The sequence below is a fragment of the Vanellus vanellus genome, assembly GCF_965231255.1.
Source record: "Vanellus vanellus genome assembly, chromosome: 16".
Taxonomy (NCBI): domain Eukaryota; kingdom Metazoa; phylum Chordata; class Aves; order Charadriiformes; family Charadriidae; genus Vanellus; species Vanellus vanellus.
Genome location: NC_138921.1, coordinates 15,318,385 through 15,429,791, shown reverse-complemented (window position 1 = coordinate 15,429,791; position 111,407 = coordinate 15,318,385). Strand labels below are relative to the sequence as shown.

The 111,407-nt window shown below is 51.8% G+C and overlaps 6 protein-coding genes across 8 annotated transcripts; 4 read left to right on the top strand and 2 right to left on the bottom strand.

Annotated features, from left to right (window-relative positions):
* Positions 1 to 10,647: 10,647 nt before the first annotated feature.
* CORO1C (coronin 1C) lies at positions 10,648 to 67,526 on the top strand (the record flags this gene model as incomplete). Of its 2 annotated transcripts, none has more annotated exons than XM_082491501.1 (11): positions 10,648 to 11,122; positions 36,826 to 37,025; positions 49,092 to 49,214; positions 57,080 to 57,209; positions 59,141 to 59,322; positions 59,935 to 60,054; positions 60,702 to 60,806; positions 62,014 to 62,159; positions 63,373 to 63,430; positions 63,522 to 63,767; positions 64,477 to 67,526. In XM_082491501.1, 11 exons carry the CDS (start codon positions 10,648 to 10,650, stop codon positions 64,594 to 64,596), a joined length of 1,905 nt encoding a protein of 634 aa, XP_082347627.1. In that variant the 3' UTR covers positions 64,597 to 67,526. The 2 variants fall into 2 exon arrangements, with proteins under 2 accessions (XP_082347627.1, XP_082347628.1); XM_082491502.1 differs by lacking the exon at positions 10,648 to 11,122 and adding an exon at positions 18,173 to 18,241 and having other exon boundaries at positions 64,477 to 67,523.
* Positions 67,527 to 69,035: 1,509 nt separating this feature from the next.
* SELPLG (selectin P ligand) lies at positions 69,036 to 71,372 on the top strand. Its single transcript, XM_082491783.1, has 2 exons — positions 69,036 to 69,181; positions 69,977 to 71,372. The coding sequence occupies exons 1-2, from the start codon at positions 69,133 to 69,135 to the stop codon at positions 71,158 to 71,160; spliced, it is 1,233 nt and encodes a 410-aa protein (XP_082347909.1). The 5' UTR covers positions 69,036 to 69,132; the 3' UTR covers positions 71,161 to 71,372.
* Positions 71,373 to 77,833: 6,461 nt separating this feature from the next.
* Positions 77,834 to 81,439, top strand: TMEM119 (transmembrane protein 119). Of its 2 annotated transcripts, none has more exons than XM_082491728.1 (2): positions 77,834 to 77,954; positions 79,896 to 81,439. In XM_082491728.1, exon 2 carries the CDS (start codon positions 79,922 to 79,924, stop codon positions 80,681 to 80,683), a length of 762 nt encoding a protein of 253 aa, XP_082347854.1. In that variant the 5' UTR covers positions 77,834 to 77,954; positions 79,896 to 79,921; the 3' UTR covers positions 80,684 to 81,439. The 2 variants fall into 2 exon arrangements, with proteins under 2 accessions (XP_082347854.1, XP_082347855.1); XM_082491729.1 differs by lacking the exon at positions 77,834 to 77,954 and adding an exon at positions 79,713 to 79,797.
* Positions 81,440 to 82,954: 1,515 nt separating this feature from the next.
* ISCU (iron-sulfur cluster assembly enzyme) lies at positions 82,955 to 85,276 on the bottom strand. The gene is made up of 5 exons (XM_082491484.1): positions 85,144 to 85,276; positions 84,939 to 85,052; positions 84,582 to 84,692; positions 83,892 to 83,970; positions 82,955 to 83,519 (listed from the first exon to the last, which is right to left on the bottom strand). The coding sequence occupies exons 1-5, from the start codon at positions 85,237 to 85,239 to the stop codon at positions 83,422 to 83,424; spliced, it is 498 nt and encodes a 165-aa protein (XP_082347610.1). The 5' UTR covers positions 85,240 to 85,276; the 3' UTR covers positions 82,955 to 83,421.
* Positions 85,277 to 85,817: 541 nt separating this feature from the next.
* On the top strand, positions 85,818 to 103,249 carry SART3 (spliceosome associated factor 3, U4/U6 recycling protein; the record flags this gene model as incomplete). Its single annotated transcript, XM_082491844.1, has 19 exons — positions 85,818 to 85,994; positions 86,847 to 86,973; positions 88,054 to 88,158; positions 89,408 to 89,592; positions 90,441 to 90,546; positions 91,303 to 91,427; positions 91,911 to 92,066; positions 93,251 to 93,389; positions 93,814 to 93,921; positions 94,317 to 94,394; positions 94,603 to 94,661; positions 95,791 to 95,900; positions 96,181 to 96,293; positions 96,725 to 96,801; positions 97,207 to 97,375; positions 98,106 to 98,554; positions 99,269 to 99,421; positions 101,096 to 101,283; positions 101,915 to 103,249. The coding sequence occupies 19 exons, from the start codon at positions 85,818 to 85,820 to the stop codon at positions 102,093 to 102,095; spliced, it is 2,805 nt and encodes a 934-aa protein (XP_082347970.1). The 3' UTR covers positions 102,096 to 103,249.
* A 1,312-nt stretch (positions 103,250 to 104,561) lies between these two features.
* FICD (FIC domain protein adenylyltransferase) lies at positions 104,562 to 107,848 on the bottom strand. Its single transcript, XM_082491782.1, has 2 exons — positions 107,512 to 107,848; positions 104,562 to 106,540 (listed from the first exon to the last, which is right to left on the bottom strand). Exons 1-2 carry the CDS (start codon positions 107,801 to 107,803, stop codon positions 105,465 to 105,467), a joined length of 1,368 nt encoding a protein of 455 aa, XP_082347908.1. The 5' UTR covers positions 107,804 to 107,848; the 3' UTR covers positions 104,562 to 105,464.
* Between the last annotated feature and the right edge of the window lie 3,559 nt (positions 107,849 to 111,407).

Below are 111,407 nucleotides of genomic sequence, written 5' to 3'. Positions count from 1 at the left end.
TGGTTACTGCTGTTGGTTTTGGTCAAATGGTTCCTGCGTCCTGGGTTTGCTGGCAGCCTGGAAGCTGTTGATGAAGTCCAAGGGGTGATTTATGGTGGGCGTCAGGAGGCTGGGTGGCCCCAGAGCAGGGAGCCCGGGTGTACGTGTCCCAGCTCTCGCAGAGGTGACAGAGGCATAAATCCTGCTCTCGGGAGGGAGCTGCATCCTTCGGGGCCAGCAGTCAAACAGAAATACGGGCTCTCTCTGAAGAGAGAGGGATAATGAAGGTGTGGGTGAGATCTTTCGGAGGAAAGCTGGCGTGACCTGCGGGAAGAACACCGGGGGCTGCCTGTGCTCTCCCTCGGCAAGGTGCCCGTGGTGCTGTGTGCTCTGCAGCCATCGTAGCCGAGGAAGCGCGTCCCTTTCCACGCCAGAGGCTGACTCTTGGGGACTGGTCGCAGACCAGTGTTACCGTGCGCTCCTCCTCTTGCTGCCCTGCTGTGGGTGATGCTTGAAACGCAGCAGTTCACTGATGCTATATGAAATGCACATTTCCTTAGAATTTTTGGGGCAGTCAGCCAGGTCAAGGACTGCGCTGTGCGAGATGCGCTGCCCGAGTCAGGAGGGAGGAGCTTGAGAAGGGTGTAGGGAATGTGCTCCAAACCTTGGTGCTCTCCGAGCCCCATCTGAAACCGCGCTGGCTGTTTGTGCCTTCGGGGTGGGGGGGTGGTGTGTGTTTTGGAGCAGGTTTGGGGGGTCAGAACAGATCTCGGGAGTCGCTGATGGCAAATGGGCGGATTTTCTCATTTAGCAGCCGGGCTGTGCGCGCGAGTTCTTCCCCGTTTTAAGATCTCCATTGAAAGTCATTCTTAAAAATGCCCTCCCTGCGGTGGGGGGGAGAGCAGGGCTGCAAGCAGCCGTTCTCAGGGTCTGTGTTAATCAAAAATCCACAGTCTTGAGAAAGAGGCCGGGTGTTTTACTGGCCTAAATGCCCAGAGTTTAGCTTTTTTTCCTTAAGCATAAGACCCCACGTTTCTCTGTTGAGAGTGTAGAGGAATCGTAGGGACTGGCAATCAGTAAATAAACGTCCCTCCTTTCAGATGTCTTAAATTTGATGTACGTTTTTAGCTTAAGGCACACTTCCTGGTTTACCCATGAAAGCTGGTTTGGAGCAAAAGCTGTTGCGTGAGGGGACGCTGGAAAATGAGCACCAGCTTTTGCTTTTTAGGGCTGAGAAAGCGCTGGGTCATGTTCAGAGTAGGACTGAAAAACCCTCTACCCGATGTCGGTGTACCACGGGTGCACGTGCAAGTCCGGATCCGCAATAAATTTCCTGTATTTGTACCATCTTTACTATCCCTGTTTGCACCCAGGTCCTGATTTATGAAAGGGGGCAGACGATGGGGACGCGCAGGAGGCGTCGGGGCTGTTTGATGCCCGCAGCGCTGGCGGCGGCCGCCTGGAAGGGCCGTAGTGCCTCCTGCCCGGCAGGAGCCTCTGCCCCTCTCCGCGCTGCGCTCGGGTTCGCTCCCAGCACAGTTTGATCATCAGCCTGCATTTCCAAGGGCCGTTTGCACCGTTATTTTTCTCCACTCTGTGTTACACCGGCACCTTTCTCAGAGCTGCAGACGCTTCCCATCGCTGCCGGGTCAAGGGAAGAAGTGGGGTGGGCGGATTTGAATTAAATTCAGAAAAATTCCGTTAAGTGATGCAAGTGAACATAGATATTTTCTTCCTGTTTTCTTGAGTGCCTGCCAAGTTCTGCTGCGTACAAACCGCTGCTTTCCCGGGGCGCAGCTCGGCGCCGACCGAGGCACGGTGTAGTGGGAGTCGGTCTCGAAGCCGACGTGCGCTTAGAAGCACTAAGTGTGCCATTTTGGAAGGGTTTTGTAGCCAAACCTGTGATGCTTGTGGACTTCATTAGATTTGTTGCATGAGAAGGTAGATGTGTTTGTCCTCTCCCACGTATTGTAATTGTTCTTTTACAATTGAGTGCCTTAATAATAGTTTACAAATACCGTGTATTTATGCTGAGCTGGTAAACTCTGCTGTTTGCTGTTCTTTTGTTGTTGTTGTTGTTGTTTTTGGTGCTTTTGGTGTTTCCGGCGGCGGTGAGACCGTTAACGACTTCTGCATATCCACCTCCCGGCCCCGCTGAGCTCAGCGCTGCCAACCACTTCCCTTCTGCTCTGTCTATGGCGAAACCAAAGGGCTGCGATGAGATGCCGCCGTGCCGGCTGCAGCTCCCGGTGCCCCCGTTTATCTATGCATTGCTGCAGAAACGCAGCCGGGGCCGGGGGGGGGGTGTCCAGGGAGATGTCCCACCGCCGGCGCTCTGCTCAGCAGATCGCCCGGTGCAAATCCAAACCCAGTCCCATTCTGCCAGAAAACCCCAAATGCACAAAACTGGCACCTTATTTTCCAGTCCGGGCTTTGTCGGTCTGTGTGATAGCAATAGCCGGTCCTCCTGGTTGTCCGTTCGGCGGAAGGTGGTGTTTGGCTCGGCCGTGTCCCGCTGTCCCCCCTGCAGGCATTGCCCGCTCTCCCCTGGGGAGCCGGCTCCCGACCCAGGAGGTGGAGACCGTCCTGGTTACACCGTGACCACGGACCCGGAGAGGAGGGGTGGGTGAGTAACGTGTAGCTGTTCCAGTGCATCGCTGTACTCTATGATAACAATGTTCCTATTACTTCATGGTATTTCTTAATTCTGGTTTTATATTTAAATATGCAGTATCTTTTGTACTGTACGTTCGCGGTAGGGGACGCATAATGCACTTTTTTTTACTTTTGTTTGTAAAAATGTACTGTATATTTTATGTGCTTCTTGTGAGAAAAATAAACTTCTTTTGTTTTCCTTTTACAAATTGAGCTTTGCAGCATTTTTGGAGGTGGGGAAGGATCAGCCCAGCTGTGGGGGAACAGGCCCTGCGAGGGGGCGGAAAGAAAAGGAGGCGATGGACGCGTATCATCGGAGCAGCAGCCGCCGCCTGGCTCCCACCGTCCCTGCCCCGTGTTATCTCTTCCCGTCTGTCCTGGCTGAGCTCCCCTTTATTTGGGTCCTGGCTGTTTTCTGCTGCCCTCCAAGGCCAGGTCAGGAGATGCTTTCATCCCTCTCGGTTGTGTCCTTGCAGTGCTGGAGGTGGTGCAGCTGCCCTGCCAGGACAGAGAGCGCAGCAGGAACATGCCCGAGCTGCGGCACGGGGGCACTTGCAGGTTTTTTAAGGGGAAAAGGCAATAAAATAGAATCGGAGACTGGCAGGAGTTGGAAGGGACCTTCGGAGATGACATCCAGTCCAACCCCTCTGCCAGAGCAGTGTCACCCAGAGCAGGTTGCCCAGGCTCATGTCCAGGCAGGTTTTGAATCTCTGCGGAGTGGGAGACTCCCCCACCTCTCTGGGCAGCCTGTGCCAGCGCTCTGCCGCCCGCACAGCAAAGGCTGTCCTCAGCACAGAGATGCTCCAGTGCCCTGAGCATCTCCGTAGCCTTTGCTGGACCCTCTCCAGCAGTTCCCTGTCCTTCTTGACCCGGGGAGCCCAGAACTGGACACAGTGCTCCAGATGTGGCCTCAGCAGGGCAGAGCTGAGGGGGAGGATGACCTCCTTCGCCCTGCTGGCCACGCTCTGCTTGATGCCCCCCAGGAGACCACTGGCCGCCTTGGCCACGAGGTATAATTAAGAAATATACTTCATTCCTGGAGGCTGGAATTAAGTTCCTAGAACTGAAATCTGTAATTCTCCGCTTTAGCTTCTTCTCAGCGCCCCCGGGCTGGGTTTCAGGAGAAGCTCCTCGCATTTCCCTGCGTGTTCCCTGGCGCTGAGCAGATGTTGGCAGCGGAGCGGTTGTGCCTGTGAGAGCGCTGCGTGCGCCGCGCTGAGCCCTCCCTGCACGGCAGCGTGGAAAAACGCTTATTTGGAGAGGGGCTTGGTGCTACCGCAGCGACGTGGGCTTTCTAATTCCCACGGACCTGTGCTACCTCCTCCTCTGAAGAGCAAAACCCTGTGCGAAAGCTGAGGAGCTAAATCCTGGGATGCGGTTCTTCTGCCCTGTGGCCGCCCCACGATCCACCCGAGGTGGGACCAGCCCTTCCCGGGCATTCACCAAATTTTGCCTTTAAAGGCAAAGAGCGAGCATCCGTCTCGTGTGCCTGCGAGGAGTCTTCTCGCTGCCTGGGATTGTTCTTGCTCTCAGAGCTGCTTCGGGGAGGAACATGTCAGTGTTTACCTTGGCAGGGTCGCAAAGCGCAGGCTGGGGATGCTCTCCAGCTTTGGCACACTTGCTAATTGCCTCAAAGAGTCGTTAACCCTCACCAGAAATGTTTGCTTTTTAGTTTGGGTTTGGTTTTTTTTTTGGGGGGGGGGGGTTGATTTGGCTTGGAGTTGGCAGCTGTCAGTCACCCATGGGTCAAGCATGGCAAAGCGTGATTTACTGCCACCCCCTCCCCCCCCGCCTCCGTATCCCGGCCCTCGGCCCGGCTGCCCCGTGGCGCTGCCGTCCTCTGGCCGGGTCCAACCAGCCGGACCAGGGCAGGCACCACGGTGTGCTCACCGCTCACCGCACGATGCTGATTTGCCAACTCCTCCTCACGCCGCAGACCCGTCGGGGGTGAATTCAGTGACTTCAAGGCTACGGCAGCCTTAGCAGAGGCTGCGTGCGGTGCCGCGCGTCACCCTGGAGCCATACGTGGCACGCGCTGGCTGATGCCGCTTCATGTCACCGGCACCACTCGCAGCTTGGCGGGGCCTCCCCCGTGGGCAGCGGTTCACCAGACGGGAAAATAATCCGCAAATGATGGAGGAGAGCGCCCTGGGCTGCCCGGGGTGGGTTTGTGAGGGTTTTGGTCTTCTCCTTACACTTGTGAGCATCTCCGGGGGAAACGGGGCTCTTCCCGCAGCGGGGGGAGGAGGGCGCTGAGCGGGTCGGTACCCCCCGCAGGAGCTGCGGCCTCAGGAGCCGGAACTGCCATCTGCCGCTCCCCGGGCTGAGGAGGAGACCCCAGGCGGAGTCGCCCCAGCACGGAGCGCTTGGCTTTGTGTCAGGGCCTTCCAAGAGTTGCCCAGACCCGCTTACGCGATGACATGCGAAGGAGAACGGTGGGAGCGAGCGCGTGTGTGTGTTGTGCGTGTGCAGCTTTTACCACCCGGGGGTTAACTCTCTCCCGCGCTGAGCCACAGCAGAGCTGGGAAGTTTGTGCTGAGCCCCAGAGGCTCCCACTCGCCCGCGCTCCTCTTTGGGGACACAGCAGCTTTCTCGCCATAGTGTGCTTTTGAGGTCCTCGGGGCAGAGTCTGTCCCTTACCCGGTGCCATTTTGGGGTCAGACGTTTGCTGTTGGCTCATTTAATTCACACTTCCCTCGGCTGATTGGCAAGACGACGCTCCCCGCTCGTCTCGGCTCCCCAGAGGTGGAGATGTCCCCACCGCAGCCCTTTGCATCTCCAGAGTTGCATCCAGGAGGTGATGCGCTCGAGTGTCACCAGCAGACGGGACTGTGAGATGGCCGGAGGGTGCCCTGGGGCTGCCGGTGAGTTCGTGTGTCATTATTTTATGTTCGTGTTATGATTGAAAGTTGGTTCTTTACAGAGCGGTTCTTGTTATGGCCGTACGTTACATCCTGTTGTGATGTTGCTATGGCAAAGCCAGGCAACATCTGGAGCAACACAAGTTCTCTCCGGCGACCGTCGGAGGGTTTATTTATAGCCTCGCTGGCGAAGGGAGATGCCGGAGCCTGAAGCCTCCGCAGGCGGACCGTGGCGTGGGCAGCCGGGCACTGGGTGCCCTCCTGGTTGGGACCCGGGGCGGTGGGAAGACGCAGGGTCCGGCCGTGCCCCCCGCCTCGCCTGCCGGCGGAGGAGCCCGCAGGCGGTACCGGGCAGTGGCCGGGCAGGAGCCCATCTCCTCCAGGACCCTCCGACTCCCTTCTTTGCCCCCGACGGGAGGGGGATGGTTCCCTACCAGTGCTTCCCAGTTTCATGCTGGGGTTGGGTGACCGCAGGGGTGGTGAGCAGATATTGTGATGACATTATTGGTGGGGGGAAGAGAAGGTTTGGCAGGTGAGTGAGGCTGTAAAGCGGTGCGCGCAGAGAAGCGACAGGAGGGATGCAAAGGGCGGCTGCTGCGCTCCCACGCCGGCAGCGGCAGAGAGGAGAAGCCGCTGCTCCGGCTGCAGCTCTCCGGCTGCCCGCAGCCCCAGGACGGTGCCTCCGTGGGCATTTACACGGGGCGGCGGCTGGAGAGCCCCCACTGGCCTCTAGAGAGGTAGAAACATAAGTATTTGTTTCTAAGCAGAAGTTCAGTTGGCAGTGCTGACGTGGGACGCGCCGGTTCCCGCGGTGGATGGAGGGACAAGGGGCTGCCGGAGCAGCCGCGCTGCCGGTGGGGGCTCCGTCTCCATCCAGCCATGGCAAAGGCGCTGCTGTACGGAGCACAAGCGGCGGCAGGTCCTCTCCGTGCGCGTGCGTGCACACGTGCACACACTCGTGTGCATTTCATATCGATAGCAGCAGCTCTGCCGCTTCAGCCCGGGGAGCCGCCGCTGAGCCCGCGGGGTGTTTGCTGCAGCCTCGGCCCTCGCCCGGAGCGCTGCGTATTCCCTAAAAGTCTCATCCCTCTCTGCTTTGAAGGATGGGGCAGCGGCGACGTTGCTGCAGCTGCCATTTCCTTTTATGCAGAGGGTTCGGGAGCAGAAACTGCGCTGCTGCCGCCGTGTCAGACTTTCCCCGGTGTTTAACAAGCAGCTCACGGGAAAACGGCGCAAAGCGCAGCAGGGCAGGACCAACCCAGGTCCGGTGACCCCACTGGGCGGCTTCCACACCAGCCCTGGGCTCGACGACCCCCGCACAGGGCAAGCCAAAAAAATCAAGATGATTTCTCACAAACCGTCATGATTTGGAGATACATAGAAGGTCTTTGGCTTTGGGACGGGGGGACCGAGGGCGATGGCTCAAGGGGAAGAACCCACATCATTGACCGGGTCGTTGTGCCAACGTCGAGCGCGCCCGAGTCTGGCGAGTTTATCCCCCGGAGAGGTGACTTGGCTTTAAAATTTGTCCCTCGCGCAACTGTCAGCGAATCTGGCTGCAGCTTTTCACTACCTGCTGGGTTCAGGTGCCGCGAGGTCCGTGTCGTCGTCTTCCCCCACCGCAACGCTGACGTCAACGCGGAGCATCGTCCGCTCCTGGCGCAGCTCGGGAGCCCGGCCGCCGGCCCCGGTCCTGCTGGGAAGCGGTTGTGTTTGTTTTGGGCAGCCTCAGCAGGGATTTAAAACTTCCAGTGGTAACAAATGGGGTTTTGTCTCGCTGCAGAGCAGCTCTGCAACGTGCGTTGATAAACCTATCGCTGGGAGGGGGCCTGGCTGGCTCCCGGCTGGTACGGGCTGGGATGACCGGCATCCCGCGCTCTTTCCCCTTGGCTTGTGGAGCAGAGGGACGAGGTGGCGTCATCATGAGAGGCGGTGGTCCACGTGTCGCCCACGAAGCCCGTGAGAGCGCTGCCGGGGTCCCTGGGGGCTCGGGGTGAGGCCCCGGCGGGATTTTCCAGCCCCACGAAGTGTCAGGGGGATGGATGACTTTGGCCTTTTGGTGGGCCGGTCGCTGTTTGCAAACTCTTCGGGCTGATACTGGGGTAACTCAGCCCTTGCTGGGAATCCCAGACTGGTGGGGGCCGGCAGGGCCCTCTGGAGCTCCCCCAGTGCCACCCCCCGCCAGAGCAGGGGCACCTCCAGCAGTGGCACAGGACACCTCCAGGCGGGTTTGGAATGGCTCCAGAGGGGGAGACTTCCCCCCCTCTCTGGGCAGCTGTGCCAGTGCTCTGCCGCCCGCACAGGAGAGAAGTCCCTCCTAAGGTTGGGATGGAACTTCCTATGGTCACGTTTGTGCCCGTTCCCTCTTGTCCTGTCACTGGGCACCACCAAAAAAAGCCGTTCCCATCCCCCAGCACCCTTCCTTTAAGGATTTATAAACGTTGAGATGCCCCCTCAGTCTTCTCCTCTCCAGACTAAAAAGCCCCACGTCCCTCAGCCTTTCCTCATCAGAAAGATGCTCCAGTCCCCTCATCGTCTCCGTAGCCCTTTGCTGGACCCTCTCCTGCAGTTCCCTGTCCCTCTTGACCCGGGGAGCCCCGAACTGGACACAGTGCTCCAGATGCGGCCTCAGCAGGGCAGAGCCGAGGGGGAGGATGACCTCCCTCCACCTGCTGGCCACACTCTTCCTGATGCCCCGCAGGATGCCATTGGCCTTCTTGGCCACCAGGGCACATTGCTGGCTCACAGCCATCCTGTTGGCCACCGGGACTCCCCGGTCCCTTTCTCTCAGAGCTGCTCTCCAGCAGGTCAGCCCCCGACCTGCACTGGTGCATGGGATTCTTCCTCCCCAGACGCAGTACCCTACACTTGCCATTGTTCAACTGCATTAGGTTCCTCTCTGCCCAACTCTCCAGCCTGTCCAGGTCTTTCCCTGTCCAGGGGAAGAGCACCCGACTCAGCCCCGGCACCGTGGAGGTCCCTGCATGGGCTGTCCTCTCTTTAGAGACCGGCTAGGTGTTTGCCTGCATCCGGCCTCGGGATGCTGCCCCGCGTCGGGCTCGGGCAGCCGGCACCTCCTGCACCATAAAAGGCAAAGCCTTGGGGAAGAGCTGCCGGGGTGGGAGCCGTGGCGGCCGCCGCGGCTGGCTGCAATGCCAGGCATGCCGGCCGCGTATAAACCGAGCAGAGCCCTCCTGCTCCCCCTCCTCCCGCAGAGTTTACAGGAGCCCGTTTGGCAGAAGGATTAGCCGAAGGGAGGAACTTTTCTGCTCAGAGGGTTGTTTAGAAAAATGCCCAAAGCGTTAATAGGGATTTTTTGATAAGTTACGTTTTCGGGGTCTCCCAAAGGAAACTTGTCTCCGAGGCTGCTGCCGGGCTTCTCTGTTTATCCCGGGTAGAGTTTTCCTATGTCACAACAATTTTCTTAGCAATAACATATTCCCGCAGATCGTTCCCGCCGGCCCGTCTCTGCCCCGTGTGCTCTGTGCAGGCGGTATCTCTCCCCGAAACGCTGGGACGCGGACCAAGGCTCGCGCGCCGCTTCCAAGGAAGGAGCGCTGGGGGAGACGCTCAGCGTCCGTCGGGCGCAGGGCAGGGAGGCGGGGAAGAGCGCCAGGGGCACGGATGCGGGTTTCCAAGCTCTCTGTGGAACCCACGGAGGAGCTGACGGAGGTGATCCTGCCCAGACGAGCCGCAGCAGATGACCTGGCAGTAAATCACTCTGGAAGCGGCGAGATCGGAGGGAAGGCAGGGAGGGTTGCGGCACGGGACCGTAGGGAGGTATTGCTGCAGCAGGTTGGGGAGCAGAGGAGAGTCCCCGAAGAAAGATGCAGGCAGGTGGCGAGTCCTGCCTGTAAAGTGCTATGGACCAGCAAGTTAGAAGGCGGGGGGTGCTTTTACGGTTATTCAGGTGAGATATATTTGGGTAGGGACCGGCGTAGCGTCAACTTTGACAGCTGTTGTGTTAGGAGAGAGCCTCCTGCCCCGCCGCAGAGGATGGGCTCCATCACGCCAACGTGCGTTTTCATCTCCGCTGGCCATGAGGCTAAAAAATGCCGATTCACATGACCCAGGCACGGAGGCTTCCAAGCTGCCTCCGTCTCTCCCAGTAGCGGCGGAAGGAGAAGGCGGTGCTGAAAGTCTGCCGAGACCCAAGGTGGGAAGAAATCTTGGCCGGCCAGTTTCGAAGCCTTTGGACCAGGAATTACAGTGACTGCGCTCCCCGGCCATGGAAGCCTCCACCTGGCAGTGCTATGGATATTTACAGGATGACACAAGTAAGGCGAGGGGGAGAGACTGCGCTGCTTCCCGGGGAGGCTCTGCGGGGACGTGCGAGGATTATACTCTGCCGCAAGTCGGCCAGGAGGGCCTGGGGCACGGGCTGGAGAAGGGGGACCTCCCCGACCCCGGGAGCGACGCGCAAGCCCCCGCCAAGAAGTCAGAGAGGAGGAGCAGCGGGCAGAGAGGGCAGCGGGGGCTGGCGGGGGACCTGTGCTTGGAAGACCACCCCGTGTGGCAGGGGTGGGGGAGAGGGGAGGAAGGAGAAGCCCCTCCGAAGGTGTACGAGATGGAGGTCGGGCACAGGCGAGCGGGCAGGGGCAGGACGGTGAAGCCGGTGGTGTACAGGCTGGAGGAGAGCGAGTACAGGCGCCTGATCGAAGAGGCAGAAGCAGAACCTGAGGAGGAGTGGGAAGCGACGGAGCACGAGGTACCTGTGATTCAGCAGGGTTCCCCAGGGGATGGGAAGGTGGCAAGTCCGAGCCTCAACAGGCTCAACGCTTTCCAAGGAGTCCTGCGGAGGCAGCTGAGCCGTTCGGACTCCGAAAGCAGTGCAGAGAGCAGGCAAGTGAATAAACTGACCCTGAACTCTCCCTCAGGGAGAAACAAGCCGAGTGTCCCCCTCAGGTCGGATAGCTTCGAGCGAAACGCCATGCTCATGGATTACATTTTGCAAAGCAAACAGGAGGCAGCAACATCTGTTTCCTACATCCCCAGAGAGAGCGGCAAGGCAGCCGAAAGCTTCAGGCAGGCGGTGAGCTTCACCCCCCAGCCTGACGGCGCTCCGGACCTTTGCCAGAACGGCCAGCCCGGCGAGGAGGACCTGGCCAGGAAAACCGAGCCAGAGAAGCAGGTAGCGAAGAGCCTGGAGAGAATGGTCTCCGCCGTTGCAAATTACGCTTCGGCGGCTCGAGACACCGCAAAGCTTTCGAGCCCGAGCAGCAGCCAGCTCCTCGGGAGCAGGGAACAGCTGGGAGGTGAAGCAGAGGCAGGGATACTGGATTCGTACAGCCCGAAAAAGACCCCACCGGCCCCTCCTGTCAGGTCCCACAGCAAAGAGAGCCTGGCGCTGAGCATGAGCAAGACTGTGGCGATGACCGAGGCGCTGCTGGAGCCCCGCAGCGACGCGGCGAAGCCTGCCAAGGAGCAGTGGGCAGCTGCAGGCACGGAGCAGCTAACTGGAGGCAGGACTGCAGGAGGAGGGGGCTCGGAGGAGCCGGAGCGGAAGGGGAGGAAGAATCAGGAGGATGAGAAAGTGCTTAAAGTTGCCGACGCAAAGAAAACCTTCGAAAAGCCCAAGGCGGCAGAGGGGAAGGCAGCGACGCCACCGCCCAGCGCCGCCAGAAAAGGTGAGGTGCGAGGGCTGGCAGCCCCCCTGCTGCCTCGCGGGGGGCCGGGGTGGACGCGGAGCACGCCGCAGCCGAGGGCGGGGGGGTTAAGGGGAGGTGGGCACATGGTGGGCGTGAGGCTTTTGAGAAAACAACCTGCCTTGTCGTAGCCCAGCGGTAGGTGGGACGCGCTCAGGGCACCTGTAGCAATCTGCGGGTGTAACGAGGCAGGGTGAAAATCAGGCGTTGAGTCACGTCTGCTGTCCGCATGGCAAAAGCACTTCTTGCAGCGAAGCTGTTTTGTGAGAAAGGGATTGGCTTTTTAAGACTCTCCCATATATCAATAAGTATGATATTGCTTTTGACGAGGAGGTGCAGTGCAGGAGTGCCCGTCTGATACTCTCTCCCACTGTCGTGGGGGATTATTTGCCTCTGTCTCTCCAGGCATTGGGCGAGCCACTATAATTTTATTTTAGCAAAGGCATAAAAAGGAGGCGTTTGTTGTTTTTTTTTTTCCCCTTAGGTTCTTTTTCTCCCGCACTGTGACTTAGCTGAATAAGCCTTTCAGGAGAATGACATCAACTTGGAAAGCCTTTCACTGAAAAAGTAGGGATAAACGAACTTTGTTGAAATTTTACTGGTAAAATGTCAGTTACGCAGAGATAGGGAGAGACGAGAAGTGAGGGTTTGCAAGGACACATCCGACCCGTGCTGGTTAACTCACGTCTTTCTGTTTATTGACGATCTGCAATTGTGGATTTCCTTATAAGGGAAAATAAATCTTTTAAGGCACAGGAAATCTATGCTAGCTTTGAGTTGAACAGCAGGTTTACTTAAAAAAATAGGTGTGCTTATCCCACGGTGCTGGGCACACCGCGCTGTCGATTGCTCTCATTCGCAGAAGTCACGAAACCAAGTCAGAATATGAACATTGCCACAGAGATTGTGTGCGTGTCAGTGATCACAAAAAAAAAAAAAAACAAACCCCAAACCAAAGCCTACAGCAATGAAAAATAGATCCTTTCCTCTCGGCAAGCGTCTGAAGGCACATTGTCGTACTCACGATGTAAAGAAATCAGGTTGGGAAATATTTGTCGCAGCAGACTCCCCGCCGGCTGCCGGGCCCGGGCGCTGAGCGTGAAGCAGCACTGGCGCCGGCACGATCAGGGTGTCTGGATCTCCGCAGCCTCTCCGCTCCTCCGCGAGTGGGAGATTTGGCTGATGAAACGGTACAGCTGATAGGGCGCGTTGCCATCGGCCAGATCAGACGGCGGGCTGTTCTCAGCAGCAGCGAGGCACGCGTCCTTTGCGGGGAACAGAAGGAGCGGGTGGATGCAATAGGTGATCTTACAGAAGAGGGGGGTGAGAAGGGACTACAAGAAATCCTGCTCCATGCCTAAGGCAATACCGGCTACAGCTAAATCACTCCTGACAGATGTTTACCTACTAGTTCTTCAGAAGAAATAGGGAGGGAGGGTCAAGACCATCTATTTCAGAGCTGAACTGTGAAAATGTTGCAATAAAGAAGAGCAGGAATAGCTTGTTGTTTTGCTATATCTGTGACATAGTCTGGTTTTTTAAAATCTATTTCAAAACGTGTATCTTCCCAAATCCCATAGTGCCTAACTGAACACAAACATCTCGCGTATATTTACCACTATATGATTCCTTTCTTATACCTCTGATTTTTCCAGCACCTTTGGTCCAACTTGATCCTAGACAGCAGGGAGAGAAACAGGACAAGATGGCAAAAGGATTCAAAACTGGTTGAATAATGAGGCCAAGACTAGGATGTGGGATAAGTGTAACATGGAGCGCCACGGGAATCACAGCGCCAAGCCTCACGGTGCCGCTCACTGCTCAAAGCCCCTGCGCGTTACGTGGTGCCTGGCTGATTTTTCTTCCTGCTGTTCAGAACGATAGGAAGTGTCAATCCCAAGATATTCATGTTGTAAATAAAATACAGCTTGCTTTTTTCTTTTTTTTTCTTTTCTTTTTTTTTTTTTTTTTGTGTGTGTGTGTTCTGCTTTCTTGTCTCTCTCTTCCTAGTTAATCATCTGGTGTAGCGGAGATAGCAACAAAGAAAATCCCATCTGTTGCAACTAATTGCTTCGTTTTTATTTGGTGTCCCAACATTTTAATTAGGTATTGGGGGCACCTCCCCTTTATCGCAAAAAGGGGGAAAAAAGAAAGATAGATATATTTCACGATCCTGTACAATGGCAAAGGAGAAAAATACATGACGAGCTCAAAATTGATTTAGAGATTTCTTTTCCCTGTAAAAACTGTGGGCAGTGGGTATTTCTGTGCTTTTGCTATAGACGAGTCGGTAGGGACGCGTATGACATCTGTATTACTGCTTATAGCATGCAGGAGAGCGGGTACATGTAGTAATAGATGTGCTTTATGAAATGTATTTTAAATCATTAATAACAATAGCATAAATTATTAACACCCATCCTGACCTAATGTTCACTTATTATTACTCGTCAGTCTCCAACATCTTCCACCCACGCCAGGCGGCACGCAAGCGCCGTCAGCCCAACTCCTCGCTCGCCACAGCGGATTGTCATTGCCCTTTGGGGAGGGGGTTTACGATCCCAAACCCAATTTATTGGGTCTGGAAAGAGCGCAGGGACTCGTTTGATGCCACGCAGAAAGGCGGGGCAGAGCCGGGAATAAAACTAAGGGGCGCTGACTCCTAACCCTCTGCTTTAATTCATATATTCCTCTTTCCTCCTTGTCCACGTGCTCTGACAAACGCTCACACACTTCTCCCTTCCTTGGCTGTTATTTTAAAAAACCTGATTGAACATAATGCTCTCCTTATCTTCGTTCCATAATTCTACAGCTCCCCTTTCTGGCCGAGGATTGAATAAGGCCAAACCAAATGGATTTTGCTCTCTCTCGTTCGCTCTGCAGCCAAACGCTTTGCTGGATCTGGGGAACAGATCAGCCCAGGGCAACGCATCCCTGGGCGGAACACAGAATCCCCTCCAGGAGACAGAATCAATTAGCTGTAATCAAGAGCTCTTACGCGGTGGCTGTTAGTACAATTTTGTCTGGGCAGCTGCTCAGCATTCGATGATCATTGAAACGTCCCTTAAAAACTAGGTTTCTAAGCAGTTGAATAAAGCTACCCTCGCCGTTCCGTATGTGCCCAACAGACATGGAGAAAACGAGGCAGAAAGAGTAAATCTAATGCTATTCTGCACACAGAAAAGGGCTTGGTTATTTTTTTTTTTTCCCATTGCAATCAGTTCAGATTTCCCTGCGTAAAAAAACAACACTGCGTTCCAGTAATGTTAAGTGAAATGTAAGATCACATCACCGGTTTCAATGAGAGCAGCTCTTCTCGGTGCTGCTGAATCCGGCCTCGCGTAGCTAAATCACCAGCGCCATAGGCGAAGAAATATTAAAATACGCAGCTTTCAGGTGGGAGAACCTAGCGCTTCCGGTTACAGTTATTTAAATATAATAACAAACCAAAAGGCTTTGAGAAACAAATAGATAAATAGTGGACACAAATGTCCTTCACAAGTTGTATAACTTGGATACCTGCAAACCCAAGGTCCGAAACACAAACTGTTGTGTCCGGTATATTTTCCATGACTTAGAAATTAAGCTGCGAAATAACAGGACTTTAAATTGCTGATCTCTCTAAACCCTCTATAAGCTGTTTCCCTTCATTTAGAATATATTTAGCAATGAGGATTTAAGGAAATTGAAATGTTCGAGACAAATTCATCTCCCGAGTGACTTTACTGGTTCGGAATGACTGGGTTTGCCATCCATCTGAGATTGCCCAGAGGCTCCGAGCCAAATTGCATAATATCAGTTGAAGGCCAAAGCCATCAAAATTTCTCCTAGAAGGAGGTGCCTCAGGTGTTTGGATCTTCCTTTACCTTTTCTAACGAATAACACCGCACTGGCAAAGGCGGCTGCGGGGCATACCTAACGCGTTACTTATACGGCACGTCGAGATCATCATAGGACCAAAGCTGCGTGATTTATTGCAGTGGTGGAACTGGTGCATATTTGCAAGCAAGCTAAATTTAGCCGCTGACATAAGTTTCAGAGGTGGAGTCTGTAGACAGGGCGCCGTTTCCGTATAAAGGCTGGGAGATAGGCTGTTTGCAGCAACCGTGCAGCGCTGTGGCGGAGGGTAAAATACGTGGGATGGCGAAAACGAGCGAGATGTATTTTTGAATAAATTCTGAGCCTTTTCTGTGAAATTTAATCATCAGGCGTGTTGGTACTGATAAAATAGAAGGCCAAACTTTGTCGTGTGGTTCCTTGTTGCTGCAAGAATTTGGTAATAGGATATTTTCCTTTACAAAAATTAGAATTTGTGACATATTTTGACAAGTTGTTAAGCTTGCATTGCTCTGGCTATAATTTAAGTACTGTTTGTTAGAATGATTTTATTCAGCTGAAGTGATGAAGATTACTGTTTACAGTGGAACCAAAGAGCATGTGTAAAACCTTAGCCATTCCTTCTGCTGTTGAAGATTTCAGCCTGAAATTCGTGTCATTTCTTCATCGCCTTGTGCGGCGAGCTGTTGGCATCTAAATGGCTCATTAATCCAGGTCAGGATCTGAGTGATCTTTGGAGCATTTCCACCCAAACGTTTAAGGAAGCACTAGTGAAAATTCAACAGGTATTGTTTCCCTCTGAGTCCATCCTCAGTGACTCTTCCAACGATGTGTCAAGCCAGCTGTGCTGCAGGAGTCTCCATCCCCGCAGTGACAACGTGAACCAACCGTTCAGGCGGCAGTTACTGAGAGGGTTAGGTTTCAATCAGATTTCTCAGGATAGATTTCGCTTTGCGTCCTCTGTGCATCACTTTTTTTTTTTTTTAGATGGATGCCCAAAACCTTCCTTGGTTTCTCTTCCAAGCTGTCGGCTAGCACTGGGTACTGCCACCCGTGCTGTTGTTTTTCAGCCCAGGGTAAAGAATAGCCTGGTACACGATTAAAGTATCATTTCAAGCTTGCCCACCGTTTTGAGCTAGAAGGAGTTATACATACGTGTAATATTTTTAAGTACCATTTTATATGTTTGTATTAATAGCTTTTTTTTTTATAAAGTTTTAACCCACGTGCACAGGTTTGAGACTCCTAATAAATGGCCGTGGGACTGGCAGTCAAGACACTCAGCTCTGTCACTGACTCATTGTGTGACCTTCAGCAAGTCACGTAACTACGTGGAAAACATGAATCACGATCTAAACCCACTAAACTGCAGATTACCTGCAGGTCGGCTCCGAGGCTGCCAAACTGCTTTTGTTTTCTTCTTTTTTAGCTTTAAAGAGATTGTTTTGAGGGAGGAGGGTGGAGAGTAAGTGCATTGGGCTGGCTTTCAGAAGGAAGGCATTAATTTCACGGTAATTGGTGCCGCGGGCAGTGCGTGGCAGGGATGCACGCTTGCAACTTTCATCTTTGGGTGTATCGTTTTTTTATCAAGGTGTTGCTCAGTACGTAAGAGAGACCTTCCTGCTTATGGAATCAGTGGTTAAACTAGTGTCAAAGTTTACAAATGTTAGATAACATGTTTGTTTAATTTGTAGCTACTGTGGCATCTGATGTTTCCATCAGCTGTAATCAGTCAGAGCAACAAGACCATGACAAATGTATCTGTGAGGCTTTCTGCATGCTTTAACACCCAGCTAGCGCTTACCAGGGGGCAGTTCACTGTCCTGTTGCAGTTTCATGTGGGAAGAGGAGGGTTCTCAGCTGAGCTCATCAAGACACACACATTTCCCCAAATTCTGAAGGATTATAACGGGACTCACAGGTTTTTCATCCCCTGAAAAATCAGGCCCCTTAAGCACCTAACCGCACGCAAACGAATTTGCAAATATTGGCCAAAACATATAAGGAAGTTAGACTAGCTTTTGGTTTTGGCCATGTATGGTAAACACTGTGCAATGTGGGCACTGATCTAGCATCGTTCATCCGCTCCTCAAGTTCCCCGGAGGAACAGAGACACGCAGCCTTTGAGCGTGGTATTACCCTGCGTGCCTTGAGGTATTTGCTGCACAGGTACTCACCTTCTTACTGTTTACCGTATTAACAACTGTTAGCCGCGTTCATCAAGCGGCAGAGATAAAAACCCCTCTTTACAACCACATAAGCCAGCACCCCCAAAAGTGGCTTTACTTTTAGTGCAACGGGGAGAATCTTTGGTTTCAAGCTACTGTTGTGCACTTCTCATTAGAGTGTGATTTTTAGCAGGGGCTTAAGCCCTCCTTTTGTCCCCCGCCTTGCAGGTAGCGCCATTTTCCACGGCGGTGACAGGCCCCAGCGAGCCAACGTGACAATACGTGGCAACGCGGTTCTTTTTTCTTGCAGAACTGTTTGGTTCTCTCTCCAGCATTGCTTTTCTCGCCAGCAGGCTCCAGCTGCGCCCCGCTCTGCCCAGGCCTCACCAGCAGCCGCGGGGTTGTGCCTCCTCACTCATCGCTATGAGTGCTCCCAATGTTCGGGTTTTATTGCCGCAGCGCCCCAAACCCGCCCTGTCCCTTGGCCAGCGCGTCCCCCACCTTTGCTGGCACGCTGGGTACCTCAGGCAGAGGAGGGGAGCGCCATGACAGCGGGCAGCCGCAGCCGGGCCTGTGAGGGAGGAGGCCTGAGGCAGGCTGGGGAGCAGCGGGGGGGGCGCCGGGCCGGCAAGGGGCTAAACGCCCGAGGGGAACCGGGCTGCGGCGGCCCCGCTGGGGCCGCGGAGGGGCGAGGAGACGGTCCCCTCAGGGCGGGTCCGGCCCCAGCGCGGCTGAGGGACGACCGCCACAGAGAAGCGCACCGGCCGGCGGAGAGGAGGGGGAAGTGAGGAGCGCGCGACCACGCGTGGCGGCGAGCGCCGCGCCGCCATTGGCTAGACGGGCCGCCACTCACCTCGCCGGCCCCGCCCCCCGCCGGGCGAGGCGGGAGGGGAACGCGCGGCGGCGGGAGGTGCTTGTAGGGGAGGGGGCGGGGCCCGCCGCGAGGGAGGCGGGGCCGCCAGGGGGCGGGGCCTCGCGCCGGCGCTGCCCGCCCCCGCCCCGCGGCGGTCAGTCAGTCAGTCAGTCAGGCAGTGGCGGCGGCGGAGCGGCTCCGCCGGGCTGAGGAGCGGACGCGGGGAGGCGGCTCGGGATCGCGGTGCGCGGCGCGGCGGGACTGGGGAGGGGAGGGGGGTGGGGAGGGAAGGCGGAGGAGAACCGGGTGGCAGCGGGACGGGTGGCAAGCTGGCGGGGCGGGCGGGAGGGCGGCCGGCCCGCCGCGGGGAGGCGGCGGCGGTGCTTGCGGGAGGGCGGCGGCGGCGCGGCCGGGCAGGGCAGGGCGGGCTGGGGTCCGGCCGGCCGGTCGGGCGGGCTCTTCCTGCGCGCGGCCGATCGTTGCCGCCGAACCCTTCCTGAGGCGGCGGCCGCTGTCAGCGCCCGGGCCTGCGGGGGGGGGAAGCGCCCTCCCCTCCCCGCCCCGGCGCTTGGGCGCCGCTCTCAGCCCGGGGCTTTTCCCCCGTTTTCTCCGCCTTATTAGGTAGCGGAGCGGCCCGGGGTCGCGGCGGGTTGCGGCATCCGGCCGGGGCTCGCAGGTTGCCGGTAGGACGTGCCCCAGGCGGGGCCACCCCTCCGGCGGGGCCGGGCTCTCCCGCCGCCGCTCGGGCGGCCCCCGCACACCTGATGCCCGCTGCCAGCCCCGGCCGCCTTCCGCAAGGAGAAAACCGTGTGTGTGTGTGTGTGTGTGTTTCCTTTTGTTCGGCTGTTGTGTTTTGTTTTTTCTTTTTTTTTTTCCTTTTTTTTTTTTTTAATTATTTATTTCTTAAATTTTTATTTTCCTGGCGATGCGGCAGCAGCTGGATGGCAGCGGCGTGTGCGTGTCGCCCCCGGAGCGCCGCGTCCCCGCTGCCACCCCGATAACGTTGCAGAGGACAAAAGATGACTGGAGGGTTTAGTTTGGGGTTTGTTTTGTTTTTTATTTTATTTACGCTCGTGTGGAGCCGGTACATGTCACGCCGTTATTAATGGCTCTTCCGAGCCTGCTGGGGAGATGTGTAAAACCCGGGGTTGTGTGAGATGCTTCTAGGCTTTGATTTTCTATGCAGAAAGCCACATTGTTTTAATAGCGATACGTCAAAGGCCAGAATTTAAAGGTTAGCGCTTACCCGTGCTTTGTGAAATTAGCCGCTTCTCCGCTCACCGTACAGGGAAAGGTGTCCGACGTGCAACCGCAGCAACGTTCAGCTGTAGTACCCCGGTCTAGACAATGTGATGCTGTGACTGCACAGGAGACAGGGTGGGTTTTTTTTAAAAAAAAAAAAAAAAAAAAAAAAAAGAGAGAGGCTGAAAGCTGACTGGAAACAAAAGTAAAACTGATTGATGCAGTTTTATTGTTGAAGTTAAGTGATATGCATTAGGGTTTGGGGTTTTTTTTAATAGCTGTAGTTTCAGCCCTGCACACGTTTGTTTGAGCACGTCTGTTCAGCCTGTTCATGCAGATGTGCATGTGGATTAGTATAAGCAAGACCAAGGATGTTATCAAAATGAAAGAGTGACATTTTGAATATAACTAGGCTGTGGCTGGTTTTTCAGTTTGCTGATACCGATTCTGGTTTAATTTTAGGCCAGGCTGTATCCAAATTACCTGACGCTATCCTCTCTCTTCGTGTGCCTCTGTAAGCACATGCAGGAGAGATGCTCTGTGCCTGCTGGAAGCGTGGGAAAATGGTGTGAACTGGCACAGTCTGTCCCGCAAGAAGCGTGTCTGTATGTGCTGAATGTGCGAAGGCTAGAGAAAACAGCGGGTATCTTGTGCGTGAGGCAGGAGAGGATATATTCGATTTTCATTTGAATAACAAGCATTGAATCATCTTTTCTGCTCAAGGGGAAAAACAGATGGCTGCGCGCTCACCGCGATGTTTTATTGCAGCTAATATTGGTATTTGCTAAAGACTGTGTACACAAAGGTAGAAGATCAAATACTGTTGTGATAAAGTCAATGCATGTTTGTTTTGTGTAGGTATTTTTTTAAGTATTTTCAGTAGCCGTAGTAAGACCTGACACTCAGGTACATGTCAGAGAGCATTTGCTTTGTGTTTGTTGTAATATAGCGCTTCATAATGGTAATTTTTTCAATGGTCACTTGTAGCCTTTTGTACAGATTGCTTTAATCAGCATTTGTGTGTCTCCCTTAATGTTCTCTGTTGGCATTACTCTATCTTCGAGTGAGCTGCCTTTTCAAACATCATTGGATTTTTTCAAGTTAAATCTTCATGCTTATTGCATCTGTCACTTCTGGGATTCACTCCAAGCAAAAGGCAGAGATTCAGTTTAATGGCAATGAGAAGGAATGCACAGAAGGGTAAAATATCAGCTTTCCTGAGTGATGCAGCAAAGGACACTGAGAGATCTGCCCTCAGTAACTGTTCCATGCATCATCTTCGAGATTAATATTACACTGTAACGACGGCTGCATAAAACAGCTCATTAAAGCACGACGTTGCATTTTGACCGTAAGAGAATTATTGTGTTGGTTTTAATTTGATTATCGATTCCGAGGAGTGTAACTCGGGTGCCAGCTTCCTATTTTGAAGACATGAGCAAAACACTTCCTGGCCTGAGTTTGCAGCTCGGTGAGGTCATCAGCGCACCACTCCCAGGGCTAGGAATGTCCTTTTAGGCAAACTCACAGGCACATTTGCACTTGACTTTCAAAGTATGGCTTTGTTTGTTTTGATTTTTTGTTTTACTTTTTTTTTGTGATCATGTCAGTCCTTCTCTAAGGATGTGTTGGAGCAGAAACTCACTGAGGATTTGAAGTGCCCCAGTTTAAGCGTTTACAGGGCATATGAACAAGAATTAAAATGTCTGTGTTCTCTTCTAGCTCTTTCCCTGTACTCTCCCCCACCTAATATTTTTAGTTTGCTTATATTCTGGTTGTTAACGCTGAAATTAATCTGATTAGAAACTGCTTGCAGCTTTAGTTTACAGTCACACTGGTTATGTAGCCACTTGAAAAGTCAGATTGTCAGTGGCTGACAGGATGTGAACTGCATTTTTTTTGGCACGATACGCCCAAATGCAGATGGTGGTGGCATTGCTGGGATGAAGGCCGCGGCAAAGCTAAAGCAAGAAGGTTTAGGTTAGCTGAAGTGACTCTGGAAAGCTGGTGGTGAAAGCTGATTATTCCGAATGTATGGAATATACCAGTGTAGTTGGGAATTGGTTACTGGGCCCTTTCTTTTGATTTGCTAATAGGATTGCTTTGTTCTATTTTTCCTCGTGTGAGTAACTATACTAAAAATGGATTACTTGTTTCTTTTTGAGGTTATTATTATTCAGTACTTGACTTTATATGTGTTTTTTTAGATGATAGCATTAGGCACGTAAAATGCCAGGTGACACTGGAATTGTGTGGCTTCTCGGCGCGGCAGTGACAAGCCCGAGAGGTCCCACCGGCAGGTCTGGCGTTGCGCTGGAGCATTTTCTGATGCCGAGGCTGGCGCTGATGGTCCTCAGAGGAGCAGACTGTCTGGAGAGGTTCCTAATGCAATATACCAGCCATTAGTTGTAATACCAACCATTAGTTGTGTACGTGCCTGCATAGGTTTGTGTAGTGACTACAAATCTGATCAGAATTAATGGCTGGATGTGAATGGAGGTAACGATGTAGCTATAAACCAGAAGGTGACCGTTGGGCAAATAGCTAATTTTACTTTACACCTCTCCCTTGCGGTTCTTCGTGCCAGTAAGACTGATGTAATCTCTTTACAGCAGACCTCTTCGTAAAAAGTCACAAAGTGCTCCTGAAATGGAAGAGGCTTCTGTGATGGCTACCATAAAAGCTTTAAATTCCTGCTCTGTAGGTCGAGAACTAGCAAGGAGCCTGACAGAGAAATAATGAAAATGGTATCTGCTACTGCCTCCTAAGGGGAAAAAAAACATGTTGTTCTATCGAAGGCTGCCGGCCTGCCGGTGCTCTCATGGTGCCCATCGACAGAGAGGTCTCCTTGGTTTAGAGATGACAAAGTAGAACATGGGCTCTTTGTCCATTCTTCCTCTCTGCTTTTCTTCTTCGTTAATGAGTTAGATACCAAGGTAGCATCACCTGCCTTGAAGAACGGGCAACAGCATTTCTTCAACATTAGCACTTTGCTTCTTCAACGTTGTTTGCTTTGTCTTGTCCCAATTTTGTTGATGATAACAACAAATGATATATAATATGCTTTTTGCTATGAGCATGTAATGACTCCTTTGAGGTCTGGCTCTCAGTGGGAGAAGCTGGATGTGGTTGGGTCGGTTATAGTGACTCTGTTTGATGTTGAGCTGGGCCTCTCAATCCATCATAACTAGGTTTATCTTGTTTTCCCTTTTAATAATTAAATCTGAAAAAGCAATGGAAATAAACCAGTGGTGGGATCTGACTTAAAGTGATTAAGGTTCAGCCTGATGCGGTCAGGCGTGCTGAGATGAGCGCACAGCTTTCATCTGGAGCATTGCTGAGCTGCGCTTAAGGCTAAGCGTTGCCTTTAGGAAGAATCATGGGGTTTTTTGTGGCTCTCCAAATCTTGGCTGGCCATAGCATCTCTGTCTGTAATCTATGTGTGTACAAGCATATATGTCACCTACGTACAATTCTTCTTAGCCGAACACGTCTGCAGTCTTATCAAATATGCCTGAGCAGGTGTCATGAAACTAGAGGAGGGCGCTGTGCTAAAACTGAGACCGCGTTTCCATCCATGTATGAACCTAGGCAATACATTTCATCTGCAATTCCTGGTCTAAGCAGTCCCCAGAAAATGGACTTCAAATCACTGTGACTGAAGTATTTAGAAATGTGGGAACTTCCCCTCCCTCCCCCTCCGTCCCTGTAGTTCTGCATATAGTTGCCATAGAGACTGCGTTCTGGGGTCCTTGAAAAATCCATTGTTTGTCTCACATAAATGTATAAACCTGCTGTATTGAAACATCACACTTTGAAGCATCCCCTTCCCCTGCAAATCTGATAGGGGCTTGACAGCCTACGGTACTGCAGGTTTGGATATTGGACATGTGTCAGGCACAATCAGACAAACTGATAGTGGGTATAATTAACACCACCAGGGATTAGCAGGCAATAACAAATTCAAGCCATGGTAAGCACTCTGTCCCTTGGGAGCCGGGCAAACTGGCAGTGCTGGGCAGATGATCACTTGATATGGAAGATAGTCATCAGCAAAAGCTCGACGGTGAGGGAGTCAGCTCAGTGCTAGTATTACCTCTTGAAATTGCCTTCCCCCCCCCTCTTTTCACTTTAAATACTTGAAAACCTCACGGTTGGATAGTTCATGCTGGAACCTTGAACACCCAACAGATTTGGGGTATACGCTTGGCATTTATTTGGCATTTTTTCATCATGCGGTGGCCAGGCAGTGTTGCAGTTGTTTCTTGCAGTTACCCGTGTAAAACAGATCGATATCCCTGTTTCCAAACTGGAAATGTGAGGTTAAGCATTTTGCTTGGGGTCGCACAGGTACTAGGCTGGGAGTAATTCTACCATATAATACTAAGTGCACTTATTGTTTTACGGGTGGTTCATAAATTTGCACCAGCACGCACAGTCGGATGTGTGTGTGTGGATAAATGGCCATTCTTACACTTAGCTTTTCAACTGTTAATTCCTTGCTGCAGTACTTAAATTAATTATCCTGTATGTTGGAGGTTGGCATAAATAGGCACAAAGCCGTCTTGTTCAGAACAGGAGGTGGGTTAAATTTTTTTGAGGTTTCGGTAATTTTTTTTTTTTTTTAAGGTTTATTTTCATTTTTGGATCTGCTGAGATTGGTTTGCAAGGCAGGAAAAAAAATCTTGAGCCAGCTTAGACAAAAATGAGTTGCCAGACGTACTTCAGCAATATATACTTCTGCTTTAGCACAGCATGAAGTGTAGGCACAAAACACTTTTAGCTGAGTGTCATCGTGCCTTGCAGCATCTTTTTCCTGGCTGCTGCTGCTTTCTGCAGCAATTTGTTAACGTTCTGCGTGGTGTCTTAAGGTGCCGTGGTTTAAAGGTGGGCTACCCTGGTTTGCCCTCCTGTTTCACCATGCCTTGGATGGAAGTAAGTTATCTCTATGCACTTCATTTTGCTCCCTGCTGTTTCTTTGGGGGTTAAGGTTACCTTTTTGTTCTTTGTATGTAGTGCTTGCATCATTGATCTGGTCTACGTGGGGAATTCTTAAGCACTATGAAAGATCACATAAAAACCAGCTGGGGCTTATCTCGGTGGAATACTGCCTCTTGTTTTGGCTGGTCTCCTCCAGAACTGCTGTAAATGCCACAGGGACTGTCCAAGGGCTGGAAGCGTGGGTTGCACGTGCAGTAACATGACTGTCAAGCTGACAGGTAAGTAAAGCTTAAAGGTCATCAGACACAGGCTGTAATTCTTCATGCCTCTTACTGAAAACAAGTTCCCCAGCTGAGAGCAGCCAGCCACAGGTCCCTTCCCCAAGAAACCAGCCTTCGCCCAGCGCCTATCAGGGTGCGATTCTCCCTATCAGGTAGGCAGAGAGCGGCTGTGGGAGTGCTGAGGGTGTCGGGGACAGCAGGTACACCCCTCGTCCTTGGCACAGCGAGTGTGTGGGCGTAGGAAGATGTTTTTCCTTCTTGCATCTGAATTTCTTTTCTTTGTAGCATAGCAGGAATGTTTATTAAAGCTTGCTTACTGAACTAAATATGCTTTCCGAAGTCACTTCTTTTTTTTTTCCTTGCTTGCCTAGAGAGGTGAGAAAGGTGCTCCGTGGTTTGACACCAGCTCGCCCGGGTTGCCGCCCTCTCAGCTATGGCGTGCGGCAGCCGGGGCTCTGCCGCAGCAGAGGACAGCAGCCTTGGCCTGAAACGGATCGGCGACAAAGAACATCTGTAGGACAGAGGAAATGTGTTTGAACTTGGAACCATTTGCTAAAACAGATGTTTGAGGGGCTGTAATCGGTACCACAAGATAAGGATTTAAAATCAAGTTAGCAGATTGAGCTATCTGGATTTGAGTTTTAGCCTCCTCCAGTCCCTTCCTCCCTCCCCCAGCCCTGATTTCAAATTGCATGTTACGGAAACAGGACAGAATGACAATGGTACTCTTTGAATTATAGGCTGCTTGGCCAGAAGAGCTGGCAGGACAGCAAATGGAAATCTGGAGAAATACAGACCCGTTCCAACTGTGAGAATTGAGATTCATTTTGCAGCTTATTTGCACAGCATTAAAATCTGAAACGCGTTTGCGTTGTCCAGTCTGAACCTTCTGCGTTCTTCTATGCTGAGGATATTGTCTTCTCTTTGACAATTAACCATTGTTGGGTTTATTTCGAGAACATCAAAAGTTCAACGTCAGTGCCTCACCTCTTGGATGGGTGTTATGGAGCAGCTTGAGAAGTGAAAGTCGCTAAATTGGGCTCCGATTTAGGTAGAGTTCGGACGAAGGTGTTTCTTAGGGTATGCTAACCAAGCCCGTTACTACTTTTTAGAGTAGAGTGTCTCCATTCAGAATTGCAGTGTGATGGACCACACTGGTCCGTGCTGTAACCCCAGTCTAACCACAACATTCCCCAGGTCTCTGGCCCATCACGTTTGCCATTCCCGGGCTGGAAACACGCTTCAGACACCACGGCAGCAGTGCATGGCTGCAGCACTGGTCCAAGAGGTGCTGCCATTATGCTTGGCCATCCCGCTCCTCTCTGATCGTGTCCCCCAAGGCAGTGCTGTCTTCTCAGCGGGCTCCCGGCAGGTCTGGGTGTTGTGCTCCATCCAGCAGACCAGCAGAGCGTTTGTGGTCAGGCAGGGCCATCTGGAGAATGCTGCATCCTCGCTTGGTCAGTCTGACTCACACTTGGCTGGTCTATTTGTGAGCCTCAGTTGTGCTGATCTGTTGTTTCTGCTTTATTTCTAACTTGTGAGGAATCTGTGTCCCGGCTAAATTTATGTTTATAGTGGAGGGCTTTCTGCAGGTCTTGGTTTCCTGATGGTGGCTCTCAGTGCTACAGTGCTTTTGAAGAACTGGGACCTATGACCTTTTATCTAGGAGACCGTTTATCTCCTTAAAACATCTGTAACATTTATAGTTTCTTCCTATGATATACCATGGCACATTGTAATTGAGGATGAATAGAAAACAGTTTATCACGTCCTTTGGAGATTTCTCGTTTTGATAAATCTTCTTGTCATTTTTTTAAGGAATGATACAATTAACTGTAAGCAAGGAGAAGCAGGAGAAGTTTCCAATAATGTCTTGAAGCCGCTGCAGTTTAACAGTAAAAGTGCTTACCTTAGAAAATACTGTGTTAATCAAATTACCTTCATGTCTGCACCTCTTCTTGACTTTTGCAGAATGGGAAATCCTGCATGTGGTTTTTTTTTTTTCTGTGTTTTGGGCTCCCAGCACCTGGGTACTGTTGTCTGCTTGGCTTCTAGCTTAAGTCTGTCACTGAAGAGGACAGACTACGTCCTGTATCCAGGACTTGAGTTTCGGGTCTAGTGGCTACCGGTGAGCTCCTCTGTCGCACGCATAGAAAGACGTTATGTTTGCCGTTTATTTCATTTGGGCATGTTCGATTGCCTCAAGTTGTAGGAGAAGATACATTTGTTTTCTGCTGTTGGCACTCTGTCATGTTAGAAAAAATTACTTGTGCCTTAGCTGGTTAGTTGGCAAAGGTAAGACCTGGTGGTGATTTGGTGAGAAATTAATGAAGCTGTGGTGGGGAAGAGCTCTTTCTCCATTCATAACCACCATCCTTTGCAGGTACTAAGCTTTAGCCCAAAACCAGGTTGAAAAATAATAATAAAAAAAAAGCTTGCTATGTGTCTTGTGAATATGGTCTGGAAGATGCTTGCCTGTAACCTTCCAGAGAGCAGAAGAATTCAGCGAATCGGGGTAGCAGCTCTGAACAGATTGGTACCTCCTTCTTAGCTCTGTTGCACTGATAAGAGAACTAGGTCAGCTCTGTGGAGAAAGCATTTTATCTGCATACTTCTCTTAACTGGAATCCCGGCGCTTGGCTGTTGTAACAGGCATGCTGACTTGCAGCTCTGCACGGGGGGTTGTGCTCTCCGTCTCGTGTTTTCCTCGGGGTCAAAGTGTGGTCTGAAGCCCCGTTGCTTTCTTCTCTGTGGCATGTGCTGCTTTTGCTGTGGGGGTGATGCAGTCAGTCCCCAGGGGTGTAAGTAGCATCTTCCATTATGCTGGTGTAATGTCTCTGGCCGAAGTTCATAGGGCTGTTCTTCAGCTCTGGAAGTATATTGCTCTGTCTTTTGGCAGTGGATGAGGACACAGTGCGCGAAGAAGCATCTCTGGTGTTTATTTCAGTGGAGAAAGTGGAGGAGAACGAAGGCTCTTGGAAGGGAGGATATGAAAGGCTATGGCCTTCTGTGGTCAGCTGCTGCAGCAGCGGTGTCTTATGGTGGGAGTCGGTCTACTCCAGTGCAAGGGTTCCCTTCCCTTACCCAGTAAAGCTTGTTTGGTGCCCACCAACTGTGTAACTGTCTCCAGTGGCAGCAAAAGTGGAAGCTGAAATGCGGAGGTGCACTGAGGCATCTGGGATGCGTAATCCACAGGTACCCTAGTCCTCCTTTCCCCGTGTCTTCTGTACGTTACTTGCCTTTACGAGATTTTGTCCTGGGTTTCAGTGCTTTTTTTTTTTTTTTTTCCCCCCTCTACTTTGCTCTCCTCTGTCTTCTGTTTTCATCTTTACTAACCTTTTTTGCCCAGCGTGTGCTAAATTTCTATCATCCGGATATCCCCCAGTACGTCACACATGGCCGCCTATGAGGTTGGCAGCTTTAGTGCCAAGCTGACAGAAGATACTATAGATGTAAACCCCAAAGAGGAGGTGGGTGTGGAGGCTGTTGCTCTGGCCCCCGTTCCTGCTCCTCAGCTGCCTCGCCATTTCAGGTCCAGGGTTTGTGTAACTGCTGCTGTGCTTCTCTTTTGCTGGTTACCCATCTCGTTATGGCCTCCTGATAAATTATTTTGTGTAATGATTTTTGTGGGCACTCATTGCTCTAGCTTTATGGTAGATGACACAGATTAAATGAAGACAGTCAGAGCTCTCTGTTTGGGGTAATGACTTTCAACTGCGGTGTCCTTTTGTCGCTGTAAATTATGGTAAATGATGTAATGTTAGACCGTAAAGATCCAAGCTACAAGATGGCATGAGTAGTAAGATCCCCCAAGAAGGTGAATTGCACGCCTTGAAATCTTTAAGCGAAAAATATCCATTGCATCCCTGTGTGCACGTGGAAGGAGTGTCAGCCACAGCGTGGGGTATGTGTGCTTGAGGTGAGCACGTACAGGGTATACCCTTAGGAAACAATATGTGCTTCTGGATGATGCCCAGAAGATTTATGCGTTTGAGGCACTTCTGACTTAAGAGTCCTTCATATTGTAATGGTCTTAGTGTGATTGTTTCAGGGTACTGTGCTGAAAACCAGAATCGTATCAAGTATTTCACAGGTTAGAACCAACACCTTGCACTTTGTCCAGAACGGCAATTTCAGCTTATTTTAAGTTTGGGTTGTGTTACATGTTTGAATGTGCTGGGCTCCCCAGTTGAGATATAATCGAATTCCCTGGTAGTTTGTGGTTTAGGTTCCCATCCCAAAATAGAATCTCGCCAGTGGTATAACAGCTGGAAATTTCAGTATTAAGTTCATATTCCATCTTTTTGTCTTTAAAATGAAGTGAAATCAGATGGCAGTCTTGCTCAACCTAGACTAAAGTAACCAAAGACTGAAAATAATCTGTGCACAAATATGATGTATTTTGGAATTGTGACCATCTGTAGTAGTGTTCACCCTTGGTTTAAATAACTCTGAACATCTGAAAACAAAAGTTCTGTCAGCAATGGACTTCATATGAATTGATTTGAAATGGTATACCGTAGAGGGAATAGCATTATGTTTAAAAGTAAGGGACTGCATCAAGGTATTCGTGGCTGTTCCTTTTTTTCCGCCAGAGGTTTCATGTGAAGGCGTAGGGTGAGCTGAAATACTTGTGGCCTTGTGACTTTTTTTTCTTCACTTCCTCCCTCGCCCAAATATTGCAAGACTTAGTATCACGTGACTGAGTTGACTGATTCCCTCGATACTTGGAGAAGGAGATGAAGTCCTCCTTCAGCCTTGCTGGTGGCATACTGGTTCTCCACCACGCCAATGGTGACAATTTACTGCTCTTGTGGTCTGATGCCAGTCATGGCGCTGAACTCACTGTAGGACACGTGCTCGCCTTGGTCTCCCGTGGTGGTTAGGTTGCTCCTTTGGGGCTTGTCAATCTGGGCTCATTTGGTTTCAAAGAATGGATGGCCTTCACTGTCCTTGCTATCTGCGTGGCTCAACTGGTGAAGCCAGCAGCAATCGCTTGCCCGCTTGCTTCCGCCACGGATGTGTCTCACTTTCCTTCCTCTGCCAAAGGTGTGCTCAAAAATGATCTGGCGGACTTTTCTAGATGAGCGAGTCTTCCGAGACATTTGTAAGACACTGTCCAGTGCAGTACGGTGAGGGTCTAACGTATTTGTGTGGAATATGTGTGCCAACTAGCCTAAGCACAAGGCAGCGTATGTCCGCAGGCACCCATATGTGTGTTGGTGCTTATGTACAAAGTGCCGTGCATGCGAATGGGTTACAAAGAATCCATGGAGGTTGCACAACCAAGGGCTCTGAACTTAAGAAATGTCAGAAGTGAGCGATTAGGAAATAACCTGGGTAATATTTGTTCCCTTTTTCACACACAGTGGGGTACGGCTGTTAGCTCGGTGCCCGCTCCGCTGGCTCCTTGGTCTGTTCGCCACGCAGTGATGACCGTGGTGGTGGGATGGAGTCCTCCTTGCCTGTGTGCAGCAGGGAGTGAGATGGGATGGTGGTCTCTTCATGGCCTTAAAACCTCTGAACGTTTATATCCTCTGTTCCATATGCAGCTCTGTACCTTATCTACCATACCATGTTCAAAGTGCTCTGAAGAGTGAATTACTAGATTCCTTGTGGGCTTTTCTCTGGTGCTTATCTCCATGATGGCCAACTGCTCCGCAGATGTGGCTCAGCCCTGCTATGAGGGAGGGTGTTTTCTCCGTGCTGGGGGCACTTAGGCCTCAGGTTGAAACATCCATGGCCTCATTATTGGCTTAAGATTATAACACACTTTCTATTTTTTTTTTTTTTTTTAAAAAAGGGTTCAGCTCTGAGTGCTCATCGCTTCTGCAGATGAGACCCAAGCATCTCAGCCCAGGTGTTCAGAAAGGCCTTGGGCTGCATGGTCAATGTGTCGGTACTTGAGAAACCTCTGGGCTTCCCCGCGTCAGGGACCCGTGGCGTGGGCTGTCCCATCATTTTGCAGGGAAGCTGTGGGCTGTTTCACAGGTGAGACTGTCCCCTCTCCCCGCTGGCTCCAGCACCCTGTCCAACCCATAACAAACGAGGCAGGTGCCCCCAGTATTAATCATCATTCACAACTGGTGCTGGTGGCATTGCCTATAGTGCGTCTTCGTAATTTTTCCTCCTTATCTGCTTCTCGTTTGTTAACAGTCATCTGAGGCTGTCCATTTATTCCAAAGCTGCCATTGAACTGTATGCAACCTCTTCAATAAGGCTCCAGTTCTGAGTTTGGGGCTCACCATCAACTTATCTTGACGTTTTCCACTTGAGGAAGAGCCTTTCCAGTCCCAAGTACCGACCTTTTCTAAGAGCTGTTCTCCCTACCCAGTGCATTTGTATCTCCTCACCCCCCTTTAACAGTAGCCCACGGCTGCCTGTGACTTAAACTAGCCTTTTATTTCAAATGTCTCCCTTTCCAGAAGGGATCACAATCACATGGGCTGAGCAGGATTTTGCCATTAGTGGGGGGTTTTCCTGTAAGTGTTCCCTAGCAGGATGCGTTTCCTCTTGCATAAGCAGGCTGAAAACCCTCCGAAGCCACAGAAATACATCTGTTGGATTCTTGAGACAGATAAATCCTTTATAAACAGGAAAATGGGCAAACTCATGGTAACTCTTGTGACACATCATGATGGGAGATCAGAAAGAAATGGAATGAAAAGTATCACTGTGCAAGCCCGGCTGACGGCATCCTGCATTTCTAAGGTCCTTTTAAATGCTGACACAAAGGCCAGCGGCTGAGCCGTATGGCGGGCACAGACGGTGGGACACAAAGTTAAATGCTTGGTAAAATTCAGCTGGAAGTCACTTGACATTTGGGGGGAAAACAGAAGAGTTTTGAAGGCTCTTTGCTACGTCCCCCACCAGGACGTGTAAGATGCCGTGTGTCGCGGAGCGGGATCCAGGAGATCAGCGCAGTCGTAGATCTGTCAGCACTTCTATTGTAGTGGTCTTTGCAGGGTGTCTAACGCTTCTGTTTTAATTTTGCTGAGGGCTGTAACTCTGGCAAAATTTAAACTCCTTTCAACTCCTAGTCGTGAGGTTTTAAATCCTCCAAATTTGTACTTTACCAGAAGAAAAAAAAAAAAAAAAAAAAAGAAAATATTTCCTGTCTAGCAAGTGTATGGAGATTGTTCCAGCTCCTTAGCTAAGCTTTCACAGCAGAGACAATGATCTGATTAGACTTCCTTTTTAAAAACTCTTGCTCCGAGTCCACTTCCTAAGAGTAAAGCCCTAGCACAGCCCTCTCCACCATGGCTGAGCTTTCTTGCCCGCTTGGGTATTTCCAAAGCCACTTCCCAAGGGTCCCAGGTCACAGTTTGGCTTGGGTGACAGAGGCTGAATCAGTCTTTCCTTACAGTGAATCATCTCAGATATCGGAGTCTCACCTGATAATCCTACAAGTGGCCAACCTGGAAGCTCCTGCCTGCACCCACGGCTGCGCGTGGCCCTGCCAAAAGAACCTGTGGCAACCAAATTCAGCTGTGGTTTTCTTGCAGATGGTGGAGGAGGGGATCCTTTGGCACTGCAGTATTGCGAAACAAATGAGGATGCTGAATTCTCTTCACGTTTTAACTAGAGGCTGGGGTAGGGAGAAGATGACTTTTTTTAATATTATTTTTTTTTTATTATTTTGATTTTGGTGCTCAGGACCAAGCTAACCCTGTTTTGTTTTTCACCTGCCGGCTTTCAGCGGTGTGCTGAAAGATCCACGCTGGCTGCTCTTTATGACTACAGCCTGCACAATTCCCCCCCCCCCCCCCCCATACCCCCCCTTCTCTTTGGAGAGCAGCCAGATCAAAATGGCTGTGATCCAAAGCCAAGAATCACTCCCTTTGCTATGGAAATGAGGGCTCGGAGGCTGCTCGCCATGTGTTCATCACAGAGTTCCTGCTAAGGATGATGAGCTGTAGGTGGGGAAGAGGGCAGCGAAGGTGTGCTGGAACAAATCCGCTTGGAACAAATAAGGATATTTTGGGGATACATCTGTCTCTTTGCATTTTTTAAAAGGCATTTCTAGAAAACTGAAAAATTACCCTTTCCATCAAGTGGTAAAGATGAGGGAAATAAAGTAGTAGCATTTCACCATCGGATAAAGGGTGTTCCTCTCCCGGTAGGGTGGAAGACCTCCCATTATCTGATGTTTGAGATAAGCATTTTTATTTTTTTTTTTTTTGGTGGTGTTCTGGCATTGATCAAGCGAATGAAGGATATAATTAACCAAGCTATACGAAAAATCCTTTTTCTTAGCTATCATATCCACATTCCCAGCATTAAAGCGGACAAATTGCAAAACCCCTGGGTACGTGAGACATTGGCACAGGGCAATTTGCTGTGCGTTAACTCAGCAAGGCAGGTTTAAGCCCAGCTTTACCTTCTTCTAAACCATCAGATTTTAATCTTGGTGCACAGTGGGATGGGAACATTGCCAGTGGGTGAACAGTCACGAACACTGACTGTGCACAAAGAAGGGGACTTTTCCCTTCTCCTAGAGGAGTTACACGCCCCAGGCAGATGAGTGAGTAGGGTTTTGCTGCAAAGAGATCTGTGAGGTGTGTTTTCAGAAGGGAAAGGGGCCGAGCTGTTTGCAAGCTTCCTGCGGAGTTGCAGCACCGTTGGGCTTTGCAAGAGCGATCCCTGCTTCTTCAGGCTGGCCTGGTGTCACCTCCCGTGCCATGGCTGGGAGGGAGAGGTGGAGGGAGGAAGGGGGTGATGCCACTCTTGCACGGTGCTCACAGCAGCAGGACTTGGCGTCCAGCTCTGGAGCCTCCAACGTAGGAAAGACGTGGACCTGTTGGGGTCCAGAGGAGGGCCACAAAGATGCTGGGAGGGCTGGAGCCCCTCTGCTGGGAGGACAGGCTGGGAGAGTTGGGGGTTTTCAGCCTGGAGAAGAGAAGGCTCCGGGGAGAGCTCAGAGCCCCTTCCAGTGCCTAAAGGGGCTCCAGCAGAGCTGGGGAGGGACTTGTTACAAGTGCATGTAGTGATAGGACGAGGGGGAATGGCTTCAAACTGGAAGAAGGTAGATTTAGATGAGATATTAGGAAGAAATTCTTCCCTGTGGGGGTGGTGAGCCCCTGGCGCAGGGTGCCCCGAGGAGCTGTGGCTGCCCCATCCCTGGAGGTGCTCAAGGCCGGGTTGGACGGGGCTGGGAGCAACCTGGGCTGGGGGGGGGTGTCCCTGCCCAGGGCAGCGGGGTTGGAACTGGATGATCTTCAAGGTCCTTTCCGACCTAAACCATTCTATGATTCTATGACTTGGTGGAATCGAAGCCGTGGATGCCAAAGTCCGGGCGGCAGAGCCCTGCCCGCCGTGCAGTGCCCGGACAGCTCACTGCTGGGAGGAGCCCTCTTGGGATGAAAACGTCTGACAGGTCTCTGAATGAGTCTACACAATAAATTAGTAACTGGGTGTGGAACTGCATTTTTTTATGATGTATCTCAATTGGGCCTGGGGCAGGTTGATAGTACAAGCGCGTTTCTTGTCTTTCGGGGATCTTTGAGTTGAAATTCACCTTTTCTTTGTGCGTGATTCAGTGGGGCTGGGGCTCGGCCGGGATCATGCTCTGAATCCACCCAGGGAACGGGGCTGGTGGCCGTGGACGGGACCGTGCCCTGCCTGGTCCACCCACCCGCCCTCCCCGCTGGGGACATGCATCCCGGGGAGCCCGCCTGCCCGCCCGCCTGCGCTGGCAGCGCTCCACCTCCAGGCACGACGTACCATCTGCTTCGGCAGAGTTTCTCCCATCCGTTTTGGATAACTCGACCTCCTCCTTTGCCTGAAAACAAAACAAAAACCTGCACGGCACTCTGAGTGGAGCAGTTGTATTTCTCCCCCCCCCCCAAAAACGGGTGTGCTTCGCTGCCAGGTGATTAATTATCTGTCCTGCGTGCATAATGGTTTGCTCCTGATATTTCGTAGTGCCATTGCATGAAAGGTGCTGTCTGCTCTACGGCTTCAGCTGCTCCATCCAGCTGTAGAGTTGAACATCTCTCGTTATGAGTATAAAAAGAAACGGGTGTCTGGGTTTCGCACCCCTTACCCGCTGCCTGGAGCTGGAGAGCAGCTCCTGGTTTATGGTTTCCCATTGCACTTGGGTGTCACTGGGTGTGCCCAGCATGGAACGGGCTTTTTATTTGTGCTGTATGTGAAATAGTTGGCAGAAATTGTATTATGCAATTCTATTAACTGATGTTAAGTACGGAGGAAGCCTAAGTTCATTTATAATACGATAGTAATCATTAATAATTTCTATATAGGTTTTTTCGCGTGGTCACCTTAACCAACCCAATCAGTCACAAAATTTTGCATTTAAAAACTACGCTTGTTTTTTTCTTAAACTGCATGAGTTCGTAACAAAATGGTGTTTGTGGTGCTTCTGTAGCTCTGAAATGACCGAGTTCACTGGGGAGACTTAACAGGGCATCACTACAGAAATGGTACCGTGAGAAACGCTGTGGGGAAAACCCACCTACTCGCAACGGCTGGAAATAAATGCAGAACCCTTCATGTCTCTGTCACCGGCTTGTAGAGGTCAGGTCATCGGTGGCTGAAAGCCATTGCCAGCTGCATGGCTGGTGGGAAGGCAGTCCATGGCCTCCACCCCACACCTGGGGACAGATGTCCCCATCACAGAAAGGACCCCATGATTGGGGCATTTATTATCCGTGTCGCAGAGAAGCTGGCTTTTCCCCAAATAGGTAACTCACTGCCTGGGCTGCAACTGTCGGTCTGGGCTTTGCTCTTACTGTCACACCGGTGACACCGATGGCACTTGTGCCTCGGCAGCAGCTGCCCAGACTGGGGATGGAGCCACCGTGGAGATGGCCAGTGCCAATTTCCAGATGCTTCAGCTGGACGTGGTGGTCAGGGGGGAGCTGGCGGAAAACAAATACTCTGATTCTTTTTTCTTATCTATGCGGAAAATGGAGTATTTCACTTGATAGCTGTCTGTTATGTTAATTGTAACATTTTTCTCCGCTTCAAACATATTACACGACTGCTTATTTCCCAGCTCTGATGAGTGCTTTCCTTTAGTTATTCAGCTTTTTGCTGTTGTTAATTTTTTTTTTTTTTTAACCTCCAAGACTACAAAACAGCGATCATTCTGAAGTCTCTTTTTCGCTATGCTTTCATGCGAAGCCTTTACAGTTAGCGACAGCCGTACAACCTTTTATCACTTTTGCTGCAGACAGGCTGTGCCGCGGGAGTCGTGCTGGAGCCACGTTCAGAGTCTCTCACTTGAGAGCGTCAGGCTGGTGGGTCTGGAGCAAGAAGCTCTGTCAAGCTGAGCAGTTTTTCCCATCCTCTGCATGTGCTCGGGGACCGACTGGGAGGCAAGATAGGAGGACTCTACTTCTTTTTATTTTTTTTTTTAATTTTTTTTTTTTTTTGCTTTCCCTAGAGAGTGGGGCAGAAATATTTTTTTCTCATATGTAAAAGCGAGATGCTATATGGAGGCTCCTCGTTCTCCTGCAAGCCCTGATCGAGGGAGAAGAATCTTGTACGATGGGAAAAGTCCTTCCCAGATGTGAGGGCTCCGTAAGGTTGCATACGCGGAGGGCAGGACAGTCGCTCGCGTCCAGGGTTGGTGGTTGCATGTGGTGTTGTGCCCGTGTCTTCTTCTAGGGCTTGGGTGCTGGAATTTTCCACACCAGTCCTTTTCCCTCTATTCTAACTCAAGCCTTCTTGAAAATTATTCTTCTCAAAAGAAGCGCTACAGACACACTAAGTTAATTAGCTTGTTTCCATTACTCCTTTCTGCCTAGGAAACTAATTTTATTATTTTTTAGTGAGATTTTGGAGTTAGAAGAAAGCAATGGAAGCTCGCGAACATGTGGAACCACTTCACAGGAACACCGGATTTTGAGAGCTTGCATTTTTATTTACATCTTCTGGACCCTGTCTGACTCGAAAGTAAACAAGTTCAATCTGAGACCAGATTTATCCCCCGAAAATATGTGGAGACTTGTCTAAAAACTGCTTTTAGGATTAGGAACTTCCTTTGCTGCAGTAAGAGAGTACATTTACAATGGGAAAACCGATACTTAACTGGCAAATTCTTTCTGTAAAACACCCTTGGAAGTGGAGTTCTGTTGTGTTTGGTACAAAACAATCTGAAACTTTTAAAAAAAGAAAAAAAAAAAAAAGAAAAAGGCAAAAGTAGCTGTGAGAATTTAGAAGGTCTAAAGCAAGGTGCTGGAATAGGGAGTGAAACTGTATTTCTGTGTTGCCGGCAGTGGGGTGATGGTGCGGATGAGACGGTCCTGTGGAGGTCCTTGGCAGGTGTCTTCTGGGCGAGCGGGAGGTCCCCTGCACCTGTAACTGATCTCCTTCTTTTGACGTTCCTCTTCCCTGCAGACACAATGAGGCGAGTGGTACGACAGAGCAAATTTCGGCACGTGTTTGGCCAAGCGGTGAAAAATGATCAGTGTTACGACGACATCCGCGTTTCCCGTGTTACTTGGGATAGCTCCTTTTGTGCAGTAAACCCCCGATTTGTTGCAATAATTGTAGATGCTAGCGGTGGCGGAGCGTTCCTGGTGCTGCCCTTGCACAAGGTAAGTGCTTTTTGAAAGTTTCTCGCTATTACACGCTCAGCTTTGTTGTCATTTCGGCACTCGTTTATGAATAACGTTAAGGCTGCGAAGTCTCTGCTGTGTTGTGACAAATGCTGCTCAGTGGTGCCATGTAAGAATCCATTTAATGTCTCTGTAATCAGCCTGATGCTTCCTGCACATTACACACAGTAAATAAGCAGTTTGCTTCGCTAATCTGAGCCAATTCCTTATGACAGAAGTTTCTACGTAGAGTCACACTCCTCATGAAGCCTCTTGCTTTCTGATGGCCGCGGTCAGGTTTTTCCACTGTTGGGGGTTCAGCTTTTTGAGTGTCACTTAATTCAGGAAAGCACCTGAGCCTCATTGCTCCCTGCAGCCCCGTAGCGGATGGATGCGAGGGAGGGAGCTGGTTGCAAGAAGGACGTTTCCACAGGCCTCCCGGCGTCCGAGCTGGTCTCGGCTGCTGACAGCCCCTTCGGTTACTCTTTCTCCATACGGTGTAAGACAAGGATGATCTCGGTAAGAAACCAGCTCCTCTGAGTACCGTCGCAGCTGTCCTGCAGTTCTCCCCCATCACCGGGTTCCGTCTAGGCTTCGTTATAGTTTGCCCAAATCTTGTTATCCCGTAGTACCTGGCGTACTGAGGAGAGGGGCTTCCCCTCGTCTTGGGCAGGGAAACACCCCGTACCTTCTCAACGTCCAACGTGCTGCTGAGTCTCCAATAAGTAATTGTTCAGAGAGACCCTGTATGCACTCTCCATCTTTCCCTTCTACTCTGAACGGATTTGTAGAGCCCCGGGGGTGTGCTTTGTGAAACACACAGCAAAGTTAGGTTCCTCTCCACGTGCCATGAGAGCGGCCGCATGAAAGGTGTGGAGGGAAGCTGAAAAGATGGGTACAGAAGCCTTCCCGGCGGTCTCTTACAATGCTGTGGGTATAAAAGCCCACAAAAGAGCGGGAGCAGTGTCTCCGGCTGAAACACGTTCCACTTGCCCCCTGATACTGCGTGGAAAAAAATCGCGGAGCATCTTTCTCCCGCCCTTGGTGGAGAGCGGTGCTCTCGCCGCCCTTTCTGATGCTTAACCAGCAAATTCTGCTGATGGAAAGTCTTTTTCCGTAACGTTATTTTCTCTGTTACCCTCAAGCTTCTCTCTCGACTATACACTTAAGATGTCCTCGGTCTGTCATCAGTCCTGTCCTTTTTTTCTAGCTCCATTTGCAGATCTGCCCTGTTTATATATAGAAATAGTGACCAGAATTGAATATAGCATCCCACTTGGCGAGTGCGTTAGAGGAACAGCGGCAGCAAGTTCTCACTCATGCCTCAGTTGCGCCAAGCGAAGCGAGCCGAGCCCCCGGCCTCCTGAAATAGTTCTCCATTTTGCTCCTCTCGCTAACAGCCCGCCTTTGCACGTATTCTGGTTTGTGCTCTTCTTCGGCCCGTTTGTCCCGCTCTTGCCCAAGCCGCGCGCGCGCGGCGGCGCAGACCTCCATTAGAAGTTCCTTGCTCAACACAGCCCGCGGTTGCGCTCGCGTTGCGTCACGGCGCCATCAGAGGCCGATGGCGGGAGGATGCACACCCCTCTTTTTCTTCTTACTTCCCAATGATTTCTCAGTCCCTGGCAGAAATTCCTGCTAATTCTGAGTGATCTGCCCTTTTGCGTTTTTAAGTGCCATCTTAGGTTGGTGTTTTTTTGTTTGTTTTTTAACGTTTATTCAGTTATTCCTCCTGCACTCCTCTGTGTTTGACATTACCTCTGTGCCCTCAACGATGTTCCTGTCTTACACGGCTGTTTATTATTCACATATGAGAAGGTTTCATGCAAAGCCGGAGGAACTCTGTTCCTAAACCCCTCAGCCTGACATGTTCTTTTGCAATGCAACACGTTGCTGGCGTTGCTCTAACCAGATCCTATGTTCCTCATTTATTTTTATAGCCGCGGCTGACGAAATTGTTCCTTTGGTCCCTTCAGCGCTGTAACGTTTTGATGTCTGTGACCGAAGGTATCCATTGAGATCCTCACTCTTATATTCGGGGAGCGGAAATCAAACAAAGGGGGCGATTTTATACCCTGGGTTTGGTCTGATTTTAAAAACCGAGCTATAAAAACCACCCTGGCTGCATCTCGGAGCCGTGGGGAGGCTGCCAGGGAGAACAGCCCTCCTATAACTTAATTGCGTCGTGTCCGCTCGCGTCCAGCGCTGCGCGGGGTCACTCTCAGTTACTTCTCATGTGGCTTGACCTTCCGCCAGGCCTGGGCCCACCCTGCGCTTCAAAGGGCCCGTGCCATGGCAGAAAGGGAGTTTTTACTCATTTTAAATGTTTTTTTGTTGTTGGTGGTGGTTTTTTTTCCTTCCCGAGTTTCACTAAATTGTGATGTTTTTTTTTTTTTGTCGCAGCGGTGCCTTTTTCCTGCAGGCGGGCGGCTGCCGGCGCCCTCCCCGGCCATGGGCAGGGGATCGGGGTGCGTGTGTGGGGGGGTTATTTTGGGGGGGGGGATGAGCGCCCCGGGGGTACCCCGCACCCACGTGCGGGGGAGGGAGGGCGGGCGGGAGGAGGAAGGCGCGCTGCGCTGCCCCGCCCCGCCGCGCGCGCGCACCCGCGCCCGCCGCAGCGGCACTGCGGCGGCCGCGGCTTTTTACCTTATATGGTCATGGCAGCGCTCGGGGGCCGCCGGCCGCCGCCGCGCTGATTGGCGGGGGCGGGGGCGCGGCAAGTGCGCCGCCGTTAACCCTTGCGCGGCCGCCGCACCGCCGCGCCCCGCCCGTCTCCGTCCGCCGAGCCGCGCCGCGCCGCTCCTCCGTACCCGTCCTCGTTCCCCCCCACCCCCCGCGGTGGCGAGGGTCTTGCCGGCAGCCCTCGGGGTGGAGGGACCCGGCGGGGTCTATCCCCGCATCCTCTCTCCATCCATCCCCCCCCCTTCCATCCCCGCATCCTCCATCCCCCCGGGGCTCCCCGCAGAGCCCGATAAGGCGGCGGCGGCGGCCGCCGGGGTTGGTGCGGCCCGGCTGTGGAAATGGCTTTGTCTGAACTTCCTGTTTTCTTGCACGCACACGTGCAGGGGTTTTTGCCAGGAACTCTCGCCATTCCCATGCTCCGGCCAGAGCCGCCGCCGCTGCCCTCCGTGTTGCTGAAAATTGTAATTCCCACAGGTCGGTTGGCGTGTAGAGAGGTGGCCTCTGTTGGAACGAACCGTGTATTTTTAAAAAGATGTAATTCATGGCAATCAGTGGCACGCAAATAATAAAGAGTATAGCAGCCTTTCAGTGCTTGAAGGGGGCCTAAGCAATGGTGGCAAGGGACTCCGTCGGGGAGTGGAGCCATAGGACGAGGGGGAACGGTTTTAAACTGGAAAAAGGGAGATTTAGATGAGATATTAGGAAGAAATTGTTCCCTGTGGGGACGGTGAGCCCCTGGCGCAGGGTGCCCCGAGGAGCTGTGGCTGCCCCATCCCTGGAGGTGCTCAAGGCCGGGTTGGACGGGGCTGGGAGCAACCTGGGCTGGGGGGAGGTGTCCCTGCCCAGGGCAGGGGGTGGCACTGGGTGGTCTTCAAGGTCCCTTCCAACCCAAACCATTCCGTGATTCTAATCAGTATTAAGTTTACACACTGGTGAAAAACATCAAAAACATGCCTGCTTATTCTGGGGGGTGGGTGACTGGTACTGAGCAAAGCGTTAGTGCAGAATGTTGCCATTAAACTGGGAGCTTGCAGGTGTTTAGAGCTCTTTTTTTTTTTTTTTTTTTTTTTTTTGAGCCTTTTCCCACGCAAAACAGTGGTTGCACAGGGAGGGAACCCCAGGATGAAACTCTTCAATCAAGCGGTGTGTGCCTCAGGCGTTGCTCGCTGGTGGGCACGTGCTGCTCGGTGAGATGGAGATGACCTCCGGCGTGGTGGGTAGTCACTGCTTTTAGGGAATTAAAGAAAAGTCAGGCAGGTAAGGGTAAGGGAAGAAGCGATTCTCCTCGCATCCCCCCCATGGATCTGCGGTACGCGCGGGCTGGGTGTGCGCAGCTGCCGTGGTGGCTCTGGGCGCACCGCTCAACTGGCAGGTTGGGCGCTTTCCCAACGGCGTGGTGCAAACACCGAGAGTCCATCGTTCTGCATTGCCCCGCGCTCAGCCCCGACGGGGCGGCTTGTGCGGTCTTCACGTGGTGGGCTCATCATCTCGGTTCCTGCACATCGTTTCCAGCGGGATGAGCTCAGGACCACAGGGTAACTCCCCGGGATGCTGTTAGGAAGGGCTGTGGCCTTCGCTGGGCGGTGTTTGGTGTCCTCCTCTCCTGTCCGATGGCGATTGAAGCAGCGGGGCAGAGATCTCTCCCTGCCTCTGCCGTCCGAGCAGAGGGGTTGTGGGGGATATACTCGCCCAACTCGATGGGCGATCCCTGTTTTACAGCTCAGATTAAAATTTTGTGGGTTCCTTGATGCGCTGGGGAGAGTGACTTGCAAATACCTGGGTTTGCTGCCTGGTTCTGGGGCTGCGTCTACCTTACAGCAGAACTGGGAATAATTATTATTTTTGTTGTCCCTCCTCGAAAAATCTTTGCCGTTTGTATCTGCAAAGAAAAAAGCTGCCGCCGAGCGTTCCTTTTTGTTTCAGTTCCTCTAGAAAGATGCCTTCAGCCGAAAGTCATGTTACGTAAGGCCTTTAGAAGAGGCTTATTCAGTCCCCTTTGGATATACCTTTTATTAGATTTTCCATTTGTGCGCCTGACTTCTCACTGCGCTCCCTTTCCATAGGCAGTATTCCTACGGAAGCCGTGATCAGATGGGTGCCCTGCGAGGCAATTAGCGTGTGGGAGGGTGAGTGCACACCTCAGGAATGATCTTCTTGAAGGAATATGTTGTTCTGCAAGTGACGTGCCTTAATGTTCAACCATGGCATATGTAAGTTGTTAATCAGCTGTTCCAGATTCTCATTCCTCCAGGAAGGACTGGGGAAAAAAAATAATAAAAAAAACCCCAAAACCATCTTTTTCTGAATTGTGTGTAAAATAAAATGAGGAGGTACTGCTGTGGTGGATTCACTGAGCCCTTTCAGCAATTTTAGGTGGAATGTGGATGGAAGGATGTGAATTAGAGCGAGTTACTGTCGCCTTGACTTCGGCTGCCGTGGAGCACTTGTCAGTGCAGTGCTGGAGGTCTTTTTCATAGCAATATCCTTGTGAGAGAAGTTTGAAGACTATGAAGGGATATTTCCCCCTAAATTTTGGTCAGACTTCTATACAGCTCCAAGTAGTTCTGAATGTTGGGTGGAGGAAATAAAAATTCAAGACAGCTCTGCCACAACAGAATAAAAAAGCAAGATACTGGTGGTTTTGAGAGATCTAAGTTACGCTGTGACCACTGGAGCTGCTAAAATCTAGTTTCTTGCAGGTTTTTTCCTACATCCACCCTGCTTAAAGCAAATATTCGCAGCTCCCTTGTGCATCCTTTCTCTCTCGGCCCGTCGGCACGTGCCCACCTCACCTGACTAGCCCAGCTGCAGTGCCCGCGCTGCTCAGGAGAGACACGGGCTTGAGTTATGGCTGCACCTTCCCTAGCAGGGCACTGACTTGGATTTCTTTCTTTTGTTTCACCTTGGATTTTTCTCTTAAGCTGATATGAAAAAAAAAAACAAAACCCAAAACAAACCCAACGTATTGATCACTGTCAGTTTGATTGCAGTGGCTCATCAGGTTCTGGTGTACTGGGGAAGAGAGGGCAGGAAGCGTGGCTAATAAATCTCATTTCTCTAGGAAAGCAAGCGGCGAATACTGTCCCCCGTCTTACGGTCAATTATACAAATGTTACTGCAGTTTTAAGGCCTTGTCCCATAATGAAAATGGAAATTGCGCTTGATAGTTTGGTCTGCAGACAGGTGTGTCTGCCGTCCTGTCTGTATGCAGTGGTTAAAGCGGAGTGTAAGGAGTGGAGTGAGTCCTAAGGTGTGTATTTGTCCAATATTCGGATGAAAAATAATGTTGCTCTACCAGCGGCATGAGTTTCTGAGTTGTTGTTGTCTCCGTGGCGTAATGTCACTGGTTTATGTAAGGTATGAACATACATATATGCAAACCGTACCTGCAAGCATGCTTACAGCAGGGCTGCAGCTGGGTGTGAAACGGAGGGTAAAATTCTGGTTTAGCTGTTGAAAACTTCCAACTAAACTGAAATCTTGGAAATCCAGGGACAAAATGAGTTCAGCAGAAATGGTTGGAATGGAACAGCTTCTTCCCTGGGATCTGTCCAGACGTCCTTCTGTCTCCTCCTTCCCCGCTTGCGTTTTTACTGGTCCCAATTTGTTTCGCCGTGGCTGATGCTGGAGTTCCGCATCGTCAGCTCTCGGGGGTGAGCGTGTTTGGGTGGCGCGAGGCTGTTTTTCCCCGTGGATCCTTTCTGGGCTGTGCCTCCTCGCTCTGCCCTGTCTGTGTGGGTTCTCGTCTTCCACCACCCCCTAAACTGCAGTGGGGTTTTACCACTTTATCCCGGAACCCTCAACATTTAAGATGCCAATTAGTTGTCCTTCAGTTGCCCATTTTACTAACAGGGAATTAACTGCTTCAGAAATCCTACTTTAGGGACAGGACAAGAGAGTGACTGTGTATCTTCTTAATTGTAATGTAATTTCTGGGCAACAGGTTTCTTTGTTTTGAATCTCTGCCCGAAGGGCTTCTGCAGCTAAAAGTTATCTGAGGCTGAAATTTAATTTTGAAGTGTGTTTAGAGCTTCCTTCTAGAAACTGGGATGGACGTTAGCTGAGGCGCTGGAGCTGAGCGATAGGAGTTAGCAGTTCGGGTTGGGTTTTGGGGGGTGGTGGTTTGTGTTTTGTTTTGTTTGGTTTTTTTTTTTTTTTCCTTTTTTAAAGGCAGCATGTAAGTAACTGATTGTTGCAATTAATGTTGTGAAGGATTCTGCAGCTAAACGTACGTTTTCCCAGCGTAGAGCATCCTGTGGTTGCAACCAGCTCTTCTCTCTCCGTCCTCCGGTCAGCTGCGAGTCCCAGTACAAACCATGAAGTCCCGCAGCTGCTGCAGCTCCTCTCCCAGCAGTGAGAGACGGACCTCGCCGTTGCTGCCTCTTCCACCCAGCTGCCCGTACGCCCGAAACCCCCCAAACCGCTTTGAGCTGCCATGCCAAATGTGCTGAGGCTGTGCAGTGCTGTGGTTTTTCAAGCGCTGCTCTCCCCGCTCGGGCAGGGTTGGCTTTGTGCGGGATTCCCGGCTGTCACCGCGGTTGTCTTTCCTCCTCTTTGTGCATCCATTTAGGTCTGGGCGCTCCAGAACAAGGACCTTTGTCTCCGTTCTATAGCAGCCTGTAACATCTCCTGTAAGGTCACAGCCCCACAGCTGTCAAGGTGATAAAACGAGAACAGGAGCACTGCTGAGGAGTATTTGGAGGGCACGAGCAACGTTTCTAGTGGTTGGGTTTGAAAGCAGTACGTAGTTATGAATGCCTTCAAGCCTCTTATGGCACGACATTACAGTAGACCTTTTGGGAGTAACACTTTTCATAATCTTCCGAATTAGTTACGGATGCCTTGATTGGTTTGCTGGGTGACTAATGTCTATTTGTTATGGTCACGAGAGAGCAATGCGCTTCCATTACATCTTACTGCAGTATTTTCTCCCAACTGCCTCCTGCATGACCAGCTGCTGCAACCAGAGGTGGACAGAGCACGTTAAACTTCACTCGACTGGGCTTGGTGAAACTTGAGCGTCTTGTAAGGAAAATAGACAATTTAGCTAAAAAAAAAAAAAAGGAATATTTTCTCTAACAGAGAAAAGGTACTAGTGGGTTTGTATTTCAAATTTTGCAGTTGTGACCTGATTTCCTTCCTCAAACTTCTGCAAACTAAGGGTGGGGGAATTGCTTTTGCTTGTGCAACTTGATGCCACTTCCCTGTTTTAAATGGCGATCTTAATGAGCGCAACCATGGGTTGGGGGAAGCAGCTGTTCTCTGTGATATTTTTACCATAGTCCATGACTTGTTTCCTGCAAGCAATTGCCCTTTTCTGGCAGAGAAGCCATCGTAAGACAGTCAAATTAATTCATAAAACTACCACTTTTTGGAACAGTTTTCCCGTGCTGCTTATCTGTCCCTTCTGGATTTAATAATTTTTTTTTTCTTCTCGTATCTCAGCTTTTTTTTTCTGGTCTGGGATATGTGAAAGCATTAAATGAATTCGTTTGGCGAGGTCAGCTTACCAGCTGTTGAAGGACCTGAATATTGAGTGTGCTTCCAGTCAACGCCATCCAGCATATGAATGCTAATCCTCAAATTCACCTTTTTGGCTAACTTTTTATAAAATACGCTCTGAGTTTCAAAAGTTGTTACTGTGATGTGTTGCCCAACCAGAGTCGTAACGGATTATGAGAAGGATTTAATTTCTTGAAGTCGTACTGAGTTAATTTTAAGCTGTGTATCAGCACTTGAGATTTATTTTAAATCCTTAACTAATTAAAAGATTACATTTTAAAAATAAATAAATAAATTCCCAAACCTGGGGGTATTACGGTAGCCTGAAAACACACCCATTTGGCAGCGAAGTTGCAAACCTCGTGGTGTTCTTGTGGCAGCGGCGTCTCTTCTTTTAAAAGGAGTTGTGCTTAGAAACAGTAAATTTTAATTTTACAGGCTGCCTCTTTTTTTATTTTTTATTTTTTTTAATACCCTACTGGAGGCTTCCTGGTCTTTCCCATTGGGCAGAGTCCCCCAAATATTGTTTTTAAAGCTCTCTAGTGCACAGCTAATCCCACATGATGGCAGGAATAGGGGTCCCCCGCTCCGGAGAGGGGAACATCGCCGGGAGGAGGACGCAGCCTGCAGGGACGGTATTTACAATCCTGGCTTAGAGAGGTGGTAAAGTAACATATTTGAGTTAAAACCAGTTCATTTCTTACCCTGCTGGGTGGTTGAGGGGAAGGTGGGCTGGGTCAGCCCCTGGGGTGGTGACATGAGTTATTGTCCTTCGACAGCCGCCCCCCCCCACCCCCTTTGAGGGTCATGCTTTCTAATGCGGGTGGGGTGTTGTTTGGTTGTGTTTTTTTTTTTAAAGTGGAGCAGATGAAGTGCATCTAAAAGCGCTGCCGAGGAGAACTCTTGCTCTTTGTTGTCTGTTCAGGAAAGCACCGTGGTTTCCTCTGCCCTGCAAAGATGTTTTTGTGTCTCTGACCACAAGTCAGTAGCTTCTCTGAAAGTGGTTGGACTTCTACCGAACTTGCAGCTTTGAGCACTGTGCCATGCTTTTACAGTCACCCGTTCTCTCCCTCTACGTCCTTATTAATTCTCATTTTTCTGTTTTGATACCGTTCTTTGTGGACCATGGTGAGCAGCTGAGTTGGTCCTCTCGTGCAGTAGTGCCATGCCCAAGCGTAGAAGTTGATGCTGCTGAGCTGTGCATCTCCCCTGGCATCGTCTTCCTCTGCCAGACCCTGGGGAGCTGCTGTGTTATAGGCAGCATGACATCTCCTTCTCTTCTTTGTACTCTGCTCTCTTGGGTTTGTAAATTTTTATGAATAAGTACGCTTGAGGTTGCTTGAAGTTATTGCATCTCCCACGCTGCTTCTAAATAACATCTCATTTTCCCCCATCCTTACTCTCTCTGATCCCTTGTTAGAAATGGGTTTTGTATGTCACCATCCACATCCAGGCAGGAAAAGGGTCCTCTTTACGCATGATGCAGATAAGCATCTGTTCACCTGTAACGTGGTGCAAAGATATTTCTGCTCAGTGGGGTTTAACTTCCCCTTTGTGCTTCAGCAATCTCTTGTTGATCCAGATGGCTCTGGCCCAAGAAACATTTTTCTGTCCTTGTCCCCTGTGTGTCAATCTCGGGTTCCTCGGCTTGGTGACGAGATGGAGCTTTACCTGCCGAGGGACGGGGACTCGCTCCCCCGTAGGAGCCGGAACCCGTGGCCGCGCTGGTCCCTTCTGCTTTCGAGCATCGGGAGCTCCCTCTTGCCGCAGGCTCACACGAAGCCTTCCTCCTCTTGTTTTCCTCGCTGCCCTCGGAGCTCTGCCATTTAGTGAGCTAATGGATGTACAAGATAGCTGGTTTAAAAAATGAGCTCCGTTTTAGGCCATCAAAAGCAGGCGGTGGGGTCGCCTGGTCCCTGCGGTCAGCTGGCTGTCACAGGCAGTTGGCTGCCGCTGCTTGTGCTGTTCAGGTTCACCGTGATCAAAACTGAAAGGTGAAGTTTGTGGTTTAATTTGTTCAAATTGAATATTTTTTTTTTCCTCCCTCCAGTAATAAATTACTGTAAAAACTCTAAACTAAAGTGACAAGGACTTGTGCAGCCTGCAAATAATTACCCTGGGCTCCTCTTAGAGGATTACTCTCAGCCCTGGCTAGGAGCAAGAACAGGTAGTCACTGACGTCTTGCAATATTAGTCGTATTTTTTTCTTTTGATTTAGATCTAAATTTGTATTTAGCCTGTAATGCGACTTCTGAAATATGCGCGCATATGCTCTGCGTGGTTCTTTTTTAATTAGATAAATTAAAATGGATGGACTATACATGTCAGTTGGATGTATTAATTTTATTAATCCTATTTCACATCATGGCATCCAAGAGGGATTACACAGACTTTAATTTTTGAATATCTGGTTTATGGCTTTTCATCTACAACACTTTCACATTTAATGATTTCAAAAGCATTTGAATCACTGAGACGGTCTCTTTTTTTGAAACCTAAATTTGTCCATTTAGGCAATAGTGGTTGTTTTGTTTCTGTAACTTAGTCTCTTTGGATCCCGGTCTTGTTTTGTTGCTAGTAGAGGTCTTCAGGTCAGTAGTCCTCAAAAGCTGGTATCCAGCATTATTCTGATCCTTTGTATGTAAGACAGCGTTGAATAGGCACGGCCTTCCGCGTGGAGATGGGTAGGAGGCATATATTAAGAGATGTAACCTCCGAGGTTGGGGAACGTTATCACCGAATGGCAGAAGTGAAATGCCAACCATTTCTTCTGCGTGTTTAAGCACGAAAGAGGATGGCCCCATCCCAGACCTCTCCCTCCCGTCTCTCTTCTCCCGTCGCTCATGAAAAGGCCATCGCGGCATTCCCTGGAAACAAAACCCTGTGGAGTGGGACCCGGGTTCTGGCCCTGGAAGTGCAGGAGTCTCCCGCGCACCCTGCCGCATGTCTTCAGTATTTCAAGTATTGCTTCCCACGTGTGCAAGACTTGAGAGATAATGATGATTAGCTGGAGTGATTTCTATTTCCTTTCGCATGGAGGAAGGTGGGGTATTAGGTACATCAGCAGTTTCGGGGGGTCAGGTAGTTCAGGCTATTAAGAGGCTCCATCAGCAAAATGTAGACCCAGTTGGCAAAGTTGGTTTCTTTGCAACGGCTGCGTTGGCATCACTAGATTTGTCTCAGTTCAAATGGAAACATCTCATTAGCTTCTTTTCCTGGAAGGTTTATCTGTGTAGTGAGCTTGACTTTGGCAGCATGCTGGTGGCCTTTGTCCTCCGGCCATGGAGAAGCAGGTACGGAACAGGGGTGGGCGGCTGTGGCAGTCTGTATCGGTGGTATTTATTCCTGAAAACAGTGTTTTACTCTGAACAATTGTGTCCTAAAAACTTTCCATCTAAGCACAATACTTCTATGACAAAAACAAGCAGACTTGGTAAATCCGATGACCAGCAACACCCTTCAATTAAAATTTTAGCGTGGTTATCTTTAGCTGTCACTGGCCACCGTTGTGAAGCACAGACAAAACCAGAGCTTCGCCGTGCGGGCAGAGACTTCTTCCCGAAACATTGGGAATGGACAAAGGGACGGCATTGCGGCAAATGCTGAGATACGGGCAGCAAAGCATCCTTGCCTCCAAGGGGGAGCAAAGCCCTCCTGTGCTGAACCTCTGAACCCTTGCCTCGCACCAGCCAGAGTTTGCAGCTCATCGGTGCTGGAGAAGAGTCGCTGGTTCATTTCCTCTACTGATCCATGGGATGATTCAAATTTCGCGGAATTGTGACTACTGAAAGAGTTAATGCAGAATTAGGAAGCGTCTCCCTCTGCTCTGAGATGTGCTCTGTGCTGTCTGTGTATCACACCTCTCTCCCTTGTTTCCCCCTTCAGACAGGCAGAATTGACAAGTCCTACCCAACAGTGTGTGGCCACACAGGACCGGTGCTGGACATAGACTGGTGTCCTCATAATGACCAAGTCATCGCCAGTGGCTCTGAGGACTGCACCGTCATGGTAAGTCTATTTAATTTGTCTTGTGGGGTGGCGTTTGCTCCGTGCTCAAAATGCTGCTGCAAATGACACTTGTATCTCTAAAGAGATCTCCTGTACCAATGCCGAGGGCAGCATCCTTGCTGGTCATGGCCATTCTGCAGATCACATTTTGTCTCGGCTTAAGAAATGATGCTATCTCGGCTGCAGGACCTAGCTAAAAATTAGAGCAAGCTTTATTACCTGAGTAACTGCAGAATTTGAGCTCTCACAACTGGCACTTTCTTCTCGCATTGTGTTGGAGAAAGTGCCACCACAGGCTTCTGAGAAGATTCTTTTGAGCGCTGCGATGGCATTTCGAGTAGCGCACTTGGCCTGGGTCTTCCTGGCTTTGTCTTCAGTTGTTCTTCCATTTTTCCTCCCCCTGGGGATTTGCCTGATGTTTGGGAAGAGAGAAGACAAGAAAGAGTGCCAGTCAGCGGTGAGGTGTTTTGATTTGTAGTGCTTTGCAGAAGACAGAGGTGGTCCTTGCCTCAAGTATCCTGATGGATGCAGTGGTGTGTGTTGGGAAGAGGTGGGGATTGGAGGGGAACAAGCCCATCAGGTTTCGCAGTTGCTCCAGCCCTTGATTTAAGGGTGATGCTTTTATTTTTTCCTGTATCTACAGGTTGTGAGTAGATGGCAAAAGGGCACTTTTAAATAAATAATTAAAAAATAATCCAAATTCTGCACCTGCCAGCCTTGGTCCTATTTTACCTCGGTCAGAGCCCACTGAACAATAGACGACCTTGCTCCATGATGGATGTGGAATCCCGTGTATGCAAACACAGCAGAATAAGTGAAAGAAAATCCTTGTAAGATGAAATAATGCCAAATAACTTCAGTGATCTTTGGCCATATTTAGAAATGCTGTAGGCTGAATGTTATATTGAAATCTTATTATAGATCATGTCAGATAAATTCCTTTGCTTCTGTTCATCGTTAAAATGTTTGGGAGGGGATTCATCCCAAGAGGCTTATCCTGGGACAGCTTTTGCCAGTGATCTCTCAGTCTTGGAAGCTGAAGCATGTTAACAAAATGTACTATATTTAATATTAAACAAAACAACAAGCTTCTGTGTTATAACGTTCACTACTGGGCTAGAACTAAGCTTTGAAGGATGCAAGAATGTTCCTCCAGAAACTGGCATCCAGAAGGGCTGCGAGTTGGAAGGAGCAGTCTCTGAAACATGAGCATCAACAGAAGCAGGCGAAGCTCTGGTCCATAGCTGCCTTCTTGGAGGCAAAATACGTCTCTAATCCAAGTGCAATGAGAAGTATGTTGTGAGGCTCCAGAGGGATTGAATTATGTAGAAAAAACAACAGTGTTCAATTACAAGTTGTCCAAATGCTCCTAATGTAGACACAAACTGTCTGCGAGAATCTGAGCCTGCAACTGTGCAAACAAGCTCCGTGGGGTGTGGGGTCACGGTAGGTTGTCTGCTCTGTGGTTGCTGCTTATCTGCACACACTGAAGCAGGGGGTGAACTTCTCCTCCGTCCATGGAGGCAACACGCATGTGGACAGACACCGCGGTGTAGCTGGCTGCGAGTTTGCGCACTGGTGTTCGTGTATGGTACCGGTTGGTGTGACCATGTCTTGAGTGGAAGGCAGCAAACAGCTGAAATAAGTGAATCACAGAATGGTTTAGGTTGGAAGGGACCTTGAAGATCATCCAGTGCCACCCCCTGCCCCGGGCAGGGACACCCCCCCCAGCCCAGGGTGCTCCCAGCCCCGTCCAACCCGGCCTTGAACACCTCCAGGGATGGGGCAGCCACAGCTCCTCGGGGCACCCTGCGCCAGGGGCTCACCGCCCGCACGGGGAAGAATTTCTTCCTAATATCTCATCTAAATCTCCCCTCTTCCAGTTTGAAGCCATTCCCCCTCGTCTTATCGCTACATGCCCTTGGAAAAAGTCCTTTCCCAGCTCTCCTGCAGGCCCCCTTCAGATACCGGAAGGCTGCTAGAAGGTCTCCCCAGAGTCTTCTCTTCTCCAGGCTGAACCCCCCCAACTCTCCCAGCCTGTCCTCCCAGCAGAGGGGCTCCAGCCCTCCCAGCATCTCCGGGGCCTCCTCTGGACCTGCTCCAACAGGTCCATGTCTTTCCTATGTTGGGGGCTCCAGAGCTGGATGGAGTACTCCAGGTGGGGCCTCCCCAGAGCAGAGCAGAGGGGCAGAATCCCCCCCTCGCCCTGCTGGCCACACTGCTGGGGATGCAGCCCAGGATGCGGGTGACCTTCTGGGCTGCCATCGCCCATTGCCGGCTCATGGTGAGCTTCTCGTCACTCAGCACCCCCAGGGCCTTCTCAGGGCTGCTCTCAATCCATTTTCTGCCCAGCCTGGATTTGGGCATGGAATCACACAAATAGTCCTTGCTGCACGTGAAGGAACGAGCGCACGCAGCTCCTGGTTTGGAAGCTGTTAGGTGCATGTTCGCTGGAGGTTTAAAATGCAGTGAAGCCGAGTGCCAGCAGTAATGATGAAGAAAGCAAAGAGGACTAGTTAAAGACTTGAGTCTCCTGTTAAGTACCACGTAAATTCTGATTGGAAATAGGTATCCCAAATCATTTGGGACAGTTGTTAACTGGGCTGGACGGAGGTAGAGTACGTAGTGTAAAGAACAACCCTGGCCTGGACTATTTGGAAACAAACTGGATGAGCTAATGAGCCTTCGCATTTTTAATTGCTTTTCTGTCCTGGCACGGGTAAATTAGCATCCTGTTTTCTTTGCTTTTTTCAGTAAAGGTTTTGGAGTCCTTCCTGAACAGCCTGTCGCTGAATAAACTCATCTTACTTTAAAGGATATGTTGGTTGTTCATCAGCTCTCAACCCTTCATTAGCCAACGTGAAATGAGAAAAAGTGATGCGTAGAGGAAATCACGTGGCTTTCTGCAGAAGTGCCAGCTGCTTTTTAAAAAAAAAAAAGTATGTTTTTAAAGACCATCTGTGCCTTGGCACTCAAGGATTTAGGTTCTTACCCTCTGCCACAAAAGATCTCGTCAACGCCAAGCAGATACGTGTTGAGGGAGGGAGCATGGCTTTGAGGTGCTACCTAACCAACGGCTGCTGCAGAAGAGGGCTTATTCCCCGCAGTCATAGCTTTGAACTGTCTGCAGCCCTTGTGTTCACAAGGAAGGTTAACTTGGCCCTTTCAAAAGCAAGAAGCATTTTCATATAAATAAAAACTGAGATTTGTAGAAGGTGGAAAAACCCCGTGAGCTGCCTATAAAGCCTGGAGAGGGACAGTATTTGGGGTCACTAGGCTAGGGGTTGAAATAAGGACTGGGGAAGAAGACATCTTTTTCTGATTCTACTGGGATTTGTAGCTTGGACAGATTTAGAGGTTTAAGTATTTGTAGCTGCATTGCGATTTTTCTGATGGAAGGCGCTTGATAGGTGTGATCTGACAGTTTGGGGTGATACGCTCATTAATTTTGCTGCCACGTCTGATGCATTCAGAAATTTGAAGGTAGAGAAGAAAAAGATGATGGGGGGCAATGCTTAGGAGAGCTCACCCTTGCAAGACCACCTTTGTGCAAGTCAGTGGGTATAAGCACATCCCTGTCTGAGCCCAGCAGAGGAAAAAGTAGAATGGACCTCTCCAAAACACCGCCCGCTTTCTTCTCTGTGGGAGCGTAGGCTCGTGGAGGAGCAAACGCTCTTCCTTCATCCCACGCTGGCTCTTCCATGGAGCACGCGTTGGCCTCTGTCCCCTCCTGCCCCTGCCAGTTTGAGTGCGAAGCCAACAGATTCCTTTTGAGTCAGTTGGCAAATAGAAGACACTTGAAGTGGCTTGAGATATCATGAAATACTTGTAATCTGCAAGTATTTCCTTTTTTGTATGCCTTGTTCTCAGTTCTCCAGAACGTGGCCCATTTCACATGTCCAACGTAGCATGAGGGCCCTAATCAAACAAGCGATGCGGTATAGGTAGCGGCAGTAGCCTCTCTGCCCCATTTGTTGGTTTCTTGCCAAATTTCCCTCTTCTTTTGCAGAAGCCGCTCTCAGAAAGACTTCCTTTACAGCGCTGTGGCATGCAGATACCTTCTGTGGCCTCTTCTGGTGTTCTCTTTGAAGAATGATTTTCTTGCACCAACAAATAAGGAATTACTTAAATATTCGTGCTTGATATTTTGCTCAGTGGCTGTAATGTACTGCAGGTTTTTTAATCCAGCTGGAATACGTTTGATTATGTAAAGGCTTGTAGATGCTATCAGATGGCCTTTCTCAGATACGGAAAATTGGCCTCATCAGAAGGTGAATACTAATGAGTTTGCGTGTCACGGCCGGCATGGAGTTTGTTTGATTGAGCAAATTATTTTAAAAATTAAACCAGAGCCCTTGCAATGACCTGGGACGCTGACCTCATCATAGACAGTTAAGACGTGGCACCAGGACAGGATGAACCGGGACCGGCCAGCTGTGGAGAAGGTCTTGCAGCTACAAAAACCGGATGCGTAAAGTGCCTATTCCTGCAGCAATACCAGAGCAGGGACGTAGATAACAACCCAGGGCTCAAACTCATTCGTTTCCTCATGTAATGGGGATATTGGAATTGATATTTTTTAGAAAGTGACTTCTCTGCAGGTTGGTGCAGAACCAGAAGAGACAGTTTTTGATTCTCTTTAAAGGGTATTAAAAAAAAAAAAAAACAGCGCTGAAAAAGTTTGCTTTCTTTTCCTTCTCACATGCTGTTTGTGCAAAACCTTCCCCCCTCCTGCTCTTCCTCTGAGACCCAAACCTCTACACACCACCGTGCCGTGACTTCACTTCCTCCACTGCAAACAAACCAGCCCTGTTAACTTAAAAAAAAAAACAAAACAACAACCAAAACCACCCCAAAACCCTCACAAGCTGGGAGAGTTGACAAACTGTTGCTTTTGTCCAATTAATCTTGCAACATTTTAAGGTTTTCTTTGTGTGTACCCATCCTGAGCCCTCACCTTCAGTAGGATGGGTCCTGCATCCAAAGTGAAAGTTCCTTAATTTCCTCGGTGAATCTAATTTCATCCCACGCTGAAGACAGGCACCCCGCCCTGTGCAGGAATGAGTGGGCCAGGTCGCTTGGGAGCATCCCTTGAACTTTTACACTCCTAGTTTTGGGTTTTTTTGCAATACCAAGCAGGGTTATTAGGTCAATAGTTTCTGTAATCTGCAGAGGATTACGCTGGTCTGCAGCTGCTGTAAACTATAGGGGCTTTCCCTTAAAGAAAAAAAAAATCTGTCTGTGCTCCAGAGGCTTTTAAAAAAATCCTTTTCATTGGTATTTTGCCTCCAATAGCTCCCTTTCCTCTCCCACCCCTGCGCTCGCTGGCTCGCGTTTCAACTTGGTCCTGGAGTTTTCTGGCATCGAGTCACTGCGCTGTGAAGCTGCGCCTGCACCGAAGGATGCCTGCACCCTTCCCGGCGGAGACAGCACAAACCAGAAACGGGGATGTCGGGGCCCCGGTCCCCTGCTCTGGCTGCCCCTCGGCAGGGAGGAAGGTTGGCTGCAGCTGCAGGTGGAGAAGCTGCTCTGACCCTGCTGCTGTCACCGCATCACGCTCGGACCAGCAGCTTTGTGCTGCTCCTGTGTCTTTTTGTGAATAAATTCAATTTTTAAAGCTTTCCCCACAGAGAGTGTGAGGCTGAGTGAGTTGGGGCAGGCGGCTTTATCACACCCTTTATCTCAGGGGAAGAAACGGCTGTGTTCCTCAAGGCTTGCCGTTTTTAAGGGCTTTTAAGACCCTGGAATATCCAGGTGTCTGGCTCCCTGCTTAATCCTTGGTGTAACATCAACTTGCATAGGTCAGTCTTGGCTGTAACGACCTTTTAATCCAGTAAAGAAGTGGTTTTGGTGTTTTTTCTGTTTTTCTTTCCCACACCAGCTGTGCCCCAGCATCCTCAGAGCCGTTGGACCCGAGCTGCTCGTGTCGAGCATCCTCTGCTGCTGCACTGCTGTCACCCTGTGCCCCTGGCTCTCCTGCGTTGCCTCTTCTTCCTGGGGTCTCCCAGCTCTCGTGTTCTCTTCCCAACTTTCTTACTGGTTTAGATAATACCTGTTTTCTGCAGCCTGACGTCAGTGCTTACAATTGTGAGGGCTTTGGAGGTGGTTCATCTGGGAGACCTGCACACAGGTGTGACATTAAGTGCAGGTACCAGTTTTAGCAGACTGAGGTTAACGTTCTCCCGTCTGTGGACATGTTTTAAATTGTTGCTGCTGTCAGGTTGTTAGACGCCGACTGGCAGTGAGAAAGCCGCTTCTATAAAAATTGACGTCTTTGTAACCCAATTTTACCGTGTAATGGGCAGGTGAAATGATTTGTTGCCGTTCGCGAGGCATGTTGTGTTTCAGCACAGTCCTCAGAGCGCGCTGTGGCTGCAGCCGCTCGCAAAGCCGGTGTGGAATGGGAAGCGAGCAGGACGACATCCTGCTCCTCCAGCCTGCCCAGCCCCGGTTTGCAACCCCATTTTTATAACGTGATTGCGGGTAAAAGCCTCGGTTTAGGTCATCTCGGTGCTAGCCCTGTTCCATCAGGCAGGAAGAGAATGAAGGATTTTCAGCCCTCGCAGAGACATTCTGCGCTGAGGTGGTGTGCCCGTCGCAGGTCATTCCTCCTGGGACGCCGAGGGTGCCGGGAGCGACGGCGCTGGGAGCTGCGTTAGTGAAAAGTGGCATCGTTTTAGGGTTATTTAGAGGTGAGCTGGTAACGCACTGAGAATTTTTGCATCTTGGTGGGTTTTATTTACGCAGTAGCCATCCCTGCGAGAAGGGAGGAACTGGGATTAGCGCAGCAATCCATGTCGCCCTCACGCATGTCTGTCTGCATCGCTTCCGAAATCCGCTCGGCTCGCATCTGCTGGCTCTGACAGCTTGCTTGGGCATTTTGGGCAGGGTCTGGTGAGCCCTATTCTCTTCCTCCAGAAAAAGCAAACAATGGAAGGCAAAGCAAATGTGCTCTAATGCTGCCACCTATCTATAGGGAGCTATAATTGCTCGCTGATGGGCTTTCTATTTGATTTTTTAATACGCTCTGCGTAGGTCAAATTCAGTTCAGAGATGACCGTCCGGTGCTGAATTGCAGAAATAGTTTTAGTAAGGCTGATCCCGCCCTGGGGCATGGGTGGTGGGTTCTGGCTCTCCTGTCCCTGGTCCCTGCCAGTTGCAGAAGCCGCCTCCTTTGCTGCACAAACAGCTGGAATTCCAGTGCTCTGCGATCCCGGAGGGGGTCTGTTCCTCCTCCTGATGGCAGTTTCTTGAAGGTGCTTGCAACAGAAGGGTTGTGTGACCAAGCCGGCAAGAAGCGAACAGGCAGTTTGCTGCATTCGAAGGTGGTTTCTGCAACGCTGACTCGGTCTGCGTTCACCTTTGCCAGGACCAAACTGCTCTTCCCCAGTTCAGTGGCATCTGAGAGGCGGCTCTAAACGTAATGTGAAAACTAATTGCCAGCATTTCTAAAGAAATAAAACCCAGGCACCAGTATAGCCGCAATATCGTCCCTCGGAGGGCCAAACGTCGTTCGCTTGCGTAGATGGAATTTGAGCTGCAAGGCAAATTTTTCTGAATCCTTCTCAGGCAGCATCTGCGATGAATGGATCTCTGGACACAGCGGTAATGGGGTGTTTGCAGCGTAAGTAGCCGCTGGTTACGTGCTGTCAGCGTGAGCTCGGAAGGATGTTACGCGCAGAGCAGCCGAAGGTTTATTGGTGGCTGGGAACGATTCCCTCCCCGTTCCTCTCTTCCTGCTTATATTGAGAAGTGACAACTCAGACTTCTGCTGTGGCGTGGCGCAGGATGCAGGAAGCGAACGAGTAACGCGCTCTTCGGAGGGGATGGCCCTTGGCTAACTGTCTTTCCTTTCCCCTTTCCAGGTGTGGCAGATTCCCGAGAATGGACTCACGCTGTCCCTGACAGAGCCGGTGGTAGTGTTAGAAGGCCATTCCAAGCGAGTCGGCATTGTGGCTTGGCATCCGACGGCACGCAACGTGCTGCTCAGTGCAGGTACGCTGCGTCAGGGCTTGTGGGCTCAACAAGCAGCTCTTCCCTCGTGTTTTCCTTGCACACCAAGTGTTTTGGAGAAGGGCTTGTTGACTCCTTTTCCTTCTTTCTTCTCCCAGCTGCTTAGGGCCAGTGAATCACAAGACTAATGGCCGTGCCCGGGAGCACCGGGACACGTGGCTCACAGCCCCCTCCTTATCGTGGCCTTTTCTTATCTTCAGTTGACAGGGACAAGAACTAGGAAATTGTCTGGAGGCATGAATTACAGCATTGAAATCGTTCCAGACTTTATTCGATCTGCACGTTTCATCGCTGATAACTATTTACATCTGCACTCCCCTCATCCCTCTTTTCTTATACTTTTATAAAAGGCCCAACTGTTTCTCCTTTTCACTGACTCCTGCAAGGTGTCCCCGAGTCTGGCTCTTCCTTCCACAAGCTTTCATTTTCAGCATTTTCCAAATTGTCTCCTTCACCGGTTATGTCTACGCAATGAGATTCTTTTGACCACTGTGAAAAACAGTCACGTCGTTACGGAAATAAAATGGATAAGTCATTATCCATTAGCCCAGTCTGAAGCTTTCATAGCCTGACCTTTATGTCAGAGCCCTACAAAAGAAGCCGGTCCTTTCAGCTGGACTGTCAGATGAGCTGTGTGTTTTCCGTTGATATAAATGCCTTCTGAGGTACCCCTTTGGTTTTGATCTGGTTTCCCCCAAAATGCTTGGAGTTGCAGACCTTGTGGCAGTTCATCTAATGAAACTCAGAGTGAGAACATATAAAAGGAGACGGTGATTTTTCTTAGGTAGCTCCCTCGGACTCCTGTACTCACAAGTGGCGAGATGTGGGTGTCCAGGCGGCCCGGCCAGGATTACTCCAAAGGAAGACAGAGGAGAACGGGCGCTATTAGGTCATTGCAGTCTGCAGGGCTCCTCCCGATGACAGAAAATTGATTTTGCATCTCTTGCGTGCCCCTTAGGAGTTCAGAGTGATTGTTAGCTTTTGCCTCGTTACATGTTTTCACCTCTCGGGAGCCTTAATGAAATTGCTCGGTCACACATTGTGCTTTCCTTCCCTTCCCTGGTCCTCTGGTCCTGTTCTTTATTTTGCTGTCATCTCGTCTTAGGCTTTATTCTTTGTCTTCTTGCTGTCCAGTCCTTGAACAAAACCACCCCCCTGAAGGTTGTAGTCCTTGTGAAACTGCCGACCTCAGCTTTTGCTGCCTGCCATTCTTTTTTCCCTTTGTTGTGCTGTTTCTCCTGCCTGTTTTCCATCCGTGCAACTTTTACTCTTTCTGCCACAAATCCCTCTGACCTGAGACGCAATGACTGGCTGCCAGCCAGTATTCTCATGTATATAGAGTTGTAAGAACATCGCCTCTTTGCCCTTGGCCTCTCTTGTTCTGTAGTCCTGCAGTTGAGCCAAGACCCCAGAGCTCCTGCACAAAGCTCCTGCGGTAGCAGTGGCCAGAGCACACCTTCACAGACCTCCTTCAGCTGCACCAGCACCTCCTGCTTTTCCCTTCAGCATCCTCTCTGCCAGCGACCTCTCCTGTCCCCCCTGCCCGTCCCCTGCATGCAGGCACCGCGTTGGCTGGGGTGGTGGCCATCTGTGGGAGCAGTGCCCAAATACTCCCATATAAACTGCCTTTGTTTGGGACAGCTACAGCACCTTGGAAGAGGTGCTCGATGCTTTCGAGGGAGGAGTTCCGTGCCTGCTCTGGCTGCTCGGTCGCCCCTCTGAGCCTCTGTTTGAGTGAGGATGTGCTGCCTGGGTCTCCATGTACATGATGGTGCACAGAGTGTGTTTAAGAGTCAGCGTCTGAGGCTTTGGAGCTGCAGCAGATTCTGTTCCTTGTTCCCTGCTGCTCTTTGGGGTTTTTTTTTTCCTACATACACCGTTGTTGTGACTTCAGCTGTTATTTTCTCTTTTAGGTTGTGATAATGCAATCATTATCTGGAATGTGGGAACAGGTGAAGCCCTCATAAACTTGGATGACATGCACGTCGATATGATTTACAACGTGAGCTGGAATCGCAATGGCAGCCTAATCTGTACAGCTTCCAAAGACAAAAAAGTTCGAGTTATTGACCCCAGGAAACAAGAAATTGTTGCTGTAAGTTTGACTGATAATTAAAGAAGCAACTGGATTTCACTCCAGCAGAGAGTTAGCAAGAGCATGTACAGAGAGAACCTTTTTTGCCCGGTCTATACCACGCTGAGTCGTGTTTTTCAAAGTGAGGAAAAAATTACAGGAGGGATAGCAGTGGTTGAAGGATTTGTCTGGGTTTATTGGGATTAGTGATTGAACTAGGATTTTAGGGCTCAGTTTTAAAACCTGCAGGAGTGTAATTCCACGTCTAATCCTTTTGTATAATTACAGTTCCGAAGTTGTGTATGCAAAGTGGAGATTTAGCAGCCTGCATGTGTGTTGTAACATGCAAAGAAGTCTTCCTTCAGCCTTGCAGGAGTCTGATAGGCAAAGCTGAAATGAGCCAGGAATGACCACTTCTTTTGTAGTTTAGTTTTTTTGTAGTTTAGACCACTTCTTTTGTAGTTTTGTTTGCTCAAGTGTCGGGCAAAGATAGTTGGATGTTGCTCCGCGTAGTCGGCATCCTGCATGGAGGAGCAGTGTGTCCTGCCAGGGATTCTGTGCGGCTAGAAGAGAAGCCGCCACCAGGTGGGCTTCCTATTCCTTGCTAGAGGCTAATGTGTAAATCTCTTTCAGGAGAAAGAGAAAACCCACGAGGGAGCCCGACCCATGCGAGCCATTTTCCTCGCTGATGGAAACATCTTCACAACTGGCTTCAGCCGCATGAGTGAACGGCAGCTTGCCCTTTGGAATCCCGTAGGTTCCTGTCCCATTGCTGCTTGGCTGTTGTCGCGTCCGCTGAGTTACTAGCCCAGACCTGCAGTCACCCCCTACATTCATACTTGACGTTACTTGAGCATATTCCCTCTCCCGTGTACTGCCTGCTCCTGTGCAGGCTTCCTGTGCCAGAAGGTATTGCTGTCATATAGGCTGGATGGATCTTCAATGGGTAAAAGAAAGGAGCTCCCTTGTATCGATCCCTGCCTTACCAAGAGCGGTGGTCAAGCTGGGAGCTGCACGTTTGAAGAGTCTGAGAAGATGTGCACAGAGAGCAGAGCGGCCGCCTGACGGTCCCTTCGTTCTATACGTTATATGCGCAGAGCGAGACGGCGGCAATCCCAGCGCGCTGGCACAAGACACTCGCTGACATGGCTGTATCACATCTTTGCCTTGACTTTGTGAATTTTCTTGGGTCCTGCTTTTATTTCATTTTGTGATTAAAATGTCCTTGGGGAGTGAATAAGCTTTTACAGCATTTGTTATTCTAACACCCGCATCCTTCAGGGTGATGAAGACACTGCTGCGTGTTCACTAGCTACAAAAAACTGTTAATAATTTACATCTTACGTTAACATAAGCTTTTCCATTCTTCATTGACATCACTGGCATTTTTTTATTTCCAGAAAAACATGGAGGAGCCGATAGCCCTTCATGAGATGGACACCAGCAACGGGGTCCTGCTGCCGTTCTACGATCCAGATACCAACATTATTTACTTGTGTGGCAAGGTAAAGAGAAGCTTTGGGAATGACTGGGTGTGTAGAGGGAGACTCCTTTTGAATGAATGATGCCCGTGAAATGTTCCCCGAGTGTTTTGGTTGAGAAAGGTAGGACCAAAAGTTAGCGCTGCAGCGGTGGTCAGGGCTGCAGACAAATGGGGCTGCTCTGAAGCGGGTTTGATCCTCACTCTGCAGGACCGTACAGAGAGCCTGTGAAGTCTGCCCTGTGAAGGTCTGGTGTGTAATTGGATGCTGCTTTGAGATGGATCTACTTAGGTAAAGCTGCTCTTAATGCAACAAGTCAGATACCATCATCAAAACATCCTTTGTTGGTGTCGACCTGAATGATCGTTCGTTAGTGTGGGAGGCAGGTACATGTTAGATGTTTTCCTGCGTGTGCTTAAAGATGACGGAGCATGTTGCAACACTTACGGTAATTTTGTGGGGTTAAATAACAGAAAACTGGAATCACGTGCTCCTTTCTAAAAGCAGTTTGTAGGCATTAAGTGTTCTAAAGTGCCCACTTCTGAATGCCGCCGCTTTGGACTTCCTACAAATAGGAGCAAGACAAGATGAACAAGTAATTACAAAGGAGGATCCATACAAGTACATTGAAGAACCCCATCTTTGTAAACAGCTAGTGAGGAATATTTATTTTATACCTGCTGCCCCTTCTGCTGTTTCAGAGATGCTGGTGTAGTAGCATCGCCTGGAATCAGAGAGAAACTGGTTTATAGCCTTTCTGCCTGACTGTCACAGAAGGTTTAGCTCTTTCACCAGCGGAAACGTGGAAGTTGACAACCCCAGTCTTGAAGCTCAGGTCACTGTACCACAGCATTTTGAAGAACGGCACTTCTCACTGAGAAACCGTTCAGCCGCTGTGCTTGGATTACAGTGGGGATCAACTTTATGGTAGTTCCGCTAATGCCGTATGGACGTCGAGAGCACAGCAGTGCGCTGTCTGATAGCGACTGCTGCGCACAGGCTGAGATGAGACATATTCGACTGGCAAGCGGTGGAACTTTTAGCCTGAAAAAAAAAAAAAAAAAAAAAAAATTAGCCGTAAACTGTGCACTACTCTGTAGCGGCGTTCCTGGAAGGAAAGGCTGTCGGGTGAGGGCGATGGCTGCCCAGCCTAGCAGGGAGCAGGCCTGCGGGCACGGGGAGCAGCAGCCCCTCCAGCCTCTGGAGTGATCCTTCCTCTCGTTTCTTGCAGGGCGACAGCAGCATTCGCTACTTTGAGATCACGGACGAATCCCCCTATGTTCACTACCTCAACACCTTCAGCAGCAAAGAGCCGCAGAGGGGCATGGGGTTCATGCCAAAGAGGGGCCTCGACGTGAACAAGTGTGAGATTGCCAGGTGAGGAGAGAGGCTGCCGGGGTGGGTGGTGTCACCTTCGCAAGCCACCCCGGCGCAAGCTCAACCGTTCAGAACTGGAAAAGTCCTGCAGTGCAAGCCCTGTTCCTGCAGTGCACGTCAGCCAGCTTTCCGCAGGCGAGGAAGGAGCGTGGCAGGAGGGGAAGGAGCTGGGAGCCCTCTGTAAAAAACCCTTGTGGTTTTACCCTTGGTTTGCTGGGAAACCGAGCGCTGCTGCGTGTCGGACCCCGCTGTTGGAAAGACCTCTCTGCCACACTGCTGCTTCTCCAGTGTTTGCCGGGACCTGTGACACGAAGCGATACTTGTGCTGAGCGTAACATGGTACAAGCTCAAACTATGCTGGCACTTAGGTTGAGTCATTTATAAATGAATGAGTGATATCTAGCGGAATATACGTCTGCGGAAAACTTAGCACCAGGTTGGATACAGCCTACGCTGTCCACATATCGATGATAAACTTTTGGTGCCGAAGCCTGATACCGGCCTCCAGCTTGTACCCAGCAAGCGGGCTGGAAGCTGGTTTCAGGAGTTTAATTACAGCAGCAGTGCAGTGACCGGGGTGCAGCTCTGGCAGAGGAAGAAGGCAGCAGGAAAGCAGGTTTGGTGTCACTGCAGTGGCTTCTGGCACACCGCCGGTCGGGAACGTGCTGGACGTTGCCCTTGAAGCCTTTTGATGCTCCTTTGGTTATTGATGAAAGCAGGAGCCCCTGGAGGGGAGCAGAGCCTGCGCTGGCGAGTACTTCAGCAGCGGTGCCGGTGGCCAGGCTGAGGGTCTTGGAGTTTGGGGCACTGGCCCAAAGCAGGGCTGCCAGGGGTGACGGGAGCGTGGAGACACGTGTGAGTGGTGAGCAGAAGGCTGGCTGGTGTGTACCTGTAAATTACCGCTGTGGTGCTTGTCTGCACGGTCCGAGCAGCGGGCTGTGCCGCGCTGACAGCTCCTTCTAGCCAAAGTCTGACCCTCTGAAGTCGCCCGGTACCTAAGAGGGGAGCTTTGAATGCACCCAGGTGGTTTTCTCCAGCCCTTGCAGGGCTGCGAGTCCTAGCGCAGCCCAGCTGTGACTCCTTAGGGTTGCTCCTTTCCTATCGCCTCTGTCTCCTGGTACGCCGCTGTGCATGAGCGGCAGAACCGAGGCCGCCTTTGCCTGGCGTTGGCGGCCCTCACGTCTAAGTCGCACCTTTTTTTTTTCTTTCAAAGGTTCTTCAAGCTTCACGAGAGGAAATGCGAGCCCATCATCATGACGGTTCCTCGAAAGGTGAGCGCTACATGCTGCTTATGTGGGTTGAAGCCAGCTCGTGCCTTGCAGCCCCAAAGCGCTTGACCAATTCCTCTCCTCTGGCTTGCAGTCGGACCTCTTTCAGGATGACCTGTACCCCGACACAGCTGGCCCAGAAGCAGCTCTGGAAGCAGAGGAGTGGTTTGAGGGGAAGAACGCCGATCCCCTTCTCATCTCCTTGAAGCATGGGTACATTCCAGGCAAGAACAGGGATCTCAAGGTGGTCAAGAAGAACATACTGGACAACAAGCCTGCCGCAAACAAGAAAAGTGATCTCATCAATGCTCCAAAGAAAGCAGCTGATGCCTCAAACTCTGTGAGTAAAATCCACAAGCTTTTGGGGATAGTGGCCTCAGACACGATTACCAGGGTGCTGCGTCTCCACAAATAGTTATAACAAAGCTCAAGTGTGTATGGCGCAAGTACCCTGGGACTTGGGTGCCGGTGGGTGACCTGGACTTGGGGTGGTACTTGAGTTGTGGTGATCCAGGCAAGATTTCTGTAGTTCTGGAACATCACTGGGAATTGTGACACAAAGGAAAGCTTGGCTTGCTGTTCCAGCCACCCCCTCGCTTGGGAGAGCTTCTGCGCACCTCTTTTTTTGTGTAAAACCCAGCACGGACAGTGCGACAAATGAACCTCAGACTACGCAGGTCCAGAAGGAGGTTGTACAAATCTGTAATCGGGGGCTGTAGCTAACGTGGGGCACAGTGATGCGTGGAAGTGACGGCTGTCGGTCAAATAGGTCCTTAAACACCGTTAAAGGGCAGATGTTGGTGCGGTATGTCCTTGAAGCTCGCCCTGCTGCCGCTGGAAATGCTGGTCCATGCCCTGAGCGTCACAGCTGCGGCGGTGCCTGCGCCAGGCGTGCGGTGCACACTCGCCCCGCTCGCCCGCGCACCCTGGCAGGCTCACGGCACGCGAGAATCCCATTCAGAGGAGCCCCCTTGCTGCCAAATCTCCCGTCCGCAGAGCGCGGTCCCGCCAGCGCTCCTAGCGAATACCTGTCTTGTCTTGTCTTCCAGCAAAACGAAGCCAAATTGGATGAGATTTTGAAAGAGCTGAAATCTATAAAAGACACGATCACCAACCAAGACGAGCGCATTTCCAAGCTGGAGCAGCAGATGGCAAAGATCGCGGACTGAGCGGGGCGAGCGGCGCTGGCCCTGCCGCCAGCCCAGGCACATTCCAGTTCCCCAGTTCGGCAAGCAGCAGCGTGCAGCATTCCAGTACGAGCTTTCCTGTTCTCCTAAATTCACGTCAACGAGAGCCGATGATTAAAAGCCAAGCTTTTTAGTGAAAGATTTTTTTTTTTTTCCTGATGTTTTAATGATTTTATGTGACTGTGTCAAAAAAAGTCAAAAAGAATAAGTGCTACTTTTACAGTCTTTTTTTTTTTTTTTTTTTCCAGATGTTATGAATTCTTGAAAACAAATCCATTCTGACTTTCAATGTTGTGCCCAAATATCTTTTTCTAGATTTAGGGACCAATGCCACATTGTTCTTAAACATTTTTTTAAAGTTGCCAAAAAAAAAAAAAAAAAAAAAAAGTCGCTTTTTATTTTTCTTATTTGCCACTTTGCAGTATTTGTGTTTTAAATTTAAAGGGACAGCACTGCGTGTGTGTGCGTGCGTGTGTGTGCGTGTGTGCGTGCGCGCGCGTGGTGGGTGTTTATACCCTTCAGAGAACAAAGCTGAAGCTTTTTTTGTACAAATCTTCCATTCTGAACAATCAGATCGGTTTCCTGCGCAGGGTGGCCGAGGCTGCTGCTGAGACCCCTCAGAGATGGTCCCAGCTGCCTTTCCTGCCTCCCTAACGTCTCCCCACCACCACTGTCTGACAGTTTAAAGAAAAAAACAGCGCTGAACGAGGTGGTCTCGTGCCACAAAATGCCTCTTCTCCTTTTACACCCCACAGAATTTTTAAACTAGCATCGTGTTGCCCTTTTAAAATAGTCCCGTGGTTTGGATTCCTCTAGCCATGCCCGAACGGGCACGTTTTATTTACCGGTTGGTTTTTCTTTTTTTCATTTTGAGGCAGAACTTACTTTCACGCGGGAAATGTTTTGTATGTCTATCCGTGGAGTACGGAGTTTAAGGCGTGCCGTGGGAGACGCAAGCCGTGGGACATTGGCGGTCACCGGGTTCTCCGTGGTGCCCGTTTCAGCTGTACGCGTTGCTGTAAATACTTGTTTCTGCACCACCGCGCTCTTCGGCTCATTGACTTTTAAGACGCTTTTGAAAATCTGCGAGCTTGCAGTTCTCCGGCCCCTCCCGTTAGTACTGATGTTAGAAATTTAGACTCTGCTTCCAACGCAGCCTTAGCAGTAGCTAGGTGACTTTATCATGACGGGTCTCCGGAAACAAAATGCCTCCGTTATTTTTTTATAATTTTTTTTTTTTTTTTTCTTCCTCTCCATCATTCCTGCCTCACCCCCCAAACCCCACACCACGCTGTAAAACTTTGCAAGAAACTATTTGTTCCTGGATCGGGTGAGCGACCTCCATCCCCAGACCCCCTGGCGCTCCCAATCCTTTGGAGTGGAAGGGACCGGGGAGGGTGGTTTTGATCCCCAGTTTGGAGAACTGGTTTCTCCCCCGGTCCTTTGAGATCTTTGGGGGAGAGACCCCGTGAGCTCAAAAGCTCCTCGTGGAATTTCTTGGAGCTCCTCGTGGAATTTCTTGGATGCCTCAGCTCAGCAACCCTCTGCTCCGGTGGGGTCTCCCCTGCGAGGGGGGCTGCCCGTGTCGGGGACGGGGCAGGCGCGGGTCCCTGCTCGCAGGCGGTGTCCCCGGAGCGGGATCGGTGTCCGTGCCACCCCGGCACGCTGTGCCAGGCCGGATTGGCGCTGCCCAGCCCATCCCAACCCATCCCCGCAGTGCTGGGGAGAAGTCGGCAACCCGTATCGAATCCAAAGGTGGACTATGGGGTGGCCGAAAGCTCTCGGCGAGGAGCCTCCATAGCTGTCCCGGCGGGGGGTCCACCCCCGAAGCAGCTCACCGCATCCCCCGTGTGCGTGCACGTTTGTGTGCTTGCGAGCCCCCGCGCCAGAGCAGCATCCCCCCGCCCAGGGCGTCCCCGGCGGCTGCCGCGCGGCGAGGGGCCCGTCCCTTCGTCCAGGCTGAAGTCATCTTTTCGGGTTTTTTTTCCCATTAGGTTAGCTAGCGATCCTCAAACTCTCCATTTTTTCCAGTGTTTGCATGTTCAGAACTTACCAGATTAAAGGATTCTCTGTTCTGGAGGGATGTCTGTGTGTGCGAAGGCGGAAGCGCACCGTCGGGACGGGCAGGCGACGGAGCTGGAGAGGCGCGAGAACGGGACGCAGAGAGACAGAGGATGTGTTACAATTGCATAGCATGAAAGCTTCAAAAAAGTGGGTTTTCTTTGTTTTAAGTGGCGAGTACAGCAGGAGGGCCAAGCGTCCCCTGCCCTGGGTCCGTGACCAGCGATGCTGGCGTCACGGTCCGCACGCTCCGGGTTGTTTGAATGTTTGGTGACGTTTTTTTGTATTGCAGTAAATGGCTGAGATGATGTGTATTTTTTTTTTTTTATTATTATTATTATTATTAATTATTTTCTTGGGAAAACAAAACCAAACGTTAACGCTCCCCCAAACGGTGGTGATCTCTGTGTTGATTTGTACCTGTGACTTCAGGGTTGTGCGCTTGGGGACCTTTTGGTTTTTTTTTCTAATTGGAGGGAAATAAGTCTTCTGAGACGCTGGATTGAGATGCCCAGAGGAGGTTGGTGTGTGGTAGACGGTCCGAGGAGGGCGGCGGAAAGGCCGCCCTGGTTTTTAGTTTATAGCCTGTATTTTATTTAAATGAACTGATGCCTAGCCAGGCTCAACCGGAGTCAGTGCCTGAAGCTTTTTGTAGCCGTGATATCCCAGAAGAGAACCAGCGAAGTCCTGAAAGATGCGCTCTTATAGAGCGGCCATAGTATCTGTCCAAATATTTGCTTCCATTTTCAAAAGATAAAAGTCATTGATTATAAACTTCCTCTGGTTTGCTTTTTCTTTGACTCGCTGCGTCCTGCACCCGCTGCTGCCCGTTAGCACGTGTGCGCTTTAGGTTTTATCAGTCACCAGATGATTAAATGACGGCGCTACCCTTACCCGCAGCCATAGAAACCCGAGCGTGCGGGGCGGTGGCTGAACGGGGTCTGTCCTCTGGGACCCCTCCGTGCCCGTCCGCTCTGTCCCGGCAGAGCCGGAGCCCATCCCCGGCGTCACACGTTGCTCTCTCGCTGGTGATTTTCCTGCCGGTGACCCCAAGGGCTTGGCTGGATGCGGGATTTGATGGCACAGACTTGCTGGGGGAGCGGAGACGGGGGGTGACGTGGTCTGCAGAGGGGGCGGGGGGGGCTCGTTCTGCTCTGCCCCGGCTGAAAACTGCTTCGAGGGCGCAGGAAACCCTGCAACGGGGAAGAAAACCCAGGCTGGAAATGGCATCGCTCCATCCCCACTGGGGGTTGAGAGCCTTCCCCCCAGCACGACCTCCCCGGGGCCGCAGCGTTTCGCCCAGCGTTTCACAGCCGCCTCCCCCGGTACACCCCAACCCCGGCACAACCCCAAAAGCTCGGCCGTGCCTGGGGACGGGACAGGGATGCTCTCGGAGAGGCGATGCTCCCTGGCCGCCCGTGTGCACCCTGGACCCATCCCAGGGGACACTCATCCTGCAGCCCTGAACCCCGTTTTTGGTGCCTGTGTTCCCACGAGTGATCTGGGGCCGGGGGGCGGCAGGAACCAGGACCCTCTTCCAGCCTCCATGGCCAGGGAGATTTCCAGACGGGATGGGGTAAATCCGGCCCGCAGCCCGGGGGGGTTCGCAGTGCTGCCGGGGGCAGGCGGAGGCGGTGGGGCTGTTTACGGCCCCGGGCGGCAGTCGTGGGGCGTTTGCCGCAGATGCGCTCTTGCAGCATCCTTCCTGCGGCTGCACCTCCCGCCCGCTGCCCCGCCGGTGCTTGCGGTGAGGGTGGGGTATTTCCCAGCCGGTGCAGCCCCACGCAGATGGGGCAAAGCCTGGTGGCCCCCACGGCCCCCCGAAAGCTCCTCGGCCACAAGGATATCGGTACCAAGAGAAGGACACGAAGGCTCAGCGAATGCATTGAGCCAGGCCCTCCCCTCCTCCTCCTCTTCCTCCTCCTCACGGGTGAAGGCTGTTTGACGGTGTTGGGGGACCTCCATGTCCCCTCCTGGGGTGCTATGAGCTGCCCCCCCATCCCATCTGTGCCCACATCGTGCTGGGGCCAGGGGTGGGCTGGCAGCCCTGGCACCATGTTTGCCATCACTTCTGCTTTCGGGGTGGTGCGAGCCCCGGCGCGCAGCTCGGCAGAGCCGCCGGTGGGACTGGGCTGGCCAAGGGGCTCCCGCGGGGCACCCCGCACGCCGGGGAGGGGCTGGAGGCCCCTTTTTGGGGGGCACCCCACGTCCCCGCCGCCCTCACTGGGGGGTGCACGCAGCCCCTGGCTCTCGGTGGCCCCTCTCCCGGCGTGACGTCCTTCCCCTCACCGGGCTCTCCGAAACCGCAGCCGCTCTTCCGTGCCCGCCTTTCCTTCCCCGCTGGGGCGGGAGGCGCAGGCGGAGGGCGGCCCGCGACGCCCATCGGGTTTCGGCAGTTGCCCGGTGCCGGGGCTGCCCTCGCGCCCCCGTGCTGGCACAGCCGGACCCTCGCTGGTGATGGCCGCCGGTGCTGCAGCTCGGGGTCCCGCGGCGTCCCCCGGCAGAGGTGAGCCCCGGCGGGGGGTGGGTGCCGGATCGGGGCTGGGTGTAGGTGCAAAGGGGATGCTCGGGGTCCCCCCCCGGGCACGCATGGGTTGCCGCGCTCCGTGCGGTGCCGGTCCCTGGGGGTTTTAGGGGGCGGGTGGGCGCTTTGGGGATGTTGGAGCCTCCCGGAGATGCTCGACGCTGGGGGAGCGTTGATCGGTGTTGGGATGGTGGGCACAGGCACCTCGCTGGTGTCCACCCACCGGGGCTGCTGGGGGGCCCTTGGTGTGACGAGGGGGGGGGGGTTGGGGTGGCTTTGGGGTGGCTTTGCCTCTCCTCCTGCTCCAGCGCAGATGCGGAGGCACATGGTGGCCTCGGCCCGCGAGCCCCGTGCCAGCCCGGCCGGCGGAGGGGGAGGATGGGCCCCACCTGGGGAGGGGGGGGGGGGGGGGGGGGGATCGATGGAAATGTGTGCGACATCTCTGCGGTTTCATTTCTGCACCGGGGGGGAGTCATCCTGCAACTGCCCGTCCCGCAGCAGCCATCTCCATCGTGGCTCGTTTCCCATTTCCAGACACTCAGCTTCCTTTTCAAAACTTTCTTCTCCGAGCGGGACCGACCCCCCCGCAGGTGGGGGGCAGCTCAGCTCTGCCCACCACGGCCCCCCGCAAAACACAGGGCCCCTCTCCGGGAGGAGGATGCTTCCCCCACGTCCATCCTTGGGGCCATTTCCAGCCTGACGGATGCAGCTCAGCATCCTCCCGCAGGGGAGCGGTACCCCAATTTCATCTGCCCTCTCTGTTCCCCCCCCCAACAGGTCCCATGGCGCCGGGCTGGGCCGTGCTGGTGATGCTGGTGCTGAGCACCCTACGGGCGTGCGGGGCCGTGCCGGCACCGGAGCTGCGGCAGCACCGCGAGGTGCAGTGGGTCTGGGGGGCGGCCGGGCGGGCGCAGGCTGAGCCCTTGCCGCTCTCCCGCAGGAAGAGGGACAATGGCGAGCAGCAGCCCAGCACCACCGCGCCGGGGCACGGCCACGCTGCCACCGCCGTGCCCAGCGGCGCTAAGATAGGTTCCCCCGAGCCCGACCCCGTGCTGGGCTCTGAGCCACCACCGGCGCCCGGCACCAACGCCAGCCTGCACCGGGCGCTCCCGGTGCCCACCAGAGCCGATCCCATGGACGAGACCGATTCCCCCGAGCCCGACCTGCTGCTGAGCTCTGAGCCACCACCGGCGCCCGGCACCAACCCCATCCTGCACCGGGTCCTCCCGGTGCCCACCACAGCCGACCCCATGGATGAGACCGATCCCCCTGACCTGCTGCTGAGCTCCGCGCCACCGGCAGCACCCGGCACCGGCAGCCTGTACCGGGTGATCCCGGTGCCCACCACAGCCGACCCCATGGATGAGACGGATTCCCCTGATCCCGACGTGCTGCTGGCGGAGCCCAGCACACACGCAACGCCCCAAAAGAGCATCACCACCGTCCCCAGCTGGCTCACGTCGCCCGGCGAGGAGGGGACGGTGGCCGGTGGCACGGACAGCGGCTCCTCTGCGGCGCCACTCTCGGCGACCCCCCCGGCCCTCGGCCCCACCACCACGGGTTACAGGAAAGTCAAGAAAGCCGGAGGTCCCCCCGCGCCCACTCATTCAGCCCCTTGGGACATGAAGCCCAGGGGGACGGCGGTGCCGGTCCCCTGGGACCCCAGCAGGGTGATGGGCAAGTGCCTGCTGGCCATCCTGCTGCTGGCCCTGGTGGCCGCCACTTTCATGGTGTGCACGGGGGTGCTGGGGGCCCTGCTCTGGCGGCGGGCGCGGACGGCGCACCGCCAGCTCAGCCCCACCGAGATGGTCTGCATCTCCTCCCTGCTGCCCGACGGCGAGACGGCCGCCAACGGCTCCAAGCCCGGCCCGGTCCGGCGGCCAAAGCTGCTGCTCGACGGTGGCTCCGAGGCCGACGGTGACAACCTGACTCTCAGCAGCTTTCTGCCAGAGCACTCCTGAGCCACGAGGATGGGGTCCTCCATCCCAGAGCATCGGGGGGACCGGCGGCTGCGCCGTGGGCACGGTCTGAGGTCCCGGTGCTGCCGTGCGTGGGGGTGAAGAGGGGACCCCCATCCCCTTGGGTCTGAGTTTTGGGCAGGCGTGATGGGGTGCCGATTTCCCCCAGGACGAGCTCAGCCCTCCAGGCCGACCCCATTAAAGCGTTACTGGGACATGGTGGTCTCTTCCTGGTGGGGTCGGTGCCCACCAGCCCCCCCCCCCCCCCCCGGCCCCCTCCTCGCTCCAACCACCTGCCCACATCTCCCTGCCGAAATTTCGCTTCTCCATCCTCCTCCCCCAGCAGCAGCCCCAACCCCCCGGGGACCAGAAACCAAACCCATGGCCACCCCCGTGCTGGGCTGGGAGCCAGACCCTGGGGATTTGGGGACCGCAGCCTCCCGGGAGGACCCCCTTCCCGGCGTGGGGCTCGGCCTCGTGCCGCGGCGTGGGAGCGGAAAGGGTGGCGGTGCTGGGGCGGAAACGGCAGGGAGGGGGGGACGGGGACGGGCACGCTGGTGGCGTAACGTGTTCCTGCCCTGCGGTGGCCCGCAGCGAGGCAAGGGGACGCATCCGGGACCGTCACCGCCCGTCAGGGTGGTCCTCGGCACTGCTGGTGTGCTCAGGGCTAGTCCCCGGTGAGCAAAAGGTGGCCACAGGCTCTTGGTCTCGCAGGGTGGCATTGTCCCGCCTGGTTGTGGCTGGGACCAGGAAGGATGGGGAGAGCAGAGCCATGAGTGGCCACCAAGGGTCCCACCATCCTGCCTGCACCTGGGGACCGAAGTGGGCTCAGATTTGTTCCCAGGTCCCACCTCCCCCCAGTGTGCCGGTGTCAGTCACCCCTCGAGCCACCGGCCCGATCCCTTTCCCCGTGCCCGGCCCTGGAGAGCCACCCGAGGGGAGCAGAAATGGCCCAGGACTGTCCCTGCCCTGCCAGGCTTGGTGTCACCACATTCCCATCCCTGTCCCACCGGGTTCAGCGTCCCCATCCCACACCCCCATCCCCACCCCAGCTGGGCTCAGTGTCCCCATCCCTCCCTCCATCCCCGTCCCCACTGTGACCAGGCTCAACGTCCCCATGTCTCCATCCCCACCCCGACCCAGCCAGGTTCAGCATCCCCATCTCGCATCCCCATCCCTCTCCCACCAGGTTCAGCATCCCCATCCCACATCCCCATCCCTCTCCCACCAGGTTCAGCATCCCCATCCCGCATCCCCATCCCACATCCCCATCCCTGTCCCACCAGGTTCAGCATCCCCATCCCACATCCCCATCCCTCTCCCACCAGGTTCAGCATCCCCAACCCCCATCCCCATCCCCATCCCACCAGGTTCAGCATCCCCATCCCCCATCCCCATCCCGCATCCCCATCCCTCTCCCACCAGGTTCAGCATCCCCATCCCTGTCCCACCAGGTTCAGCATCCCCATCCCACATCCCCATCCCTCTCCCACCAGGTTCAGCATCCCCAACCCCCATCCCCATCCCCATCCCACCAGGTTCAGCATCCCCATCCCCCATCCCCATCCCGCATCCCCATCCCTCTCCCACCAGGTTCAGCATCCCCATCCCTGTCCCACCAGGTTCAGCATCCCCATCCCACATCCCCATCCCCATCCCACCAGGTTCAGCATCCCCAACCCCCATCCCCATCCCTCTCCCACCAGGTTCAGCATCCCCATCCCACATCCCCATCCCTCTCCCACCAGGTTCAGCATCCCCATCCCGCATCCCCATCCCACATCCCCATCCCCCTCCCACCAGGTTCAGCATCCCCATCCCACATCCCCATCCCTCTCCCACCAGGTTCAGCATCCCCAACCCCCATCCCCATCCCCATCCCACCAGGTTCAGCATCCCCATCCCCCATCCCCATCCCGCATCCCCATCCCTCTCCCACCAGGTTCAGCATCCCCATCCCTGTCCCACCAGGTTCAGCATCCCCATCCCACATCCCCATCCCTCTCCCACCAGGTTCAGCATCCCCAACCCCCATCCCCATCCCCATCCCACCAGGTTCAGCATCCCCATCCCCCATCCCCATCCCGCATCCCCATCCCTCTCCCACCAGGTTCAGCATCCCCAACCCCCATCCCCATCCCCATCCCACCAGGTTCAGCATCCCCATCCCACATCCCCATCCCTCTCCCACCAGGTTCAGCATCCCCAACCCCCATCCCCATCCCCATCCCACCAGGTTCAGCATCCCCATCCCCCATCCCCATCCCACATCCCCATCCCTCTCCCACCAGGTTCAGCATCCCCAACCCCCATCCCCATCCCCATCCCACCAGGTTCAGCATCCCCATCCCCCATCCCCATCCCGCATCCCCATCCCTCTCCCACCAGGTTCAGCATCCCCATCCCTGTCCCACCAGGTTCAGCATCCCCATCCCACATCCCCATCCCTCTCCCACCAGGTTCAGCATCCCCAACCCCCATCCCCATCCCCATCCCACCAGGTTCAGCATCCCCATCCCCCATCCCCATCCCGCATCCCCATCCCTCTCCCACCAGGTTCAGCATCCCCATCCCTGTCCCACCAGGTTCAGCATCCCCATCCCACATCCCCATCCCTCTCCCACCAGGTTCAGCATCCCCAACCCCCATCCCCATCCCCATCCCACCAGGTTCAGCATCCCCATCCCCCATCCCCATCCCGCATCCCCATCCCTCTCCCACCAGGTTCAGCATCCCCATCCCTGTCCCACCAGGTTCAGCATCCCCATCCCACATCCCCATCCCCATCCCACCAGGTTCAGCATCCCCATCCCCCATCCCCATCCCTCTCCCACCAGGTTCAGCATCCCCATCCCGCATCCCCATCCCGCATCCCCATCCCTCTCCCACCAGGTTCAGCATCCCCATCCCACATCCCCATCCCGCATCCCCATCCCACATCCCCATCCCTGTCCCAACGGGGCATCTTACGCCTCCCTCGATGTTTGCAGCACACATTTGGGCAGCGAAGCGTTTCGGCACGCGCTCGAGACGTCGCTGTGCCACCCCGTCCGGAGCTGAACCCGGGGGTGCGCAGCCACCTCGAAAGCCGCTTTCGGGGGTGGCCGTCCCCCGGGGCGGGTTGGCAGCGCGGCGGCTCACCTGCGCCCCGGCCCCGCCGCCTGTTTACATTTGCGCTGTGCTTCGGATATTTTCCATCTGGGGCCTCCCCGCCTCGCCGGCCCCGCTCCCTCCCGCAAATGTAAATGTTTACGGGTGAGGCAGCGTGGGCGAGGGGATCTGCAGCCGGCGGCGGTGGCCGGTCCCCAGATGGGACACCCCGAGCTCTGACCGGTGATGCCACCCTGCCCCGACCCCGCTGTGTCCCCACGCCATGCGTGCGGGTGCCGGCGCTGTGCCGTGCCGAAAAGCTGCCGCGGGTGTTCATGGCTCGGCCGTAACGGGCACGGAGGAGCTTGTGCCCCCGGGTTCTCGGGGCCAGGCTGGGGACCGGGAGCCCGCAGGGACCACCGTCACCCCCAGCCCCACTGTCCCTCGGATGCTCCCATCATCCGGCTTCACCCCACAGCCCCTCCTCCGGCCTCTGCCATCCGTCCGGGTGGGGATGAGGCTGGGGGGGGTGTCCCAAGAAGGCGGATGGGACCCCCGGGATCGCTCCCGCTCTCACCCGGCCCCATCCATGTGGGAGCGCAGCGAAGCAGCGAGGATAAACTTTCCTCCACCGCCAGATGCCGGGAGCCGGGAATCGCCCTATTTGGCATCGGCGGCGGCGGCTCCTGTCGGGCTGCCATCTCCCAGCTCACGGCAGAGGAATCCGCAGCACGGCGGTGTCACGGCGCGATCCTCGGCACGCGCCGCCCCCGGCACACCGCTGTGCCGTGCAGCGGGAGGGCAGCCTGCGGTGCACGGGGCCGTGGGTGGCACGGGCGCTGCGCCGGGCACGGTGCTCTACACGCCGTGGCACGGCGCACGCCGGATCAGTCCCGTTCTCCCCCACCACCGCTCCGGTATTTTGCTGGCACAGCAAAGCGCAGCCCAGTGAAGCAAATTACAAGCAGAGCGAGGCCGAAATGGCTCAAATTGCAGGTTACGGCGGGCCGGCTGTGCCGCGGAGCCGAGCCCTGTGGGTCCCCGCGTTCCAGCTGCCCCAAATTACAAAGCGGGGCGCGGGCGGCGCGGCCCTGCCCAAGGCCGAGGGGCGCAGCCCTCCCCAGCCGCAGGCAAAAACGGCATCGTAATGGCCGGTGGGCGCTGGCAGCCCCCGCACCGCCGCCACCCCGGGAAGAGCCCAGGGCTGGGATGGGGACCCCGGCCGGGGGCTGGGGAAGGGTGGGGAGCCGGGACGAGGAGGGATGGGGATGATGGGCAGGGTGGGACGGGGACCCTGGACAAGGAATGATGGGGACTGGCTGAGGAGGGATGGGGATGCTGGACAAGGAGTGACGGGACATTGGCCAGGGAGGGATGGGGACACTGGTCAGGATGGGATGGAGACCCCGGACAAGGAGGGATGAGGACACTGGACAAAAAATGTTGGGGACTCTGGCTACGGAGGGATGGGGACACTGACCTGGATGGGAGTGGGACACTGGCCAGGATGGGATGGGGACCCCGGACAAGGAGGGATGGAGACTGGCTAGGGAGGGATGGGGACCCCGGACAAGGAGGGATGGGGACACTGGACAAGGACAAATGGGGACACTGGACAAAGAGTGATGGGGACTCTGGCTGAGGGGGGGTGGGGATGCTGGCCAGGATGGGACAGTGACCCTGGCTAAGGAGGGCTGGGGACCGTGGCCAGGACGGGCACACGGAAGGGAATCGCGGCCCCATCCCCGGCCGGGCTGCAGGAACGAGTCCGGACGCCGCCGCTGGCACTGCTCCAGGCCGGCTCGGCTCGGCAGCGCGGCCACCCTTGCACCACCCCCCATCCCCCCCCTCCTCCTCCGGCCTTCCTTCACCTTTCCCCCTTCCCCTCTAAGATTTCAGCACCGAGCGCTTAAGGCCGGGAAAAGCCGCCCCAGCAGCTGTGCGGAGCCGCCGGCTGCAGACAGACAGACGGACCCGCTATTTCTGGGAGCCACGATTACATTTGGCGACAGTGGGAGAAACCCAAACGGCGCCGGGTTCCGCGCCGTCTTCCCGGTGCCACTGGCGATGGGGACAGGCGCCCTCGCCCCCAGCCCCAGGGTGGGCGCGGGTCCCCGGGTGCCGTCGATGGCTTTTTTTTTGGGGGGGGGGGGGGATGTGGCCGTGTCCCCGGGGAGGCGCGCGGAGGCGAATAGCGGGAGGATGAGGTCACCGGCGGCGGCTGCAGCCTCTTGAGCAACTTCAGCCCAGGCGGGGGGGGGCAGCGGGGGGGGGCAGAGCACTGCTGGTGCCGGGTGTCGGGGGGGACACAGGCGGTGCCCCCAGACCCCCCAACCCAGAGGCTGTGCCCCGGGGAGCCGCGCAGCCACTGCGTTGGCCGGGGGAACCGCAGGGGTGGTTTCTGCACCCCTGCCTGCACCCCTGCCTGCACCCCTGCCTGCAGCGCTGCCTGTACCCCTGACTCCATCCCTGCCTGCGCCTCTGCCTGCACCCCTGACTTCATCCCTGACTCCATCCCTGCCTGCGCCCCTGCCTGCACCCCTGACTCCATCCCTGCCTGCATCCCTGCCTGCACCCCTGACTCCATCCCTGCCTGCATCCCTGTCTGCACCCCTGACTTCATCCCTGCCTGCATCCCTGCCTGCACCCCTGACTCCATCCCTGCCTGCATCCCTGCCTGCACCCCTGCCTGCACCTCTGCCTGCACCCCTGACTCCATACCTGCCTGCACCCCTGACTTCATCCCTGCCTGCGCCCCTGACTCCATCCCTGCCTGCGCCTCTGCCTGCGCCCCTGACTCCATCCCTGTCTGCACCTCTGCCTGCACCCCTGCCTGCACCCCAAGGCAGAGCTGCCTGTGCTGCGGACTCTCCGGACCGGGGCATTTAGGAAACGGTCTCCTGAAATCAAGGCCGGGTGGTGGTGGTGGTGGTGGTGTCTCAGGCGCCGTTTGCCCCCGTGTCCCACTGCCAACCTCCCGTGGTGTCGGGGCGCCGTCCCCCTCTGGCCCCCGCGTGGCCTCGGTGGCCGTGCCCCCACGGCTGGTGCCCGTGCCCAGGCAGGGCAGGAGGGTTTGGGTCGCAGGGCTGGGCACGGGGGCAGGATCGGGCCCTGGGCTGCGGTGCCGGGACCCGGCCGTGCCGTGAAAGGCAGTTGGGGGGGGCTCCCGGCACGGCATCAGCGGGAGGCGGTTTGGGGGTGCCAGCACCCCCCCATCCCCATCCTTTCTCCCCCCCCCCCCCCCGGCGGCTCAGCCCCACGGCCGTGGGATGATGGAGTTTTACCTCCGTCCTCATGGGCAGAACCACCCTCGCAACAAACTCCCCCGCCACCCCCTTCCCCCACTTGCGCCCCAAAAAGCGTCCCCCTTCCGGCGACGCTGCTGGGACGACAGGGGGCACCGGGAACTCCCCCTTTTGCTGGAAGCCCCCCTCAGCCCCCAGCTGGATTTCGGCTGGGAGGGGGCTGGGGGCTGCCTGCCCCTCGCCGGCCTCCCACGCTCCCTCCCCAAACCGGCCCTAATGAGAACAAGCTGGTCCCAGGCTGCGGCGCAGGAGGAGGAGAAGGAGGAGGAGGAGGAGGAGGAGAAGGAGAAGGAGGAGGCTCCATCCCGGCAGGCAGCAGAAAGGGGCGCGAGGCGACGAGGTGCGCGGGACAGACCCCCATCCTCCCGGCTCCCTCCCGCCGACGCGGCGGCTGCAGGCGAGGTGAGGATCCCGCCGGCAAGCGCCAGCCCAGCTCCCCAATTTTGGGGTGGCTTCGGTCGCGGCTGCCCCACGAGCAGGGGTGCCGCGGCGAGGACTGGGCACGGTCCCCGCGGCGGGACGTGGGATGGAGCCGACCGCGTGCCCGGGCACGGTTCGGAGGATGCGGCGCGCCCGGACAACATCAAAATCGTGACTTTGCCGAACGTTTGGGGAGCGGAGGGAAGAGAAGAGGGGTTCGCCTGTGTCCGGCCGAGCCGGAGCCAGCGATGCACTGCGGGTCTGGGGTGGCGATGGGACGGGGATGGAGATGGGGGTGGGGATGGGATGGGATGGGATGGGGGATGGAGGGCTGGTGATGGCCATGGGAATGAGCCCCGCTCTTGGCATGGATTTGGGCTTTGCTCGGCCCCACCGTTGTTCCGGCTGCTCATCAGCTCCGCTTACTAACGGGGAATTAATGCCTTCGCCGTCTCCCTGCTGCAGCAGAGGGGCCCCTCTCTGCGGCGAAGGTGGCGGTGGAGGAGGATGAAGGGGCTCATCCCAACCCCCCCCAAAAAAAAAACCTTGTCCTGGCGGTGCTGCCGTTACGGCAGCGAGCCCAGAGCCCACGGCAGCGGCGGCAACCGCAGTGAGCCGGCAGGGTCGGGGGTCCGGGGGCGCCTCCCGCCTCCGCCGCCGCCGTTTGTTTGCTCTGGTTTAATGCAAACCAGATTTTGCAGCCGGGACGGAGCCTGAAAGCCAAATCCCGCTGCTGGAGTGCCTCCCGGTTTGCGGCGCTGCTGGGTTGGCTTTGCCCGGAGCGGGGGGGAAATGGGAGGCGGGATGGGATTTGGGGTGGGGGGGCGGACTCAAGATGAGGGAATTGTTCCAGGGGGTCCCCGCTGAGGGATGCGGGGAGCTGGTTCGCGAGACCTTCCCGTGGGGAGAGCTCCGGGAACGGCCCAATGGCGTTACGTGGCACGGCGCAGCCGAAACGCGCTGCCGTCCCCCGGGAAGGCGCCGCGACGCGCTGGGGAGGGTCGCACCCCACTCCCGAACCCCACGGGGGTGCAGAGCTCGGCTGGGGGTTCATCGCTTTGGGCTGTGTGTGCGGGGATGGGAAACGCTCATCCCATGTCCTACGGCCCCATCCGGCACAGAAGAGCGCGGCACGGCGAGGGGATGGAGCTGGACTTCACCGGGGATGCTGGGGCAGCCGGGACCCCCCCACCCCATCCACTGCACCCCAGCTCCGGGGGTGTCCCTTTACAAAGGCTCTGGGGGGAGGGGGGGGTCCCGCACCCAATCCCGGCACCGCTCGGCCGCCGCGGCGGCACCGGGGTGAAATCCTACCACCAACCTATTTTTAGCCACGCTCAAGCTGGGAATCGTTTTGTAACGGTCCGCGCCGGGACGAGCGGTTGGGAAATGCCGCTCGCGCCGGGGGCCGGCCCCTTCTGCAGCGTCGCCTGTGTCAAAGTTTCCACTGGAAACCTCAATTTCTCAGGAATTTTCTAATCGGCCAAATGACCGTTGTCTGAAGTTGGTTCTTGGCGGCGGCCCCGGTCCCCTGGCCGCGCACGCAGCGTCCCCCAGGCTTGAGCAATCCGAAATCCAAACCAGCAAATCAGCTGGTTTCCATCTTTTTTTTTTTTTTTTTCTTTTTTTTTTTTTTCAGCAGCAGCATCTCATTGCAAAACAAACGCAGCCCCTCGCTTGGCGTCGGGGCAAGGAAAACCGAGCCGCTTTTTTGCTTTTCTTAAAGGAAGTTCAGCCGGGTTGGATTCAGCCGGAGCTAACCGTCGGCGGTTCGAGGCTTCTGCTTGTCCTCCCCCCTGTGCCGGAGCCGCACGCGGGGCGCGGGGTGGGCGCACCGTGGGGCTTCGCTCGGGACAGGGCTGGGGAGGGGGGTCTCGCTCTGTCGGGGTGTTAATATTTTGCCCTCCCCTCTGCGTCCCGCAGGCTGCCGTGCACGAGCCCCAGGGGAGATGGCGGTGCGGCCGGCGATGGGCGCGTGGCTGCTGCTGCTGCTGGCGGTGGCCCCGGCGCGCTCGGCAGCACCCCGGCACGCCGCGGTGCTGCCCGACGGCGGGGGCAGCGGGGACGGTGAGGAGGTCTCGGCCACGCCGCCTGTCCACCGCGTGACGCCCGGGATCGGCCCCACGGTGGGGGACGCGGCGGGGACCACAGTCACCAACAGCTCCGCGCCGGGCGGCGTGCTGGACGGGCTGGTGGACTTCTTCAAGGAGTACATGCTGCTGGTGGTGGTGGTGGGCTCGCTGGCCTTCGTCCTCCTCTTCATCATCTGCGCCGCCGTCATTGTCCGGCAGAAGCACAAGGCGTCCGCCTACTACCCCTCCTCCTTCCCCAAGAAGAAGTACGTGGACGAGCGGGACAAGGCGGGGGGGGCCCGGGCTTTCAACGAGGTGCCGGAGAAAGCCCCCGACCCCGGTGCCGAGGAGCCCCTCGACTGCAGCCGGCAGCTGCAGGCAGACATCCTCGCCGCTGCCCAGAACCTCAAATCCCCCCCCAAGGCACCGCTGGCCAACGGGGCCCGGGGGGAGCAGAAATCTCCCCCCGAGGAGGAAGAGGAGGAGGAGGAAGGAAGCAAAAAATCAGGTGATGAGAACCCCGTTGAGCCCCCTCCCCAAAATCCAGGCGCCGAGGAAGCGGCGGGTGCAACAGCAGCAGGGGGTGAGGGGACCCCCAACGCAGCCCAGGACGGCCCCCTGACCCCCCCCGGCATCTAGGGGGAAGGGACACGGTCCCGGGTGAGCCCGAGGAGCCACCGGCTCGGGGGGGGGGGGGGACACCCTGCAGACCCGCGATGGACATGGTGGTTTGTTGCTCCATACGTACGTGGTGGCTCAAGGAAGCCCCGATGAAGCCCCCCCTGCTCCCCCCGACCCCTCCATGGCCCACCAGCCCTCGTGCCAGCTGGACACTGTGGCAAAGCAATGGGGTTTTTTTTGGGGGGGGCAGATGGTGGTTTTGGGCAGTGCTGGAGTGCCGTTATCCCGTTGGCTCCTGCTGTCCAAGCGGATTTTCCCCATCCCTGACCACCGGGTGGGCACCCGCCCCCCTCCCCTCTCTGGTGCTGCGCCGGGCAGCCCTCACCCTCCGCCACACACCACCAGCTTTCTCCAAAATGTAATTTTACTAATTAGTGACATCCTGTCCCCTACCGGGAGCTGCATCCTCCGGGCAGAGACACGGCACTGCAGCCGGGGGGGTCTGTGCAGCCATATCCCCCCACTACCCCCTGGCTGTGGGGAGGGGGACAGGGGCTGGACCTCGGGCACCGTGGGCTGGCTTTGCCATCGCTGTGACCACCGAGGACAGGACGGCCTTGGCCATCCTTGCCCAGCTATGGGGACACTGGGAAGGGGATGTAGTGGCAATGACCCGCCCTCGGCCATGACCTGAGGGCAGCCCAGAGCCCCGCTGGACTTTTGCCTTATTTTCTTAAGCCCTTCAGCTAATAATAAAGATATTTCCTCCGCAGAGCTCCTCTCCCGTGTGTTTCTGCAGCTCGTGGCGTGGCCGAGTCCCCAAATCTGTTTGCCCCTTCAGGGCCCTCCCTGCATCACGCTGGGGTTGGGGTGCAGCCGGTTTCGGCTCCACAGGTGCCCCCAGAGCCCGGCAGGCGCAGCCGGCCCGGCCATGCTTTGGGGTGAAGGTTATCTGTGTGGGTGAAACCCCAGGAGAACGCGCTTATCGCTCACAAAATCTGTACGTCAACGCGCCATTTCTGGGAAACTTTTATCTTGCACCCCACAGCTGAGGGCGGTGGAAGGGGGGGGGAGCTGCGGTGCTGCCGCACACCTCAGCACCGGGACGCAGCTGCCCCCGGCAGGGACGGCAGGCAAAGCTGGAAGGCAACACAACCCCATATCCCTACATCCCCATATCCCAAGAGCGTGCTGGCTTTTACCTCCCTCTTGCACTTTGTCCAGTAGCTCTCACAAGCACAATGAACCGATTCTGTCCCAAAGCGGACATGGGCATCTAGAGTTTCCCTGAATTTTTGTATATATATATATTTTTTTTTTAACTGGGAAACCACAGGACTGTTCCCAGGGAGCGAGGCACGTTCCTCCTCGCTGCAGGAGACGGGGCCGTGCCCAGGGCCCGCGTCCTGCACGTGGGGTGGTGCCGAGCTGAGGTATTGCAAGAGCGATCTTGTGAGCAACAAACCACAGCAGCAAGAACACGTGGCCTGCTCTGCTTTTAAAAAACCCAAAAGTTGTGGACAGATGTATCCGAATGAGGCACTTATGTTTAAGTGTGGGTTTTTATGTTTTTAAAACACTCTAGCTATGAAGGAAAAAAAAAAAAAGGCAAGTTAGGTTTCTTGGGTGGTTTAAAATCTTAAGAGGAGGCAGAGTTTTAAAATGTGTTTTCTGTTTGCTTTGGAAATCCATGGAAATACTCCCCTGGAAAAGAGCAGCCACCAGAAGGCACAGGAGAGCGGGGCGGCCAGGAGCAGAGGGTAAGCTGCGCCACATCACCCCAAAACATTTAACTTTCCAATGCTGCTGTGCCCCCAGCTCACACTCGGCGTGTAAATCCTCCTGGAGGTGAACATCAGCCACGCTCAGCCCACGGCCCACTCCTCCGGCAAAGCTCAGCTCAACTGTGCCCTGCAGGATGCAGAGGTGTCCCCAGAGGGCACAAACCCCCCCTCTGCCCTCCAGGGAGCTTCCCCTCTGCTCGACATCCCAGCTACGCCATTCCCCTCCTGCGTGCAAACCCCACGGTGCATTTACTGTCTTTTAACAGAGCACTTGGCCAACCAAAAAGTTGAATCCTTACAGAAGACTCTCCAAAATTAAATTGTTCTAACGGAATGTTCAAAAACCAAGCATTAAGTCGCGACAGGGTGTGAGCAGAAACCCCCGCACCCAGCCCCTGTCACCCACCAGCGTCTTGCCGGTGCCCTCTAGCGCCGGCTGAAGGGTCCCAGCACCCCGGCGAGGAGGAACCCGCACACACGCTGCCAAATGAAACGCCGACACAGCTGCAGTTCGCGGGCAGACACGCCGCCCCACGTTTGTATACTGCATTGGTACACAGACTGATCTGCAGTTCTGACAGAAACATTAAGACCAAGGCAATGTTTCCCGCTAAATTCTGTAAAATATTAGGCAAAACTATACATCTTCCAAAAAAAGTGCAGCCCTTCCAGTACCGGAACAGCAGGATTTTCTCTCTCGAGAGAGAGAAGCCACCGAGTTCTCTGCAGCTGAGCCGTCTTCTTCCCTCTACCATTCCAAACACAGTCATGACAGGACACAGGCTGATGAAACACCCGCATCCCAGTGGCGTAAGCACTACGAGAGTGGCTGTACACACACGAACGGTGACACGTTGTGCGTAAGTTGTGCGTATCTTACAGCTTCGTATAGTAGTGCGCAGGATCCTACTAAAAGCTAGAATAATTGCACCGCAAATTTAAGTGGAATGAAAACAAGCTTTACAGTCAAGTTTAGGCATTGTTTGCTTTCTTCTCTGACTCTTCTTTGTTCGGATCCTGCTTCAACTTGTAATCAGCCAAGGCAGCTTTGATCGCATCTTCAGCCAACACTACAAACAAAACAAGACAAGGATTTCAAGGACAACAGAAAGAACAAAAGATGTAAAAACACAAGCAGCCAGCAGTGACCGCTGCTGCCGGTAGCACCAGTCGGCACCTTAGAAGTAGAATGTCAGAATCTGTAAGCTTCTTACGAGTCTGCTGAGCTATGGAGTCCAAAAGATGAAAGAGATCTGAAAAGTCTTAAAATAACACCAAAATCTGAACATACGCAAGTTTCTCTTCTGGGCGAACCTTAGCTATTCTTTATGCAGAAACTTTATTTGGAAAACAACACTCGGAAGCATCTGCGCTATTCCCAGAACTTTCCCTCTCACATACATGTTTGCGCTTGAACTTTCACCGCTTGGTCCTTTACTTACTAGAGCAGTGCAGTTTGACTGGAGGCAGGCAGAGCTCTTTAGCGATATCCGTGTTCTTTATTTTCAACGCTTCGTCAACCTGAAACACAGCACGTAGTCACTGGTCACACAAGGTACAACACGGGCTACAAAGGCGTTTGCTGTAGGACTACTTTAATGCTCCAGAGCCAATAGAATCCACACGGAGGAACATCTCAGCTGCCAGGGGCAGGGAAGGATGTCAGAATTAAGGAATGTCTCCGATTGAGCCGTGGTGGGAATGAACAAAAGCATACCAGTGTCGCAGACTAAGTACCGCCAGGGATAATCTTCTGTGCTTACTTTTTATCATAATATAGAAATGCATTTCTTGCGCGGCAGAAAAAGAGTATAAATAATCTAAAGACGTTCCATAACTAAGCTTTCTCTGAGAACCCACAAACAGCATGTTTTTGCTTTCTGCATGAGACACAGAGTACTTCCCTGCAGATTAAAGAAGGTTCCTGGAAAAGGCAACTATTGCTCTAGAAATCAGAGCACTAACAGGGTTGACAGTCACTGCCTTCTAAGCTACGGTACCACACCGCACAAAGTCAGTGCTGGGATTCCCAGGCCACCGTTTCCTACGTGGTCCCAACATAGAACACAAACAGGTTTGAAACTTTGACGGCTTGCCGCAGTGTCACCTCTGACGCCGGCGGGGACCCTTACCGTTTTCCCTTTGACCCACTCCGTCGCCAGCGAACTGGACGCGATCGCTGACCCGCAGCCAAAGGTCTTGAAACGAGCATCGACGATCCTCCCGTTCTCGTCCACTTCCACCTGCCAGAGTATCAGTGGCACCTCAAGCAGTGCCAGGCGCCCCACGGGCACCCTCTCAGGCCCAGGCAGGGCCCTGGCTCCCACCGCGCCCTCGGGAGCGGGACAGGGCCTGCCCGGGCCCCAGGGGACGCCTCAGGCCCGGGGTGTGTGAGGGAAGGCCGCGCTGCAGCCCTGAGGGGAAGCTCCGGGCCTTGCCGCAGCCCCAGCCGAAGCCCTCCCCCGGTGCCAGCGGGTCCCCAAGGTCACCTGCAGCTTCATGACGTCGCCACAGGCCGGGGCGCCCACCAGGCCGGTGCCCACGTTCTTGGCGTTGCGGTCGAGGGAGCCGACATTGCGCGGGTTCTCGTAGTGATCCACCACCTGCCGGGGCACCGCGTCACCAACGGCCACCGCGTGTCCCCCACACACACATTCCCTCCCCCCCCAACCCAGCCTCCCCACAGCCCCTCACCTTCTTATGGTAGCCCAGCCTGGCCACCACCGCCTCCCCGCGCCCGGGCCGCAGCAGCGCCGCCCCCGCCGCCCTCAGCGCCGCCATCTTGAGCATGGCGGGGGGAGGGCGGACCCGCGCCGCCCTTTTATAGCCTCGCGCGGGAGGGCCCCGCCCCCTCGGCCCCGCCCCCGCGCTGCCTCAGGCCGGGCGCCGCTCGGCGCCCACATTGTACCCGAGCGCGGCGGTGTGCGCCGTGTGGGGGCCTGAAGGCTGCCTGGGGGATAATAAACCCTCACGCTGTCGCTGAAACGGTCGATAATCGCTGTTTCCGACCACGACGCCGTTTTTATCGCGACGCCCGGCGCATGTGCGGGCCGCGGCGGCCACACTCAATATGGCGGGAGGGCGGAGCCACGCACGCCCCGCCCTCCTCGGAGGCCCCCTGACCGCCAGGCCCCGGGCTTCCCGCGGCGCCGCCGGTGTTTCGGCCGAGAATAGAAGGGGTCCGGCCCCGACGGCTCTCGCCGAAGCGCGGCTCCGGTGCGCGGACGAGCGCGGGGTCCTGCGGGAGGCGGTTCGCCCCCCTCCTCGCAGCGCTCGCCCGGCGGCAGTGCGCGGCGGCGGGACAGGCGCCGCGGGGACAGCCCCATCAGGCGGCGGAGCGCGGGTGCCTGCGAAGGGAGCTGCATAAGATGGCGGCGGCGGGAGCCGAGGCGGCTGCGGTGGCGGCAGAGGAGGAGAAGCGGCTGCCGGAGGGTGACCCCGAGTCGGGGGGCGACTCGGAGGATGAAGGCGACTCGGACTCGTCTGGAGATGGCGAAGATGAGGAGAAGGAGAATGAGGCCGAGATCCAGCGGCTGGAGGAGCAGGTGGGGCCCGGCTGGGCCGGCGGCGGTGTGGGGAGGGGGCGGCGGGGTAGCACCGCGGTCTCGGCCTGGGCCCGGCTCCCCGGCCCAGGGGAAGCGGTGTTAGAGACCGGGTCGTGCGGCAGTGCTCCGCCCGCGGTGCTGCGAGAGAGGCGCTGGCCCCGGGCGCCCCGCGGGAGCGGTCCCGGAGTTGTGGGGAGGGGTCGCCCCAGAGAACTGAGGCCTCCTCCCCGCCGGGGAACCTCGGAGTGGGGCGACACCCCGTCTTCGTGGGGTCTTCCTTTTTGTGGCCGCCTGCTGGAGCGGCTGCGGCGGTAACGGGGAAAAAACCCTATGGCTGCTCGTGTAGTTGGATGCTAGGAACTGTCAAGGCGTGAATGCTCGGAGTCTGAAGCGGCAAATAAGCGGTTTGGGTTTGGTGTTTGTTTTTTTTTTTTTTTTTGAGAGGGAAATTGGAGAGGAGAGCCCTTTCTTTGAAAAAATTAAAATACGCTTAGTTCTGTCAAAGTAGGCTTTCTTCACTTTGCTCTCCGGGCTCCGTTTCTGCAGCTAGTAGCTGCTGAGCAGTAACCTTTAAGGCTTAGAGCCATAGGCTAAGCTCTAAGCTTAACTTTAAAGCTCTGTTAAACTTAGAAGTGTTTTTTATAAATGTCTGTCTGCTTGTGACCTGAAAGCGTCTTGCAAACAGTAGTGAAGTTTGGCACAACGCTATGCGGGAAGGGAGGTGTCATCTTGGCTGTGTGAGATTTGTATGCCCCAAAGAAAGTATGATCTGTTCGGCTAAATGTTTTCTGACTTCTTCGCGTCCGTCACTCGGCAATCCTTTTAAAAAATAATGTTTGTTTGTTTTTAAAGCTTTCCATCAATGCTTTTGACTATAACTGTCACTTGGATCTGATAAAGCTGCTGCGCCAGGAGGGAGAGTTGGTAAAGCTCAGAAGAGCGCGTCAGAAGATGAGCGAACTCTTTCCACTTACCGAAGGTACAGAGCATCTTCTGCTCATGTTGCAGCCAATACCGCTTAAGCATCATCCATGTAAAACACCACTGTTTCAGTAATGAAATAGTGTGTTTCTGCCAGGCTCTGACAACGTTGTTCTGGTCCAGAGAAAGTTAAAATAATAGATCTGGGACTCCTTAAGCTCTGAGCGCTGCAAATGTTAATGGCCAGCATTGAGCTTGGCCTCTGGCAGACGCAGAGTAGCAAGCCTGTTGCAAGAATTCCAGTTCTTGCCACTTGCAACTGTGCTGTCCTGCCCTGTCCTCTGCCAGAGGCTGCTGTGGTAGCGTGGAACTGGTGGGAGGGGGCTCTTTAGGTGTTCCCAGCTATTCCAGTCTCTGGTCTGCCCGTCTGTTAGCTGGGGAATTTGCTGCCGGGATGCGACCTGCTGTAGCCCAGGGCCAGGCGTGTGTTTGTTTGTGCTGCCTTTGCTGTAGGGCTGGTAACATACAGCTGTGGGGTGGCAGCACTGAAGTGGCTCCAGTCACTTAGTCAGTGAATGTGACACAGAGCCCGGACAAACTCCTGTCAAAAGTTAAAATTTCGCTGGCAAGCAGGAAAAAATATGGTATTGGTGAAAGTTGCAGGTAACCCTTGAAGTGGGTGTTTCTTTATTTCTTTGTAACACAGAGTTAATGTAAATACTGCAGAGGCTGTTCTGCCAGTGTGCTTTTAGCCTTGGCAAGGGAAGGTTTCCTTCTATGCGTGTGGAAACTTGCAGCCTCTAGAGCCACTTACTGTTGCTTGTAAAATTGTGAGGAAACGTGTGCCTCTGTATGCCTCTCTGGTTACTGGTGCACGCTGATCCTCTGCCCACAGTACTGATAAATTGCTGCTTGCAACATCTGCTCTCTTTCAATAGAAGTGTGCTTGTTCAGTACTAATTTGAAAAGGTCTCTACCAAACTTTTCCTTTAAACTAATTGTGCTTAGTTGCGGAGGCTAAAATTGGTCTCCCTGTTTTTAAGTCCGTTACTAAAAACTCTCATAAAAAGTGCAACAAATGGATTTAATTTATTCTTTCTGAGCATTGGTGATGTGTTCTAAACTTCTTCCTTTTCAGAAATTTGGCTGGACTGGTTGAAGGATGAGATAAAAATGGCTTCTGAAAGCTCTGAGCGAGAGAAAGTTTATGAGCTGTTTGAGAGAGCTGTGAAAGACTACATCTGTAAGTTGTTAATACACACTATAAAATGTGTTGCCTTGCATTCAGATTATGGCTTTTTCTAAGAAAATGTCATTTTCTAAGAAAATTGGATCAAAAATATTAGTGTGAAGTGATCCTCAGTTTTTGTGGAGCATTGGAGTTAAAGGCCATTCAAAGGCAATGCTTTAAGTACTCTTGCTGTCTTCAAGATCTTCTAAATGAATGTTGTAAAAAGTTTTAAATGCATACTTTGCACTTCTCTAATCTCTAAAAAGCAGCAGATATTGCACTCGCTTAGTGAGTGCTTTCAGGGTAGGTAACCGTAGCCAGGCTGCGGCACCAGGCTCTGATTGTCCTCGTTAAAAGTGAGGGAAGCACATGGTGTCTTGACTTTCTGGTTCTCAGGATCTACCTGCAGCCATAGCTTAAAACTTTTAGCTTAAAGCACTGCGTAACTGTGTGTTCTTTGGCTATTAGGGTGAGGTGCTGAAAACATGAAGCCTGAAGAAGCAAGGAGGGCTTGGTAGCATTGAGGCAATCCCTTGCAGAAGCTATGTACAGAATGTGTCATTACAGCACTGCATAACTATCCTCACAGAGTGGTGATCATTCCGGAAGAAGGAACGGAGATATGAAGAACTGAGAGGGAACTGGATTTGCTGGATGGATTGCACTTGGGGTTTGGAAAGTTTTCTGGAGCCTGAGACGTGCAATCTGACATCCATTGGTTGGGTAGTCTCTGCTGGGGGTCCCTAAACCTAATTTGCTGAGCTACTGCTATTGGTGGAAGAGGAGCCAGGCAGCTGATGCTGTTCTAGCAAATCCTCCTCCTTCATAGTTATGCTGCTTAAGCAGTTGCTGAACAGGCAAGTGTAGGAGTCTGGAAAGAGAAGGAGGACCTACTTTAATCTGAGTTCTGTAGGAGTGTGACAGCTTTGTGGTCCCAGCTCTGCACATGTGCTCAAGAAAAGTCAAGTTGCTGTTAGGGGGGGTCTTGATGCATCTCTGATGTTGCTTGGGTACCAAAGGTGGCGTACAGGAGTCAATCTGGGTCAGTAATGACCGCGAGAGTGACTTCTTTCAGAAGGCAGTTGTAGCAGCTGGTACTGAACCAAGAGCATGGAATAAAATATTTTAATTTTTCTTTACTACATTGGACAGTCAAGAAAATTGTCATGTGTTGGTTTTTCTGTGGATGTTTAGGAAGTGAAGAGATGCCTCTTTTAGTTTTGAGGGTATTAGGTCATCTGTTTCTCATAACTTTGTTTAGGTCCTGAAATTTGGCTGGAATATGCGCAGTATTCAATTGGTGGCATTGGCCAGGAAGGAGGAATTGAGAAAGTTCGCTCAATATTTGAGAGAGCGTTGACTGCGGTTGGACTGCATGTGACAAAAGGAACAGCTCTGTGGGAAGCATACCGCGAGTTCGAGAATGCCATACTGGAAACAGCACAGGTAAGACCAGTCTCCTGGGCTCTAGTAAGAAACAGGTTTCTTCAGAGAAAAGAGGGTGTAATGTCACACAATTGTGTCTTTTCAGTTGTAGAAACTGAGCCTTTGGTCTGGGAAAAACATTGTTTGTATTTAGTTGATAATAGTAATGGATTTGTGTTTTAAATAAGATAATAAAATGTCATATCTGGAAGCAAAGTTTCACTCTGCTTCTTTAGCTTGAACTGACAAGAATAGCTTTAAATTGAGTAACTTCGTTATGAAAGAGTGTTCTTGCCAGCGAATGTTTTTGCAGATAGTCAATCATGTTTGTATTTCTAGGCTGTTTTCTACTTCAGCTTTTAACTCATTCATTTTTTCACCCTTTTTGTGACTCTTGGATGATAGTATATTATCCTTGGAACATGCTGTTTGACATCTACAAAAGATACCTTTACAAGGTACTCTAACAGAGGAGTAATGGGAGAACACCCTGTCGTTCACAAACAGAAAGCAAGCTGGAAGTTTTAAATCATCTGTCCACACACCGGGGACTTATTGAAAAACTATTTGGCAGCCCAGTGGGTTTGTGAAATGGCACGGTCACATGTGGCTTGCTGTTTTTTCAGGTTATCGTTTCCCTATGCATGTGTCAGCTTTCAGTGAGGAATGCTTTTCACGTTCATCCAGCTTCTGAGTCTAGCAATTCCCAAGTTTTAGCTTTCACAGCAGTGACCTGAAATGCGAGTTGGCTGTGTCTGTCCTTCAAGGATCATTTAGAGCCCGGACCCCCAACCCATAAACAATACCCCATCGTGTTCATCAGCTCGGGCTCGAGGGAACTGATTAAATTTCAATCCTTTTGTTTGTAGCCAGCTCCTGGCAGCGTTCCATCGCCTGAGCAGCAGCAGATGCTCTGCAGCCAGCTTGAGAAGATCCACACGCTGTTCAGGCGCCAGCTGGGGATCCCGCTGTTAGGTAAGAGCCGGTGCACTTGGGGAGACGGCATGGATAAGCTGCGTTATGGTGATCCAGGCATTAGTCATGATTATTCTTTTGGTAGAGCCACACAAACTGCAGCTGTAGTATTTGTGAATTCTTTAATCGGTTACATTTGCCCGTCTCTATGGCCTCTTGAATGATGCACAGATCCCTTTTGTTCAGAGATACTCTTACTCATTGAAACTTGGTTTATCTGTTTCTTCGGTATGTAATTTGAGGCTATTTAAAGTACAAGTGATGAGCACAAAGCATGGCTGTTAGGAACTAGGAATTCGGCTGTGATGATCACTACGTAAGAACCTTGGTCGGTAGGGAATAGCGCATGCTGACAGCTGGATTGTTAGAATTCTGCCATATCTGCTTCGTTCTTTAAACTCCGAGTCCCTTTTCTTGTGGCTTTGCTTGTAGGAGAAAGTTAAACGCAGTTCTTTGACTTCTCCACTTGCATATTGAAATAATTTGGGTTGATCTCTTTTCTTTAAAGCCTTGGGAAAATCTTGCCACTTAGGTTTTCTAAATGAAAATCAGCAGCTTTAATATAACTTGTCTTGAATTTGTGTTGTAGTACAGTGTATAAGATGAAGTGTCTGAATCCTGTAACCATGCAGTAGTGCGACAGTTAAGATACAAAAGTGTAAACAGAAATACAAATGTGTTAAAATCAAATATAGGTTGAATGTTGATTATTAGCTCAATAAGTCAGTGATGTGGTTTCATGTCTGTTTTTAATAGATATGGAGGCTTCATATGCTGAATATGAGGAATGGTCAGAAGATCCGATCCCAGAAACAATAATAAAGAATTACAAAAAGGCTCTACAGCAGTTGGAGAAGTGTAAACCATATGAAGAGGCACTGGTACTTCTGTTACTCATACCTTGCTTAAAAACTAAGAGTTAATTGCTTTGGGGTGATTTTTTTTTTTTTTTCTTTTCAAAATTTTATTATCTTTCTAGTCATGGAGATGAAGCCGCTATGTATTGGTAGGTGACTTTTGGTTGTGAGCAGCGTGAGACAAGAAGCCTCACAACTGGGTATACTGGAAACTATTGAATCCACTGACTGTGTCAGGCCACCCTAAGGTGCACTTGCATACTCTGGCTGTTTCTTCCAGCATTGATGACCATACTGGGCTAAGAGGAATAAAAAGTGGGGATCTGAATGGCTTCAGAACCAGGGTGGTATTCGGAGATACGTGAAAATCAAAAGCTGCTGACATTTAGCAGGCCGAGCTCTTGTGTGAAATTTTGCACGAGACTTACTCTGAGTAACAGTTGAACTGTTTGAATCATGCTTTTTTTCCCTGAAGATTTTAATTTTTTATATCTGTTTGGTTTGTAGCTGGGTGCTGAAACGCCGAAGTTAGCAGAATACCAAGCTTACATCGATTTTGAAATGAAAGCAGGTGATCCAGCTCGCATTCAGTTGATCTATGAGAGGGCTTTGGCTGAGAACTGCCTTGTGCCAGATCTTTGGGCACGCTACAATCAGTATTTGGTAAGGACACAAGCAAGATGTTTGTGGCTTTATTTTCCTGTTTTCTTGGTTTTTTGTTGTGTGGTTTGGTTTTGTTTTTTTTTTTTAATCTTAGTGGCTGATAAACGAACAACCAGTAAGTTCTACTTCAGTCCTGTCCCTTAGTCTTCAGAAACTGATTTTCACCTTGCCTTGGGTTTCTTCATGTTTTCAGTGGTGTGTCTGTTGATCAAATGAGCATTTGCTCATTTTTTTCCTCCAGTTGTGTGTTTTCTCTGCAGAATTTGACTGGGTGTGGGCTTTAAGGCTTGTGTTATCTGGCAAAGAGTTGACTAGGTGTGACCAGCTGTACTGTAAGCTCTGACGTTGTTTCTGGCTAGTCATCCAGGCGCATTGCCTCTGAGGATGTCCCTCATTTTCTTGTAGCTTTTGTAGGCAAAGCAGTTCAGTGGTGTCTGAATCACCGGGGAATCCTGCCTGTCCTTCAGGAGACAGGTCAATTAGTGTTGGTGCTTGTTTGAGGGCTGCCAGTGCTCTCCTAAATATTTTACAGTGGAGAACAACTAGTTTACCAACAAGCCAAAGCAAACCCAGATGTTTAGTCCATATTTACACGTGGGCAAGTTAATGCATTTGAAAATTGATATTGAAGTTGAGAGGCAGGTTTTTTTTGTGTACAGAAGGTCGGTCTAATAAGAGATGAGTGTAAATCGCCACGGGAGGCTTATCTGGGCTGAGTTGCTCCGTCATGTCTTTGTCTTACCAGCTTGAGACAGCAGGTTGCGGACGGAACAGCGCCTGCCTCCCTTGAGTAAGCTGTGTGTGCACCCTCTTTCTTGTATCCTTTCCTCCCTTCTTCTAAACGTACCAACAGCAGTTGGGAATTTACTTGGCGCCTTTATTGTATTTATCTCATAGGCAGAAAATACCTAACTGGCTTGGTTGGAAGCAGACAGTTAGGTATTGCAGGCTGAATATGGCATGGAGTTCTTGTTTGTGTTGCTCCTGAGCATATCCTTTCTGTTTTGAAGGTGTTCATGAGGGTTTGAGGACTACAGAATTTAAAATGCTCATATTTTCTTAATTTTTCAACTATAAAATGGAAGTACTGTGTTAAGGTGTTGGCTTTTTACAAGCTCGTATGTCTTAAGGGCTCTCTGGTTAATAGGAACTGAAAACTTTGTTGTATGATTTTTTTTTTTCAGGACCGGCAGCTGAAAGTGAAAGAGTTGGTCTTGTCAGCTCATGACCGTGCTGTTAGAAACTGTCCCTGGACAGTTGGGTTGTGGATTCGATACCTTTTGGCGATGGAGAGGCACAGAGTTGACCACGGCATTATTTCTGGTAAAGAAAGACCATTTCAGCAAGACTCCTTTACACTACAGAACTGCTCTTTGTGTTCTGAATAATGTGTGACAAATGGTGACCTGTAGGATGCTGTAGGATTTGTTTTCATCCTGCCACAACAGTCTTAAAAGTGTGCTTCTAGGGCAAAGTGTGCTTCTAGGGCAAAGCTGCTTTTGTTGAGCAGCTTCAATTCTGAGCAAGCAATTTACTTGAACATTGCATGAACTTTACTGAATTAAACTGGCTTCTACATTCGCTTCCTAAACCAATTTAGCATATGTAGGATTTCTTGTGTTTTCCTGTCTTCCTAGAAATGTAAGGTGTATATACTTCTTTGTGCTGTACACTGTAGCTTGCTGATTTTGTCAATATTTGAAAAGTAAATATGTTTGTGTGGGTGTGTTTTCCCCCTTTCTTTCAGAAATGTTTGAAAAAGCTCTGAATGCAGGTTTTATTCAGGCAACGGACTATGTAGAAATCTGGCAGGCATATCTTGATTACCTGAGAAGAAGGGTGGATTTTACACAAGGTATATATGATATATGCGTGAATAAATATTTAAACTGTTTTCTATGTACCTCTCTGAAACAGTAGTATTACTTTTTTAAAAAATCCAACAGCAGTTTCACATCTTGCACAAAAATTACTTTCTGACCAGTTAGTTTCTATAAAATAAATGAACCTAGTTGGTGTAAAGCAGTTCCTTGCTGACAGAATAGAATAGATGGTGCTGTTGCAAAAATGCCCTGCCTTATATTTTGGGTACTTGATGTTTTTTTGTTATGCATGTAGTGAGTTTTACTGAAGTTATAAACTTTGGCTTCCCCCTCAGTAAAAAAGTGTTGGTGTTAAGAAGAGGTTTTAGTGGATGGGAGACGAAAATTAAATTATTATTTTAAGCCATTTCTTTCTTTTTTTCTAAAGACTCGAGTAAAGAACTGGAAGAGCTGCGGTCTGCCTTTGCACGTGCTGTGGAGTATTTGAAACAAGAAGTGGAAGAGCGTAAGTTAAATCATCCAGTACATTGGGTTCTCTTGTTCAAAATAATTTTTGTAAGACTAGTTCTCCACACAGTATCTAACTTGTCTTCAAATGTCTCAAACATTTTAACAAAACTACAGATAACTCTCCATTCTAGATGAAATGTTTTGTTTAAGAAACACTTTATTTCCAAGAGCCATTCACAAACAGGACTTATTTTTATTCCCAGGATTCAGTGAAAGTGGAGATCCATCCTGCACCATCATGCAGAACTGGGCAAGAGTTGAGGTGATGTTTCTATCTGCTGTATTTAAACCGCTAGACTAGAGAAAATTGATCGTTTTAATATTCCAACCACAGAGTGCAATCCTCTTGTACTTTGGTGTTTTGTCTGGGTAACTTCAATGAGTAAATCTTTCTTCCGCTCCTGTCTGGACTGGTCAAGCATGTAGTGTAGCTTCAGGCTTTAAGCACGACCTCCCAGGAAAGAAACAGCATTCTCTTTGCGAAAGTTGTTAGGACTGTTGGCATGTTTATACTGCCGTGACTGCAGCGTGGTACAGAGATCTGAGGAACTTAGTGGGCTGGCCACAGTGGCTTGGAACTTTACTTAAGTCTGTAAACTGCCCTGAATGCTGCCTAATTTAGTGCTGCCTACGCTAACTAGTTTCAAACTAGTACAGGTATCAGTGTGCTGGTGTGGTCACCGCCTGTGAGTGGATGTTTTATTTTCCTTCCTTTGCCACAGGCTCACATGAATCGGGATAAGTCATGTTACTTTGGTGCTATAATTTCTCTGGGTGTAATGCATGGGATGGCTTGCCAAAGTCTCCGGCGTTGTGATCCTTCTGAACAATGTGGGCTGGAATCTGAATTAATTACTTTTACTTTCTGTCTGCTTAGTGGAGGCAGAAAGTAGGTACATCCAGGTGTGATTCAGCTTATGGTAAAGCATTTCTAGCAAGTCAGGTGTCCAGTGTTCTCACGTACCTCTACAGTGAGATCGGGTGAATCTTGCTTGGGTGTCTTAATCCATTTCTCCCCTTCCCCTGCTCCCTTTCCTAAGCACTTCTTAGACTGAGAACTGGTTTTGTGTGTAAGTGCTCTGTTAGGTCCATTCATGAATAATGACAAAAGGAAAAATTCAGAAGCAACTATCTAATTCTTTTTATAATGACCAAAATGAAATGTATGTGGGAGCCAGAAACCAGGATGGATGTAACAGGTGGGCAGGGAAGTATTACTCAGTAGTAGGATTGAGTTCGGTGTTCATTCTGATGGCTCTAAGGAGCAGATGTGTCTTCCTGGGTCTGTGTGCATCATCTGTGGTGGTTTCGTGTTTTGGGGAGGGGGGCGGGCAATGGTGTTGAACAAATAATCCTGAATTCTATGGAGTACTTTGGATGCTCTGTTTCAGGCCCGCTTGTGTAACAACATGCAGAAAGCCAGAGAACTCTGGGACAACATCATGACTAAAGGAAATGCCAAATATGCTAACATGTGGCTGGAGTATTATAACCTAGAAAGGTAAGAGCTTGGCTGGTTGGAAGAGTTAATTAACTCTTTAGTTCCCTCATCTGTGTGAGACAAGACGTAGGTGCTTAGCATGGATATATTTCATGTGGGTTTATAATGTGGTTTACAGCAGCTCTGCAGTATATTTTGGAATTATCGCAGCAACGAGGTGTAGTGCGAGCTCACTGGGGAAGGAGGGAAAACATTTGCATAGAATGTAGTTAACTGTGTCCTGTCTTGTAATGTCGATGTGGAGGATTGGCTCCTCACTGCCGTGGTTTCCCCGTTACAGAGCACATGGTGATACTCAGCACTGCAGGAAGGCCTTGCACCGGGCTGTGCAGTGCACGAGTGACTATCCTGAGCACGTCTGTGAGGTGCTGCTCACGCTGGAGAGAATAGAAGGTAACTAACTACACATCGTCTCGTTTTACCCGGTCTGGTTTGGTGTACAATGATACAGGGTGAATTTTGATCTAGTGTTTTGTGTTCTGGTGAAGGCTTATTTTCTTTTCGTTACTGTAGTATACACAAGCAGCTCCTTTTTTCTTTTTTTCTTCTTTTCTGGCCTCACTTGGAGCCTTCTGAAATGACTGGGTTTTTCCATGCCTTTTTAGAGTGTCTTATTGTAAATGAGAGGTTTCTGCTCTGATTGGTTTTTGTTTTCTCTGTCTTTGAAGGCTACTCATTATACTTAGAATTTTCATCTGTAATGGTTAGTATGAAGAACGAGTTCCATGAACTCATTGACTCTGATTTTTCCAGAATTGTATTTTCAAATTATGGGAAAGCTAAACACAAGGCTTTTTTTTTTTTTTTTTTTTATTATCCTTTAGGAACATTGGAAGACTGGGATGCAGCTGTTCAAAAAACAGAAAACAGATTAGCTCGAGTTAATGAACAAAGAGCAAAGGTCAGAATTTTCTGTAAACTACCTTAGCAGTTTATAGGAAATACCTGTATTAATGTCGTACTTGTCTGAATGTCAGATTTCTAAAGCTGGTTCCCATAGATAAGCCTGAATTGTCTTAAATGCTAAATCCTATTGTTTTTAGTTTAAAACTGTGGCTCATGTCTTTTGATGCTTTTTATCTTTTACTTTTTGACGCTTGGATGGATACAGAGTAACATGCGCTCTAGGAAAGCTATAAGAGCAAATAATTATGTGCTTTAAATCATGACCCCGTTAGCGCTGTGTTTCATGGAGTGTAGAAGAAAACCCTCCAGGTTCAGCACTCTAGAAAATAGTGTGTAAGAATGCTCTGTAATCTGCAGTCACTAGAAAAAAAAATAATAATAAAATCTTCCATATTTGTAGGCTGCTGAGAAAGAAGCTGCTCTGGCAAAGCAAGAGGAAGAGAAAGCTGAACAACGAAAGCAGGCTCGGGCAGAAAAGAAAGCTTCCAAAAAGGCTAAAAAAAACAGGATTGGAGACAAGCGCAAAGCAGATGATGATGATGAGGGTGAATGGGGACAAGAAGAAGAAGGTAAAAGCCCAACCAGAAAACAACCCAAAATTACAGACCCCTGGCTAACAGGGTTATTGGTTGCCTCCCTTCAGTTACAGGTGGATGAGAAAGTGCCATTGCTTGTATCTTCAGAGCTGCTGTCTGTTCAGGGCCTCTTTCTCCTAGGAGATCTTTGTGGTAGTGAAATGAAAGCAAGACTAAATGGTTTTTGATCAGCAGCAGTATGTGTTTATAAGAACTCCTATAGTTTTTTTTATTTCTGAGAAATAGTGATTTGACTTCTTTTTTTCTTCTTTGTTTAAAATAAAGTCATTTTCCTGACTCATCAAATGACGGCATGTGTCTAAATTGGGTTATTCAGTATTGTAGCAGACTCATTGAAGGTGGTAACAGAAGATTTTAATAGATTGCTGCCACTGGGACTTTTGGGAGCTCTTACATTTTTGTGTTTCTTACTTTAAAATAAATTGCGTTAGACAAAGAGAAAGAACATGATTCAGTAGTTGTAACTGACAGAAAAAGGGGAAAAAATATCCCTGTTGCTTTCATCTAAATAATTCCTGTCTTGGTCAAATAATCTGTTTGTTACTTATTCGTAAAACCTGAGGGAGAATTTTATTTTGTTTCTTTGTATTTGTGGTTTCCCATGCCTTCTCCAAACTCCGTAGTGGTGATGGAGGACAGCTTAGTTTCAATGGGGAATGAAATGGTGTCTTCTAGTAAGGCTTTCAATTTCATTAATCAGCAGAGCAGCCCAGCAAGAGACACAAGGGAGATGGTGATGGCATACACCTTGAAGAAGACATGGAGGTAGAAACAGGGCTGTTTGGAAGAAGTGGACCTGAAAAGCCAGATCGCCCAGGAAACCAAAAGGAAAAAGCATCTACCAGTCGAAAAGACATCCCCAAAGTTTTACATGACAGCAGTAAAGATAGCGTCACCGTCTTTGTCAGCAACCTTTCCTACACCATGGCAGATCCTGAAGTGAAACTGAAAGAGCTCTTTGAGAGCTGTGGGGAGGTAGCAGAAATCCGTCCAGTATTCAGCAACAAGGGGACTTTTCGGGGCTACTGCTATGTAGAATTCAAGGAAGAAAAATCTGCTCTCCAAGCTCTTGGCTTGGATCGTAAGGTTGTGGAGGGAAGACCAATGTTTGTTTCTCCGTGTGTTGACAAGAACAAGAATCCAGACTTCAAGGTAAACTCTTATTCTTTCAAGTAATAGGTTGAGCAGTGGGACTGCATAGAAAAGCTGGCAGAATATATTGCTGCCAGAGGGCTTGCACCTAATGAATTCGTGCTGTGCTAGTTTGGAACGGTAACGTTACATCTTAGCAGTAAAAACTGTTTTCTGGCAGTTCCTGCATCTTGTGTTACTCTGCCATAAACCAGGGTTGAAATTAGCAGTTTTTGGCAACTCTTGAGTACGCTAAGCTGAGCGGCTTGTTAATGGTGTGAGCCACCTGCTTGAGTATCTCAGTCTGTACAGTACTTTTTTGGCCGAGTTGTACAGCTGTGGGCATTTACTACACAACCCACTGGTTCTTGTTAATGGTCCGTACTAGATATCAGCTGTATAATTGGTGGCTTTCTGCATTACAGACTTACTGTACAGAAAAACTTAATGGTTCAGATAATGTCTTCTTGCTCAGTTGTCACTATCGATAGCCCTTCTCCTTGTGAAGGAGATAGTTGCTTAGAAGTATCTCAGTTCTTAAAATTACTTGCAAGTCCTTAGTGTTTGCATACAAACATACAGGCGTACACCTTTCATGGTAATACTGATGACTTGAAGGTATTTTTCTATCACACAAATATGAAGTACTCTAAATTTTTGGAGGTGCAATGGATTGAAATCCTTGGAGTCTCTGACTGGTTTGTTTGCTGTCTAACAGCCTTTTCATTTCTTCAGGTGTTCAGGTATAGCACTACACTGGAGAAACATAAGTTGTTTATATCTGGTTTGCCGTTTTCCTGCACCAAGGAAGAGCTGGAAGATGTGTGTAAAGCACATGGGAATGTGAAAGACATTCGGCTGGTCACCAACCGAGCTGGGAAACCCAAGGTAGGCACTCTTAATTTTAAGAAGTCCTTCAAAAAGCAGCTCTTCGTGAAGTTTGGATATAAAAAGTAAGCTTTATATTTTAAGTTGCCAACCTGGCTTTGCATTAAAACTTGTAGAAATGGTTGGAGTTACGCAGCCCAGTGTGCCTTTGTGCTAACAAACAAGAAGTAGGAGGGGAAGAGGAAATTTTCCAAAATACTTCTTAAATTGCACAAGAAGAGTGTGTGATATAAATGGGATGGAGGGGAAGACGTTTACAGCACTTCCAGTATAGTAAAAATAGTCATTAGGAAGTCTGCAAAGAATATTTGGTTTTAAAGTAACTGACTAGGTCAGGTTCACCTGCTAGAACAAATTCCCCTCCTGCCTCTCTTCAGTTCCTTGGGGCTATCGTTCATACCACCTGCTGCAATAATAGATCTGCCAGTGAGAAATGAGCCACCTCTTTGTGACGGGGCTCATTATTTCCATCCTGGAATAAATGACTCCTTGTTAAATAAGACACTCTAAACTAGCTGCTGCTTTGCCAGAATTCTACCTGACACCTCAGCCACGTCTGCGTGTTGGGCACTTCTGACAGGTGCCATCCTGGTGACGATGTGCATGTATTTTTAAAAGGCATTTTCTAGCTCTGGGCAATGTCTCAAGTACAGTTCCTGTTGCACGCACGTAACGAGCGCTCTCCAGGTGTACCCCAAGTCTTGCAAGCCACGTTCTCAGCTTAGTTTGAGCTGGGATTCTGTCTAAACCACGAATAAATGTACTTTGAATGTTACAGAAAATTTGATGTGTTTCCTGTGAAACTGGATAGTGCAAAAATACAGCATAGGGTTTTGAATATCGTTTAGAAGAGTAACAATAATGGAACAGGGAGGTGATGCCTCCCAGCCCGTGTATTCCCTGTAGCAGATGCTGGGGCTGCCCTTTTGTCCACTGGCTGAAAATAAGACCCCATCACCGAAGGTGCACCAGCACGGGTGGTCAGTAGCTGGTTACCAGTGTGGTTAGTGGTTGTTCCTTCACGAAGTCAACGTGGATTCGTTTCTGCAAAGAACGCTTTTGTCACCAGTCCCTGTTCTCAGGGCAGAAATATCAGTCTCTTTTCAGACAGTGCCTTTTAGAGCTGCTTAAGATGGGTTTTACTGCTCTTGAAACCAAGGTGGCTGCAGTGGCCCTGCGTTGGTGGACTTGATTCCTTAGGTACGAGTTGTAGCTTAGTGAAGAGTCACAGGAGAGTTTCTGTGGATATTCGTGTTCTAGCTCCATAGATTGATTTATCTTTCCTTCCACTAAGAATCCAAATCTCTCCCAATACCAGATTCAGCCTGGATATATGTATAATATATAGACTTAGAAGTGAAGAATTCCCACTGATGCAGTACTTCATTATATTTATTTTACTGGCATCTTGGTTTTCTTTTTTCCTTTTTTTTTTTTTTCTTTTGTATATCTCTTCCACAAATTAGGAGGGCATTGTGAATGAGAGTCAATAAATGCAGTTGTAGATTTGTGTAGGTAAGAATTTTTTTAGCTAAAGAATTCTGGGACTCTTGGCCGTGTTTAGGTCCGCTTTCTGTACGGTTTTCTTATCGGTTGGCCAAATTATTAGCAAAAACTGTCATGCAGAAAAAGAAGCCCTAAAACTAACGTAGGTTACCTCTTTTCCTTGTGTAGGGCCTGGCCTATGTGGAATATGAAAACGAAGCTCAGGCCTCGCAGGCTGTGCTGAAGATGGATGGCCTGACAGTTAAGGAACATGTCATCAAGGTGGCGATCAGTAACCCACCTCTCCGAAAGCTGCCGGACAAGCCTGAGGCGGGCAGAGCCTCGCAATTTGCAGTACCACGACAGGTTTACGGAGCGTAAGTATTGGTGAGGGAGAGACTGTTTGGCCGTGCTTAAAAAGAAAACACTGGGTTTCTCTATATGCTACAACGTGGGAATGTTCTCTAGAATATGAGAGAATGTTTAAGAGGTGCTGAACCATACGAATTTGGGTTGCTGGACTGAGAGGAAAAGCAGATTTTTCTTTTTTACATTACCACCATAAACAGGTTGGTAGTGACTGAGAGTATTGGGTATTGGACACCCTCTTGGATCCGGTGTTACCACCTGCGCACCGATAACTTCCACGTCCTCTCGTTCTGCAGAACCAGCCATTGCTCACAGCGAGCATTAAGGTTGCGCTTTTGTCTTTTTTAGAGTGCTCCTGCTGCTCGGTGTTGCATTGGCATTGTATTGTACGGGCCCTGTAGATAAACACGGAGCTTCAATTTCTGGGGACTGTTGAGCACTTGTTTTCTGCACTTACGTATACCGTTTCAAAGGGCGCCCGTCGAAAGCTTTGCACTGCTTATTACTGAAACAAATGACAGGAATAATATTAAAGTGAGCGTTCCTCACAGTGAACAAAGTCCTTTTTGTTTCCCCAAGCTAAAACAGTTTGCTCAGGGAGCGCTGGGATATTTTTAAATGTTACTTTTTGTTCTCCAGGCGAGGGAAGGGAAGGACACAGCTGTCAATGATGCCTCGTGCGTTACAGCGCCAGAGTGCTCCTGTGGCGAAGGCTGAGAATGGGATGGTCCAGAACTCACCAGCAACTTCATCCGAACCCCCTGAGGAGCCTAAAAAGATGTCCAATGCTGATTTTGCCAAGATGCTACTGAAAAAGTGAGCAAAAAGTCCGCAATCAGCGGGTCTGGTAAAATGTGAAATGCCTTTATGGAAGCCATGCTGTGTCCTTATGCTAGCAAGGAGAGAACGCCAGTCACAATCACGTGTAAATACTGTTCTGGACTACGGCATTCATCGAGATCAGTGTAGGATGGTACAAATCCTGTTTTTTCCTCTGTTTCTAAGAGCAGAGTTACACTATGTTCTGGTAAAATGGCGTTATACGATTCCTCATATTGAGGGTAACGAGGGGGGAAATATTTCCTGTACAGGTTGGATGCCACGTCAAGTTTTACGAATACTTTGCAAATATTTCTCTTTCATTAACGAATGAGATGCGGTGTGAAAGCCTAACGATGATAACCTTGTCGAGCTCTACTGGTCGGTTCGGATTGTGATTGCAGTCATTCTCTCTGACGACAAACCCGTTTTACACCCAACCACACACACGCGCGGGGACATTCATCTCCTTCCATTAAGAGTTAAATGGCAGATGCTAGTAACTTCACCACAATGGCCTATTTTAGTATCGGGAGAGTTTCTATACATATGTGTGTATATGTATATACACAAATATACATATATATGTATTCAGTTAATGTTCTGTTCAAGTTGATCTGATTTTTATATTGTGTATTTGTTTAAAGACATTCAAATTATTCTTAAGTGTCATCCTACTTAGATCTGGTAATTTTTCTTTCCCGTAAAAGCTGTACATGCTGTTGCTGAGGACCATGGTTTTTTTTTTTTGGTTGTTTTTGGTAGCTAGCTCATACGTCTTTTGCAGGTGGTTTCTGTATGGTTTTGTACAAACGTGAAGTGCAAGCTGATGTTTCTTGGTTTATTAAACTCAAGTTCTCAAAGGTTTTCTATAAATACTGTTGCTTTTGTTTAAATGTGGGTGTTGGAATTGCACTTATCCTACGGCAGCTGGGAAATACTGACGTACCTCGCTTCTCAGGTGCACTGAGATAGTGTCCCATACCTTTAAGTAGCTCATTCCATCTAATATGACTATCCTGAAACCACTTTAGTCATCCCCTCAGTTTTTTAAATATTCTGGTACATGATCTTGGATAGAAATATTACTGCTTGTCGATTAAAACTGCTGCTAACTCTGGAAGTCAACAGAGGCAGGGGTTGAATGTGAGGAGGGAGCCCCAGTAGCAAGTTCACTTGTATGACACAAGCACTGCTGCAAATAAACACTATTTTCAGTGCTTACATTCTGTGCTCATTTGCCTTGGCTTTACTTTGAAATGATGAGTCTGTTTCAGAGCTTTGAACCATGTAACATCGATGGGCAGCTGTGGCGATACAGCAAGGGACCACCTTCTGTCAGTGCTTGTTCACACTATGGTATGCAGCCTCTTCCGTGCTAGCCGCGTGGGCTAGCCATGGCGCTAGCCATGGCGCTAGCCATCCGCTATTGCGCTGATGAGACAGTGGGATTGCATCTCAAAATGGGATTAGAAATGTTCTAATAACACTTTAATAAGAAGCTGTGATTTAGGGGGTAGGAATGATAAGGCTGGTGCATTTGGATGCTTGCCTTGCCCTGATGGCGGGCGGGTGCGCACACACCACCAGAGATGATTTATTTACATCTCACTTGGCTGTTGGGGTTGGACTTGCGGCCGTGGAGCCCTGTGCTGTGCCCCAGGCTGCAGTACAGCATGCGTGTGCTCTGTAACAGCCCGTGTAAAGCGCTACTCCACAAACCGAGCTCAGAAAAGTGTTCTGAGGACAGCCTATTCCAAACAGAGACTTTTTAATATTAAAATACTTTATTAATCTGTTACTAAAATAACATTTATGTTTTTTTCCCAGAGCTCTAAAGTGCGGATTTCATTTATAGCCACCTTGCACTACAAAAATAAGCGTGCTTTGTAAGGACAGAACAACCCTCCTTGTTCATTGTTTGCTTTCCCTGTCCGAAGTAAGCGGTAGATGAGCGTGGAGTGGTGCTGTAGGATACAGGTAACTCCTGGTCTATTGTATAAAATGTGTCATAAATACTTTGTAGGTGAGAGAGAGTTAGAAGGGGCAAAATTTAACGCTGCTCTGGGACAGTCTAACAGCTCACACCGTTTTGCACAGGGTTGAAGCTTAGCAGCGCTCTAAGCTGCATTGAATCAGAGTCTTCTGAGCTCCGAGGTGTTGGGATCAATTACGCTGTGCCACAACTGGCAGGCAGGGGTGTAGGGAGCTTTCTTCTGTGTTAGCCTGCAGGTGCTTCTACCTTAAAAGCAAAGGTAAAGTACACTGCTTTGAATTGCATAGCAGCTTTCAGGTACTACACTAACTGCCGCTGCAGCACAAAGAGGCCTCGTGTGATTCTTGACACATTTATCACAGTAATAATGTGACCTAGGAATTAATTGTGAAAAGTTCTCTTGCGTAGATTGAAGAAACTCAAGTTTTTGGCAAACTTGCTATGCACATTCTTACCTTACAACTAGTAAAGGTTGTCTCACAGTTACGTATAATAATTGTTTCTGCCCAGAGCTTTGTAGAAGCGAGCTCTTTTCAACCCCTGAACTGAAATGTATAAGGACAGTTGCAGTTTCGCGGGGCTCCTGCTTGAGGAGGTGGGGCAGAGGCAGGGCCTCGGAGCACTAGGTGGCACAGCAAAAGCACCTCGCAGTTGGGTGAAATAAGTCAGAGAGCATTTCTTCTCTTGTTCCAGTCACATCACCTGTAATCTTAGTACAGATACTCCCCACGTGTACAAAACTCACCCTAGGAAAGGCAAGTGAAAGCAAACATGCAAAGTGCTACTGAAAACAAAAATGGGAGGGGAGAGATGCCTTTGCTGCACTGGAGTTTGGCCGCCTCCTTGATCAGCACTGTCAAATGTGTATGACGGACAGCAAAGAGTCTGATTAACATAGCTGGGAGAGCTGTTAATGCAAGGGTTGTGTTTTGGGGTTTTTTTGAACAACAGGGAAGAGGTAACACAAAAAACAACTCAGTGAAGACTTTGTCTTGCCTAGCAGCTCCTTGACAAGGCAAGACAATGCAGTTGACCCACTAGATAAAGGGTTATGATTGAAGCAGCTTCTCAAAACTTAATCTTAAGGAGAAATTAAATCCTACCTAAGCTCATTGAGCCCCTCTGACACCTCTCCCCACCTCCTTCCAGTAGCACAAGCAAGTTATAATGCACAGTCAACATCAACAGTTCACATTTCAGCTTGGCATAATGTATATAAATAAATTATATTAATTTAATCAAATGTAAGACACTTTAAATAAATGAAATGCTAAAGAGTGACACCTCCTGTTGAGTTATTTCCCAGCAGGAATACCGAGTGGCTTGGCATCCTGTTCTCCCACATGTTCATAAGCTCCTGAATGTCCACAACCCTCAAGTCTTGACGGGAATAGTTTGTTTGCATCTAGCCGTGCTGCCATCTGCTTCAGGTAAACCCACGGAGTATTCTGTGGTGGCAATGAGCAACATGTCCAGAGTTGTCTCAGTAGACTTAGCAATAAAGCGTATGAAAGGCCTCACATCGCCCTCATTGGCTACTTCTAAGACATGGTAGTACTCGGCCCGCTGCTCCTTGCGGATTGTGATGGGTGGGTAGCCTGCCTGCATTAAGATGAGGTTCATTAACAGGCGTGAAGTCCTTCCGTTGCCATCTACAAACGGATGGATGTAAACCAACTTGTAGTGGGCCAACGCAGCGAATTCCACAGGGTGCAAGCTCATGGCGTCTTCTGAGTTAAGCCACTGCACGAACTCCTGCATCTGTTTCTCGACATCCTGGGGATGTGGTGGTATGTAATGTCCTACAAACACCTGAGTAGTCCTGAACCGCCCCGCCTCCAGCGGGTCGGCGTAGCCCAGCACTCTCCGGTGGATCTCCAAGATGTCACTGATGGTTACAGAGCCTATCCGCGATACCAGCGTGGTATTGACGTATTTCAAAGCTGCGTGCATGCCAATCACCTCATTCTGCTCCACTAAGCTTTTTCCAGGAACAGCATATCTGGTCTCGATGATGTGTCGTATTTCTGAGAGCGTCAGGGTGTTTCCTTCAATAGCAACTGTGTGGTAGATGTGATGGTAATAGGACTCCTCCATCACTCGGCGCAGGGCAGAATTGCCTTTAGGGATCGCCATCACTTTTTTAACCTTGCTGTCAATAATACTAAAATACCTCTGATCTATCTCCTCAACTAACGGTAGCGTCCGGTCCCGATTGATCAGAGCCTTCTCATTGCAGGGAGAAATGGTTAGTGCTTTGGAGTACAAATAGTCTGCTTGAAGAATGTCTTTTTCCTCTTCAGAAAAAATACCAAATTCGTTCAGGGCATCCACATAATCAGGGTCCATTTTGAGGGCATACACAAAGAGTTTGTGGGCCTTCTCCCTCTTTCCTTGGCGCTTCATTTCAAGGGCTTGATTCAGAGCCGCTTTGGCTTCTAACTTCACTTCTGAAATGCAACAATAACAGATAACAAGGGAGTGAATTTTACGGAAAACCTCTGGAGAACGTCACTGTTCACCTATATAAAAATTAAATAAAGCCCATTCATAAGAACTGAAACAGAGAACGTGCATTCCAGCCTTTGCCGGGCTACAAGCGCAGAGGTTTTGCCATGTTTACATGCTGAGTACGTGGCAGCAGAGCTGTTCATGGCAGGAAGCGTGGCAAGGCTGGATCTGTGAGCAGCATGGCTCAATCTGGCCACAGGCCTGTAGCCATCCTGGCAAAACTAGCTTTGGCCACCAGGCTGCTTTGTGTGGGAGGACACAAGAGTCTTGCGTACATTCTTGTGGCAATACTGCCCGTTCTCTTGCTAGAAGCACAGCCCACAGCTGCTAACAGCATTTCTGTCCATTTTTTCACTGAACACTGCAAACATCTTCGCGGCAGTTACAGCTTTAATGTGAACAAAGATACAGTGCTGGAATTGTAATGATTCCTTTGAATGTTTTCCAAATTAATGTTCTGGCCAATAAAGGCAATGACAGCAGCCTGTCATTGCCAGAAAGACTGTTCTGTGACAGCCAGGATTTCGGCATTAATGCTGTGTGTCCCAGGTTACTGTGTATTAAACCACCACTCTGTATTCCAGTTACCTTAACAGAACTTACTAGTACCGAAAGCGTGAGGAAAAACTTTGCGAGACAAAGCAGCGCTGAGAGAACGCCAGTGCGTCGCCCTTCTGCAGCGCAGGGCAATGGAATGCAGTCAGGCTGCTGCTGGCAGCCAGGCTGGCGATGGCATGTCTGACCTCTGGGGCATTTACAGCTGACGTTAATTTGCAGTTGGGCAGTGAGAGTTCGTTACCATTATGGGGTACAGGAGATCATCAGGTGGGGGGTGCAGATCTCCAGATGCCCAAACCACGATGTACAGCGACTCAGCTGTTCCCCTGTGCCCACCCGGGGGCACTCTTACCTGGGGAGGCTTTGCCTTTCAGCACCAGCAGCTCCAGCCCGTTGGAGGTCACAGTCAGGCCAGTTGTTTGTCCTGTGTATCTGGTGACCCCCGAGGAGCCCACACCCAGTTTACTTTTCAGGAAGGAGAGTCCTTTGAGCACCGCATGGCACTGGTCTTCCACAGCAGCCAGCGGGAGCAGCAGCATCACGAGCGAGGCCAGGAGGACCACAAGCACGGCCGCCCACCTGACGCGGCCCCACAGGGTTATCCATTTCAATTCGGGATCTGTCGCCATAGACACAAGATTCATCCTGCTTCCAGCGCAGACGCGAGGAACATCTCCTTTCCCACCGCTCCCACCTGGGAACACATACAGCTTTTAGCCAGAGTTCTCTGTCACAGGGCAGGTGCTGGAGATGTATCACATGAGTGGACTTCAGCATATGTGCTCTGGGTTTGTGTCACAGCTGTCAGGTTTTATCCCAAGCACCCACCTTTCCCTGCCACCTCTAACCACAGCAGGGCAGGGTGTATGCAGTATTCAGCATAACACAAATCCTTATGGAATCTGCTGTAGATTAATGCAACAGCAGCAGCATGAGGAGACACTGATGCCCATGAGCAGCATGGGCACCGGGCTCTGCAGGGACGGAGCTCCTCCCATACACAGCACAGCCACCCATGTCCGCCCTCCCCCAGCCCTGCCACCCCCGCGCCCGCAGACCTGGAAATCCCTCCCCAGACCCCCCCGCCTTCCCCTTCAGCCGCTCCTCCTCCAGCACCGTTCCCTCCCCGGCTCTCCTTCCCCTTGCCTGGCCCCCCTCACCCCCAGCTCCTCCCTGTCCGGGCCACCCGCTCCTTCCCCCTTGGCCCGGCCCACAGCCCCCCGACCGACCTCCCCTCAGGCCTCCTCGCCACCGGGCCCGCCACGGCCCGCAGCACCCAGCCTCCCATCACGCCGGGGACCCCGCCGGAGCCTCCCCTCAGGCCTTCCCCTACCCCGCCGGCACCCCCCGGCCCCTTCGCGAGGTCCCCCTCACCGCCCGGTTGCCTCCCGCCCCAGGATCCCCCAAGGCCGGGTCCACCATCACCTTTGCCGCCGCCAGCTGCCGGCTACAGTAGCCCCGCCCTGCAGGACTCCGCCCTCCTCGCGCTGCCATTGGCTGAACCGCCCCTCCTCTCCTTTCCCATTGGCGACCACAGCGGTTCCTTCTCCCTTGGGTTCCGCCTACCTTTCTGCCCTCGGCTTCCTGTGGCGTCTTCCGGGTAGCGCCACGCCCCCGGCGCGGGAGAGGCTCGTGGAGGGTAAGAACTGGTGAGCGCTCACGCCAATCATAGGAGGGACAGCCAATGAGAAGTGGATGTGGAGGAGAGGGCGGGCCCACCTGCTATTTAATGCATGGGAGCCCGGCCGTGGTTGCTATGCGACGGCGGCGGCCTACGGGGGGAGTTGGCCGCCATCGCTCCCCTCAGGCTCTGGGGCGGCTCGGTTGGGCTGCCCAGGGCCGGGAGACGGCAACTGGCAGCTGCCCGCCCGGTGCTGCCTGCACTGTGGAGAAGCTGAAGGTGGCCAGGAGCTTCCACCAGCGGGGCTTGATGGGGGGGGTGAGGTGGTGTGAGGAGCACAGCAACCTGTCCTCTGCGCTCACAGCTTGGTAGAATGGCTCTTCTGCCTGATAAAGGTGTTCTTGTCACCTATCCCTGGCCTTTCTGGAAAAAATGGAGTCATAGAATAGTTTAGGTTGGAAGGGACCTTGAAGACCATCCAGTGCCACCCCCTGCCCCAGGCAGGGACACCCCCCCCCAGCCCAGGGTGCTCCCAGCCCCGTCCAACCCGGCCTTGAACACCTCCAGGGATGGGGCAGCCACAGCTCCTCGGGGCACCCTGCGCCAGGGGCTCACCGCCCCCACAGGGAAATAGCCTATTTTGCCCTAAGGCAGCTGAGTGTGCCAGTAATAAATGTATCTTAGTGCTTCACAGCAGGGCTGTGCCTCTCCCTTCTCCCCCACTGCAGACCAGGTATGGGAACAGATTTGATAAAAGCCAAAGGAAAAGAGGATGTTTTAGGGAACTGCAGGTAACTTGCTTAGATTTCAGTATCTAGTAAAATGATAGGCAGTTTTCCACCAGATACTTACACAGCAAATCATCACTGGCAGGGAAAAATAACCTGGTTTGTCAGAAACCAATTGTGGCAATTTAAGCTGTTTTTCTCCTTTGTAGCTGACAACAGTTAAAAAACAGGTACGGTAAATACAGCTCTGGTGTTGTGAGGGATTGGAGCTATCCTGCGCGACCTGCCCTGAGGAATGCTGAAGAAGATGGGAATGAGTTGCTTCTCCGCAGATGGTGCGCACCAGGCTGCTGTGCAGCGCAGCCTGTAACAGTGTTCTTCAGCTGTGATGGCTCATCTTGCTGCAGGGTATTTCAGGGGGAGGTTTTACCAGCATCTGTCTTTTCTGCTTTTGCTTTCTGTTATAGCACTGGCTGGGGTGAAGGAGTAAAGAACGTGTCTAAAACTTGCTCATGACATCCGATTGGGTTTGTTGGGAAGAACTGAAGAAGAAAAAGGAGCCAATTTAGATTATTTTAGTAAAATGAACAAATGTTCTTAAACATGAAGTTCAAGGAAGCCAAGTACTGCGTTCGGGAAGAAGAATTCAGGCCCAAAATCTGCCAGCCCTAATGCCTGCCCGTGTGTCTGCCTCTGCACAGGCTGTCCGTTGCGAAGCCTCGGAGAGGAGCCAGCTCTGGGATCCATCCTGATGTTTTGAGCAAACAAATGCAGTATTCTCTCCTTCTTGGATGCTGTTCCTCACAGCCTTGCATTTCCCTCATGCTGGTTGGGAATGCACTGAGGTTCCCTTGCCTGAACAGCGTCTTGAAACCAAACGTTTCAGAGCAACTGCTGGTTCAGTGCTCTCTTTGCATGGTGGTCTTCCAACAATGAGGACAAACTGCCTTTGTGCTGGAATGATCAAGGCACATGCTGCTACTGCTTAAGTAAGAGCATAGTGTGGGACACGCTGTCCCATAGTATGGATACTGTCTGTGCACAGCATCCTGATCCAGGTTAGCTTTGTGCTGCTCCTACACTGTTCTGTTTCCTCTACAAACAGCTCAGAACTGGGCTGACGTTGTGTTACATGAAGGTTTCCAGAAACAGTCTTCCTTTTCTTGCTAGTTTTCAGTGGGAAAGGCAGGAACCACTCTCTCAGAGCTGGGCCTCTCTCAGATGTTTATTGATTTTACTAGGATTGACAAAAGCAGCTTGATGAACTCAGTTCAACCAGCATCCCTAAAAAGAGACTGACAGCTCTTAAGCTCAGAGACCACTCAGCAGCAAATGGAGCCCAAGGCGATTCCTGCAGCACAAAATTACCATGTCCTCCAGCCATTTGGAGCCTGCCAGAGCCCGTTAAGGCTGAAAAATAAGTTTGGGGGATAATTAGTGTTTGAAGGATGAGCAAATCTATCTGCCCTTCAAAGGAAGCTTTGTGAGAAATGTCTATTTTCCTCAGTGCCAGTGATATGGCACCCAAGCCTAATTATGGAATAATTATAGAGCGATGATGTAGTTTCCTTTTAAAAATGGTGAGAAGCGCATTTAGAATCTGTTCACCAATTAAATCTGATCCAACAGAGGAGAACAACACTGATAGCCAGGAATGCCTGGCATGTCATTCTGGCTCTGACGCCTCTCGGTAGCCTTGGAGCGGTACTTCTTTGTGACTGCTGTGCTAGAAGCCAGCGATGCCACGCTGTCCCTCAGGGGTGCCAGCAGTACTACTGATTCTGGGCATTTCCACAGCTCTTCCTCTGCGCGGATCTGTGCCAGCTCAAGGGTTGCCATTGCCAGTACATCGTACATCACAATTATTTATGATTTTGTCAGGGACAGTGAAGGGAGATC

Excerpts from the sequence above, each read along its gene's own strand:
- SELPLG (XM_082491783.1), top strand. The coding sequence starts at position 69,133 with ATGGCCGCCGGTGCTGCAGCTCGGGGTCCCGCGGCGTCCCCCGGCAGA. Across the intron at positions 69,182-69,976 it reads CGCGGCGTCCCCCGGCAGAG|GTCCCATGGCGCCGGGCTGG; the intron begins GTGAGCCCCGGC and ends CCCCCCCAACAG.
- TMEM119 (XM_082491728.1), top strand. The coding sequence starts at position 79,922 with ATGGCGGTGCGGCCGGCGATGGGCGCGTGGCTGCTGCTGCTGCTGGCG.
- ISCU (XM_082491484.1), bottom strand. The coding sequence starts at position 85,239 with ATGCTCAAGATGGCGGCGCTGAGGGCGGCGGGGGCGGCGCTGCTGCGG. Across the intron at positions 84,693-84,938 it reads GCGACGTCATGAAGCTGCAG|GTGGAAGTGGACGAGAACGG; the intron begins GTGACCTTGGGG and ends ATACTCTGGCAG. Across the intron at positions 83,971-84,581 it reads AGTGGGTCAAAGGGAAAACG|GTTGACGAAGCGTTGAAAAT; the intron begins GTAAGGGTCCCC and ends GCTGTGTTTCAG.
- FICD (XM_082491782.1), bottom strand. The coding sequence starts at position 107,803 with ATGAATCTTGTGTCTATGGCGACAGATCCCGAATTGAAATGGATAACC. Across the intron at positions 106,541-107,511 it reads GAAAGGCAAAGCCTCCCCAG|AAGTGAAGTTAGAAGCCAAA; the intron begins GTAAGAGTGCCC and ends GTTGCATTTCAG.